Source organism: Camelus dromedarius, chromosome 25 (genome assembly GCF_036321535.1).
Source record: "Camelus dromedarius isolate mCamDro1 chromosome 25, mCamDro1.pat, whole genome shotgun sequence".
In the NCBI taxonomy this organism is placed as follows: Eukaryota; Metazoa; Chordata; class Mammalia; order Artiodactyla; family Camelidae; genus Camelus; species Camelus dromedarius.
The window spans coordinates 13232822-13377000 of NC_087460.1; the positions used below are offsets into that span (position 1 = coordinate 13232822).

The window sequence follows — 144179 nt, forward strand, 5'->3', positions numbered from 1 at the left end:
GCTGCCCTATGTAGGAAATTCTAAGAAGGAAGACCAGACCTCATTTTCTATCTGCCACCATTAAATTAGAGTGAGAAATAGTGTATCCCTGGATATAGAATCCAACACACAGAAAAGAACAAATGATAAGTGCTGGAGGGAGTGTGGAGAAAAGGGAACCCTCCTACACTGTTGGAGGGAATGTAGTTTGGTGCAGCCACTATGGAGATTCCTTAAAAAATTAAAAACGGACTTACCCTATGATCCAGCAATCCCACTTCTGGGCATATATCCAGAGGAAACTTTAATTCAAAAAGATACAACCACTTCAATGTTCATAGCAGTACTATATACAATAGTCAAGACAGGGAAACAACCTAAATGTCCATTGACAGATGATCTGATAAAGAAGTTGTGATATATATATATATATAATGGAATACTACTCAGTCATAAAAAAGAATAAAATAATGCCATTTGTAGCAACATGAACTAAGTGAAGTAAGTTAGAAAGAGAAAGAAAAATACCGTATGATATTACTTACATGTGGAATCTTAAAAAATGAGACAAATGAACTTATTTACAAAAAAGAAACAGACTCACAGACATAGAAAACAAACTTATGGTTACCAGGAGGGTTACCACTGGTGGCAGGATAAATTGGGAGTTCTGGATTTGCAGGTACTAACTACTATATTTTAAACAGTTAACCAACAAGGTTCTACTGTATAGCACAGGGAACTATATTTAATATCTTGTAAAAAATAAAAATATAATAAAATGAAGTAACAGATGTACATTTAAATTTTGCAAATACAAGTCAGTAGGACCATTCCAATGTCATTTGAAAATCTTTAAACTGTTACATTTTCACACATATACTCATTCAACAAATATTTACTGAGCACCTGCCGTGTGTCAGACATTGGTAAGGGCACTTGAGAGATATCAGTGAAGAAAACAAACAAAACTTTCTGTCCCATCAGCGCTTTTCTTTGGAAATGTCCCTCCTCTAGCCATTTGTCTTCCTGACCCAGCTAAGTGGTTGCCCCCATCCTTGTTCCACGAGACCTTCATTGCCATCACAGAAATTTCATTCACTTAAGTTGGAGTCCTTGTTTCCTAAGTCTAATGACTTATTCTTTCTCTTGTCTTAGTCCGTCATTTGTGATGAGTATGCCCAGTGTGAAATGAAAAGTTGAGGCCTTTGGTTCAAATTCCAGAAGGAACAGCAGACCATTAAACCAAGTAGGGGGCCCCCCTGAGCACGAGGCCCTGTGTGACTACACAGATCACACACACGTGAAGCTGGCTCTGCTCTCAGGCTTAGGGAATTGCGACAAAAAAGAAGTGTCTTCCTGATGCTTCTGCTACCCGGGGAACAGGTAATAAAAACCTGACCTGAAGAATTATTTTGGAGGAAGGGTTAGTTAATTGCTCCGGTGAAGGAAGACCTTTCCTCCCCTTGCACTTTGCCCACCTTCCGATTTTAATGCAGCTCAAGACATCAGATATGAGGTAGGAGAAGCCCTGGGACAAGAAAGCAAAAAGAAACCAACCTTGACTGTAGTTTGGTGAAACTTTAATTGGATGAGAGTCTGGAGTGTTGATGATAACCTGCACTGGACTTTTCATCACCCAAGAATGACCAGAAAAGCTCTGAGGCCAAACAAGGATTTAATTTAGAAGATGAGAAAAATATGTCCATGGGAAAATTGGTGAGAAAGAAGACTTTTCCTTTATGCATTTCCTACAAAGTCCAGCTTGTTCAATAAAACAAAGACAAAGAAGAGATTCTGGGAGGAAGATGAATCCAGTTGCGATTCATGCTGTATTTGTGGAGACTGGGGTAATCTTGAGAAGATATCCAGGAAGATTTAGAAATTTCAGGTTTGAAGATTCAGAGTAATGACATGAGAGATAGACATTTGAGAGTTAAAAGCATTGTAAGCTCATTGAAGTAAAGAATGTCAATTACATCTTCTGATCAGAGATACAGACGGTTCACCTCCCTCAGGTGGACACCTTAACCACTGATCGTACTGGGAGGCACTCACTGTTAGTTTAAGTATATTATCCTCATCTATACCTCAAAACAACTCACAAGGTAGATCTTATACCCACTTTACCAACAAGGAAACAAAAGCTCAGATGGGGCAGTGACTCACTGAAAGATCACGTCACTGAGGAAATACTAGAACCATATTTGATCCCAGGTCATCTGACTCAGAAGTCATTAATTATTAGCTACTCCAAGAAACTTCATTGTTCTTTCCCAACGTTCAACCAGTCAGCTCAATAAATTAATCTAAATTCTCTTATTTTAGACACTTCTGGAATCAGCTTGGTGAAGAATAGGTGGCTAAGTTTTCACCTAATAGTTTAAAAGTTAGAGGTGACCTTCAAGAAAAGTGAAGGAAGGAAGCAGAAGTAGTAAGATAAAGAGTTTTATTTCCTTCAGTGTGTCCAAAGAAATCCTGAACTCCCCAAATAATTTTTTTTTTCCCTTTCCTTTTACCATCTCCTATATTTCCCATGCTCACTTTGCCCACAAAACTTTTGGCCCTTGAGATATTTTCTACTTGGGTTGCCAGATCGTGCTTTTCAACCTATCCAAATGCTTCTGAGCCTTTGAGGATCAGGATAAATTCTACATCTTCTATGAAGCTGTCCTTGTCTACTCCAGACCCCACTATTCTTTCCTATCTCTAAGCACATACCATAATTTCTAGTGACACACTGGTCTTTCTTTTACTCCTCCAAAACAGCCACCAAGTGGGTGTGCCCTTCACTCCTAAGCTTACCGACCACAGTTAGAAGGGAGCTGATGTTGTATTTTCTCCAGTCTTCTTCTACCCCTTGGCATTAAAGCCTCCTTCTTGTGGAGCCAGCTGATGCTCTCTGAAGTCTCTTTGAAGTCTCTCTAAAGCCATAAAACCCCCATTGCAGGGCTCTCTGTGTGCCTGGAGCCGAATGATACCTTTAACCTCCACTCCCCACTTCAGGATCTTCCCTATGCCTGCATTTCTTCAAGATGAACAGCATCTTCCCTTGATATGAGTTTACCCTAGCAGAACTGACCGCCCCCCAGGAAATGGCTAATCTCACAATGCCCTATCAGGACAGGCATGGCTACAGAAACTGCCCTCATCAGAGTCCTAAATCCTATTACTGAGTAGACCCTGACAAGCCTCACCGCACTTACAGCCAATCAGGTACTCCTGCATGAATTAATCATGCAGCCCCTACTCTTTGTGTTCACAGCCCCTGCCCCCCAATAAAAGACCCGGCACGTTCACCCTCAGTGCTCACACAGCACCCCTCATCTGTGTGGCCCGCTGTTGCCTAGAGCAGTGTACCTATTAAACTTTTCATTTCTTAAACTTTCCTTTGTCTTTGGTAAATTATTTTACCACCCATGACAAAGGCCCGCCATGTCCCCAACACCTCATTTCTAGACTAGTTTTCTCTGCAGTCACCTCATCTCCTAACCTCTACCTGTTGCTGCCCTCCCTGAGGAATTCATGATTCCAACCTGCCTGTATCTTACTTTTAACCCATTTCTTGCTCAGACTGCATTTTATTTAAATCAGTTAACACTAAGGTGGCATGTATTGCTAAACTTTTTTTAGTGCTCTTCCCCAAAGGTTCCTTAATGCTTAGCAATCTCTAAAAGTTACATGTTCAGACCAGTGAAGGAGGCAGCTAGATCTTTTCACTGTCCTTCACAGGCCAGTCTTCAAAAGGAGAAGGGAAAGAGAGAATGTAGGGTCAGCATTCCTTCTCATTTGAGAGAGGAGTCTCCCCCTGCTTTGCCTCCTTTCCCAGGCCCACCCATCCTCCCATCCAAATCTGGTCTCTTTCCGTTTCATCTAGGAGCTTGATTCTAGTTTGTCCTTCTCTTTGCCTTCCACGGAGGGGAAGTAGCTGTTATAATATACCAGACGATCTTGACCCTGGACAATAAATCTAATAAGTCTTTAGGGGACTTCTGGGCAGTCTCATGCTGCACCCATCTACTAATTCAATCAGTGTTTTTACATTGGACTCTCTCTGCGAACTGAAGATTGGAGACACAAAGAGAGACAAATAATAATCCCTGATATTAAGGAGTTTATTGTCAGGAGGTAGGCTGTAGGGGGGATTAAGATGGTTAACAGGTAATTAAAATAAAGTGCTATGAGTCTAAATTCAGAGAATGATAAAGTGCTTTTGGAACACATAGAGAGGACACCTAGCTCAGTCTTGAGAACATTAGATAAAGCTTCTTAGGGTAAGTGATAACTGGTTGAGCCAAAGGTCAGTGAGGATTGGCGAGGGAAAATTAATTGGGGGAGAGCGTTACAGAAATAGTCATGTGCAAATGCTCAGAAAAGAAAGAACATGCCATATCCTGGGAGGTGCAAGCGTGAGATCATGTGAAAATAAAGGAGAGAAGTAAACAAGACTAGATCTGTACTGGCTTAAAGCACAATTTCCTTCTCCTAGAAATGCTTTGGTTGTCTACCTTAGTAACAGGAGTTAGAATCACGGTAGAATCACTAGAATCATTGAATAGTATTGCCTACTATTTATCTCATTAAAGCAAAGCACAATAATTATTAGGGGTATCAGTAAGTATCTGTAATTAGATATGTTAGGTTTTCCTGTTTATATACACTGGTTATTTCCAGAGTGTAAAGAATGAAAGAGGGATTAGTAATCGTCAGTTTTGGAGTGAGCCATTTAGAGAAATAGTATCTTAATGTTCTAATACAACGTCCCGGGGAAAGTATTACATGAGACAGCAAATGTAGTAATGAATAGTTAAAAAAAAAAAAAGTGGATAGTGAATAATGTAATAATGTGAATATGAAAATTAGATTGGGACTATTTAAATCAGCCTTCACACATGCTGCTATTTACTAGAAACTTGGGCGGAGGGAACGTTCGTTGATTTTGACAAAAACGGCCAGCAATTCTATTTACCACGGGAAATTATCGCTGAGGTCAAAATTATAAATGAGAATGACAACTTCTTAGAGAACAGTTCAATTGTATTGCTTTGGCTTGATTCATACACCCACGGAGAATGTGCTTCCAAAATATAAAATCTGGGATCGCTAGCTGAAGGGTTGGGAAGGGTGATGTTCCTTCTACCAAGAGCGGAGCCTCCTTCTAACCTCCCGCAGGAAGGAAGAGCGAGAATTTCAGGGCAGTTCATTTATTCTAAGATGACTACCTCGTGAGAACACTGGTCTGTCTTTAGACAGTCTGCTGGCGACGCACCTACTTTACTTTGGTTTGAGTTTCCGTCTTATCTTTATCAAACCTACGTGGGAAAACTACACTCAGCTGCGGCGATCACAATGCAAAGCTGTGAAGCCTCCGCACTGGGGAAAGGCAGGCCGTCCGCCACGCGGAGGGACTAAGTGTGGGCGCGCGGGCACCCGTAGCTCGGTTCTCCGGGGCAAGCGCCGGAAGTGGCCGCCCGGCGCCGCGCTCCCTCCGGCTGTGCGAACTTTCCCCGCTTCTCCGCCGTGGTCAGCAAACTGCTGGGCGCCCCAGAGCATGGAGGCGGGGCACCCACCTCCGACGGCGGGGCAGTTCGTGGTGGTCGGCGGTGGCATCGCGGGCGTCACCTGTGCGGAGCAGGTAAGGCGGGCGCGCGGGCGGCTCCGCCTCTCCTGGACCCCGGAGGCCGGGGCGCCCCAGGCGCCCTCACGCGCCCTTTCCTAGTCCTTCTTCCAGGTCGCCGTTTAGCCGCTTCCTTTCCCCTTCCGCACTTCTTCTGGTTCCCAGATATTAGAGACCGTGTCGTGGCTTTCAGATGATGCCCTTAATTCCTCTCAAGCTTCTCCTCAGGCACAGGGAGGAGGGATGGAGAGCAAACTGTTGAGGGGAACGGGGGACCCAAACTGTTGGAAGAGGGACCCAAAGCCAGGCTCTAGTCCTAGTAGTGCCAGAGCAGACGGGGCTTATAACTAGGAACTACTTGGTCAGACAATTCCTCGAAAGTCCAGCCCCCTTTCTTAATTAGCTGATTGAATTCCTCTTTCACATAGGTGCTAAGTCCTTAGTGCTTGGTAAATAAATGATAGAGAAACTCTTACGTAAGTTTTCTATGCTTTGGACTCCCAAGATAGAAGAGATGTCATCTCAAAAGGAACGTACATGTGAAATTGAATAACTATGCTGTACACGAGAAACTAACACAACATTGTAAATCGACTATACTTCAGTTAAGAAATAAAAAAATTTTTAATTAAAAAAAGATGTCATCTCTAGTAATGTTTTGAGAAACAGCCGCCAAGGGATTAAATGCAGCAAGGGAATGCTTTTCTGATTATAGTGAATAATCAGACCACATGTATACATTTACATATATTCCAAAAAGGACTAGAATATTTTGTTAATAAAAGTAAACATAAGCAATCACTGATGTTGTAAGAAATTCGAGTTTTTTTCCCCCCTTAATGTTGAATCTTTGGATGTGTATTCTTCACTTATTCACCAAGTAAACATCTATAATCCAGGCACTGTTCTGAGGGCTGATCTGACAAATACAGAGCATGGTACCTCCTTTTTAGGGACTCACAGCCTAAGGGAAGAGATACGTAAATAAATCATTTCATCTGTGTGTTCGCTGTCATAGGGGTGCCTTTGGAGTTGGTAAGGAGCCAGTTAGGGAAGGAATAACCTTTCTCAAAGGAGGTGTATTTTTGACTTCGTATAGGCATACTTCATTTTATTGCACTTTGATTTATTGTACTTCGCAGATAATGCGTTGTTTACTGATGGAAGGTTTGCGGAAACCGTGTGTTTTTGGCACCATTTTTCCAATGGCATTTGCTCACTTTGTGTCTCTGGGTCATATTTTGGTAATTCTCACAGTATTTCAAGCTTTTTAATTATTACTCTATTTGTTATGGTGATCTATGATCTTTTACTGTTACTATTGCGAAAAGATCATAACTCGCTGAAGGCTCAGATGATGGTTAGTCATTTTTGAAAGTATTTTTTAATTAAAGTATGTACTTTTTTTTGATAGAAATAATGCTATCACACACTTAATATTGACAACAGCATAGTGTAAACATAACAATTACATGCCCTGGGAACTTTTGGGAAGCCAAAAGTTTCATGTCATGCTCTTTATTGCAGTATTCACTTGCAGTGGTCTGGAACCGAACCCTCAATGTCTCTGAGGTATTTCTGTATAAAAGAGTGTGTAAAAGTTTACTAGGTAAACAGGAAAAGACAGACATGCCAACGGCAGGCAACAGTATAATCTTAGGTGGAAAAGCATGGCACCATCCAGAAGTAGCAAAGCTTAAAGCAGGTGGTGCTGGGGGAGGAGTGACCAGAGGTGAAGCCGGGAAGGCTGGCAGCGACCTGCTCATAAAGGATCTTATAAATCATGCTGCGAATTTAACGAGAACTTAGAAATAGTCAAACAGTTTTGAGCAGTGGAATAATACGATCAAAGGAAAATTTTTGAAAGATGATTAATTAGGATGGTTTTGGGGCCTGGGTATCTGGTTACTATGAGACTGGAAGGCCAACTTAAAGGTGATTTTAGTAGTATGAAGGATATTGAGGGCCTGGTCTAGCAGTGGAAACAGAAAGTGGGGAAATAACTACAGAACATACAAAGGAAGGAAAGACGGAAAGAGTGAAAATATTGTGAAATATTACAGAAAGATTAAATAAGGTGGCACTGAAAAGATTCTGATGGGTTTAAAGGAGGTAGAGGTGGATTGAACATGCTCAGTTTTAATGGTATAGTGGAGATAGAAATTGGTGGGGTTAAGGAACTGGAGCGTGAGTTAAGAAAATGCTTTCAAGAAATTTAAAGTGAGCAAGAGAGAGGTTGAAGCTGGAGGCAAATGGTGAAACACTAGCAAGTTAAACCTCTAAAGTTTGATAAGGCTAATGTTAAAATGGCTTTGTCTTCTCCGAAAGTATACTGATTGGGCATTTGGAAGAGGCGGAAGTGCCAAAGCACTTGGGAAGGTGCTAAGGTTTTAAATGCTAGTTATTAAAGGTTTGCTGTAATTTCATTCTACGAATGAAATTATTTTATAATAAATAGAAGTTTGTTTAACTGTTAATTAGGAAGATAGTTTCTTCTCATCCTCTGCATGATCATTGTTAAGAGTTTAGTGTAAATGTATTTTTCATTTTAATCAGTATCTATATTTAATCAATATTTAATCAAGTTAAACATTACTCACCACTACTCCATAAACATGACCATAACCCAGGAAAATGGAGACCTTTAGATGAAGAACAGTGAGTTTTTACAGTAAGGCATATTAATAACATCATTAAAATTGCATTATCCCTGTCTCCCCCCACCATGCCATAGTGCTAATACTTAAAGTTATTTATCATATTTTTCCTACTTTTTAAAAAATAAGTTGGCGATTCACTTTCCATCAGAAGATATTCTCCTGATAACAGCTTCTCCTGTTATTAAAGCGGTCACAAATTTCAAGCAGGTAAGAACCTTTGTATAACTTTCTTAGTATTAATTTTTAAAAACTGCAATAACTTGCATAACAGTGTAATTGTAGGACTTAATTGTTGAAGATGACAAATTTTTTTGATACTCATTTAAAATCATAACTCAAAGTTTAGAATTATTCAGATTGAATACCAAAAGCACCCAGAATGATATTGAATTTCTAGTTTCCTCTTTTCTCCCACTTTTTCTTCCACTCAGAATTACTTTTCAGAAAATTTAAAATAAGATTCTTTTGAGGAAAGATGTTATACAAATCTAAACATGAATGCAAATATACATGTAAGTGTGTGTGTTTATTGTGAGTGTGTGTGTTTACAAACCAGAAGAAAAATGCTTCTGAGCCAAGTTTACACTTGCTGATAATTAATGTTTCAGTTGTGTAATAAGCATCTCAAAACACTTTGTAGTTCCGTAAATTTATTTTACACATTTTAACATTGTAACAGGACTTTAAGGTCATTTTGGCTATAGTATAGAAAAGTCGTCTTCCAAACATTTTTGATCCTGTGCCTCACCTGTTAAAAAAAGTTTTGAGCTCGTATCTAAATATTATATTTATAAATTATATGCATGTACTGAAGTGCTAAAATTATGTTACAATGCTTTTGCAAAAAATAAGTGACTAAAAAGGCAAAAACGTTGATCTTTTCTTCCCACAATTCAATGAAGACTACTTAAATCATCTTTGATTTAATATAAGTTTTCCCTTATAATACCCTGGTAATAGAATATCTTTTTTTCTTTTGGCATTTTGTCTAAGATTTATTGTTTATTCATATAAAGTTTAAAGCCTTGATACTAAGGAAAAGCCACCGTCTCCCACAGGCATACCTTTCCAGTCTTAAAGTATGTTTTATGAAAGTTCTTTATATATTGTCTCCCAGGGAAGAGATCAGTATACAGTTAAGCTACCTCATTCTCATGTATAAACCCCTGAGATTTACATAACCCCCTAAGACTAAAGGTAATTTACTGCTATATGTTGCTCTTTGTTATAACCTGCGTAGAGATAACATAAGATATCTTAGTACTATGTGCAGCCAAAAGAATTATGGGATTGGGAGAACCAGAGAACAAATTATGGCTATTAACCTCTAAATACGTCCAATTACAGACTAAGAGTACACACGAAAGAGAGATGTTTCTCTGGGCCCTCTAACTGTCTTTCCAAAAGACTTAATTTGGTGTAATGATACAAGAAATGTAAGACTCGAGTTTAGTTTTTGCCAGTCTTTTAAAAGTTTTGTACAGTAGAAGAAGAAACCTTGGGTTCTCGGCCAGTTATTTACTGGCCATGTAGCCTTGGCAAGTTTCTGTATCTGAATTGTACCATTAGGATAATACCTTCCTTGCTTACTTAACAAGGTTGTGAGCTGAAGATGTACCAATTATATGTTGACAGTGCATTGAAATAACAAATATTATGCAAATGTCAGTTATTCTTAGTGTTTAGAAGTCAGAAATTGCATTCTCTTTATCATTTATTGAGCATCTCAATTATTTATCAGCCAGTGTGCTGGGCACCCAGGACATAGAGATTAAAAGTATAGAACATACACCAAAAAGTCACCAGTGGTTATCGCTGGGGTAGATGGAATGTGAGATTTAAAGAGTGGTAAAGAAGGACTTTATCATATAATTCTATATTATGTATTGTTATTGTTTATTTGTTTATGTTAAAAAGAGCACATATTCATGGCTTGTATAATTTTTGAAGGAAAAAGGGGATTAATAATAGTTCACATTATTTATGGAGTACTTATGCTATACTTCTGAATGTTTTAAATATATTAATGTATTTAATCCTTAACCCTGTGAAGTAGATTCTTATATTATCCCCACTTTACAGATGAGGTAATTGAGTCACAGTGAGGTTAGGTAAATTTCCAAGGTGCATATAGTCAGGTTTTGAATCCAGGCACTTTGGCTGTAAAGCCCTCATGGTCAGTTTCTCAGAATGATTGTTTTCTATTGGGTCAACAGATAAGCAAGAAATAGTTATCATACAGTGTAAAGGGAAGAACAATTGAGGTCATATTCCAATATATGCATATTATTTTTATACATATAACACAATGTGAAGGAGTGCCAGAGCCTGCCTTTGAGAATCAAGGATGTTGCATTGAAACTGAGACTTAAATAATAAGAAGGTTTTACCGTGTTTGTAAGAGATCAAGTACAGGTAGTCACATGCCAAGGTGCATGAAATGTGCACCAGCAGGGACCAGTCCACTGCCGGAGTGTAATCCAGTCAGTTCAGATCTAAGACAGCCCCAAACCAACTCTGGTGGACCCACCATTGACTGGTATTTTCATTATTTAAAATTCTTGAAAGAAAAAAGTTTGAGTACACATTTTAATCTCTTTGATCTAATACAGGTTTCTAAAGTATTGGAAGAATTTGATGTTGAAGAACAACCAAGTACCTTGTTAGAAAATCGCTTTCCCAACATTAAGGTTATAGAATCTGGAGTGAAGCAATTGAAGAGCGAAGAACACGTAAGAGGATTTTTTTCTTGATGACCTTTGCCATTGTTAAATCTTGGTGAGGTTTTGCCTGCCTTCTTTTGACCCCACCTGTCCAACCACCACCCAGGTCCCTAGCATGTAAATTGTAGTGACTTTAATTTCCATTATTTTTAGAAAAATTTACACCTTTTGTGAGTTTTTTGGGCTTATGTGATTGGTTTAGTTTGGCATTTTAGGTTTTACATTTCAGATTCACATTAACATTTATATAGGGTTCACTGTGTTCTGGGCCTTGCGTTAATATCAGGAGACACTAGCAGTAATAGAAGGAGCCTGCTCCTGGGGACTCTTCAGTGTCATGGGAGTGTAGACATGCATACGTTTAATGTATGCACATGGGAAAAATAACAGTTCTTGAGATATTATCAAAATTCTGATATTAAATATTTAGGAAGACTTCACAGATTGAGTAATGTATGAGCTATGTTTTAAATAATGGGTGAATTAAGAGTTCTCCAGATGGAAAAGGGCATTCCAGGAAGAGGAGATTGCATGTTCAAAAGACCCAAAGAAAGGAAGGGGGGCATGTGGAATAGTGAGGTTGTTGAAGGAATTGGGATGTGGATAAGTAAAGGAGATTGGCGGATGAGGCCAGAGAAATAAGTAAGTAAGATTATGAAGAACTTTTTATGTCTTGCTAAGGAATTGAGTTAATTTATAATCAATGGAGAAGCAGTGAAGAGATTTTAAGTGGAAGCCAGGATGATAAAATAGATATTCTTTTAGGAAGGTGTTTCTGACAGCAGTGTCAAGGATGAGCTGGGGTAGAGCGAGGGGCTGGTGGCCAACAACCAAATTAGAAGGTGGGGATAGCAGTCCCAAATGGTATAAGGCCCAAACTGGGACAGTCTCAGGAAAGGGGGTTGTCAGATGATTACCAGCATCTTCAGGTGAGCCGTAGGCAAGTTGGGAGGTCGAGTTTGTAGTTGTTTCTCTAAAGCAGTTGTAATTTGTGAGTTCTCCCTCAGGGAGAAAACATACCTGTCACATTTGAAACAAATAATTAGACAGGAGGAAAAAAGTAAGAAAAAGTTCTAAGTTTATGAGAAAAATATTACAAAAAATATTATTAATCTGAATCCCCAAACCAGAGTAAGTTCCTAATACTTGTAGTGGTAGTACTCACTCCTTAAAGCACCCATGTCAGTTAAGCTGCAGACTGAAGTTGGCTCAAAAGTGTCAGGATGCATCGTGAGGGAACTTACATATCAGGGCATTTGAGTGAATCAGAGTGCCCCCCGTCGCCATTTGAACAGTATCCTCCATGAGATACACATCTGGATACGTGTCTGCATCCTCTTGTCCCTCTTTCATGTACTTTAGTAAGTTAGAAATGATGTGTTTTACCTTCATGCCTACTTTCAAAAAAGTAACAGTAACCAGTGAAGAGTTTTTGTGTTTTTATAGTAGCTAAATATGGATTATTTTTAAAATTTGGTCAGTGTCTATAACTCTTTGTTAGTTAAAATTCTCACCAGATTATCTAAAGGAAGACTCACATAAAATTTCTGTATGATTATACTGTGTTGGATTATCAGTTTTATGTGTTTGTCATGCAGAGTTAAAATGGGTATCAAATGTCTCATTGGGTGTGGAGGTACTATTTGCCAACTTTTATAAATCAAAACACATGACACAGACTTGAACCCCCTAAACCATTCCAGCAAAGTCTAGCATCTGTCAAAGGAGCATATGCTTATGTATATCTGCTTTCTAAATGCTACTACTTATATGTAGCTATTCATTCGAGGTTAAGGAAAAGAAACAGTGGATCTCTAACATGTACTTTTAGATTCATCTAAATTAAAGAGCATGTAGTTTGCTGGTAAAGTAATTGTTATTTCTATTTAAGAATATAGATACTGTTTTTTAGCACCAATTTTTTTAGATTAAGCAGGCACATTGTGACCTTTTCTACCACACACTACTCCCCTGTGCCTATCACAGATATTATGGTATGATAACGATTAGATTCACTAGATCTTCTTAGAGTAACATCCATTGAGATCAGAAATGGTCATCAAATCAATGTTCATCAGAATACTCAATTAAAAAATTTCTGTGTGTTTAGTTTTTAATCTGAGGTCAGCATGCTTTTCCAAACATCATGAGATTCCTTAAGTTTTATACAAAATTTTGTTGGAATGTACTTTTTTTTTCCATGGGAGAAAAAAAGTAAGAAATCTGGTTTTCATCAGATTTTTTAAATGGTTCATGGCCCTAATATGATTAAGAATCACTCGATTGGATTGGAGAATGCATTCTCGTGCTGAAGCTTTGTCGTAAGTATTGGCTGCCACTAAGAGGCAGCCTTAATGTATTTTTTGCTTTTGTCTTATTGAATATTTAAAGTGAAATTGTACCCGCGTGTAAATGTTATGGCTCTCCCCTTCATTGCTCTATGGTTTTACAGTGCGTTTTAACTGAAGATGGCAATCAGCATTTGTATAAGAAACTCTGTCTGTGTGCTGGAGCTAAACCGAAGTTGATATGTGAAGGAAATCCTTATGTATTAGGAATCCGCGATACAGACAGTGCTCAGGTAACATCTGACATTGGGTTGTGGGAAAAAAACATGAAGATTTCTTAGACTTTATATTTGAATCAAAGTATTCCACTGAAAATGTTAATGCCTAAACTGTAGGAGCAGAAGGAAGGTTTTTTGCTTCATGAGCCATAAACCAAAAAGTAGTTATCATGTTTTATTACTGCCAATTTGAGTTGAGTTTTAGCTGATACTTTATCTTATTTATTAATTCATGTTCTTTGCATTATGTGATCTCCCAGATATGATAACTATGCTAAAGGTGACAACTTACATTGTATACACATTCATTACTCTACTCTGACCGAGAATATGTGATTTGCCACCTAAGTAATGTAATGGTCTTTTTCTTAAAAGGTAAAGCATGTCCCAAACTCACTCCTCAGCAAAGAAATTAATATTGCAGAGGTCTTTCTGATACAGAATCATGACTGAATCCTAGAACTGAAGAAGACACTTGGTTTATTGTTCTGCTCAAGAACAGTGATAAACTGTCCCAAGAAGGTGAAACTCTATCTGCAGAACCTTAGGCAGCTTCCTGTGGTCATTTACTTCAGGGGTTATTGACCCTGACTGCTCAGGAACTCTAGGTTTCCAGACACAGTGCTCTTGCCTCAGGTCATTGTTGTTGCTCTGTCCCATGACATGATAATTTTACATTTATATAATGAGGTTTTATGGTCTTGATAATATTTTCTTTGAGCTCGTTCTTAATTAGATAGGAATTCAGAGAATACTAGAAGGACTGGTTATCTTCTTGTAAACATTTTAGGTTCATATTATCAAAGATTGAGTTTATAGGTATGTTCCAAAGAGGTCCCCTACATACATACACTCATTGAATCCTCCTGATGATCCTGTGTGACAGGCATTACTCGCACTCTGCAGAGAGGAAGTGGAGATGGAGGGACGAAGCCAGTTACCTGCACTAAAGTGGGTACTAAGCGGACCAGAGGTGTGAGCTCATGACATTCACCTCCATGGCCAGTGCTCTTTACGCGGCTTTCTTAAATTACCTACTGCCTTCAGTGAAAGACAGACTAAAATTAACTTCGGATTTTTTTCTTACAGAATTTTAAAGAAGCCAATTTTTAGTGGTTATTTATTAAATATTACAGTAAGTTTTGGGGTCAATTTAATAGAAATGGGGACCTACCCGTAGGAGGAGGAATTTAGCTCTTCATAAATTATCCTGAAGCAGTGAGCCTAGTCTCTACTTTGGAAAGTACCCTAAGAATGACTACTGGTCATTTTTTTCCTCCAGGCTCATTGTGATCTTTTCTGGGGGGATGGGGGTAGAAGCATCAATTAGCTGTCTTATAATGGGAATAACACTTTTTCAATAAATTGTAGGCATTATTGTGTGCCTGCTACTCCTAACGGCTGTATCTATATGATCTCACTTACTGGTTACGGAAACCTTGAGATGTAGTCACTTCTTATTTCCATTTATGGTCGGAGAACCTGAGGTGCAGAGAGGTCGGGCAGCTTGCCCAGGGCCACCCGGTTAGCGGCTGCCTGCCAGAGCCGGGCCGAGCTGCTGTGCTGACGGCTGCTCGTTCCTGCCCGCTCCCAGTGCCGACTCACTGCAGGGCAAGTGGCCACTGAGGGACTAGAAAAAAAGCAAGAATCCTGTGTCCGAGGTGTAGATCAGTGTTGTGTTGGTAAATGGATTTGGTCAAATAGTTGGGGACGTGGTAAAATAAAGACAATGCCTCTTGCTGCAATTCTAAATATAATGGAAGAGGCAAGGAAAATCAGGAGAGACGTTGCTAGAAAGGCAGTTTGGGGTGAAACATAGAGGGGAACATTTATTATATTCTAACTGGGAGGGTGTGTGCTGGTGGAGTGGGAAGTGAAGTTTATTAGTTTATTATTATTAGTGAAGCCTCTTGCCTCAGGTATTGCCTACTATTACAAAACACTCTTTTTGATACAGGAGTTTCAGAAGCAGCTTACTAAAGCTAAGAGAATAATGATCATAGGGAATGGTGGCATCGCACTTGAATTAGTGTAAGTATATATTTTTAAATATTATTTAAGAATTTCTCTGTGTTTCATGTGATTATTGACAGACTAGAAAATAATCTTGTTATCCTAAAAATCAAAGATAAATAAAATTGTCACACATTTTCAAGAAGAAAAATCTTTATTTTTTTAGCTTTCATGGAATTCATAGTTGCGAAAGTGTCCTTATAAGACATAGGAGTTTAGGGGATGCTGTAAGTCTCAAAGGGCCATGCACTGGTGACTGGCTGGACTTGACCCATTCATGTTAAGCATGTACTATATAGAAAAAGAATTTAAATGTGTACACCTGTTGAGATTTCTAGTCATAGTCCCCACTACTTTTTATTGCTTATACCCACTGTGCTTCACTCATTCACATTGCCTGTCTGGCCCATGAAACCAAAAATGTTTGTGAGTTCTGTTTCAGAATGTGTAGTACTCTCGGCTCCTGGTTTTTGGAAGTTTGGGGAATGTGAGCACCTTAATAGGCAATATTATCATCTTAAAATGATATTTCAAGTCTGAAAAATACTGAGGAGTGTCCTGCTGTGGAATGCAGGGCATTGATTCACTTTCTTTGTGATTTTAGCTTTCAGCCGATGGCTGATATGGAAGAGTCTGGATATTATTCAGTCGTTGGGTCTGTCTACAAAGAGGACAAATTTATATCAAAATAAGGAATCTGCCAAAGCCCTGTCTTTGCTCACTTACATTCATTCCAACTCTAAGGCTAGGTTTTTGCTGCCCCCTGCCTGTTTAGAGGACAGTGAGCCCCAGTGGAAGTCTGTAAGAGTTCTTCAATTGCCTGAGTACTAGGAGTGGCAGTCACTATTGTAGTTATGAAGGTTGTGGCCTTGTATGGAGAAATGCAGAGAAAAAACTGGAGAGTCAACACCAGCTGGACCAAGAGGAGGGAGGCATAGATTTATTGTAAGAGGGGCTTTAAATCTTTTCATGCGCATGACAGATTTTCTCCATCAGGTATCACCAAAATATTGTTGTTGTTGTTGTTGTTATTTACATTGAAAAGCTTTCTCACATTCAAAAATGTTCAATCTCACAACATTTAATCTCATTCCTCACTTTCTTTACATTGGAGATTGAAGGCCATATACTTGGGTAGAACTCATGATTTTACATTCACTAAACCGTTGGGTAGTTTCAGAAAGGCCCCCTAGAGGGCTCTTCTCTCGGTTTAGGTGCCCTGAATGCTTACACCTTTGTCTTCTCTTGATGAAAAATGACATATCCCAACCCTTCCTGCTTTTTAATAATCCCCGTGTCCCGCTGAAGCTAATACTGGTTTTCTTCAGTATACTTTTATTTTAGCTAGTATCTTTCTTCCAACTGTAGGTTAATCCTTTCTCTTTCAAACAGATACAGTTTTTCATAATTTCACAGAATATAATATTTCACTGTTGTCTGATTTTTAAGAGTGGTTTGAAAAATGCAAGCAGTATTTCCCCTATGTGTGATAATACCTTCGTGCTTATGCATCTGTCTGAGGACATAGTTCTTAGGGTAAGAGGATTAGAGGGTGTCCTGTGAGGAACGGCACATCCAGGAGTTATTTGTGGTAGTTACGGATAATAACTGTGGCCTGCTAGTCAAATGTCAGTATTTTAGGCTATACTGATACGTGTTATGTTGCTTTATTACTTTAAAATGTATAAAAAAAATGGTAATTAGAGCAATTTATAATTTATGAAAGTTTAAGCATTTCGTGGTAACTATGTGCCTGATTGTAAATTGAATATAAAGTGTATTACCAAGCGTGTGTGTAGTCTGCTTTCTGCTCATCAGCAGTGCTGTATGACCTGAGCAGCTTAAGGCAGAATGTTCTCCAGATAATCTGAACTTTAGTAACTATAAATATTCTTGGCTGGAATTGGAGAGGAAGAAAAATGAAGGCCCATTGATAAGGCAGGGGCTCCTGTAATACACCAAGAGCATGAACATCAGGTGACCTGGAGTCAGATGTACTGAACGCTCTCTCCATCATCTCATTGATTAGCCTTGAAGTCATAGAACCTGTTACATCAGTCTGAGAAGTAAAGAGGGCAGTATTTTTTTTTTTACCATAAATAATTGTTAAAAATTAATAACATTAACACACAATAATTTCAAATAAAATTCTCGGGTAATTAGGATGGCCGTACATCCTGTTTGTCCAGGATTGTCCCAGTTCATTTGTACCAAAACAAGTATCAATAGCAGATAAATTATAGTGGATTTCAGGGACTTTGTGGAATGAGTGTTTAGAAAACCACATTCTCAGTGTCCAAACCTAGAGATGAAACTGCAGGTGCCCAGGAGCTGTGAGAGGTCATGGAAGGGGTGTCTGTGTACCGTGGCCATGCCTTTCTTCCTTTAAGAGCCTTCATTTTTCTGCAAACTGGACCTTTCTTTGGCCAGGTGGCTTTTCTGAGATGATGGGAATTCAATGCAGGGTATTTGTTCCTTTATAACAAAGTTAAGATTTTAGTTTGAAACTCTCATTCTCTCATTTTTCTACCCTTCTATAATGTGCTTTGACTACATAAAATATTTGTTACCAAAGAAGTCAGTTGTTGTTAATATTGTAGCTCTATATCACCTGTCTGTCCATCACTGATCACATTGTAACCGGGTAAACAAGGCACTGCTCACTCCTGGGAACCCTTGGGAACATTCATGTAACTGTGTTGTAGAGATTGAACACTTTCAAGTGGTGATATTTCACTGTGATGAAATCTTACTTGATACTCAGTTACATATTTTTGTCACTTTTATTTCTTTCAGTAAACTAGTTAAATTTCTTGTATTATTTAATCTACTTTAACTCTTATTTTCCTGAAGCAGTGTTACATTCTTCTTTATAATCATTGTTTTCTCAGTTTGCTTTAAAATACCTTCTTTACTTTTGCCCTAAGAGATAATTGTTATTTGTAGATACAAATATTTCCACTTAGGCTTTTGAAATTGCTCTAAGTAGCTTTAATATTTCTTCTAGGTATGAAATCGAAGGCTGTGAAGTCATTTGGGTCATTAAAGATAAAGCTATTGGGAATACTTTCTTCGATGCAGGAGCAGCTGAATTCTTGACTTCAAAACTCATTGCTGAAAAATCAGAGGCTAAAATTGCACAAAAAAGAACCAGATATACAACTGAAGGTAAATATAGCATCTAGCTATATTCATTCACAGATGAAACTGTTAATTTTTTTTAACCATATAAAAAAAGGCTGTAAGAAAATTTAGCAAAGTATTTTATTTGGGAGATAGGAATATTTATTTCTATATCCTTATGTGACTTTTTAAGATTTTCTATATATGTGTGTGTGTGTATGTGTATGTATATATGTTTATATATATGATATACTTTTTAGAAAAATATGTATAACTAAAACTGGAAGTTTAAAGTGAATTAAATAAACCAGCCCATCTACATCTCCACAGACATAAGCTACAATTGGACAATACCTAAGGTAATTTTATAAAAACTGCAGTGAGTTTAAAAACAAATACAGCTTTTTAGTTTAGAAGACCTTTTTATTTATTTAAACTTTTGGCTTGTAAAATTCAACAAGAATTTTGTAAGTTTTGGGGGTCCTAAAAATTGACAAAATTTTCAAAATTTGATGCCTAATTTTCTCACCCTTCATATTAACCAGTGTATATGACATCCATAAAACACTTTAAATATGTTTATACACAACACTCAGTTGAAAGTTTCACTAAATACAGCAGTGAATTTACCCATTTTATAGCTCTATATCACAGAATATTAAGATAATGAATAAATTGATGAATACAGATAAGTTAATCCTATAGTATGAAAGTGTGTGAATTATTCCATTGCCTAAAAATTTCTGAGCACAAGCGTAATTCTCTTCCCGGCAGTTTTTATATCAGTTGAATTTTGAATTGAGTTTCTCTCTTCAGGAAGGAAAAAGGAGGCACAAACCAAAGGCAATGCCGGTAACATAGGCAGTGCCTTGGGACCTGATTGGCACGAAGGCTTGAATCTCAAAGGAACAAAGGAGGTATGTTTTCTTATACTGATTGAACATGTCTAAATGCAATTTTAAATTCTCTAACCGTTTGTTAAAGACTGGTTATAAATATATAGTTAAAGAATAAGTTAAAATCTGTGGTGCTAGGAAAGGACTTCAGTGCCCGTTGGCCCAGGTGAACTCTGCAAGATACAGAGAGCTCCAGACACACATAGTGAATACACCTGTCCTGTTTTAAATTACTTTTCTCAGAGGTCACTTCAGACACATTATACATTTTAAAGATTATTAGGTAAGAGTCTAAATAAAATACACATTTAATATCCTGATTGCATAAGCAGATGACATGCTTTTACTCATTTTATTAGATATTTTTGTTTTTTTTTTAGTTGTTAAAAGGTGATATTTAAATATTGTAAGAAACATATATTCAGTCCTTATTACTATGTGTCATTTCTTTTCAGCCCTCAGTAGGCTGGAGGGGGGCTGGCTTCACAGCATATCTAATTTCTGTGATGGAAATTACACAAAATCACTTTTTCCTGCACCTTCAGATCCTAAGACTAATAGTATTTTTATCCTGAGAATTTCAGTTTAGTACAGTAAACATTTATTGAGAATCTCCTACCTAACTGGCTCTTTACTAGGATGCTGGAATATACCAGTCTAGGATATGTCAACTTAATTTTTTAGTCTATAACAGTCATAATTAAAAAAAAAATATATATATATATATATATGTGTGTGTGTGTGTGTGTGTGTGTGTGTAATTATCATACTAAAAACATGCCCTTGGTGCTACCTGCCAATTCAGCTTAGATCTCGTTAAGCAAGGAATGAGTTTCTGCTCACTCCTTTCACACACACAGATTGAGACGCATTTTTTGGCTATTCAATGTGTTTTCATTTATACTATAAGAATTACCTTTCTGATAATGTTTCTACAAGTATGTTATAAATTTTTTCTTCATCATCAGTAACCTAGGTCATTCTTTCTGGAACTGTTATGGTGATCAGTATGTCTTTATTTTAGTTTTCTCATAAGATTCACATTGAAACTATGTGTGAAGTGAAGAAAATCTACCTTCAGGAAGAATTTAGAATTTCTAAGAAAAAGTCCTTGACTTTTCCAAGAGACCATCATAATCAGTCAGTTACAACTGACAAAGGTAAGTGAAGAAATAAAAAAAAAAATAACCTCTTATTTGAAAGGAAGACAACTTAACCTTGCTTTATTATATTAAAAACAACTTCATATTTCCACATAAAACTTAAACATGAAAAAGTAAAAATAAGACTATAATAATGTAAGTCATTTTGCTTTCACTACTTTCTCTTCACATTTTCTGATAAATTAAGTTGTATAGAGCTTAACATTTTGCAGTAGGGCTCATTGTTTTGACTGTCATAACCCTGTGAGTAAATCAGAATATCTTGCAGATCAAAACAAAACAAAAACTTTAAAAACCCGAGGCTCTCAGACAAAGTGACATGTCCAAAACCAAACAGGTTGAAAAATCTATGAATTTGAACTAAGACACAGATCTCCTAAAATTCCTATTCTACACTTTTGTGAGAACTAAGGTCATTTGAAGAAATATACTCAACCAAACCTAGTGTGTGAAATATCCCACTGCTCTGAATTCTTTGAATTTTTTCATAGGAAAGGGGGGAAAGGAGGTGTTAGAGTTTGAATATGAATAATAAGGGAAAAGACTGAAAAGTGAGTAACCAGTTGGACTAAACTGTCAGTGAAGTATAATCTATTAATAAAGATTTTTAAAGAAATAATTTATAAGTTAATTATCAATTTAAATTTATTTTGTTAGCATTTCTGTGTTTAAATTTGAAGAAATGTTTAGAATGCCTGTTACGCTTTTGCAGTTATACCCAAAACAGGGAAATTGCATTGATTGCGTCAAAATGTTTTTAGCAAATGTACCTGATAAAAATTATTGAGGAGTGTTGTTTTAAAGTTATCTCCTGCCTTTTTCTTTCTTTGTTCTAGTCATTGTATTCACATAGTGCTATAGACGGTTGGTGGTAGTTATAGTTGAGAATAAAGTCTTTTCTTTATTTATTTTTTAAAGAGATATGGCCTGTATATGTGGAGCTGACCAATGGAAAGATATATGGCTGCAATTTCATTGTCAGTGCTACGGGAGTTACACCGAACACAGGACCTTTTCTCTGTGGCAACAATGTAAGGGGAAAGTTTTTGTCCCACTATCAGTATTTGTCAACTATTCATTATTTATGAAGACCTCTAATTCTCAAGAATGACTATTTATTTATTATTTTAATATAGAACTATAACTTAAAGATGGTTGAAACAATTTAGTTTATATTCATGTCTTGATTTGCAATATTATTATTTTTTTATTGCTTAAAGTCCTTAAGCAATTAACATCCCAGCATAAGTGTCATTATTAAGGGGACATAATGCACAATTTATCTAAGTGTTGGTAAGAGACTGATACATCCTTTGAATCCTTAAAAGTTTCTCTTAGAGAAACAATCGTGTATTTTTTGCTTTTTAGCATTTGAAGTTTACAGAAACTGAGGAATATTCTTGTAACTATGAGTGGGGTAGTCATATGGTTTTTGGGTATATTTTTGTTTGTTTGTTTGTTTGTTTTTTCTGGGGCGGGAGTAATTAGGTTATCTATTTATTTTAATGGAGGTACTAGGGATTGAACCCAGGAACTTGTGCATGCTAATAAGCACGCACTTTGCCACTAAGCTGTACCCTCCTCCCCATCATTGGGTATTTTTGATATTGAAGTTCTAAGAATTTTGTGGGTTTGTCTTAGTAGGAATTTGATTCCCTGGAAATTCAGCTTAGTTGTCTAAATCTTGCAGCTGTTTTTTCACTTTCCTCACTAAAGATCAGCATGCCGACATGGAGAAATTGGACTTGTTCTTTTACTTTAGAATGAAAAATTCATGTTTCGTTTCTCTTATCCCATAAGCTTATGAGGAACATTGTTTAGTTTGATGTAGGAGAAGACGGGGGCCTGAAAGTGAATGATCACATGCACACGTCCCTTCCTGACATCTACGCCGCAGGTGACATCTGCACGGCATCTTGGGAGCCCAGCCCCGTCTGGCAGCAGGTGAGCCAGCACACGTGATCACAGGTTACCATCAGAGATTCCATCTGAAAATAAAGGAGTCGCTACCAGCAAATCCAGCTTTCTGGTTTTCCAGCTTTTCTAGTTTAAGTAGGAAACTATCAGTTTTTTTTGTCACACAAACAAAACACTAGAATTTTTCCATTTTGGTTATTATATAGTGATGGAACAGACTGGAAAATCTTAAACCTTAAAAAGAATTATGGGTGGGGGTATAGCTCAGTGGTAGAGTGCGTGCTTAGCGCGCACAGTGTCCTGGGTTCAGTCCCCAGTATCTCCGATTAGAAAATAAATAAATAAATAAATAAACCTAATTACCTTTCCCCCAAAAATACAAAGAAAAAATAAAAATAAAAATAAAGTAATTAAAAAAATAAAGAATTATGGCTGTTACTTTTCCAGGCTCAGATCCTTATCAGCAGTGTCCAGTCAGGCAGCCACTAGCCACGTGTCTGTCTACTAAGCACTCGAAATGTGGCTAATGTGACTGAGGAACTGAATTTTAATTTTACTTTAAATAGCTATGTGTCTAGTAGCTAGATTTGGGGGGAAGGTAATTTATTTATTTTTGGAGGAAGTACTGGGGCTTGAACCCAGGACCTCGTGCATGCTAAGCATGCGCTCTACCACTTGAGCTACACCTTCACCCCTTCTAGTGGCTAGATTTTGAACAACACAGCTTTAGATTAAAAAATAGCCAACAGATTATAAGCAATACAAATAAAGAGTTCTGTTCCTGATGATCCTGTTCTGTCTGTCCCTGTGGGAATTACTGCTGAAAACATGTTCCCATGGCAACTAGCCTTCCTCAACCTAACAACCCTTCCACCTGGGTCTAGACCAGCCCCTGCCCTCACAGTGCTGCCTGCCTCCTAACGGTGGAGCAGAAGACCAGAGGCCGCTACTCAGCGGCCAGAGGTGGGGCTGTCTCAGGAGGAGTGGAGACAGAGGGATGCGTCACGGGTAAAGGAGCCAGGCGGCACTTGCCTTGGTGAAAGCCCAGCTCTGCAGGTGGGGGCGGTGGCCATTCAGGCTGCCTGTGGCGTGGGGGGCGGTGGGAGAGCCAGGTACATTTTAATAGGCAGCTTTATTGCTGTGCGTGTGCTTTACATCCATCAGAGACAGCTCAGTAATGAGAGCGCTTTCAGCCATATTTCAAAGATGCTTCAAGCCAGCTTGTTCTCAGTTTTCTCTGCAGTGACATCCTGTGTCGTTTTTATGGCCGATCTGTCCCAAACTCAGTTAGGAATTGAAGTTTGTGAGATTTTTTTTCTTTTTCTTTTTTTAAAATATTTTAACATTTTAAGGGTTGAATCTAGGAGATGTATAAATTATATCCTTCATGTACCTCATACTCTGATATGGGAAAGAAATGTCCGAAAATAAACAGGTGTTTCTTATTTTGAGGGAATCTAATAAACCCCATCTCTTAATTTGCAGAAGCAGCTACATACTAGTTAATTTGTTTCCCATTGTCAAAGACACAGACTTAAGGGACTTGGAGGCTGGACTCCACTAGGTGACAGTGCGGCAGTGTCACACCGCAGACCATTTGCGCTCATCACCACAGCCTGCCTGTTCCGCCATCAGACCCACCTTGTTTAGAGAGGAGGCTGAATTAGAACAAAAAAGACCATCACTTCTACCGGAATGCTTGAAGCTCATATCCATGGTTATGGTACTGTTCTTTGCACACAGGAAAGCATCAGTTACACACACATGAGGTTTGAGACTTGTCAAATACCAGAATCAGTTGGTTAGTGTGGACTGGTGATTGCTTCTGTGGCAAAGACAATGCAATCAGTTATCTAACTAGCTAGACCTGACCATTCTCAAGGGCTGTCAAGACGCTGAATCCCTTGAAGGAGTTTTACTAGGTTACAGTGATAGGTTTTTCAAATAACGACACTGAAAATTACGCTGCCTAACATTTTTTATTTCAGATGAGGCTGTGGACCCAGGCCAGACAGATGGGCTGGTACGCGGCGAAGTGCATGGCGGCAGCCAGTGTGGGAGAGTCTGTTGACATGGATTTCAGCTTTGAGCTTTTTGCTCATGTAACAAAATTTTTTAACTATAAGGTAAGACGGATACGAAACTAGTGCCTTTTTTCTGCTTGTGAGTCTTGAAACTAATTATGGTCATCTAATTTTCTCATGTGAACAAAACCTTACATGGTTTTAGTCACTTTACAAAAAATGACAAATTTCCTCATTTCTTGCAAATCAGTACCCAGTATTATTGCTGGTCTTAATTTCTAATCATCTGATAAGCATTACCTACCTTCTCACTATATGATTTTACAGTTAAGGGGGAAAAATTTCTTGCAGATTCGTTCCTGTTGGTGCATTTCTGAGTTTTATTTGAGATTCACTCCTTCTTTGTGAAGGGAACTAACAGCCATCATACGTAAGAATGAGCATGGACTTTCCATACATATTTCTTATTTGGTCTTCTCTACATTGCTCTGAGGCAGGCTTTTTCTTCCTAATTTACTGATGATAAGAAACACACATACAAACATATACATAAGGTTCAGGGAGATTAAACACTTTGCCCATGAAAGCTCTAACCCAGTTCCTTATTAAATCTTTAAATCCTGACTCCATGCTAGTGTGGTCCACATCCTACATATTTCTATATTTACTAGATATTTTTAATACCCATATAGATTGTGGGGTTGTGTCATCTGTAGATTGAATGCATTACCATACAAGCATTTTCTTTGGGACCCTCCCAATGGCACTTTCAGCTGTAAAATTTTGTGAGTTGATCTGCCATTCTAGCAAAACACAAAGTAACTACGTTATTATGTTTCTTTTTTTGTACTCACTAAAATAACTTTTTCATGTTTCTCTATATAGGTTGTATTGCTGGGAAAATACAATGCCCAGGGCTTAGGTTCAGACCATGAATTAATACTGAGGTGCACCAAAGGACAGGAGTACATCAAAGCCGTCCTGCAGAACGGGCGAATGATGGGAGCCGTCTTAATTGGTGAAACTGATTTAGAAGAAACATTTGAAAACTTAATTTTAAACCAGATGAACCTTTCAGCATATGGAGAAGATCTGCTAGATCCAAATATTGATATAGAAGATTATTTTGACTAAAAAGGGAATTTGAAGAGCCATGTCAAGTTCTAAATAAGAAAGTCTCACATGGCAACAGAGTAAATGATCGCACTATTAATGATGACCATCTGAAGTTAAAAATACAGAAATATGATTTAAAAATAAATAAAATTCTACGAATGAAGTCAAAATCAGTTCAGATAATTTATTTACAGATACCTTTTTTTCCTAATACAAAAATGACCCCTTATTATGTAAACATTCTTTAAGTATTCTGTGTTTTAAACTTGGACATGTTCATTTACTATTTATCTTTGGAGCAAATTGAACTAGGCAGTATCTACGTAGTCAACAGTGTGATCTGGTTAGTATACCAGAGCCAGTCTGTGTCAAACGAGGGCTGTGTTTTCAAGAAGCTTACAGCTTTATCTTCCTAAAATGGAGCTGTAGCAGTATCTTACTTGCTAATATTATTTCTATTGACACTTGACTCCTTTTCTACTTGGATTCAACAGCTGTTACTATAACCTGAAACTACTCACTTTCTGTGATAAGCCTATTCAGTATAATAACAGTTTTCAAAATACAGTTATGTCAAAAGAAAAACTACAACTAGTTAAAGCAAAGCATAAAGAGCTTAAGATGGTTATATGAACTTATTCTCTTAAGTATTTAACACTTAAAGAGTTTTACATTAAAAAATTTGTTTTCTTTGTTTCATACTGTAAATTTATACAATTCATGATCTCAAAATTTCCTAATGTCTCAAATTCTCAAGTCTTCAATACTTTAGAGATAAATTCTGAAAATATAGCTCCATAGGTATAAAATATTAATGAAATTGTCTTAAACTTTTGATTAACTACAAAAATACTGGTGCATGCATGCATAAACTATTTTCTTGGAAAGTTTAGAAACACTCATGCATCAATTTTTCTTTTCTTAGCCCCTGTCTTCTTACAGTCAGGTTGCTGAAACATGTTTGCAGACTTCTTTTGGAAGTTACTTGGACTTTTTTCTTCCATCTTTTTATCAGCTCCTTCAGAATGACAGCTTTCAGGTGATTCAATCTACAAAACAATAACAAACACTGGTAAAAATTCAGCGATTCCATTTTCTCTGGAGATTAATAACCTCATAGTCCTTCTTATAGCAGCTCTTTAATTAAGTGTCCAGTGGTCTGGTTTTTCATCTTCAGATATGAGCGCTGTCTTGGAATAGAAGGGGCTGAGCGGTCAAGACCGTAAACAACACCTGACGTGTCCTTAGATGCACTGCTTTTGCAGCTTCAGAGTATTTAGTTTCTAACAGGGGTTTTCAGCCTCTGCCTCACAGCCAGACTTCTCAGCCGGTACAGACCACAGCCAGTGTCGTGAGGGCGGGGATGGCACAAAATCAGACATTAAGACAGAGTCTTCACATTCCAGAAGGTTGGAAACCCCGAGGTCTCGATTAAAAAGCTGGTCTAAATTCTTCCACTTTATACCTCTACAGAAAACAAAAGGTGTGTTTTCTCTCTTCCCTACCCAGGTTCCAAGGAGAAAACTGACTTCTCTCTTCTTATGTCCCACTGGGCCCAGGAAAGTACTAGTTACAGAAACATTCCATAGGCTTGAAGGTATTTTCTAAATATGTGAAAATTGGAAATGAATAGTTACCCCAAAACAGTTCTGCGTGGCCTTCTTTACTTGCATGGTAATAACATGAGCCTCGTTGTTCAGAAGATTAGCTTTAGGTCCTATTTTCAAATATGAAATGGTAGCATAAGCTGTAAAGCTGTAGTCTTCTCTGCAGAAGATAAAGGCCAACAAACAGGTTTTGAGTAGTTGTAGACAACAAACTGAAATTTGTAAAAAAATAACCATCAGTGCAATAATTTTAAATAACATTCATGTGAAATAGTAAAGCTTGTACTATTAAAGTGCAATTTGTAGAAAGTATCTTAGTTTTGTGCTTTTTTTGACATACAGTGATCACTTAGCTTGAGTTTTAGATAAACTTTGTATAGCGTTTAAAAGTTCACATGCAATAACCACAAAACCATTTGTTCTGTTGCAATTTTAAAAATGAGAATCACAGAGGCATCAAAGGACAAGAAACAGGTCTGCACGTACCTGAGATACTGCTGTATGAGGACTTGCGCGATGATCTTTTCCAGGTCTTCGCGAGGCAGTGCGGGAGGGGCAACGCCGGCTGCTCTCAATTTTGCTGCCCCCTTCCCCATCCAAGCATCGATCAGTTTCAGCGGTGTGAGCTTTTCATTCAGCTCCTCCGCCTGCTTCAGGATCTTGATGAGATCTCTGCAATATGCTGTTATGTTCTTCCTTTCAAATGCTATAATCAAAGAGAGATGGTTACCAGCAATTGGGATTTTGAAATTAGGGCCAGGATGTCCTGTCCTAGGCGGTTAGGCTGGTTTAAAGTGAGCCATCCACCAAGGTGAGCCACCCTGAACTCTGATTTGTGACTGCGTTCTCAACTAAGACGAGGTGAGTGCTCAACTCTCTGTCACTAGACTGTTAAGAGTCTCTAAGCCACTATGGGACTTAAGTGACGGAAGGAAAATAACATGGCTATCAGAAGGCCTTTGGGTGTGCCCCAGGGACCAGAGACAGCCAGCCAGACACGACTATGGCAAATGCTGAGAGGCGTTTAGACAGGAGAGTCAGTCTAGTCTTTGTATTTACCTGTTTGTGCTCATTAAGCAATATTTTGAAAACCAGTGTGGCTTCCTAGAGACAGTGATATAGAGACAAGAATGTCCTGGACAGATACTCTCAATTACTGATACTAGCACTCCGATTTACATAACAGGTTCTCATTACCTTGGGCACTATAACACAGTCTAAAAACACACAAATAATGTTCCTGCAAAGTTAAAATTGTAGTGACCTTCCCCCACCGAGGCCTCACAACTCAGGAATGGGTTAGTCCAACTCTTCAAATACAACACATACACACAGGATGAAAAAAAGAAAATATAGCACCAACACACTGCTAAATCAGTGTCTTAAGAGTAATTAGCCATTGTACGGGTCAAAAATAATTCCACTTTGGGGGAAGGTATAGCTCAAGTGGTCGTGTGCGTGCCTAGCAAGCACGAGGTGCTGGGTTCAATCCCCGGTACCTCCTCTGAAAATTAAATAAATAAATAAACCTAATTACCCCCTACACACAAAATAAATAAAATAAAGTTTAAAAAATAAATAATAATAATTCTATTTTGCACTAAATTTCTCTTCCCAGTCAGTGACTATAAAATATTAGGGATTATCACGAGAGGTTAAAAATAAATTTTTAAGAAATCAAAGAAAAAGTTTAAACCCTTCTGAATAGAAATGCTATTTAACGTGTCCTCAGCATAGCAATATAAAATACATGCATACACATAATAGCTTTTCTTTTTATTTGCCTTTGTTTCAAAATTTTGTGTTGTTACTTTTAAATCTGGGAAACTCTATTCACGCCCTGCTTACCTAAATCCACTGTGGGGTCTAGCACTGCCCTCATGGAGCCCTGGCTATACACGAGCCTATAAAGATTTACAAAACTATGAACTCACAAACGTCTTTACAGCAGTTATCACACATTTTGTTACACGCTTCTGGGTTCCACACTTCATCAAAATGTTGAGCTATCAAAACACGGCGACATCTGCAGACACATTAGAGGTACAAATTATTAAATGAGCTAAGAGTCTTAATCCTTACTTCAAAATACAGGGTTATATGTTGCATTAGTTTCCTCCTACTGCCATAACATTACCACAAACTTGCTGGCTTAAAACAACACGGATTTAGTACCTTAGGCTTCTAGAGGTTAGCAGTCTGGCAGGGGTCTCCCTGGATTTCTTCTGGAGGCTCGAGGAGGGAATATTTCCTTGCCCTTTCCAAATTCTAGAGACTGCCTGCACTCCCTGGCTCAGGGCCCCTTCCTTCCATCTTCACAGCCAGCAGCCGTGGACTGAGTCCTCACGTCACTCTGACCTTTTCCGCCCCCATCCACATTTAAGGACTCTTGTGATCACAGTGGGGCCACCCACACAACCAGGATTTATCTCCCTGTTTTAAGGCCAACTGCTTGCAACCTTAATTCTACTTGTGACCTCAATTCCCTTCTGCCATGGAAGGTAACATATGCACAGGTTCCAGGAATTTGGATGTGGAATGTGGACATCTTTGGGTGATGCTGCCCAGCACATATGTACTTGCTTTTAAAAAGCTGCCCGAGACTCAGTCTGAGATTCGCTTTCTCATGATGGCAGAAAGACCTTGTTTTATTGTGCTTTACTTTATTGTGCTTCGCAGAGACAGTCTCTTTTACAAATTGAAGGTCTGGGTCAAGCACCTCCTGCAGGTTCATATACTGGTTCCCAGCCTTCAGACATCTGTTTTTACTGGTTTGCTCTTGATGTTTCACCGATGTACTTACTCACTTCGGTAAGGACTCAAAGTCACGCCATACGCTTTCATATTGTGCCTGTCTTTAGTTGACAAAAGTGATAAAAAGATGCGTGGCTTACTTGCTTATGTTTTGGCAGTAGGACACCATCTCATAAAGTTTCTGTTGTCCCACGTTTTCCATCACCACCATTGAACTTATCCTGAATATATCTCCAAAACCATAGTACAAAATACAGTCTGCTTTCATGTCATCTCGACCTGCAGGGGGAGAAATCTTGAGGTTACGTAATCACTTTAAAAATTCAAACTCGCAAAAATAATCTACGTAAAACTAGCTGGCAATACTTCATAGTCTAAATAGATCATATCTCGAAATTTCAGACAGAGATGTGAAAGTTAATTTGTAGCAACCTCCCTCAAATTTTTGAAAAAATTAGCTAAAGAGATCTATCAAATCAGCTTTATTCATTAAAAAAATGTGCCCAAAGTAATCCAGTCATTTAAGTTGTAGACTTGAAACTACTAAAAACTCAGGAGGCAAAGACGGATAGCAAACGTAAGAAATAATTTTGACATTCCAATAGGACATACGTAAAATTTCCCCATAGGCAAATAAATATAAAACTTTGAAAAAGACTTCATTGTTATAAAAATACCAGCCATTAAAGATTAAAAATACAGTATTATTAAACATCGTTTACAGTGTTTTTAAAAGCTTTAAAAAAATTACTTCTGGATATGAGCTATACATACCTGCACGTCCACTCTCCTGGTAATAATTTTCCATAGATTTACTCATTGAATGATGAATGACGAACCTCACATTTGGCTTATCAATTCCCATTCCAAATGCAACCGTTGCCACTACCACCTACAGTGTTTTAACATTGTATACGTTAATTAAGTTAAAATGTATGTAAAGGTGAATTAGGCTTCTGTTGAAGGTATATTACCTCACCTGAATTTCACTGGCTGACCATCTCCTATGAACATTGGTCTTATCCTCTGGTTCCATGTTGGCATGGTACGCACCGGCATGAATTCCCAGTTTCTGTAAACTGACTGTAACCTGCTCAGAGTCTTTCTGAGAGAAGCAATAAATGATTCCTGTAGTAAGATATGTCCAACTGTTAGTACATGTCTGGAAGATAATTTTTAACTCATACATGTAAGATATTGATAATTACAAAATGCATGGGGGTAAAAAAGACATGAAAAATCCCAAGGCCTTGAACACACCCTGACTTCTCAGTGTGATTCAAGATTTGATCACCAACTTGCTCTACAGCAGAAATGAGCCCTGAGCCACTGGTTTGGGGTTCCCACCATCTCTCTTCTTTCTCCAACTTTATCTCCCACTACATAGTATTTCTCAAACTGATGCCCCACGGCTCCACAAGATGTTAAGAAATGTGCTGTGAAAAAGAGTTTCACATGCACGTGAGTTTGGGAAACACTGCACTGGACAAAATTAAACAAGTGTCTCTATTTGCTGGGCTGGTCAGAACTTTGAAGGAGCTGATACACCCTGTGACTCTCCAGGAGGAATCAACGGCTTCAGCCTTTCTCAAACTTACTTGACCCTGGACCTCCTTTTACCCAGGGTACCCATTAAGATCTCCTGCAAGTCTACAGAACAGTTTGGAAATGCTTCTTTTACACCAACTCTTTGCTTCGGGAACACTTGTCTATGCATTCATCCTGGAACACATGTATACACACTCTATTCCATCTATACTTGAACTCATTCAAATGAGTACTACTTATTTCTTTAATGTGTCCTTTCCTATAAGGAACTATATTTTATACCCCTTTATGGCTTAACCTCCGGTCTTATACACAGTGGATACTTACTAAATGTGTGCTGTTGTTAATTAACATTACGTCATTAGGTCCACTCTTTAATTAAGTGTAAATAAGCAAAAATAAATCAGTTTCATTGCACTTATAATCTATGCCATTAGCAAATGCCACACCCAATTCCTAAGATCACCAAGCAGGTTAATTTTATCATGACGTTTTCAAGCATCTTCGGCCATGCATTAGTATTTTTTGGTGCTAATTATTTTTCAGTGTATTAGTGTACTATTAGTTACTTTTTGGAAATTCTCTGTCAGTCTTCAAATGTGGTTTGTTTTCATATTACCTGATTGCCCCTTGTATCTTCCATTAATGAGCTTTACAATATCCTCAATAAAATCTTCAGTGTTTGAGGGCTTCTGCCGAACCTAAAAAAAAAAAAAAAAAAAAGGCTAAATTATTAAAAAGTAAATTAATGAGTACCAACCATGAGGTCATTTACTTACAACTTTCAAGGCACCATTCTTTCTTGAGCGTAGTGTTTTTTCCTATTACTCTTTCACTCACTCGCCTCATCTGACCCTGTCACCTCTCAGACTCTTCGTGATCCTTATTTTTGAATTTACCAGAAATGAGAAGGCACAGGAGCAGTGAATAACTTGTATAGATGGCGACTTTTTAAAATCTTCTGTTGCTTTTATAAAAACCTAAACCATGGCATAAATCGCTATTCAACAAAAACTCCAAAAAATATGAAAAAGATTAGAAAGAAAAAAAAGCTGTGAGGTTATTTAACCTTCCAGTTTATATATCAAATATAATCTAAATAGAGAGTATTAGCAAATCTTTAATGGCATATTAATTTTGCATTATTTCACAATCAGTTTCTATGGAGATGTCCTTAGGGTCCTTGGTATCAATCTATGCATTCTCCCCATCCTTGCACAGGGAAGAAGGTATGCAAATTTAATGATGTCTTCTTCTTAACCTAGCAAAGGATTATGCAGCACAAGAGACACATAAAGAAAGCATTAATAATTAATACATCTGCTTATGATCACCTGATTTTTTAAACTTTTAAATATAATTAACAGTGACTCACATAAAATACACATAATGAAAGGTGAACTCTCTGCTGAAATCCTTCACCACAGTAATAAACTGGCATGAAAGTTACATACCTCATAATAGAGATTGGGCCGATTAAAAGAAGCTGTAAAAGTAAAACACTTTTCAACACACAGTATCTTCTGAGCATCCTTCAGAACGTGACTTGTCGCAGTTGCAGTCAGCCCAATTAGTGATGCGTTAGGGAACTGCCGCTTCAAGATACCAAGTGCCTTATAATCTGGAAAAATAAAATACAAGATTGCCCTCTTCCTATCCTTGAAGGAGTAAATCACATCTTTTAACACTTCGCAGCCTGTCAAGATGACTGCGATTTTGTTTCCACCACTATCTACATCTCACCTGCAGTTGCTGCCTGGCCTTTGCGATAGGCGGGCTTTACTTTTTTGTTCTAGTTTTAGTTTTATGGGGGTGGGGTTTAATTAGGTTTCTTTCTGTGTTTTTAAATTAATTTTTTTACTTTTTTAGTGGAAGTACTGGGGACTGAACCCAGGACCATGTGCTAAGCATGCACTCTACCACTGACCTATATCCTCCGCACTTTACTTGTAACTGGTTCTTCAGAAATACTATTCTTGGCCAGAAGTGGAACTCCTTGTTGATGAGAGGGAATGCCAAAACATCTCCAGGAAGCCATGCACTGGTCTACACCCGCTGAACAGTGGATTCAAGAGGCAGTGGGAGTAGCCATAGTGTTTGAATCTATTCCAAGCGACGAGATAAAAAGGCAATCAGCCGGCACCCTCCCACCACAGGTGTCACCCAAGAGTGACAAACTCAGACCACAAAAGCGTGGTGAGGGCATTGCTTTTCAGATAACCCATTTCAGGGAAACCATTGTGGGCTCACATTTACCATACACATCTAAATCGCTAGGTAAGCTGTCCTTGTGTACACCCTTCAGTGCTTAAACTGTTTGGAGAAAAGAGAAAAAGAAATGTAGTAGAAACTGCTAGTGCTGAAGGAGAGGGCTACTATGAAAATATGGAGGAGAAAGTAACTGCCTGGAAGTTGTGAAAGTTTCAAGGAGAAAACATCAGAACATCTGGGTCCTAAAGGACTGAGAAGTTTGGCAGGAGGGAAAGAAGAAGAAAACATCCAGCAGAGGAAAAAGCACACACACAGGGGCAAATACACTGGCAGGAAATCGCTCGGCGGGTTCAGGTACCAGCGAGCATTCCAGAGGGGCTAACTCACAGGGCGCCGTGCTGGACGGATCTAGGGTCAACTCCAGGAAAGGGGAGCTACCCCCTGTATGGTTTCGAGTTAAGAGCTGGCCCCATAGGGGGAACTCGGGCAAGGCATGAGGCATGAGGGAAGCAGCTGCCATTCTCTCTGAAGGTCTTTCTGAGCAGCTGGTATGGAGGATGGAGGCCCAGACAGTTCTAGCCTGTCCCAGCTCTGTCCCACTCCTCCAGCCCTTCTTCCCAACTGTAGCCCTCGCTGACCACCTCGATGCCTGGCAGCAGACCCCCAGTGGTGAGAGCTACTCAGAAGAAACAGCTAACCAGAGACCTCGCCCAAGCTCCCCTTGCAGGGCCCTCTTGGGCAGTGGCCACGCCAGGTGCAGATTTCCCTCCAAGCACTGGCTGGTCCTCCTGCACCCGCGCTTCAGAGCTAGTCAGGGGCTTGTGGGTAAATTCCTAGAAACATAAAACCTATCAAAACTGAGTCATGAAGAAAAGGAAAATCTGAACAGACAGACTACTGGTAAGGAGACTAAATCAGTAATCAAAAACTTCTCAACAAACATAAGTCCAGGCCCAGATAGTTTCACTGGTAAAATTAAAAAATTAAGTTGTGTTTCTATAAACCAATAACAACTATCAGAAAGAGAAGTAAAGAAAACGATCCCATTTACAATTGTATCAAAAAGAATAACATACCTAGGGATAAATTTTCCCTAGAAGGTGAAATGCCCATACACTGAAAACTGCAGGACACTGATGAGTGAAAGCAAAGAGCATGCAAATAGAAAGTATTCTGTGCTCGTGAACTGGAAAAATGAATATTGCTCAAATGTCCACACTACCCAGAACGATCAACAGATTCAATGCAATCCCTCCCAGAATTCCAATGGCATTTTTCACTGAAATAGAAAAAAAAACCCTAAAATTTATATGGGCCACAAAGACCCCAAATAGTCAAAGCAATCCTGACAAAGAACAAAGCTGGAGGTGTCATGCTGATTTCAAACTATATTACAAAGCTATAGGAATAAGGATAAAAGAACATACAAGAAAAAGCTATGGCTAAAGTAACAATCGAATAGAGAGCCAAGAAATAAACCTACCCATATGTGGTCAATTAATTTACTACAAAGGAGCCAAGAATGTACAATGAGGAAACAATAGTTTCTTCAATAAATGGTGTTAGAAACATTAGACAGCCACAGGCAAAAGAACAAAACTGGACCCTTACCCTACACCATCCACAAAAGTCAACTCAAAACGAATTAAAGACATGAACATGAGATGTGGAACCATAAAACTCCTACAGGAAAACATGGGATATGGGCTAAGATCTCTGACATCAGCCTTGGCAATGATTTTTTGAATCTGAGACTGAAAAGAACAGCAATAAAAGCAAAAAAAAAAAAAAAAAAAAAAAAAAAAGGGAGGTTACCTCAAGCTTTAAAGCTTCTGTACAGCAAAGGAAACCATTAACATAATGAAAGGCAACCTCTGGAATGAGGGAAAATATTTGCAAATCATGTATCTGATAAGAGGCTAATTACTACACAAATTGTATATAAGAACTCATATGACTCAACAACAAAAAAACAAACAATTTGATTAATTTTAAGATTTTTTTTTTTGCATGGAACAAGTCTGAGTAATCTGTTTCAGGCTATGACTGTAGGATTGTGTTGGAAGAGCAAAGAATAAGGTTACTAAAATCCACCCTAAACTGTAGTTGGGTGTCGATCCTGAAGACACCTTGAATGATGAGTAAAGACAACTTGGAAGGAGAAACAAATTCCTCACCAGATGTGAAGGACAGTCTGGAGGTCAGTACATCTTTACAGCTAAAGATGGGAAGGTACAATACTTGCTACTAAACACTCATTTCAAGATGTAAAGGCAATTAGACTAATAAACACCACCATGGGGGGGGGAGGGGTAAAGAGAGTAAAGACGCTGCTTCTCAGGCTGTCCTTATATTAATGCAAGAAAAAATGAGCAATAATTACCTGAGAGGCTAATTTTAATGGAAGCAGGGATTTCCATCATGTAAAGCTGAGTAAGAAAATAGTCTCTCTCTGGCATCAAGGACTTTTCTAGATACAACATACCTACCTGGTCTGAAATCATGTCCCCATTGACTACAGCAATGAACTTCGTCTACAGCAATTCGGGTGAATCTCCTCGCTTCGTAGGCTTTTTCTAGTCTTGACATGAACATCTTGCTTTTTGCAATTTTCTCTGGAGTCACATAAATTAGCTTCAGCGTGGAGTTTTTATTTACCATTTCAGCATGAACCCATTTCACGTGCTCCTGTTGAAAGGGAAAACAGACACAACGCGAGTAGAGCGAAGCCAGCAGACTGCGTTGCTAAGCGGTAAGTGGGGACGTTCATTACTCAGAAGCAACAGCCCTGGGAGGTTTTAGCGGGGGACGTTTAGCTCATGGACATTTAGCTCATTAAAACCAAAAGGACGTTCCAGAACTAAACTTCATGGCAGCTCTGTAAGTAGCATTTTAGTTATTTACTTACATCCAAACAGCTGATAAAAGATTAATCTCATTTGACAAAAGAGAAGAAAAAAATGAATGTGAAGGCAATCCAATGAGCACTTATCCCATGAAGACATAATTCTAAGTTTTTCATAATAAATGCAATATTGGCTATAAAGATGGGTTTTATTAATTTTAACATTATATTTACAATCATTTCATGTATTTGTAAAGAAAACTTATTCTTGATAAGCTACTAAAATGATGTTATCAAATCCATTCATAATCTCTAGGTTTTATACAGTATCTTACTGATTAAATCAAGATTTTATGATATGAAATACATATATATATTATATATATAATAAAAGTAGATCTTAAGAGGTAACAACGATTAGGTTCTTAGCTCTCCTATCATCTTCTATAATAATTAGCACATCAGATGTTGTATTTTTCCTTCTAACCTAATTAGGACCAAAAGAAGTGGTGAATGTGACAGAAAATCAAAACTGCTTTCATGGTCCCAGCAAAATAGTCTGTTAACTCCTCAGGACATTCCTAGTTTTGTTAAGAGATGGCGAAAGTGTATTAAATATTTCAACTGGACCTAAATGTCCCAGAAATCTTAGGGGTGGAAGTGGGGCAAATAAAAGGCTATTTCCTCAGAAATCGGCAGGAGCAAACAAAAATATTAGGACCTCTGGCTGAATAAATGGAGAAGCAAGGCGGAAAAAAGTTGTATTCACATCCTATGAACTATCAGTGAAAGCAATCAGGAAACCCTTTCTCTTTTTGTGTCTGCAACTTTTCAAGCGGTAGTGATATCCTACGAACTTGCAACTATCTGCAACTTTCTAACTACAGTTGACCTTGGAATAACTCAGGTTTGAACGGCAGGGGTCCACTGACCTCAAGTTTTTTTTCAGTAGTTAATACTACACCACCACATGGTCTTCAGTTGGTTGAATCCGTGAATGTGGAGGGTTGACTATAAGTTATATGAGGATTTTTGACTGTGTGGAGGGCTGGGAGCCCTAATCCTCTTATTGTTCAGGGGTCAACTGTCCTTTCTAGTATTATTACTCTCTTTTTCAGTTTTAAAGAAGTAAAATATGAGAAGGCAATCTTCTTCACAGACTCACTTTGCTGAAAGAGAAAGCAGTTATCACGACACAAGAGTTTAAATAAAACAAAAATATATGGGGAAAACTAAAGGAACCAGGGCTTCTTAAAGATACAGGTGATGCCAGGTCTGGGAGGAAATATACAAAATGAGTATAGAGTAGCTTATAAAAAAGAAAGCAAGGAATCAGGAGCAATGAGGTGAAGGAAAAAAATACAGAAACCAACTTAGACTCTCACTACCCAGAGATAGGACTATTTCAGCATAAAGAATAACTATGGATGAGACATCAAATATGTTAAAAATCTGTAAGTTTATAACAATACTTGAAAAAAAAGGACCTATTAACCACCTTTGGGGAATGCTAGAAAACCAGCTCTTACTGAAAACTGGTAAAGAAAAGGAAAGAACTTTCAATCTGCAAAGAGTTAACAAGGAAAAAGTTCTTCTTTATAGAAAAATCTAGTTAATAGAAATAAGGGGGGTGAGAATTAGAAATCAGCATTTTGTACTCCGCTAATTAAATACTGGCTCCAAGACAGGCAATAGTCATTAGTGGTTGCTAAAACCATTAGGTGAAAACCTGACTGAGAACTTGATCATTACAGCGCGGGCAGACATCACCTCAACCCTGATCGAGCTAACATCACAAAAAAATAACCAGGTATTATATACGTCCTGAGCAATACCAGGGAAAGTACACTCTTGCAAAACATAAAAAATAAAAATAAAAAAGCCCAAATACAGCCAAGCTTTTAGATCTAACTAAAAGTTACAAGGTAAATAATATCAGAAAGCACACAATCAGGAAAAGACAGAATGTAGGAAACTATAGGACAAAATAACTAGTTTCTTCAACAAACAATTTGCATGTGATACAAACAAGAAATAAGGGGAACCTGTGGCTATATCAACCAAATCCAATGGAACGCATGAATTTTATCTGAACCATGATTTTTTTTTTCAAAAAACATAACATTTGATGAGACAGAAATCTGAGTAATTTTATTTGATGGTTTTGAAGAATTAATACTAAATTTTTTAGTTGTGATGATGGCATTGTAGTTACCTATTTTAAAATGTTAGAGATACATACTGAATAAGTTATAACTGAAATGATATGATGTCTGGGATTTATTTCAAATAAATAAACCAAGGAGGAGTGCGGAGGGAAACTGAGGATTATAGATGGAAAAAGATTGGCTGTATGTCAATAACTGTTAAAGGTACTTAATGGGTACATGGCAGTTTTTAAACTACTCTCTCTACTTTCGTATATTTCTAAAAATTTCAATAATATGCTTTTTAAAAAAGAATACCTGGGAAATGCTTTATTCTACAGATGAAGGTAAGAGTGTCCGTTCCCAAGAAATTCCACAGGGGTTGGGTATCTTGTTACTAATTCATTTTTTGTATTTAATTATATTGCATAATCAGAAATTCTTGCTTACTACTTTAGATTCAATACTATAAAACAGGTCAGCAAATGTTTCCTGTAAAAGTGCCAGACAATAAACATTAGCTTTTGTGGTCCACATGGTCTAATCGCAACTACTCAGCTCTGCCGATACAGCATGAGAACAGTCGTAGACAGCATGTAAAAGAACCAGCACGGTTCTGCTCCAATAAAACTTTATTTATATACACTGAAATTTGAATTTCATATAGTTTTCACACTTCACAAAATATTATTCTTCTTTTGATTTTGTTTAACCATTTAATTTCATTTTTTTACATGTAGCTGTCCAGTTTTCCCAGCATCCCTTATTGAAGAGACTGTCTTTTCCACATTGTATATTCTTGCCTCCTTTGTTGTAGATGAACTGACCATAACTCATGGGTTTATTTCTGGACTTTCTATCCTGTTCCATTGATCCATGTGTCTGTTTTTGTACCAGTACCATACTGTCCTGATTACTGTAGCTTTGTAGTATAGTCTGAAGTCAGGGGGCATGATTCCACCTGCAGCTCCATTCTTTTTCTCAAGATTGTTTTGGCTACTCTGGGTCTTTTGTGTTTCCATACAAATTTAAAAAAGTTTTGTTCCAGTTCTGTGAAAAATGTCATTGGGAATTTGATAGAGATTGCACTGAATCTGCATATTGCCTTGGGTAGCATGGCCATGTCTAACCATTTAAAAATATAAAAACTAATCTTAGCTCACAGACCATACAAAATAGGCAATGGGCTAGAACTGGCCTATGAGCAGTAATTTTAGACTCTAACATAAACAGTTATCAGTTTTTAATAATCAACTCTATTGTAGATAAGGCTCTTACTTCAGTGAAGAGTTAAATAAAATAAAATAAAATAAAAGCCACAGAAGCATACCTTAGAACTAGAAGCATTTAACATGGTAGCTGAAATTCCTAATTGTTTCAGAACCATTAACTGGTCTTCCATAAGGGAGATCAACGGGCAAATCACGAGTGTAAAACCTAAAAGAAAAAGAAATTGACTTTAAATTTTACACCACCACTGGAATGAGTTACAACCACGTACCTTCTTTACTATAACTTGGAGCCCCACCCATCAATTCAGACTGATTTTCAATGCAGTCTTAGCAATATACCACCTATTTCTCATCCTCATTAATAAAGCAGGTAGGTACGAATAAATGATCATTAGCCAAATAAGATATAAGAATAAACAGAAATCTCTCACCTTATTCAGCCCTGTAAAAATAAAGATGAATATCATTTTGAAGTTTGAATTTACTATTTTTTTTACCAGTTTTAGTAATCTCAGTAAAACGATGTAAATCAAGTCAAATACCACCCAGTAACATTAGGAAAAAGTTATTTCAAAGCTTTCCAAAGAAACCATAACAACCTATATAACCCAGAATGAGAGTTAACATGATTATTTTTGTCCACTAACTGCATCAGATTAATTTATTCTGAGCAGAAATCAGTGAACAGTTTATTGCCTGACTCAAGTTCTGCTAATAGTCCCCTTTCTCTGGGAACTGAAATTGTTCCCAGCTGTCCTACCGTTGTTAGAATCATATGACCTTATGTTTCTATAGTTTCTTCCTTAAAAGGATCTGGGGTAGAAAGCAGACTTGTTTAAAAAGGAGACTCAGATGAAGACCTTATCAAGGATTTCACCCTCTCCATGAGTCCCCTCTCCTGTATTTTCATTTTCTCCCTCATTTTTGGCAACTTCTCATTACATTTAAATATGGTCAAGCCTCTCTCAAATTTGAAAAACCCTGGACCCGTAATTCAGGGCCCTGTCTTTTTCCCTCCTTAGCAATTCTTTCCAAAGAGCGCTCCTTTCTCTAGTTCCACTTCCTCCCTCCTACTCACTTGCAAACAATTGCTATTAGGTTTCCACCCAACCATTTTGCTGAAACTGCTCTAGCCAGGGTTACAAATGAGTCCTTATGTAAGTTAAATTCACTGGAACTTTACATCCTTATTTTATTTGACCTTTTTCCAACAGCCATCACTATTTATGCTCCCCCCTCCAAAAATACTCCCTTCTCTGGGCTTCTGAGAACACCATGCTCTATGGACTCTCCTGCACTTTGCTACTCCTTCTCAGCCTTCTCCGCAAGGCCCTCCTTCTCTGTTTATCCCTAAACTCTTGGTATTCTGGTTTTTGTTCTGGGCCCTCTTCCTTCTCATGCTGCTCTGGATGATATAACTCGCTTCAATGGCCACCTCCTCACTAAGAACATCCAACTCAGCTACCTCGGATCTCTCAGATCCAAGCTTTATACAAACATCCTACTCAAAGGACAATTCTACCTGGGTATCTTGCAGCCATCATAAATTCAACATGCCCCAACTTATCACCTTCCTCCTCTCTCTATTCTCAAAAAAGTTCTTTCCCCAACGTACCCTATTCACTGACCTGTGTCACCATCTGTCCCAGCCTCAAATCTGGGCCCGATTCTAGACTCTCTCTTCTTCCAGCTCTCTATCCAATGACTACCTCCTCAATATTCTGGAATTCCTAGAATTGTCTAGAATTATACTTCTAAATCACAAAGTTAATTTTAAGCCTCTTACCTGTTTAAAACCTTACAATGGCTTCCCACTAATGTAAGAAGTTTTAAAAATATCTTTAAAGGAGGGAGGGTATAGCTAAGAGGTAGAGCACATGCTTAGCATCCATGAGGTCCTGGGTTTGATCCCCAGTATCTCTATTAAATAAATAACTAAATAGGCCGAATCACCTCCCCCTTCCAGAAAAATAAAAGAAAAGAAACAAAAAGTCTTTAGACTCTTTCTGCACTTCTTGCCCCTCACTGCCTGCCACACTAAAATTCTTCCAGGTTGTTGACTGCACCACACCACGCACATTCTGTTACTTTCGGGCTCTCACAAATACTGCTCCCCTGCATGAATGAATATTCTTCTCCACCCCACCCACAAATCCTTTTCTTGCCTACTTACCCTTTAGCTTTTAGCTCAAATGCCAATTCCTCAGGACAGCCTCCCCTCACAGCCCCGAGACCAGATAGATCTTTGCACTGACTTAATTCTCTACTAAAACATTGATCACAAAACCTGTATTACAATTGCTTGACATTACCTGTATTCTCTAGACCAGGGGTCAACAAATTGAGGTTTGGTTGCTTGTTTTTGTAAATAAAGTTTTACTGGAACACTGCCACATCCATTCCTTTAACCTACTGTCTCTGGCCGCTCTCTTGCTACAATGGCAGCTCTGTAGTTGGCAAGAGACCTCACGGGCCAGAGAGCCTGTAACATTACTGACCAGCTCTTCAGGGAGGAGTCTACTGACCCCGGCTCTGTATCCTTGGAAATGCCCACAACAGCAGCATCAGAGAGCCCGTGAGAAGCGCAAGCTCTGGGTCTCACGCTAATTCTGCAGCTGCGTGTCGACTGGATCACTGGGTGAGCCCTGGACACCCTGAAGGCTGAGAAAGCACTTTACATGTGAGCTCTGAGAAAACGAGGCCCACGCCCATCTGCTGATTACAGTGTCCTAGGCCCTAACACCACAGCAGACACTCCACAAAGTCCCGGGACTAGACTCCTGGCCTACAGATTCCTTTTCTAGTGCTTTTTCTACTACAACATGTCTTTTAATTATGCTTCAGGAACCAGATGTAAGAATGACCTACGCTCAGAGTCTTTAACATTCCCTCTTTATATGAGCCCTTGAAATGTCTATTCGTGGAGAGCTAAATCAGCCAGAAAGGCACAAATGTACGGTTAGAAATTTTTTTAAAGACTTAAACATATATTAAGAGAAATAATGTTTCTTCAACTTAAAATGAATGCTCATTAAAACACACCATCTGAACATAACGCTGGTAACTGGTAGCACAGACTTTTCCCGCCTCCTGTCGGCATCACAAGAAATACCTCCTTTCCAGACATGGTTGCGTTAATTGTTTCGAGCTGAAGTGGCCTGAACTTCTGCAGTTTAAAGACATTTTGCAGAACATCTTTAACTTTACCAGACCACGGAAAATCTAGGGAGAGAAAAACAAGCGAAACAGATTAGAACTACTTAGGATTCTAAATGAGACTCAAGGGTGAATGGCTATTTTTGTAACAGAGAAGAATCAGATCAACATTGGTAAGACTTTTAATACTATGGACAATTCAACTTTTATAATAATAATTTTGAGATCAGCTGAACTCACTAAGCTAAGTAAAATCAAATTTAATGACCTATCATAAGAAAAAGTACATCAGAAGAAAATGAAAATATTTGCCAGCTGAGAAATCACCTACACAGAGGAGAAAGGTGCTTGGTCAGGTATTTGAAAAACAGTCTGAATGTCGATCAGGGAATTCCTGGTGTCACAGAAAACTCAAATGTCACAAACAAAGTTAACGATTATCTGGAATTTTGCGTGTCAATATCTTGTTTAAAAGTGAATCCCTGGAGAAGCGGGGTGGGGACAGCTCAGTGGCAGAGCACATGGTTAGTATGCACGAGGTCCTGTGTTCAATCCGCAGTACCCCCATAAAAAAAAAAATCTCTGTGGATAAAAGTGAATCACTAGCAAATAAAGCCTATAACGCACTGCAATTCTGCCAAGAGCTCTAGTATTTCACGGTTAATGATACACAGGATGCTTGGCAAGATCTTGAATCAAGAAAGGTTTGTTCACAAGGGCAGGAGAATGAACAAGACTTTGATGAGGAGTTTGAATTTCTTTCGTTTAATTTTTTTCTAGTTAAAACTTAGAAAATTGAGTAAAATAAAAATCTTGTTAATCTGATTGATGTTGCTAGAACCATATTTGGGCCAAAGAATAAAGTCTGAATAATAAAAGCTTCATTTAAAAAGAACATGGGTAAAAACCAGTCTGCCTCCAAGTTGCCCCGCCACGTAAGGAGCAGCTAGTTTCACCTCTAAGCTGCCTGTAAAGTACTGACCCAAGCACAGTGATTTAACTCCAGTTTAAAGAAAGGAGAAGAACAAAGATCACAAGGGGGGAAAGAAAAAAAAAGAGCAAACCTTCTTTATTCCAAGAAGCAGGTGAAGAATCACACGCACTGCTTTCCCCGGAGTCAGAATTCTCTAAACACTGGTTTATTCTCTTTGTTAGGACGTTTTTTTTCTGAATCAGCTCCTGTTGCCTTTCTAGAAGTTCTTGAATTTGAATGTCTACTGCATGTAGCTCATTGGTTATAGCATCCAATTCCTCACTTAGCGCTAAGGAGGAGGAAAAAAGATACAATGACTAGACAGAGTTAATTACAACTTTAGGCTACCCTATTGTTGATTTTTTTGATACTTCTCACCATCGAAATTATAGAAAACTTACCGTAGTATATAGCAGAGTGGTTAAGAGAATGTGTTTTAGAGCCACAAAGACCAGAGTTAAATCTTCCTCTTACATGCAGAGTGACCTCAGGCTAAGATTGTTCCCATCTGCAAAATGGGGATGTTACCTGGCTTTCCTAGTATTGCTATGAAAAATTAAGTGAGATAACATATTGAAAGTTCTTAACACAGTACCTGGTACACAGTTTAGCAGTTAATAAATAATAATTATTATTCTTTATTATGCTGTAGGGCAGTGGTCCAATCATCTCCTAAATCATTTCAGTAAAATGACCAGACTTTGAAGCAAAAGGAAGTTATTTAAAAGTAATCCCCTAACTACTTGGCTATTATTTCATAAAAACATTTCAGATTTGGGTTCGTACGGTGGCGTGGTAAGGAGTCCGTGATTATAAACAAGATGGTATCATAGTAAAAAGAGAAACCAAGTGTGCTGCTGGCACTGGCATTACAACGCCAGCACACTAATTGATAAAGAAGCCTTAACGTATGATTCTAATCAATTTGAGTATTAAAATCAAAATGAGATTTCTTTTGACACCACTTTAGTGGCAGCTGGAAAAATTTTAAAGATGTCCTTGGTGCTTTTTAACAGTGTCCAGTTCTAATGTCTTTTCATGAGATGAAATCTTACAGTTGCGATTTAAAATAGGATGCTGTCGTGGCTTTGAATTAGGGATTAGTCTCTGCACGGTCATGGGACCTGGTGAAGCAGTCCCCTGCTGGTCCTGCAGTCAGAAGTGCCCACCACCTCTCAATGCTTCAAGACCCAGGAAGCCCTAGAGGATGAGGTACAAAAACGTGACCCACGAGAAGACATGAAACACACCAAAAGAGTTGCATTTGCCAATATCTATCACCAGAAACTAGAGGACATACATGGGAACAGGTCGTAAGGCTACTAAATCAAGGTGGACAGAATACAATATTGAATGAAGCCAAATTCACTGGTGTGGATTCAATAAGAAATCCCAATTTAACATGCTAAATATAGTGGCCAGGAGTGGCTCTGATAATTTACTTAGCTGGTCCAAAGACGAATATCAAAAAGTTGGGATGGGACGATACAAGTATAGATTCCAATGGAGTCGAAAGGCTAGAACCTCCTGGATACACTCTAGAGGAGGGGGTCGTGAGGCTTAGGGAGATGCAAGTGCAGGTGGATTGATCGTCCGACCTCTGACTGACCCCCAGGAGGATCTGGGGGACCCTCCCTTCACCAAGGCTGTGATAAATGCATTTATGGGGTATCCCCAGCATCCCTGACGAGCTCTGGAGTGGCTGTTCTCTGTAAGCCAGGAACGACAGTAGAAGTACCTCCTTTGAACTAGACTACCTGAATCAACGAGAATGACGGATTCCAAGGTATGGGGGCTAAATGCTGGCAATTCAATTCATGGCCAGAGGAGAGGCAGAAGAGGTTACGTAACAGAGCAGAAGCAGTAATCAGAATAGCCTGATCCACAGAGATCTTTGGTACTGGCCAGTTGATCCTGGTGTCTGAAATGGAAACAGGTTACTAGATTTGTACAGGCAGAATACTAAGGCCTGATTCTGGTAAACACAGGTCTGATTTGAGTCACCACCACAGAATCAGAGACCTTCAACCAGGTCCCAGAAGGCAGCCAATTCATAGACCCAGAGTCCCTTGAATAAAGTGTAGGCTGGGGCCCTTTGAAAAAGAACTCTTCTACACAGCTAAAATTTTATGCAGTAAATCTTTCCTGCATGAGAGAAACTTACCAAGGTAAACCGTGTATTGGGAAAAAGGAAAATAACTTCTCAGAAATCACTAGACATCAACTGTGAACTGGTAATTTCTGGAGGACTGAAACACCATGGTGAGGCACCAATCAGAGTATGGACTGGACTTAGGCAAGGCAGGTGATCAGTGCAGTTGTGCTCAGGCCCGTCACACAGTGGGCGAGGAGGTCCTCTAACCGCTCTGCGGTTACTTCCTCAGTTCCAGATACATGAGGGCAAATATATTCAGTAACTGATCAAGTTTGCACATTGGTCTCCTGGCGCATAAGTAAGGACTGTTACGGTTGGAAAGACCAAGTGGAAGGCAGTGTAACTGTGCTTCTCTACCGAAACAGTGAAGAGTGCTGTTCCTCCCATAGCCAGGATTCACGGGCCTGGGAAACAGGGGTGAAAATGGGAGTGGCTCCTCTTACTATTACCCTCTAGTGATCCACTAGTGAAATCTCTGCTTCCCATCCCTGAAACTTTGGACTCTGCTGGTCTAGAGGTCTCAGTTAGCAAGGAAGAACTGCTTCTACCAGGGAAGAAGCAAAAATTTCATTAACTGGAAGTTGACTACCACTTGGCCACTTTGGGTTCTTCATACCAGTGAATCAAAAGCAAAGAAGGGGCTTACTGGAGTGGCTGGGGTGGGTGAGCCTGACTATTAAAGGGAATTGGATTGCTATGACACCAAAGAGGTAAGAAGGAATACATGTAGAATATAAGGGATCCTTTAGGGTCTCTTGTGGTATTCCCATGTCCTCTGATTAAAGTTAATGGAACAAAGGTATAAGTTATATAGCAACAAATTGTACAACCTAGAAGAAATGGACAAGTTTCTAGAAATATACAGTCCACCAAAAATGAATCAAGAAGAAACAGATAATCTGAACAGACCAATCACTAGAAGTGAAATAGAATCAGTAACTTAAAAAAAACCAAAAATCAAAACCCAAAAAGCAAAAGCCCAGGACTGGATGGCTTCACTGGGGAATTCTACCAAACATACACAGAACTTACACCGATCCTTCTCAAACTCTTTCAAAAGACTAAAGAAGAGGGAACACTCCCAAACTCATTCTAGGAAAGACCATCACCCTGATACTGAAATCAGACAAAGACACTACCAGAAAAGAAAATTACAGGCCAATATCTTTGATGAACATAGATGCAAAAATTCTCAACAAAATGTTAGCAAACCAAATCCAACAACACAAAAAAGATCATACAGTATGACCAAGTTGGATTCATCCCCAGGACACAAGGATGATTCCACATATGCAAATCAACCAACGTGATACACCACAATACCAAAGGATAAAAATCACACGATCATCTAACCGATGTTTATTTAACAATGGCTATATTCTATATCTACATTATGTCCTTAAAAATCCCATTTTAAAAATCACAAAACAATATGTATGAAATATAATAAATTTTGTTGAAAAATAATACATCTGAATGTTACACTATTAATCTGAGTAATGAAATTATATGTGATTTATATTCTCTACTTGATAATTGCTCAGGTAATTCTATCAAAAAACATATCAGTCAGCATTGCTGCTGGGAATGTAAGATGGTACAGCCACTATGGAAAACAGCAGGGAGGTTTCTCAAAAAATTAAACATGGAAATATCATGTGATCCAGCAATTCCACCTGTTGGTGTACATCCCCAAAAACTGAACGCGGAGGCTCAGGTAAATATTTGTACACCAATGTTCGTAGCTATGTTATTATTCACAAAAGCCAAAAAGTGAAATAACCCAAATGTGCACCGACAGACAAATGGATAAACTGAAGGCAGTATATACACACAATGGAACATTACTCAGCCTTAAAAAGATACACATTACAAAATGGATGAACCTCAAAGACATGCTTAAGGGAAATAAACCAGACACAAAAGGACAAATACTGCATGATTCCACTTATTTGAGGCACAGAGAATGATCAAATTCACAGAGACAGAAAGCAGAATAGTGTTACCAGGGGTTGCAGGAATCAGGGAATAGGAGTTATTGTTTGATGGGTACAGAGTTTCAGTTTGGAGTGATGAAAAAGTTCCAGAGATGGGTAACAGTGATGGGTGCACGACAATGCAAATGCACGTAATGTCACGGAATTCTATGCTTAAAAGTAGTTAAAATGGTAAATTCTGTTGCATATTTTAGCACAAAAAATCTGAAAAAACATCCTTTCTAGAAACAGAATTTTTAAAGCAAATATTTTTAAAATTTGCTTTTATTAAGATTTTTTTAAGGAGCAGTTTAAGGTTCACAGCAGAATTGATGGGAAGGTAAAGAGAAAAACAAAATTATTTTCAAAGAACATGCAATTAGAAACAGAACAGAATGAACTACAAAATGTAATCATTTCCACTAACCTGAAATGGATGCCATTGTAAAACTGAATTGGAGAGCCAAATTTCTTTCTAAAAATGAAAGAAAAGTCATAGCAACAATTAAAAAAAAAAAAAGTACCGTTGATAATGCGCAATGATAATCTGTTGTTACTAAGCATGGAAAATATTAGAAAGTAAATTATAAATGCATTGACCTTTCAGTAAGGACTACAAGGTTTTTTCCACTCCTAATTTTTATGGAAAATTCTCTAGATTTCAGAGAAGTGTCCAAAGTCACATAAACGTATAATAACAAGTACAAAGTCAAGAACACTTAATAAACATTCACCAGATACAAAGTTATATTGCAAAAAGCTTTGAGGTTTAACAGTTTTAGCATTGAATTACTGTGTGATCTTAGCAAAGTTAAACAACCTGTTCCACTAAGCCCCTTTCCCTATCTGCTAAATTGGGATGGTAGTAGCTATCTTACAAATAACAGGTTGGATAGATTCAAATATCCCAGATGAAGCAAAACCCATCAACACAATACTCAGATTTGGGGGGGGGGATGGTATAGCTCAGGGATAAGAGTACATTATTAGCATACAAGAGGTCCTGGGTTCAATCTCCAGTACCTCCATTAAAAAATAAATAAATCTAATTACCTCCCCTCAAAACAAACCAAAAATCTTTAATTAAAAAAAAACCAGAAAAACAAAATTAAAAAAATAATCAAATTAATCACTTAACATTTTACTGAGAATTAAAGGGTTACAATTTAGGCACAATGCTAACAAAGGAATCAGTATCACTGGAGGGGTGAGATTTCATAAGGAGAGAACGTGAAAGGTCAGAAGTGGAGGGAAAACCCAGTTTGTATTAAGGAGTTCGAAATATTTCTGCATGACTCAAACATAAGAGTACACATGAACAAGCGGAAGGAGATGAGGCTCAAGAGTAGGAACTTTATTTAGATTGTCCACACTCTCCAAGAACACTTCCCCAACTCTGGCATGAACAAGTCACATTTTCTAAAACTAACTTAAAATGTTCTCCAAAGGTAGCTTCAACATCACCCTACTCTATCCTTACTCGGACTGCTGACCTTATGCCCTTCCTCACATAGAATCTGGAAGCCACCAATAGGCTGAAAAAATAGGTAGGGTCGTCTTTGCCTTGCTAGAAGTTTGGAATAGACACACCACTAGAAGATATTAAGTAGGGGAGTAAACAAAGGACTTGTAATTCTTTATTTATATGAATAGGCCTTCACCATTTGGTGGAAAAATAATTCTCCAGGAGGGCAGGGATTGAGTCTCTTCACCCTTGTTCCCACACAGCCTAGCAAAGTGCCCTGCCTTCAGCGCAGGCTCAGGTGTGCCCCAGATTGAGAACAGAGGCTCCCTCTATCATATGAAAGAATGTAATCTACAACCATTTCCCCCAGCCCCAACTATTTCAAACAACTCCTTTGATTATACCGTTAAAAAAAACTGCTCATGAACTCCTTCCCCAAATGATGTGATTTAATAGCAAAAGCTATCTGAACATAAAATGTGTTCAAAAATTAATAAGCTATATTTAGCAGGTCTGTCAGAAGTATACCTAGGCACAGTTAAAATCAAAAACAAACGAAGACCAGCCTTGAAAAGTCCCTTGGCAGACAAAACCAGCACAGTCATACAAACAAAGCTTAATTTAGCTTGTCTTGAAAGATTAACTTGACCTGGGGCATTTCTTTTTTATGTCTCTGGAAATCAAAACTTAAACTGTTTCCCAAGGTTGATATGCGATAACCACTAACAAATTTCCTATCGTTTAAGAAAATCCTAATATTATAACCAATCCGGGTGAAGAATAAACAGTCACTGCCCTCTTACTAAATAAGCTGCTTTATGACAATATAGCCCTGAGCCTCATTCCATGTTTTGATGTTCTGATTTGAGTGCTCTCGACTGGCGAGCTGTCTTTTTAAAAATCTCGCTCTCTCGCTCTCGACTGGCGAGCTGTCTTTTTAAAAATCTCTCTCTCTCTCTCTTTCTCTCTCTCTCTCTCTCTCTCTCCCCCCCCCACACACACACAGCGTCCCCAAAGGCGTTCCCCAATAAACAGTGGTTGCAAATAAACCAGTTTTGGTGACCAAGCCTCCTGAATGGAAAAGACCAGCGATAAAAAGAGACCGGTCGGCAGTGGAACGTGCCCCTGAAGGCCCGAGTTCCATTACAGCTGGGCAAGGATGGAGAGTTCCATGAGAGGGGCGGGGGCCCCCGTCTCTCCCCTGCCAATGACTTGGTGGAAGGAAGTGACCCTGCCTCCCCATCAGGCAGTAAAAGAAATTATCAGGCCTTTCAAAGTGGTAAAAGGAGTTCCCCCGAACCTCTCCCCAAAGGGTTAAGGAACGCCCTCCCCGCCCCGGTCTCCGACCCCCAGATTCAGGTCCGCTACGCACCGCTGTCAGCCGCGCTCGGGTAAAAACTTCCCGCCACCGGGCTTTCCTTTCTCTCCAGCCGTGAGCATCCACCCTTCCGGGTCGGTCAGTTCAACCAATTGCAAGTAACATCCTTCTCTTATTGGCTGAAGGGTGTGGCCACCATTTGCGTCACTGAACAAGATTACAGATTATTGGTTGATATTGGGAGCGCGTTACACCAATGGGAAGCGGCATTGAAGTGGGGTGGGGGTGGCTGCGTGTTTCCGGAAGACGTGGCGGCTCTCGCCTGGGCTACTTCCCGGCTTCATTTCGCCCGACTTCGCCTCACACCCTGGGAGCCCCGAGGTGTTGTCGCCGCCGCCCTCACCCCTGCAGCCATGATCTCCTTAACGGACACCCAGAGTAAGCACTTGCCCCAGGGTCCTCGCCTCGAGCCCCGCACACCCCTTGCTCGGGCTGGGTCTCGCCCGCCCCTCCGCCCGCCGGGGTCAATGAATGAAGCTCCCCGTTGGGAGCGGCGGCCTGGAGACCCAGCTAAGGCTGCGGGCGCCTGGAGGCCGCCTTGAGGAGCCGGGGGCTGGACTTGCAGGGGCGAGTCTGGCCCGGGAGAGGAGTCGGTGGAGTCTGGGGAGGCGCCCGAGCTGGGGAGGGGGAGCTTTTCTTCTCGCGCCGGGGTCGCGCCACTCTCACTCCCAGGGAGATGGGCGCTTTGTTCCTGCGAGCGGCTGAGAAAGTTTGCTGCGCGTGCCCGCGGCCCGTCTTGGGGACAGTTCTGCACATGACACACTCGGGGTCCTCTGCAAGTTACTGCTGGTTGGTTGGGAGGCTGCGTGTTAAATGTCACCTGTGGTAGGCTCTTTTTGAAAATGTGCTTACGCTTAAATATTTTGAATATTTGCCTTTTTGCCACCACTGGAAGCAGCCTTTTAACAATCCCTTGCAACAACTTCACTTTTCTACCGGCTAATGTCTCCACAGTAGTAAAAAAAAAAAAAAAAGCCACTTTGTGTTCAGTTAAACGATCTATTTCCTTAATACTGTATATGGTACTTGTGGCACATTTTATTATTTTAGCATCTTTTTCTGCCTGCCAGAGTTCTCCAGGCTTGTCTCTGAGATTAGCATTGCTGTTTTCTTTCCTTCAATGTAACATTTCCACTTTTCTTCCCCTTTTTGTCAGTCTTAATAATTTTGTAATTACATATCTGCCAGCCCGGCTCTTCCTATCTTCTGATGGTCGTGATAGTCTTTTTATTTCTCTTTGTTTGATCTGTCACGCCTTTTTTCCTCCTTAGTCTGTATAACTTACTTGAATTTTCAAGATTTTTAGAAGTAAACAGTCTGCTGAAATAAAAAATAGAACTTCCGTTAAAAATGCCCTGTTTTAAAGTGGAGTCTTAAGGTTTGGCTAACCTGTCATAGCTAACTTGAACTTCAGGGGAGCTTCTGATAATCTCCTGCACACACTGGCCACCCCAGTCAGATTGGACGGTCTGTACCTTGGGTGCCCATTTTGGTCTACCTGTTCTGATCAGAGAAAATATAAGTATAGTCCTTTTTTGTTTGGGGGTTTTGGGGGATTCGTTTTTTGTTTTTTCAGTGTACTGTTATAATAAAACTAGCAATTGTATAAAATTGCATAAAAGCATCTTGTTTCGGTTTACCATGTGCTTTCGTATAAATCATTATCCTTAATTCATCTAAGAGCCCTGTAAGGCAAAGAAGACTTACGTCTCTTTTATAAATTAAAGGAGACTGAAAAGAAATTCAGTGTATAATCATGAGGCAAGTGACAGAAACAAGAATTGATCCCAGGTCTACTGGCTCAAAAATCTTTGTTTTTTTTTTTTTCCCCACTGTACCCCATTAGCATCTATATATGAACTTTATTTGAAATCTATCTTAGAATGATGAAATTCTCCCATAGCAAAAAAAAAAAAAAAAAAAAAAAGCAGTTACAACAGTAAATATATACCCTATAAAATTGTGCATTGTTTTTTTTGAGAGATTTTGTAGGATATTCAGAGCCTGTTTACTTTATGGTGCACAGTGCTCTGTTCCCAGAATTTAAAGTCCAAAGAATTTAGCAGAATTGTATAAATTGATAGAATTTATGTCTAATACTACTAATTACTCAAGGAAGTACTTAATCTCTATATAGTTTTCCTATCTTAACTGTTAATACTCCTATCTGAGCTTGCGGTTATTACATTGATAAAAATATGAATTATTTATCCTGTGCATAGATTTTCTCTTCTATCGGAGTCTTATAGGGTGAAGTGCATGATGTACATCCTTCCAAAAACCAAAACAAGGGGTTGGGTTGGAATATGGGCAGAATAGGAAGCATTCTCCTCACTTCATTAAACTGATGAAGAGGATGATTATACTCTTTGCTGTTTGTTTGCCAGATGTTTTAGATAGGACAGTGGATGGGAAAACAAAATGATTAGTGAACCAAAAGCTCTTTGGATTTCAAATTGTGTTCATGTGTGTGTTTAACTGTAGGGATTGGCCATCATTCATGTGATTTGCCAAGATTAGTCTGGGATCCTGATTCTGGGAGAGGGTGACCAAGTACTGATGAGAATAGAGTAAATAGCAATTCCTGATTGTTTTAAGGGGTTTTATACTTGCACTCCCAGCCCCAGCCCCCCAGCCCCCAAAAAACCCAGAATCTTCATTGGTAGGTTGGAGTCGAGTAGTTCCTATGCTGCCTTGAGCTCTTTACTTCATTATGTCACATTACCTGAAGTTCTACCATGATATTCAATTGAGTTCTTTATTATGATGTTTTTTCTTTTTTAAAGGGCATTGTAAGAAAGACAAATGCTGCCTTAGAATATCTTAAATAAGATACCAAAAAATGCTAACAGTGACTGTCATTGGACTCAGCGTATCTTTTAAGCATGAAAAATATGAGCCTCCAATTTTCATAGCAGTTTGTGGAATACACTTAGCAGTATATTTATGGACAGGCACCTGAATTCTTTTAGACTAACTTTCAGAGTAAAGGATAGCTGGAACAGAAGGCAGTAGTTAACTGTAAATTGAGAAGGTGAAGGCTGTTGAAAAAGGCATATGATAGAAATTTTAAACTCATCAGAACATTTTACATGCCTTAAATTTTGAAGTAGCTGTGACCTAGATTTTAGCTTTCTGGAGCCGAGGCAAAAAAGTTAAGTAACAGATCAAAAATCACTATTGTGTATTTAAAATTATGTTTCCAAAAATATGGTGGCTTCTGCTCTGATTCATTATTTTATGTAGATAGTGTTGACGGGTAAAATAAGGGTTGGTGACTATTTCCTGAAAACAAACCTAAAATGATCAAGGAAATAATTCGGTGGATTGTGCTTTGTAACATTAACAGAGCAGTGCAACTGTAACCTTAGAGAGTTAAGACTCTTCAGACTTAAAGGTAAGTCTAGAGTGTAAAGGCAGTAAAATTATTAGTTTTATCTAAAGGGCAACCATAGGCTTAAAAAGCTTATACTTTGTCCATCACTCTGTATTCAGTACCTAGGACAGTTGTTGGCATCTAGGAGTTGGTCAACAATTCTTTGTTTTTGAATGAAAGAGTGAAAACCCAGAATATTAATATTAGGTAAAACCATTTGAAATGTTGGAGAGGTGATTTTAGGAATATAACACTAAATATGTGAATGGATTCATAGTTGAGATAAGTTTGTAGAAGATAAATCATAAGCTGTCAGGATGTTAAAAGTGATGCCTAACTTGAAAGTTCACTGTTAAGGAGACAGCTGCTTAATTCTCAGAATCTTTCCTGTTGCCATTGTAAGAGGCAGGGGGTAACTGAGTGAGGTCTGTTGTGACCTCTTGTAGCATTTCTAGTAGGTTAAGGAAGGAATTTGTTTTAAGAGAGGAAAGAAGGAGCTGCAGGTATTGTGCATATAAATGCTAGTTGTGGACTGCGAAAGGAGAAAAGGAGACTAAACGTAAACCCGCATATGTATGTCTGGTGCCAGAAGGGTTCTTGGGAGGGAAAAAACATAACCAAAGGTTTAGAATCCTGATTCATCTTTCTCTATTGTGAGTATATTTGTGAGAAATGCTATCTCTCATATAAGTATTAGAGATTTCCATTCATATTTTAAATTGAGGGTAATTTGCTGATGTTAATATAATTTGTTATAGGTCTTAATGAATGTCATTATAAACTTAACCTGCAGTGCTGGGGTCCTGTTTCTTTATATGGGTCAAAAGGAAAACTGAAAATTTTTTCTTAGGTAGTTAACAGTGATCTTAACGTAACTTTGATGTTTCTCTACCCTTAACCATGTAACTTGCATTGCAGAGATCGGAATGGGGTTAACGGGGTTTGGAGTGTTTTTCCTGTTCTTTGGAATGATTCTCTTTTTTGACAAAGCACTACTGGCTATCGGAAATGTGAGTTTTTCAATATATTTTTGAAAATTCATAAGGAAATTTTAACTACAAATGAATTATTGCCTGCTATTAAGTTTGGGGGAAATAATTCACTGTTGCTCGTGTGAAGATTCCTGTTACACTCTCTTGTTTCCATCAGGGATGAAACCTGTCACCTTTCTGTTTAAGTAAAAGGTAAACGCTTAATGAGGTTTTCTAATTTCATAACTGCTCTGTTGAGGGTTTGATATGTGATGTATAATAGATTAAATTAAGACTACCTCTAAATAGGAGCTCAAAATAGATGACTTAAGAGCCCCATGTCTTGGTAAATTTGTTAACATGTTTTGACTTTATACCTCTGAGATTTAACATTTGCTTCAATAGCATAAAATGAACAGATTTTTAAAAACCACTTAACCCTTTAAAAAATAGATATCACTGTTAATATTTGACTTGCTAAGAAAAGTGTGTATATTGTTTATATGGAATGTTTACTCCGTTGTCCATGTGTGACGGTTGTGCAAGAGTTCTAGAAAATAATAACCCTTCTCAGAGGCCAGTAGAGTCACTGAATAATGATTAAATATTTTTGAAGTGTATATTAACATCAGGCTATTAATTGGACATTGGAAAATATAAAGAATAACAAAATTGTTCAAAATTGAGGTTTTGATAAACAGTAATATAAACAGTATTGGTATCTCAGAATGTGAAGCTTAACCATGAGTCTTAATAAATATTTGTGAAATACTTTTTACTAAAGAATTGTAATGAAGAAAGGCAAACATTTGGGAATAAAACCTGGGGAAATGCAAGCTTTTAATAGATCACCAGTTTTTGTCCATTGTCTGAAAACATGCAAACTATATAAGTACACCCGAGAACGCATGGCTGTATTTCATTGCTGCTGCTACCAGATTTCTGGAGTTAATAAAACTAGGCTCTTCTTGCTGGCTTTGCATGGTTTCTTCTACCACCAACTTGGCCATGTCAGTATGTCTCCCATCCCATCCCTAGGAACTCCCGTAGCCCCCATGATGCTTTCAGAACCAGGAGTACCTTCAGGTGACACATTTTTGGGCAGCTCTTTTGCCTTGCCGCTCACTCATCTGCTTGACTAAGTCATCTCCCTCTAGCCAAACCTGGGGAAGCCACTGCAGATGCGGGTGCCCACTGGTAACACCTGATCTTTCTTTGTTTCTCTTCCTCATGTCATCAGGCTAGAAGGGGGCTGACAGGAGTGGGTTACAACTGCAGCGGCAGCACAGTTCCACCTCTTGGTGTGCATTGTAGTTTTCTCCAGCCAGTTCCCCACATTAAAAGCCACACATCCTACTTTTTATTATATTTAGCTTTGACCTTACTTTTCAGATTTATGCAGTGCATTTCACTGCTTCTTCTATGTCGCATTTCCTTTCTCTTCTAGGTCTTATTTGTGGCTGGCTTGGCTTTTGTAATTGGTTTAGAAAGAACATTCAGATTCTTCTTCCAAAAACATAAAATGAAAGCGACGGGGTTCTTCCTGGGCGGTGTATTTGTAGTCCTCATTGGTTGGCCTTTGATAGGCATGATCTTCGAAATTTATGGATTCTTTCTCTTGTTCAGGTAAGGCAACCATTTTATTTTATTTTTTTCTCTTTCAGTAAACCATTAAGTCCAATACTTATTACAGAAACCCAGATGTGTTTGTTAAATGTAGATTGCCTATGTAAGGATATAAATTATCTTGTCTTTTCTTTTTTAAAATTTTTTATTGAAGTATAATTGGTTTACAGTGTTTCCGGTATACAGGAATGTGATTCACTTACACACATACATACATATCCTTTTTCAGATTCTTCTCCATTAGAGGTTATTATAGATATTGAATATAGTTTCCTGTGCTATACAGTAGGTCCTTGTTGTTTATCTGCTTTATATATAGTAGTTTGTATCTGCTAATCCCAAATTCCTAATTTATTGCCCCCCCATAATGTATTTTCAATGCAATAAAATTCATTTTGTTGGCATTTTAAGGCACTCTCTTTATGTTCGCCATTTTTATCAACTACACAGCGATAGATAACATAGCTCGATCCAGCACTTTAATTCTTAGAACTTGATGTGCAATAGCCACTGCCACTTGCTGGCACTTCCTTTAGTGCATATAGATGTTAGAAAATTTTGCAGCAAATACATCATGGGAGGTTTTGATCAGTCAATATTTTACAAATGCCACTTCCCAAGTAAATAATAGTACGCAATGTGAGAGAATCCTTGTAAGTAAAGTCGGTTTGATTATTTATTCAAAAAATGTGTGTCATTTGCCTTCTGTCTGCCAAGCCCCATATTGCCCTCAGGAGACACCAGAATGAATTAAGTGCCAAATCCGCTTTTGAGAATCTCTCATTGCTGTGTGGGAAACAGACTGTAAAGACACCAGTGGGCTGTAGTAGTAGTGCCATTCTGGATGTATGTGCAGAATGTTACAGAGGCATAATTAAGGAAGGGATCAAATCCAGGGAGAGCTAAGAAATGTTAACTGAATTTTGATCTCTGGAACATTCAGAATTTTAACAGGACTCTTTCTTTTTACGTGATTAACGGACGATTCTGGTCATAAAGAATGTGTTCATTCTAAGAACTTTTTTCCCTCTCCCAGGGGCTTCTTTCCTGTGGTCGTTGGCTTTATTAGAAGAGTGCCAGTCCTCGGATCCCTGCTGAATTTACCTGGAATTAGATCAGTAAGTAATCATGTATTTAGCGATATATTTTTTAAACCATCAAAATAAATGCTCTGTGATGCTCTTTACTTTTAGAAAGCTAAGGAATTGAGACATGATTAATTGGTAAGTTTTTTATTATGATATAAATGGTTACATCACATAGATTATGGTTACCATGAATACCGGAGAAAATAATCATTGCTAAACCTGTAAAACCTGAAATTTTGTTCCACCATATCCATTTTTAATACTGTTCTTCAGTTTTTAATGTAACTTGAATTGATATCCTGTGCCTCTCTCTTTGAGTGTTCAAAGGCACTTTTCAATTCATTTTTGTATGGTTTCTAATTTTAGAAACAGTAATATAAAAGGACACCATTATTTTTTACAACTGTTTTCATTCTTAGACTGTCTTACCAAATGGGGTACATTAGGACCATTAAATAAAGCAGTATGATACTGGGAGTCAGATGATAGAATTCTGTTCCCAGCTCTGTCCACAGTTTAAACAGTCTTGTCAGATCTGTTTCTCCAGTGCAGGCCGTCAACTTCTTAAAGTTGTTTACAGATATATGTGTAGATGTTTCTAAAGAGATGGAATTCTCAAAGAGCTAAAGGATGGCTTACCCACTAAAGAATAGGTACCACTATAAGCTTAATTTCATTTGCATCCTCAAATCAGTTTTAGAGTCAGAACCTTACGGCCCAGATAACCTACATATTTGAAGTTACTTTTGAAGAGAGATTGCTGTGCTTTCTCACCACCTAAATTTACCATAAAATTCTAATGAGTCCATGAATATTTTGAGAGCAGCTTTTCTTTTCAGGGTGCTGATTGCCTATTTGTGATAAAATAACATGTGGGAAGGCTAGGCTTATAGGGGTGTATCCAGATTTCATTTGCATTAGTCTCCAAGCTCATACAATAGTCAGTATTTATACTTAGCATGTCTTTTGAATGTACTGAAACTTCTACTTAAAGAGCTATAATCATGAATCATGTCCTTAATTTAAGGATTTTTCAGTATTTGCATAAATGGACATCCAGTACTATAAATTAAGTATCCTATTATTACTACTTCATTGTAATGAATACTTATGTAAAAATGTGAATAATGAAAAATGTGAAAGAAAGGGTTAAATGATTACTGGATTTTGATAGTATTATAGCCACTTGGGTTATGTAACTTTTACTCTCTCCACTAATTACTTTGTTTCAACATTTGTTTGCATCACCATCTGGAATGCTGGAGAAAAGCCCAGTTGCTTTATATTTGGGGTGGAGTAACCAAAGTAAATAACCACTTACATCAATGTGTGTTAAAACTTACGTTCCGTAATTCTCAGTTTATGCTTGCATCATTAAGTTTGTTTTTAATGTCATTGCCACTTTCAGTCTGAAGCCCAGAATACACATTTAAAATATTGTTAGTCAATAGCTGTTGTTAATTATTGAACTTAATGGAGTTAAATCTGTTCAAAGAGTACATAGGCCCAGGCGAGATCCACAGTAATGGTCAGTTGAAATTCCTTATTGGGTTCATTAATGCATGAGTGGCCGACATTTCCAGCTTTTTGTTTATTTTTTTTTGTTGTTGAGCTATCTGTGTTAACTTCATTTTATCCAATCCAATTTTTTTACTCATTGTGTTGCATTTCTCATGCTGCACCCTTAAAGTCATATGTATAACATGCCAAGCAAAAACTTTTAGAAAAAAAACTTTTTTAATACACATTTATGTGTCAGAAGACAGTGGTGAGCAGTACTGGATCAGTCATTGTCAGTCATACCTTAGATTTCCACAAATCTTATAAAGCTGGGTTTTTAAATCAACATTTAAAGCGGTGCTGTAATGTTTTATACTGTTCTAGGCTTTCTTTTAATTACCCGTTTTTCTTCTCTGTACAGTTTGTAGATAAAGTTGGAGAAAGCAACAATATGGTATAACAACAAGTGAATTGAAGACTCATTTAAAATATTATATTATTTATAAAATCCTTTGAAGAATATTCAGCACAAAATTAAATTACGTGAAATAGCCTGTAATGTCCTTTACAGAAGTTTAAAACGTGCAGCCTACAGAGTACCAACAGCAGTTAACAAAGAAGCGGGGAAACAGGCTTCTAATCCAGTGATGCAAGAACGCAGCAAGCAAACTGAAGGGGATGAAACCTATGTTACAGCGCACACTGAAACTCTTGAAGGCCATTTTTCTTGTTTTCCCACCATGTGCGAAACACAGCCATCCTTAGAGAATTGTAGCGCCTGTTTCTTTTCTTTTTCTTTTGAAGATGCAAGAGCGCCCAGAGGCACTGGCTTTTTAGAAATGTCCACGGCAGTGGCGGAAATATTTCCAGCTGGACTGTGTCTCTGAAAGTGATGCATGAGTTAGATTGGATTATGTCCTTTTACTGTATTCAAACCAGGAAAGCCCAGAGTCGATGTATGAATCACTTTTTTTTCTTTTTGTAAACATATGGTTAAAAAAACTTCTGTGGTTCTTCTGAATCTTAATATTTTAAAGCCAGGTGGAAATCAGAACTCGATATTCTTTGTTGGAATATGGAAAGGTCATTCTTTACTAGCTTGTAGTTTCTCAGTTACAGCTGACGAAGCACTTTTGTGTTCAGCAACAATCTCTGAAAATCCTCATACCCCTTGGGGACCTGACCTGAGTGTCTGTCTCTGTCATTAACAAAAAGCATCCTTGCCCATGAAGGAATCTGTTACATAGCTTGTTTCATTGAATCGTCTTTTATTTAAGATACTAAGTGATGAAAACCAAATGGATTTTTCCATGTCATGATACAGGTTTTCTTTTAGTTTTTGAATCTTAGCAGTGGTTTATTATTTTGCTTTTCATAAATTAAAATAACTACTGGCAATGTTTAAGTTGTAACGTGTTAAAAGGTTCCCCTTACACTTGTTTTTTTAAAGGCTATTCACATAAGCCGACTTCTCCCCTCATTTTCAGCTTTTTCATAACATAAAAATCAATATGCATAACATTTGCTTTTCACATGGGGTTCATGGAGAGAATATCTGAGTTCACACGCTAAACTTATTTTACTGTAATTAAACTGGCTATAGTGTTCTGCACAACATGACACTACAAAAATGACATGTGGTTTATTCAACTGTTGCTGCTTGACAGGCAGCAGTAGGAAACAGTGGTTGCTTCTTCATTGGTAGTTTTCCAGGGTGGCGCCCTTTTGGTAGATATAGGAACACATTTCAACAGCCATAGTTCTTTGTTTTACCACTAACGATTGTACTATTTGCTTTTTTAAAACAGTTGCAAAGCTTTTTAATGCATAAAGTCGTAATCAAAATTTGTGATTTTTATTTACGAACGTGTCTACGAAATATTTTATAGCCTATGTTATTTTTTGTTAAATCTCTTGGTGCACAGAGAAGTCCCAACCTTGCTCAGCTAAAGAAAGAAAGACTTGGTATGTAGTCTGGTGGCTCAGTCTTGTGGATTACTGACTTTTTGGTACCGGCGTTTGACTTAGGATGTAATCTGTGAAAGTAGATTGATTACTGACAAAATGAGTCTCCTACCTCAATAGTTCATGGAATGTTAAGAATCCTAGTGTTATGTCTGATGTTCTTCAAAAAAGTAATATCCTCACTTGGAGAGTGTCAAATATATACATATATACATATTTTGGGGATTGACTTACACAGGTTGCCCTGTAGGACTCTATTATACAGATTTTTGACTGACCCATATTATTTCCAGTGGCTAGATACTTCTGCCTTTTTAGAGCAAGAATGGTATCTGTTATTGTAGGAACATCTTTATTATTCAACTCCTTTGTAGACATGAATTTCTATCAAAATGTTCTTTGCACTGTAACAGAGATCTCTTTTTCAACAATCTTATTTCAGAGAGCATTATCAGACTGTGTAAAGGATGTGATCATCTCCCAGTCGTTAGTAAGATCGAGAGGCTTGGAGCAATTGGCAGTCTTAAGTGAATCCAGTTTTCTCAAATGTGAGTTTGGGACTGCTTGGCAACATTGTGTGTTTCTTATTCAGAACCATTGATGAGGCTCTATTTTTAAGCATACTCATCTTCTGACAAAAAGCAACATACATCACATCTTTCCTTCCTTTCCAGAATTAGTCTTCTGTGTTCGTGACAAAAAAATATACACTTTGATTATTGCTATAAAGATGGAAGAAAAAGGTCTAATGCGACTTAGCCTTAAGTGTTTCTGGCATTGTTCCAATGTATTTTCTGTAACAGAAACATATTTGGAATGTTTTTCTTTTCCCCTTAGAAATTGTAATTCCTGGGATACTGCTGCTTTAAAAGGCCTCACAGATTATATGATCTAACAATTGACTATTGTAAATACACTTGTCTTACCTCTCAATAAAAGGGTACTTTTCTATTAACTGGTGGTCGTCTGAGCTTTGGGGACTGTAATGAAATTCCATAGACTGACTGGCTTAAACAACAGATGTTTATTTCTCACAGTTCTGGGTACCAGGAAGTCCAAAATGAAGGTGCTGGCACATTGTAAACCTAAAACTGGGCAGCCCTTTGGGGAAATTATTTCTTCCACTTGCTTGTGAGACAACTCACCTATGGGGCTAACTGGCCCTGGCAGAGAATAAAGCCAAAGTAGGAATTGCTCCCAAAGACCCCATTCATCCTGTACCAGAATCCTCTATTCTGTCATCAAAGAGGTCATTTGGATATTTTAGTATCTTAATAGCTATATTGTCCAGATAATCTCATCCAAGATAGGAACTGTTTGAGAAAGATAAATATGGTATCACTTATGTGTGGAATCTGAAAGAATGATACAAATAAACTTAATAACAAAACAGAAATAGACTTGTAGCCATCGAAAACAAACCTATGGTTACCAGAGTGGAAAAGGGACTGTTTTTTTTAATTGTTAAATTGAAACATTCATGGTTTAATACAACAAAACAACAACAACAACATTTAATCAAGTGAAAAGTAATGAACTGAACAATAAACACTCAAAACTATTTCCATTGGAAACATGTTAAGGTGAATATGGGGTTTCATTACCATCTTACTGCAATTTTCTTACATATTACAAGCCTACATACCCCATGTTTTCTGTAATCATGCAGATGTGAATGGAATTTTGATTAAATAAATGAAAAAGTCTGTTTACTGTAGAGAAGGAACAAATTAGGAATAGATAATAATAAATCAGGAGTTTGGGATTAACAGATACACACTACTATATATAAAACAGATTAACAACAAGGACCTACTCTATAGCACAGGGAAATATATTCAATATATTATAATAACAATGGAAAAGAATCTGAAAAAGAATAGATACATATACATATGTGTAACTGAATCACTTTGCTGTGCACCTGAAACTAACACAACATTGTAAATCAACTATACTTCAATTTAAAAAAATGAAAATAAAAAAAGCTTAAAATTTTTTTTAAAAAGAGAGGAGCTGTTTTCTGTGTGAACACAATATTACTGATCTTGTAAGAACGCGGTTTAAACTGTGACATTCAGTATTGTTTAAGTAGGGCCTGGGCACTCTCCGGTCAGCTAGAAGCATTCAGATAACATCAGTGATGCAGGCAAAATGGTCCCCACTGACAATGCCTTTTAAAAAGGTTTAGAATCCGATTTGTCCAACGTCCACTGCCTGGTCATAATATCAGAAGAATAAAATTTAGTAGTTTGTTATGCAGCAACTTTTTTGTTTTTTGTTTTTAATCAACTAAGTAACTCTTCTTAGCTCATCTCCAGGTTTAGACCGATAATAAAAATCTTAAAATTTTGTGACTTAACAAAAACATTTTATTGGGAGTCAATGCCCTTTTCAAACAAACACATTCTGGCGTGTTACTTTTGATAAGACTACAATATTGATAATACGTCAAAGCCATTCTCTTCACTTGTGCGTATTAGGCTGAAAATGGCAGCTTTGACGTAAAACACCTGCTTGTGAATTCATTAGCTAAACCATTATAGATAAATCACATTATTTTTTCCTTCAGATTGTAAATTCAAACCTCGGTTTTATTGGCAATTCATTTTCCTGTCCCTCTTTCTAAAACTTTCGTGTATTTTTGGTACGGAGAGGGGAAAAAGCATTTTAGTTGTTAAGGTAACCTAGTAACCGGTTTCACTTAAGAGTTCATTTAAAATAAAAAACACATGTAATCTTTTATTGCTCTCTTTTAGAAGTTGCTATAATCCTTTGAAATTGAATTCTAAAATCCTAAAACAATATTTAAAGGAATATTAAGATTTTCTCTATATATGGTGGTAACATTTCAGTCTTTAGTTTTTATCATTTTCTTCTCGGTGTAAAACAGTGGCCAACACTACATTAATGGTTCTGGCTCCTTCTGGCTTCAGTTTTTCTTTAAAAGGTGTAAATATTCCTCAAGTTTCTACCTACAAACTACTTTCTATATTTCATTCTCATTTACTAACCAAATCTGAATTTTCTTGTCTGTACATGATCGTCAAGTCCAAATATCAGGCGCCCAAACCCCAGTCTCTCTTAGACAAGTATTTGCAGATAGATAGGACCACCCCTCAAAATTCACTTCCAAACCAAATTCCTCTGTTTTCTCTCCATACTCCCTGACATTTCTATTGCTAGCCATCCTCCCAGTCATGCAGACTCTATGCTTCGTTTTTACCACTCTTTATATCCTCTAAGCTTCACTACTCAAAATGTCCGAGGATCAGTGGAATAGCATCCAGCAGCATCACCTGGGAGTTTGTTACAGATGCAGAAGCTCAGGCTCCACCCCAGCTACACTGAATCAGAATGTGCATTTTTAACAAGATTCCCAGGTGATTCAAAATCACATTAAGACCTGCGGAGCGCTGCTCTAACATTCAGGAGAACATCTCTCTTATCCATGGTACCTTAGCATACAGTGGCTACTTGGGTCCTTGTTCAGTATCTCCCTGTGTATATAACTATTTCAACTGAATATTCACATAGTTAGGTCCTATTCCTCTTGCCTTCTACAAGTTCCCTTTTGCAGTTCTCTTCCACAGCATCAGTTTCTCCTTCTCTACTGACCGTCCCCATCAGCTTACATGTTCTGCAAATGGTTTCTTAGCTGTCATCAAGAGAAACCAACAAACTTGGCTGGTTTAAGCAAAAGAGGACTTTATTTAAAGGACACTGCTTGTGGTCTCACCATCCCCCTAACACTGGATGTTAGAATCTGTCACTAGCATTGTAGTATTGCCCCCCACAAACTGAAACTTACTACACCCACTGCTGTGCCAGAAAATGTTTATCCTGATCCCCACTTCCTTCCATCATAGCTCCAGGAAGCGTGTACATCTGATTGGTGAAGCCTAAGTCATGTGCCCACACTTGACCTAATAGGGAGGCTGGGGAAGAGCATCTGGCATTTTCAGCTTCTACAATAGAAGGAAGACTGTCTCCCACCAAGAATCATAATTTATCATTTAGGGAATTTTAGAAATTCCCTAAAAATAAAAGAATTCAGATGTCACTGAAAGGCTGAAAAGAGTAATACATCTCTACCACACTCATATATCTGATCTTTTTTTTTAAGTTTATTTTTCCTTTCCCCTTTTTAGTGAAATTTTTTTTTAAAGGTTGTCCACGCTTGTCTTTATTTCCTCATATCCTATTCAACCCATTCCAATCTAGCTTCAGTCCTCAAAAACCATCATATTCCCAAATCAGATGCACACTTCTTAGCTCTCATCAATTTGACCTTTCAGTGTCTTTGGATGATCTCCTGGCTCCCATGGCCTCATGGTCCCCTGGAATTTCTCCCTTTTTTCCCTTCTTTCACCTCCACTTCCTTTGCTGGCGTTCCTTCTGTCTCATTCTCTGTTCATGCTCGATCTTTTTCCTCTCTTTAACTCCATTATCTCCCTAAGTGTTCTTTCAATCTCCAATTTTTCCCCCCACTTTAAAATTCTTAGAATTCTCAAAATTCTTAAAACCAATCATTCCTGCCCTTAGAAGAAATCCATAGGTGACCCCATTGCTGAGCTCTACAGAGTGTTGCATCTTTAAATGTCTTCTTCGCACTTCTACTTGGTTGTGTAATATATATTTTAATTTTAATACATTCAAAGACAACTCTTAATTTCCTTTTCTTATTTGGTTCCTTATGAAGTCTCTCCAATTTCAAAAAATGGTTTCATCATGCACCTGCTATTTAAACCAAAAGTCTAAGAATCATCCTTGATTTATTTTTCTCAAATTCTTGTATCTCATTTATCCACAAGTCCATATTTTCTACGTCCAACACACATTCCAAATTCATTACAGCTCTCCATTTTCTGCAAGCACTCCCCTAGTCAAAGCCATCATCATCTTTTGCTTATAACCAAATTCCCATATGAACTGGCCCATTTTTTTCCTCTCCAACCTCAATTCACAGCACTGTCCCCTGTCACCCACACAACTTTGACTCCACTGGTCTTCTTCCTGTTCCTCCAGCAAGCCAAAGAGTCAAGCTCTTTGCCATCCTAAGATTTTGCTATTTTTTTCCTCTGCCTGGAATGCATGCAATATTCATTCCCATCCCACTTTATCCCAAGTCTAACTCTACCTTATCCTACCAGACCCCCTGGATTTTTACCTCCCCTAAAACAGCCTACCACATACCTTATCACATCATTTTGCTTACGTTTCCTTTATAAAGCAAGTAAAAATTCTGTACTTACCTTATTTACCAGTTTGAAGTATTTCTCTCCCAACTAGAAGACAGGCATGATCAAAGCAGAAATCTGTCTTTTTAATACATGGCTGTGTCCTATGAACTAAAAGGAAGAATGTCTAATACACAGTAAGCATTCAATAAATATTGTTAAATAACTGAGCGGATAATTAAGTGAATGACTGATGTCAAATTCCACTGTGATTCCTTAATCTTTTCATTTTTACCCAAATGATTCTTCTTTAGTCATCAGTGATAGTTCAATAGTGATAGTTCAATAGCTAGTTACCTAAGACAAGTTTTCTTACTTTGTCCATTTACTTTTGACTCTGCCTGGAGTTATTAACAATTTGCTTTAATAATGATGATGATGATGGTGATGATGGTGATGCCTTGGGAAGCTAGTAGGAAAAGTAAAGGTTATGTTGCAGACATATGCAGAATATCTCCTGGATGATGTGGTCCGTAAACAGTGTCCACTCATCAATCATTCCTCTGCTTCCTGCAGCTGAATCTCCCAGGAGGCATCATCAGATCCTTTCAATCTTGAAGACTGACATGAAGTCCCTGTGGACTCTAACTCAATGGAAGATCAGGAGGGGTCCCTGACACTGAGATTTAAAAGCCCCACCCTCGGAACAAGATTAGAAAACTCACAGGTAAAGTAATACTTGTTGCAGTTTCTGGAAAGGAGCAGAACATGAAGGTAAGTAAAGGTTTTATTTACTTGAGATTTTTTTTAAGCTATTTTATGAAAAGCTGAATTGATTTCTACCACTTTTATGTTTAGTAAGTGTTTTAGAGGCTCAAGGATGCTTAAACATTATGCTTTTAAAAATATCAGAATCACTTGATTTTACTAAGAAAAAGATTCACTTATTCACCCAATTCCTCATTTGAGTTAAATAATGAAAATAACGTATATCTAAATAATTTTTTTTAAAGAAAAAGAGCTCTGTGGATTAACTAGAAGATAAACTGGGGAACTCCCTTCTTCCCCACACACTGAGTGCTAAAACAGAACATAGCAAAAAGGAAGGGGCTTGTAATTGTCCAGGCCTCGAAGAAGGGATTGGAAGCTCCCGTAGGCACAGAAATAAATGACTTTCTGCCATTTTTTCCTGTAGGGATTCAGAAATCTGGTGGTAATAACCTTGGCTCTTTCCCTGGTGTTTTCTTTCATGGGAAATTCCAGCAGTGCTCCGCAGGTATTTGCAAATGCAATCAAATGCAAAGACGGGGGCTCGTGAATGTGCTGTGTACCCACTGTTTTCCTTCCTTCCTTCTCTCTCTCTCTTTTTTTTTTCTTTCTCTCTTTCTTTCTTTCTTTCTTTCTTTCTTTCTTTCTTTCTTTCTTTCTTTCTTTCTTTCTTTCTTTCTTTCTTTCTTTCTTTCTTTCTTTCTTTTTCTTTCTTTCTTTCTTTTTCTTTCCTTCCTTCCTTCTTTCCTTTCTTCCTTCCTTCTTTCCTTTCTTCCTTCCTTCCTCCCTCCCTCTCTTTCCTCCCTCTCTTCCTACCTTCCCCCCCTCTTTCCTTCCTTCTTTTCTCTTTCCTTCTTTCTTCACCGTTCTTCCTTCCCTGCCCTTTTTTTCTTCCCTTTCTCCCCCCTCTCCCCCCTTTTTCCCCCAGTAGAAGTCTGGGCAGCAACGTGTTACTAACTGCTTCGCTCTTCTCCCCTGGTTGTAGAGATTCTTTGAGAGAAGGAACTGGACCCCTCAAGCTATGCTGTACCTGAAGGGCGCACGTATGTTGCAAATACTTGGCAGTTCCGACAGCAGTTAAAGGGCGATCCTTGGGGATGCGTGAACCCGTGGGATAGACAGGAAAGCTGTGGGGAGAGAATTTTATCGCGTTTGCTCCTGGTCGCAGTTAACCAAGGGACAAAGACAGCAGAGGATGGGGGCGGAAGCGGTGGCGCGGGAAGGGTGGAGGGGGAGACTGTGATTATTAGAAATCCTCCGCTCTAAACCGGAGGGTTGGAGGCACTTGCGCAAAGGAAGACACTGGGGTCCCTGGGGACACATTGGCGCGACTGGGAACAGAGGCCTCCGCCCCTAGAGCGCACTGGGCCGCCCGGGGGCGCGGGGCGCCTCTTCCCCCATCCGAACCCCGGCAGCCCCGCCGGCTCCCGGCCCGGGGACCCACGATCGGCCGGGCCGGGTGGGCGCTGAGCCCGTGTCTCGCCTTGGCAGAGGGGCGCCGCTTCATCTCCGACCACAGCCGGAGGAAGGACCTCTCCGACCGGCCGCCACCCGGTGAGTGCCCGCGCGGGAGCCTGGGGGCGCGGCCCGGCGACGGGGAGGGGGGCTCGCGGGCCGCCCCGGGGGGAGCCGGCCCCGCCTGCCCGGCTGGCGCCGGTGGGGCCCGGGCGGCGGGGACCGGGGCGGGGGGGCCGGGGCGGCTCCCCGAGCTCAGCTCGCTCGCCGATGCTCAGCCGGGTGCGCGGGGGTCCCCGGGGAGCTCTCCGCGGCCGGGCGCGGCCGGGGCTCCGCTCCCGGGTCGGGAGGGGTGAGAGCTGTGCGCCCGCCCCTAGAAATGTCTCCTCTTTAAGGCAGGGTCTTAACAAGATTTCTCTTAAACACTGCTGTTTTTGTCAGTGTTACTATCGTCATCATCATCACCAAAATAGTGACTTGCCTAAAAACTTCAAGCGCCCCTATCATATTACTGAAAAAAAGCCATCAAAAGGTTCAAAACCAGAGATAGTTAAGGGGGGGAGGGGGCTTAAGAATGGAACCAAGAACTGTTCTTTTTCATGATAAACCTTTCCACGCCATTGGCTTAAAAAAATACCATTCATTTTGATAAACATTAGAGATCAAAATGGTAAAAAGGCAAAGTCCACTCATTTTGAAAAACGCCAGACACTATGTTGGGCACATAGTAGGTGCTTATCACATTTTTGTTTACCTTCTCCAAGCCTGCCGCGGAATTAACCTCATTTACAGTATGAGGGTAAGGTTTGTTTCGCCACTTCAGTTGCTCCCCAATTAAAAGTCATGGTTTGTGTTGAATCAGGACGTTTTATTTTCTGTCCACTTAGATTTGAAATAGTTTTGAATATGTTGCTGATACTCCTTCAGTCAAATAACTGCCTTACATGTGGCCAGGATGTAGACCAGCATCTCAAACTGCTTGGGAAGGAACAAGAGAGGAAATAGTCCAGGCTCCAAGCAGGACCCCATTTAAACCTTTCCTCCCAGACACCCCACTGTAAGCTCTGAGGGGGAAGTTTTTCTTGGGCTCTGTATCTTAATCCTCCTTGCTTTCAAGAAATTCTGTACTGTATGTAGTTTAAATTCTCTTCCATTCCCTGCAGTACACAACATAAGCAATTGTAAGCAGTGTCCAAGGGGAGTGTGCAATGTTTCAATTCATAAAAATCCTTCTGTGTAAGGAGCCCTTCATGAAGGGATGGAAAAGCTATTTCACAGAGGTTTCTCCAGGACTGTAGATACTGGAACAGGATTCATCGAGATGAATATTTAAATGTTAACAGAATCATGTATATTTTTGTTTCTCCAGAAAGACGAAGCCCAAATCCGCAGCTACTGACTTTTCCAGAGGCAGGAGCTGTGCTGTGGGCTTTCTTGCAGAAACCGCAAGAAGGTACGAGTATAGTGACCTCTTTCAGCTGCAGGACAGAGAAGCTCTGAGTGCTCTGGGGATTCTGCATTGAGCACAACAAAGTTGCTTTTATTTTTTTTCAGATTTTTAGGAATAATTACGAGGTGCTCCCCCCGCCCCAGAAATTCAGAGATGTTTATTATTTAAAGGGCAGGATATTTCTCATTAAAGTGAGTCCTGCCTGAGAATGTCAAAACATTTCCTTGATGAGGCTGGGGGATTTCATATTAATTCCACAGTCCAGAGCCCATTGTAGCCTTGATTTCTCTTAGAACTCTAGAACTGAAAACACTCCAAGTCCACCTTTGTTATTTCATAGAGGACAAAAGAGGTTTAAATAATCACAAATCCAATTACTCACTACTAAAGTCTGAACCACGTGAAATTGCTGAGAAGCAACCATGTTTCACTCGGGGGTGAACAGTCAGTGGAGCAGCAGAGCGTGCTAGAGCCATGACTACAACTCTCACATTCTGAGACTTCAGCTACTATTCTTACTACCTCTAGGTGATAAGTACTGAGGGTTTACTAGAATGCAGTGGGTCAGGCACTGTTCTAAGCACTTGATATGAGTTAAGACATTTATTGATCCATATTAAATAGATTACCTCCCAGAGTCATCCTAGGAAGTAAGCGCCGTTACCATCCATAGTTTACAGATGAGGAAATAGAGGCACAGAAAGATGGAGTCACATGCCACTGTCACCTAGCAGGTACATACTAGGCAAGGATGGAGAAGGGGAGGTAACTTATTCTCTATATGAGAGTCAGTAAGATGGTCTGTGGAGTTTTACGCAAGAGACGACAGGATGAAGGATGATGAATCCGGTCTTTGCATATGGAGTAAGAACAAAAGCAGTGACAATAGCTACACCACGGGACCATCCACTGTGTGTCAGATAGTCGCGCTGATCATTATCACTCAGAGAACAGCCTTCCTGAGGTGTATACGCTTTCCTGTGGTCACGCCAACAGTCAGAAGGGATGTGGGGAGTTTAACTCAAGGCTGGGGGAATCTACCTCTTTCAGTCACACCATGCCACTGGTCAGACGGATTGTGCTGAAGAGGAAAGGCTGGAGAGGGAAGTCAGTGAGAGATGAAGGAAGTGACTCAGGAGGGAAGCGATGAGATCCAGGTAGTCAGGAGGAACGGAGGCTCAGCTCTGAGGCATGCTGGGAGGAAGAAGAGATGGCATGGGGTAACTATTTGCTAAAAGTATAAAACAGAATCCAGAGTCAAGCACATTTAAAATTTTTTTTAGTATTATTTTTTAATGGAAGTACTGGGGACGGAACCCAGGACCTCGTGCATACTAAGCATGCACTTGATCACTGAACTATGTCCTCCCCCACCCCAAAGTACATTTTTAAATTATTGTGGGTGAGAGTTTAAAATCATGATACACACACACACACACGAAACAACAACTGTCAAAAAACCTGTCAAAAAATAAAATGGTGACACTGATAGAGAATGAAAATTTCTATGGATATCACAAAGGTTCAGTTGGAGGTACCAGAGACATTCCAGTGGATAAAGGTGTATACGTCACTGGTTCTGTGCTCTCCATATGCGGACTGGTTCCATCAGAGTTAACTGGAAAACTTGCTGAAAATACACATTTCTTGGTCTTTGGCCCAGAGATTCTGATTCCATACTGCTTGACTGAGGCCCCAGAAGTTAGATCCTGAAGAAGTTTCCTCACATGACTCTGATGATGTCAGGTTTGGGAACAACGGGAAATTCAGAGCTGGTTAATAAAGGCTGAAAGGGAAAATGGAAATCTCTCCCAGGCCGCAGATGCAGTGAGAGAAGGGCAGGTAATTGAGGATTTGCCTTGGAGAGTAACCAGAGATCAAGGGAAAGGGGGAAATCATATCAGTAAAGGTACCTTAAAAGGGGCAAGCAGAAACATAAGAGGAGAACTGGAATTGTGGAGTATCCCAGAAGTCGATGATGGGAAGTTTCAAAAAAGGAGTGATTAGAAGCATCAAACATAGCAGAGTGCTACGTAAGAGTACAAAATCCAAGGACAAGGAAGATTGTGTTGGGTCGGTGGGGGGGGGGGTCATTGAATCATGATCACTAAATCATGATCTGCAAGTCTGTCCCTCAGCCCCTGCCCAGCGGTACGATTTGCTGCTGCCATGCTCATTCTGAAACCTTGTTTAGAAGGAATTTTGGAAAAGAAAATTAACTGCAGAGTTAAGAGAAAGTGGATGTTAGCTGGCATGGCTCTCAGATCCTTTGCAAGGAACAGGTGAGAAATAGTTGAATCATGGGTAGAAGATGCTGCAGCCAAGGTGATCTTTTCTAAACTCAACGCTGGCACTTTTGCCGATTTTTGAAGTCACTGGGAAAACAGCACTGGTGGAGATGGGTTGATGGTGGCGTCTTACATTTGATTGCTGGGAAGATGTGCAGAGCTAGAAATGGATGGGAGCTGGAACGGAGAAGGGAGAGCTAATTTTAAAGAAGAACGGGATCTTTATTAGAAACTTTACGGAAAGATGTGACTATAGGTCCCCACTTCAAGTCATTTTTGGAAAATAAACATAAATTTTAAATTATTGAAGTTTCCAAAGTGGCCTGCCTCTGATGATGAAATGAGGAAACAAAATTATATTAGCCTAAATTGATGGAAAAGATTTGAATTCTCATATGATATAATAATCACTAGTCACCTTCAGCATTTTTATTCTGATGTTATTTGGACTTATTTTATGGAATGTTAGTTTAGTGGAGGAGATACAGGGATGATTCCTTACTTGTTGAGCTTTTTTTCCCCTCTTAATTTTTTTAATGTTATTTATTTATTTATTTATTTATTTATTTATTTATTTATTTATTTATTTATTTATTTATTTATTTATTTAATGGAGGTACTGGGGATTGAACCCAGGACCTACCACTGAGCTATTCCCACCACCTCCCCCACCTTCCCTTTAAATAGAGCAGCCGATTATCTGCCGTGTTTCAAAATGTGCTAGCGATTCAGGTTATAATATAACTCACACACTCAAATTATACTGTAACTAACTGGGGGAAAGTGGTTTTCTCTGGAGATGACTTTAGAGAAAATTAGGAGCAGCATTTTGCTTCCCGTGACTTCCTTTCTCTTTCCCATCATTGATTTCAGCCCTTCGACCCATTTTTTTTTTTTGGTCCCAGGAAACTGCTGTCATCTCTGAGCTACTGGGAGGAAGAACAGATGGCATGGGATAACTATTTGCTGAGGGACTACCCCTCCTGCTGTAAAATTGTGCAGCCCCATCTGGTCCAGTCAACAAGTTTCACTTCTTTTTTGTCTTACATCTGCCCCAGACCTCTAGCTCAGCTAATAAGAGAATTTGTGCAAATGTCATCTTTCCCAATTACAATGCATTTTAACAGGAAATATAGAAAGAGTACCTTGATGCAAGTGAATGGTTGTACTGGTGGGTATTTTAGACATGAGGCATATTTAGAGCAAGGTATGTGACCTTTTCAGATTGCTACCAAACACACCATGTTATAGTTTCATTCACTGTGGAAATTCAGATGTCAGATGTATTCCATGATGTATTCCAAGCTGACGGGGGAAATTTTGAAGCAAAATCACTCAAAATCCTTTTTTTTTTTTTTTTTTTTTTTTTCATTTTCAGTAGCAGAGTGCACGAGTTGGCATAATTTAGGGGCTAAATGTTTATTTCCTGAGGTTCCCGTCATCTTATCTTTTCTTCTTGTAAAACATAGGATCAGGGTTTATTTCATGCAATTTTTTTTTCTTACAGCTGGAGAAGAAAACTTTGATCAAACCAGATTCCTAGAAGACAGTCTGCTAAAGTGGTGAAAATATATCAGATTACGTTCAATTATAGTTCTATTCTCGTTGGAAGCATGAACCATGGGAATAAAGCCCTTGGACTCCTTTGACTTCATTTGTGATCTTAGGAACACACCCGGCCAGTATTAGTCTTCCAGAAGCTAAAGTGATGTCTAGTTCTTAGTGAGAACATTGTCACCCTCTTCCATTGCGTCAGGTCCTGGTTAGATCACTTTGTGTCTTACTCTCAAATATTTCAGCTCATCTATAATTATAAGATCGAAGGCTCTTTAGAGGAGGGTTCTTTCTGTTACAACAAATACCCACCTTGAACTAATAATTCTTAGTTGTTGGTGTTTTCATTGTTACCCATTTGCATTGTCTTGTCACTTGGCAGTGAATCCCCACTGCTTTTGCCTCTTTTTTTTTTTTTTTACCTCCAGGGATGTGATTGCTGAGAAAGGGGACCATTGGTGAGGCTGGAGCCAGTGGAAGGTTCTGTAGCCAGAAGCCCCCCACTTTGCGCTCTCTGTGGAGCTCCCTGAATTCAGTTTAGAAATGTGGATCTAAACGTTACTGGGAAATAAGCAGATAGAGACACACTCTACGCTTGGGTGCATTGTACGAAAGAAACAGATCAGCTTTTCAGAGGTAACCCACTTTCCATGGCTAAAGAGGCTTGAAGACTGTTTATTATAATTGACTAGAATGCTAAGCTTCCTTTGACATAAAAGCGCTACATGAAGTCACCCTGAATAACGTAGGTGCATATGGTAATATGCCTAATTTATTCAAATTTATTCATTTAAAAAAAAGTCAACTAGGTTTCAGTACTATCTGAAAAATAAAATACATAAACCCCCCCCCAAAAATACATATACCCATATACCTACAGCAAGCATCATAGTATATTTATTTGGAATTACAGTATGACCATCATGTTAATTACTTTTGACCTAATGAGTTGAAAGTTGTTATCGATAAATGTCATAAGTGGAAAATATTGTTAATTCTTACTGTCATCAGTATATAGCTATTAGTCAGTAGCTAAAGAATATCGTTATGTGAATGTTTCTGTAACTTGGAATTACAATTTTACCGTGTTAAGTAATCAAAACCCTACTTATAAGATTTGTCTGTATTTCTTTTCACCATTGAATAATTATATTCAATAATATATTGCATAATAACTATGCTCAAGTTAATGTAACATTGATCTCTGCCAAAAAATAATGTTCTAGCATTAAAAAAAAATCTATGTGGCATTGTAATAGGTGCCTGTCATTCATTATGATTTGATTTTAAAGTGGATTTTCTAGCCAGTGTGTATGTCCAGTTTATTGAGAATTATTAACTCATCTAACACAGGCTTGTATGTATAGGCTATTTAAATATATTGTGTCTATTCCCAGAATACGTGTCCTGTACCTTTGGTACTTTCAGTAACAGCGGATCAACCAATTAAGCAGTCAAGAGTATTCCTTGAATACACACATTGTGCCACTTCACTAGGGGTATATTTTCATGGTTATTACCAGAGTGAAACTCATTTTATCATGAGATCTTAATGGCACTTCAGCAAATGAGTATTTGTATCATAATACAGATCTATTTCATCTTTTTTCTGACCTCCTCTGCACAACTTTCCAAACTGCTCTGCAGACGCTGAGTTAATTGATATCTATAGGGCATTTTTCAGGGATTCGGCTTGAGGCAATTTATGTTCCTTCTTCCTAAACCTGTAAAATGGAAGCCGGTTGTAAACTCATGAGTTGTCCTTCCTGATTTGTTATTTGTATCCACCATTCTTCTACTTTTCCCTGACAATGGGGCGACAGGAGGGCTGGGGTAGTTTTCTGTCAGACTTGAACCATCTGACACACCCTCATTGTTCTTCTTCCCTTGCTGCTATCAGCAGTCCCTCACTGAGAAGACCAAAACGGTCTTAGACCCTCTACAAACCTAGGCCAATTGATATGCCAACCAAGATATTCACTGTGAACTAAATATGTCAATCCTCAGTTGTGGAAAAAACAATCCGAGCGTGAATGTGTGTTAGTTTGGGTTTTTGTTTTTGCTAATTTAGATTTAATTACATTTAAAACACAAATATGTTTAACTACACTCATTCAACCATGTCTCTAAGCACATTATGAATGTGTTAGAGACACTGTCCTTATAATTAAGTAGACTCTATGTTGTCTTTTTGCTAATTTTTTAATGGTTTTTATTGATTTTAGATGTTACCCTTTGTAAGGCACTATCCTGTAGGTGTTTTGTACATGTTATCTTATTGAAACTTCTAAAAGAATTTTAAATGAGACATTATCAATGAGAGTTAAAGCCTTAAATATTGATATATTTATTCATTAGGATTTAAAAGTTGGAAGATTGATCCAGTTTTCAGAAAGCCCTTTCATTTAAACAACAGAAAGATCGTACAGGTGGTATAGTACAGATGGTGACATCTTCCCATCATTAATCTGAGAAGTGACCTTGTACATATGAATTAATATGCATCAAAATCTGAATTTAAGGGAGCTATCGTCTTATGGAGTTTGACTGTCTGCCAAGCTAGATATAAACTCGTGATTCTGACTCATGTGAAAAATAAAAATAATCACTAAAGATCAACTTATACATAGGCAGTGCACATTGATGGTGAAGATCAGGATCCTTTCGCGGGGAAATGGCAGACTTGTTCAGCAGGCATAGCAGCTGTAGAAGCACTAAGCAAAGGATTGTGGTGATGCTAATTTAAAAATAAACATTAGGAAATGAAAATTCTTCTTACTTAAAATAACCACTTAAAAAAATACTTACAGTCTTCCTCTAATTAACACCCTTCCTCGTGCTTAAATTTACTGGGGGAAAAGGAGTTGGGGAAAAATAATTTGTATTTTATTATAAATTACAAAATGGCCATTCACCTCGTCTCCTCCACTCTTTAGGCAGAGAATAGATCCCACTGTAATACTTAGAAGAGAGTGAAATGGGTGGCACTTTCTTTTCTTTAATCCTTCTTGCTGTGTTCTCATTAAACGAATCTGTTCAACAAGAGTGGAATTCAGTTCTTGTATTCGCCGTGCAGCTTCTTCTTTCTGTGAGGAACACGACCCAGCGTAAAAGGGGACTTGATATTTAACCGATCCCTTTCCGCCTCCTCTTCCTCATCGTATCTGTCATCCTCATGCTCATCCTCCCCATCACTGCTCTGAGGACTGGAGACCTGGGACCCCGAAGGAGAAGGTGGGACCGAGGAAGGCCTGGGGTATTTAAACCCTTCTGTCTGCCAAAGACAAAAATAAGACACAAAACATTATAACAATGTCTTGACTTTTCAACAGCGTGAACACATTGCATGTGCATCATAATAAACAACATAGTTGGATTTTTTTCATGGTCCGTTCAAGAGAGATTCATGGAATAAAATAGCCTTCTTTTATTGAATACTGAAAATGTGCCAGGCGCTATATATAGATGATTGTATTTAATCTCCAATCAATTTGTTCTTCCCATTTACAGAAGAAAATTGAGAGTTCAAGGGGCCAAATGACCTGCCCAAGTTCACACAGCACGTAAGTGGTAAAGCAAAGATGCGTTCCAGGGCTGTGATCACCCCAGAGGCTTTCATATCAACTGCCACGATGCACTGCTGATATTATCCATCTCTATGTCACCTTTCAGATTTGCTCTAATTACAGAATGTGGGCACCTTGGATACTCCATGGACAGCCACCACTAGAAAGAATCCTGGAAGCCAGGCTACTTCATTGACCTTGAAATTCCAACAGGTCCTCTTAGTTAGCAAGCAAATGTCACTAGCTTTTAGTCACATTGCCCATCTACCTAAGATTCACCGAGATAACGCATTTGACAAACACATACTAAAGTATCACCTATGGGTCAGGCATCATGATGTCACTGAGGAAACAAAGATGAAAAACATGGTCCCTGCTTTCTAGATGTGCCTATGCTCCATTGATCCGGAAGACAAAGGCATAAAGTGGTTACAGCACTTGCCACTCTGTACTTCAACTATTTTTAGGCATCATTCTGTCACTACATGGACCATCACTTCAAGGTTCGGCTGTTTTACCCGAAAGCGACACAAAAAAGAATGCTGAATCCTGCACTTAGGATCTGCCTCAGAGTAGGAGCTCCGTACTTAGCCGAACTTGCTAAATAAATGCATGAATAAAGCTGAATTATCATCAAAGGCAGGGACCGTCTCTAAATAAACCAAGAGGTTCATTCTGATAGAATCATGGATGCGGGACTTGGAATTTGTATACTGAGGGATTCACAAAACACTTTCATTGTCTGGTTGAACAGATTTCACTTTGGGTTAACATTCTAGATCTGTTCCCCAGACATCTGATAGAGGCAGAATATAGGGGATTAGGCAAAATTGTTTATGGTAGAAGTGACTCCTGATTGGAAAATTACAACTGAGTTTGGAGGATCTATAAACACTTCATGAAGATCTGTAGCTTTTGGAAATCCTTGAATTTGCTAATTGCACATGTTGCTTGTGGAGAGCCTAGAAGCTTGTCCCTGAAGATTTACATGAGGTATTGGCTCCTGTGGGGTGCAGAACCACTAAGCTAAAATGGATCTCGTACTCAGTGGTATGGGTTTCATCTTTTGCACCTAGGTTTTCATCTGGTGGGTAGCGGGTAGAGAAGTTCCGTTCTTGCACTGCTGTGTAGACTGCTGTCAGGACTAATTGCATCGAAGAGAAGTGCCTGCTACTCCCCTACTTCAAGCTGTGTTTTCTCTCTTATATCCTCTTAAGTGAATGTTGTAAGTAGCCTACATTATAAGTATCCTATATAAATGCCTAAGTGAACTTTAGAGGAAGACTCCCTGGTGGGCATTGCTGAATAGAACACAGTCGTCTGGTCCAGTTCCTCCTGTGGTGCTTGAATTGTCTGTCTCCTGCTCTTGCCAAATCATCACCCTCTATTTAAGCCTTTCCGTGGAGAGCAGATTCACTTCAGATTAAAACAGGCCACTTTATTTTTCAACAGCTCTCAAAAGAATGGATGTCTAAGAGAGGTTTCCGGCACTAAGGCAGGGAGAGCTTTGAATGAAAGAGCTTCTCCGATGGCTGGAATTAGCTGACCGCTCCCTCTAGGCATAAGTCACCTCTGAACTGAGCACTTTGCGTTCGTGTGCTTTGTCAGTTTCTCCATTTACTTCGCTGCAGCACGAGGAACACGCACAACCGTTTGTGAACTCAGCCACTCCCAAACCAAAGGCATTGTTAAGACTTCCCCATACATTAAAAAAAAAAATAGCTTTGAAAACAATAAACAATACTTTAAACTATTTACCGTGGGTGGTGATGTGGGTTCCATGTGGAATTTATCTGGAAAAGCTCTGCTTAATGTCAGGTGCCTGGCATGCTGGTAATACTATGACAGAAAACCAATCCACAGGTTAAAAACGACTCGATATATCTCGGTAACCAAGTTAGTATATAAAATCTTATTCTCCCAGTTACAAAAATACATATTTTTCAAAGTGGCAGATTCTCTTCATCCTAAATTTAAGAATCAGAAAACGTGTGACCACTTAGAGTTTTATTGTTTTTCAGTAAATAAGTAAAGAAATAGTACCAAAAATTGGAGGGGGAAAGCTTAGTGAACGCTGAGCTGAGTGCTAAGGTGACTGAAAACACTGGTTTCATTCGACAGAGAAGCAGTGCGGCCTGGAGAGAAGATGAGGCCTGAATAATTACACAGACTGGGTTTAAATCCTGCCTCAGACCTTAGGTAAGAAGCATGACTTGTGACCCTGCTTTCATGATGAAATGAAGACAGTGAAATTAATCTCCCAGAGTGGTATGGGCATCGCTACTGGCATTTGTGTGTGTAGACACTCAGCTGATGTCTGCATCCGTCACCCAGAGCTGAGCAGTATCTAAGCAGATGCATTATGTGAAGGCAAAGTCAATTTAGCTTCTATTAAATCATCCAGAGCCTAACTACACGAACATCTGAGTATTTACAAACATATTGCACGATTGAAGGGAGGTATTTCCTGTATGTGTTTTTTTCTTCCACTTTAGAAAACCTCTTTTAATTAATTTATTTATCTATCTTTCCATTTATTTTCATTTTGGGGGGAGGGAAGGTAATTAGGTTTATTTATTTGATTTTGATGGAGGTGCTGGGGATCGAACCCAGGACCTTGTGCATGCTGAGCACACACTCTACCACTGAGCTATACACTCCCCCAGCCCCTGTACCTGTCATTTTGAGGAACAATACTATTCTCACTCCCCACTGTAGTTGAGGAATATGGTCAATTATCTCTTAGAGTGAAATAAAATAGAGACTTTCCTCTTGATGTTTTCCTCCTCTTCTTGAAACAATACCTGTAATGCATCCAGTTAAGTACTGGCCATAGAATAATGAATAAGATCATGGTGAGATCCTGAAGAACTGGCTGCTATGGGCTCAAACTAATTACGAAGAATTGGGGTTTGGACTTTGCAAACTCATATCAAGTTAAAAAGTACTCATATGAAGTCCATGAAAACATCCCTGAGATCTTAAGAATTCTGATACAGAAGTGACTTAACAGATTACGACTTGAGTCAATTCCTTGACAGTCCGGCGGGGTTTTTACAGGGGTACTCTGTGTGGATCATGAACTTGCTTACTCTGCCTAAGTATCTCCAATCCAGAAGGTCCGAGAGCCTCTCGGTTCGGTTCCTCTGAATAATCCTCTGGCGGCGTGACTGTTTGCAAAATCCATAGAGAAACTTGGTCAGCTGATTGCAAGAATCATCCAGAGAGCTGAACCTCCTGTCAACAATGTAAATACCTGAGGGGCACAAAAGCCAGAGCAAGGTCAAGGCCGAACTAACCAGAGGGGATTGCTTCTCCCGATCCTGAGGGTCCATCCTAAACCACTGCCTTTCCACTCCCTGAATCCCCTGTTGCCTCGGATTTATCTTTTCCCTTCCAAGGCTGTATTTCTGCCGTGACTTCCTTCTAATAGTTCACAACGGTCACCAACACACAGCCAACAAAGTGGTTCTTGCCAAAGGAGATCTGGCAGCTTAAAGATATCCCGGATCAGTGATGCTCCTGGGGGCTGCTCACTAACCAGCATCTCCCAGGTGAGACCTGGGTGTCAGTGGATTATAGGTTCCACAGTGTTCCCACTATGCAGCCACAGCTGAGGACCATGGCCATGATCCAAGGAAAGATGACAGTGCAACACAACTCTAAAAGACCAGAGAATCTGCAGATATTAACTGCTATATATAAAATAGATAAACAACAAGGTCCTACTGTTTAGCACAGGGAACTATATTTAAAAGATTGTAATAACCTATACTGAAAAAGTATATGAAAAAAAATGTATAACCGAATCACTATGCTGTACACCAGAAACTAACACAGCATTGTAAATCAACTATACTTCAATTAAAAAAGGAAAAAGAAAAAAAGACTGAGGAATTGGCAATGTGTAGTCAGAGGATCCAGCCCATTCTAACTTTTCTTGCGACCAGTCAACACGGACTTATAAATGTGATATGCAAATTCTTCTGCCATCTTAAACAATTTATGTGAATTTTGCTAACTTGGCACGGAACATATAAAATAATTATGCTGACCAATACACGTACTCTAAAGCCATGGTTATTGTAATATTACTTCTAGGTAGTGGAGGGCCAAACCAGTACAGAAAAACAAAAAGGTAAAAGGGCAAGGTTTGTCCAGATTTAGCACTCTTTTTGTAGTTTGTCTTTTGGGCAACATATTTAATATTAAATATCATTTTTATCTTTTCTCTGGACCATAGGATGAAATCTACTTTTAATTAAATGGGAAGTATAAACGTTAGTTTAATCATCGGGATAGTTTCCGAGTTTGCTCTGTAAAGACCTGTGCTACGTTTGGTTAGAGATCTCACTTCTTCCTGGGCGGGGTTAATGACAAAAAAGCTCACCATATGCAGCAGGATCAGCCACGTGCTCCTGCATGAAACAGCCAAAGCCGGAGAGGTTGGTGGTCACGCTGGGGATACCCATCACAGTGCATTCGGCTGCCAGGGGAAACAGACAAAGGCGTGGCTTCAGACCAGCTCCCACTTCCTCTCAGGCAGAGGAGAAAAGCCCCAGCCCACCCAGTAGTAGCAACGTTTAGTCTGTGCCAGCCCAGTACTAAGGTGCTCTTTACATGCATGGGCTGATTTCATCTTCTCACAACCCCACGCAACAAGGCTATCCTTGTCCCCATCCTATGGATGAAGACACTGAGGCACAGAGTGGTAAATGGCTTGCCCGGCTTCACAAAGCCAGGGACGTGGTAGCCCTGGGATTTGAAGCCAGCACCCAGCTGCAGAGCTCTTGCTGGGAATGGCTGCTCGACCCTGCCTCTCCCATCCCAGCTGGCTTTCATTTTGCTTTGTTCTAAGCTTGGGTCTCTAAGTGTCCGGCAAGTTTATGGACAGGACCAGGTCCCACCTCATATGCATCTCCCTTGTCACAAATCCCTTCCACTTTCTTAGGTGCTAAGTGAACCCATGGTTCCTTTCAGTCCTCTGTCACCTTTTGGTTAAAACGTTTTTTTTTTTTTTTTTTTCAGAAAATAGCAGATACGTCTTAAGAAATGTTACCACTCTTAAGAATGTTTGGATTTGAAACCACTCCCAGGAATGTTTGAATTTGTAATTCATATTTGATTATGGAATTACTCTTGGTTGGCTAGTGAGGATGGGTGGAAAAAAATGGAGATTTCCTCATTACCCATGGACTCCTGTTCTGCAAATATTTCCTCTTGGTTTAGCTCTAGAGAGCAGTGGTTTCTGAATCTAGGGAGGAGAGGAAGGTGGGACGGGGATTACTGACCCATTTGAGAATCTGATGAAAGCTCTGGGACTCCTCCCCAGAAAAATCTTGCCTATAATTCTATGGAACTTCACAGATACTAATTTTTTTTTAATTTAATTATTTTTGTTGTTGTGGAGGAGGTAATTAGGTTTATTTATTTATTTATTTTAATAGAGGTACTGGGGATTGAACCCAGGACCTCATGCATGCTAAACATGCACTCTATCACTGAGCTATACCCTCCCCCACAAATCCTTAGTTTTATTAAATACTCAGTAACACACATATAATCAAATGCCAGGGACCCATGTTCATTGACTAAGTTTAACGCAATAAGTGCTTATCTTCATTGGGTTTCCTCAAAACACGAAACACAGATTCTAGTAAATACTCCTGGAGTGAGAGTTAGTACCACATAAAACAATTATCCTAAAAAATTAGAGTTATCTAATATGCTAATGCCAAACTCACACCACCAAAAGTTTTGCTGTTTCTGGAACGACAGGTTAGGTAAGGAGTGGCCAACTTCCTTTGGTTAATTTGAAACAGAGAATGACTCATTCACTACAGAATACATATTTCTCACACTCCTTTTTCCATCTATTTATCTTTTATAACACCTTCTCTGTTTTTATCAGAACACACTAGATATATTTCCTCTATCATTTTGAGTTAAGTTTAACTTTGTGCTATAAAATGATATTCTGGTAGAAAGTCCACTGAAAGATCTATAACATTCTCTTCACTCAATACACATCACTTCCCACATCCCCTGCGTCAGTCATGCTTTGGTTTTGTGCTTCTCTCTCTGCGATGCTTCCAACAGTAAATTATGTTACTTAGTAGAAATAAGAGGAATAAGAGTTAATAACAAAGTTTTAAGTTCATCAAGTGAATTTTAAAAATGTGTCTCAAAAGATAGACACTCTGTGATAAACAATTTAAGGTCATTACGTGGACATTTCATAGGTAAGAAGACATTGCCTTCACCGAAGTGGAGCTGGTGACTAGAACAATTTTTAGAACCACAAGAGAGGTAGCTGGAAGAGCTAGAGCAACAACTTTTCTAAGTCATGTTTCAAGAAGGGATAATTCTTTATCACTTTTCCCCCTCAAAGTTCTGATGTTTCTACAGCTGCTGGCAAATTATTTTTGGTGGAACCTGTAGCAACAGCATAGAACCTCATGGCAAAAGGTGCAGAGCTTTCATGTCACTCCTATTGTAGAAGTTATAGCATCCTACTTATACAGAATTTTAAAGTCTATACTTAAATTCTGGGGTCAGAATGCAAAGATTAGAAAAATCTGCTTCTTTATAATTCAGCTTATGACCTCTCTGACCCTGACGGCTGCTGTCCATTACTTGGGCAACGATGTCTTTGAGATGCAGTAGGCAAAATGTATTCATTATAAATAAAAATTGCTTTCTGAGCCTTTTTAATAAACAATTATAAGTGGAATTATATCTACACTAGGAGAAAAATCTCTGATCACCAGTAAGACGGAAAAAACCCAGCATTGTCTTTTTTGCATTGGCATGTATTTAAAGTACTGATTTCCTTTTAATTAGGCATTTCAGTACAGATACAAGTTGATTGCTCAACCATGCTGGTAGGCACCAGAAAAGAAAAGCAGATAGTGGGTCTGAGAATCCACCATCTGTTAAAAAATTACATTAGGGGAAGGCGGCAGATGGAGGGTCAGAATGGAACTACGTCATTGGGCATAATACCTACCATGGAACTGGCATTTTATCTTTAATGTACCTCTTTTTCAAGAGACTTGGGTGTGAAGATGACTTTTCACTGTACATCTTCTTATACTATTTCTGTCTTTAACCATGTGAATGGGTTATCTAATTAAGAATTAAATGTATCTATTAATCTAAAAAAAAGAATTCTTCTGAAATAGAATAGACCTGTTTTAGAAAACAATTCTGTGGGACCATTGTTTCTCATATTAACCCTCCTTACGGTTCGTGTCTCCTTTGTAGTAATGAATGGGACTGGTGGAGTTCACTAAAAATATGTAATCTTTATAAAACATTCTTTTTCTTTGGAATGCAGCAATAATTCAGATATCCACAAAAATAAGCCAACCACAATCTCGTATACTTACCCAAAAGATGATTTATTATGTCCTTATTCTTAGGTCAGGAGCTAGCATAAAATTGATCCCTGAGAGAGATCCAACCAAAATCACTTTCAAAACAAACCACAAAACCAAAACCCTGGTAAAAATTACATATCAACTTTGAATATTACATACATATGCATAGAATAATATACTAATACAATTTAGAACATTTCACAGTCTATACATGTCACATACCTGGAGTATAACCCCAGGGCTCATAGTATGATGGAAATACACCAAGATGACAACCGCGGACAAACTCTTCATAATCCATGGGTAACAAGGGGCTGGTGGAGGATAGGAACTCTGGATGCAAAATCACCTACAAAAGAAAAATTCGAATGAGAAAAGAAAAAAGAAATTAAAGCAAGAAGTCTTATAGTTTGGTTATTTCAATACTATAGAATCCTTCTGTTCTAGATTCAGAGGGGAAAAAAAGAGAGCGAGAAATAAGAAAAAAGATAAAGGAAAAGGTCTGGGTGTTTTTTCTCCTCTCTCCGTTCTGTGTTAATATCTACTCTGTGGACTAACTTTCCCTCACGTTCCAAGGCCTAGACTGGAGGATAGAGTTAGTGTATCCATTTTGGTTCTTGTGCTAAACTCCTCCAACTCAGCCCTGATGAACAATAAAGATTTTTTTTCAGTTCTCTAACTGTTGGCCCCTGTCTTACGTCTCAGTTTATTCCCACCTTGAGCAGGAGGAGGGGGAGCTACACCTACAAGCCCCAAGCACGACTTAGCCAAGTGAAATGGAGCAACGGGTCAATTTCAAGTTACCAGAGTGATGTCACTGAACTGGAGATGGGAAAAGCAGTGGTAGTCCATACAAGGTATTCCCACCATGCGAGTACAACACTCACAAACTACCTCAAGAGCCTGGGTAATAGGAAAACGTAGTAAATAGGATGCGATGAATTTTAAGCATTACCTTTCTTTTTAGCATAATCGATTTACTTTTTCAAATTTTATGTAATTTAATTTTACACAATGGCTGGGTTTAAAACTGGACCACAGCGTTGCTGAAAATTTAGCAATTGGCTCTTGTGCACTGGTATGAGCCTGCTCTCGGGGTGCAATGCCTGTAATTTTCTGCAAAGGCAGAGACCAGAGAGGGCGTGGCTGTACTTGGAAAGTTGTGAATAGAATAGCTACTTAACGGATCACCTAGATGAATGAGTTCTATTCCTCCTATTTATTAAATTTATGAATTATACATTATAATATAATTATAATATAAAAATTATATTATTATCCTAGTACTGTAAAATCGGATTTAAAAAATTTATTAGAATTTATTTTGAATAACTACTTAGCTATAGGGGGAGGCTGACAGATAACCTGTTTGGTGAGGACTTTAATAAAATGGAGAAAGAGGAGGATTATATATACATGTTTATATATAAATTATATATTTTAGTATATACTAAATGTTAATTTTATATAATTATATATAAATACATGTATGTGTGTATATATATATATAATTTGAAATAACCCCAAATTTACAGAAAATTTGCAAGTCCAATGTGAAGAGAATAATTTTTCCAGAACCATTTGTGTATAAATGGCAGACTGCATGCCCATCATCCACAAATACTGAACATGTATTTCCCACAAACAAGAACATTCTCTTACATAACCACAATAGAACGATCAAAATCAGGAAATTAACACTGATACATCACTACTATCTAATCCTTAAATCCCATTCAAGCTTCTCCAGTGGTTCAAACACTGTTCTTTAAACCAAAGGATCCAGTTCACAGTCACACGTGACATTTAGTTGTCACTTCTCACTAGTTTCCTTCAATCTGGAAGAGTTGACCGTGCTGGCAACTTGACCTTGGACTTCCCAACCTCCAGAACTCTGAGAAATAAAAGTTTGCTGTTCATAAGGCACCCAGTCTGTGGTATTTGGCTACAGCAGCCTGAACAGACTAAGACAATCGTCCCCCATGTGACTAGTCCCTCCGTCCCTCTGTCTCACACACATGGACTCTGCCTCACTCCTCTCTGGCTCTGACCCCTGTCTTGAGTGTCACTCCCTGCTGTGTGGACCCTCCTCACCCTGCGTGGGCTCCAACTCCTTTCTCTGGACTCCCTCAGCATGACCCCCTCCCAGTGTAGACACCTACCTTGTACTCCCCCAGCTAACAGCTTCAGAGCTGAATTATTTGGGAAGGGAAAAGAGAAGAGGAAGAAGAAGAAGAAAAAGAAGCTTAAAAAAAAAAAAAGACAAAAACAAGCACACAATCCTTGTTATATTCTGTTCATGGAATAAGTGTTTATTCTTCCAAAAAGGTTACATCAAAGAAAAACCCTAATTTTAGATATACCACAATAATAATAACAGTTATATAATACTTCATATACTTTAAATCACGTTCACGTATGTTGCCTCATTTAATCTTACAACATTGTGTGATGGTGAGGGTGGTCATTCTCATTATCTTAATTTTAGAAATAAGGAATCTAAGACTTCACAGACATTTGTTCCATCTCAGTAGACCCATAAAGAGGAGATACGTTAAACCTAAGAAATAAAATGGTAACGTGTCCCCAACAAGTACCTATGAATGATGGTTTAGTCAATCACAGGAATCACAAACTGGCAAAGCAAAAAATGGATAAAGTACTTTCCTCCACAAAGCATAATTTTAGTTCCCATCACGTGCAAAGTACTGTGAAAAAAGACCAAAGACACAGACACAGGCTGAGTCTGGGCAACCACCAGGTCAGAAGTCCATTGCACTCTGTTGGCAAACACCAGCAGAGGGGGATTTAATAGGCATTGTGTCTCCTTTGGCTTTTCCAAGCTTAGGAAAATCTGTACTCTCCAAAGCCCATTTTGGAACATGAAAACCTCACGGCTCATTCATTTTGTTTCCAGCCAAAAAGGATGACGGCATGACTAAAATAAGAAAACAGCTGCTCTGGGCCCTCGAACAGCCAATGGCCGAAGCCCAGGGCAGAGGAAAGGATGTCAGAGGTCAGCCCAAGGTTACGGGGAGGAGTAAATGAGATCCTGCACACAAAAGGCCCCAGCAGAGCACCTGGCTCACAGCAGACCCTGGATCAGTCGGGACAAAAAAAAAATAAACAAAAACTTGCCAGGACCGTATTTATCCTGGGAAGGAAGTAAGGTCCCAAGGGAGTTAGGTGACTTTCACGGAGTGGGAGCACAGGGTCCAGACTTGAAATCTGCAGTCTCGGCTACCAAGGCAAGACCACTGATCAGTTCAAATTCAAAATGGTGTGCAATGCTTCCCAAACCAAATGGTTGCATTCATATAAAAACCTTGTCAGTTCAGTCGGAGAGTCAAGAACCATATATAGCCGTCTCTAAATATGCAGGCGATCAAAGAGATATTAGCACTGAATGAGTGTGAAGCTTTTAAAGGATGATATTAATAAAATTAAATACCTCATTCTGAACTGACAAAAATTGATCTCAGTGCTCTGAGTGTATGTTGTTAAAGAGGGGCTATTCTTTAATTTCTTTTGTGTGTGTTCACTTTATGATAATAATCAATGAATAGCTCAAAAAGTTCAGGAGTTTAACTGCACAAACACAACTTGTATGAGACCAGCTTCCTTCTCTGTTCACTCTGCCGAAGTCATAGATGTATTTTATATCTCTGTGCCTTTTCATCCACTTCCTCTGCCTGATGAGCCCACCCTTTTATTATTTGCTTGATAAACTTCTGCTCATTGATCAACAGATCATCTGTTTTATAAAACATGTTATTAAATCCTGCAGGCAAAGATCAATCTTCTGCCTTCTACTCTCACTAAACTCTGTTCACACTTCTAAAAAAATATTGAGCAGCTATGATGTACCAGGCACTGGACTGGGTACTAATAAAAGGTAACATTTATTATGTGCCAGGGACCATGCTAAATCGGTAGCTATTATTTTTCAGTCCTCACAACAATTCTCTGAGTCCGTCTATATTATCACCATTTACAGGTGAGAAGACTGAGGCACAGGTAGATGAAGTAAACTTACAAACTGAGTAAGTGGCAGAGATTTAAAGTATGAGGACAGTCTTGAAGGATTTGGCATACAGCCTTCTTTAGAGATGGGACAGCCCCTGAATCTGCTGCTCAGATTTCCTTCACGAGATCCTGGCCCAGGATCTTGATTGATAGCCCCAAGTGCATCCCCTGTGCACCTCCCACAGCGGCTGCTCCCAGCCTGTAGGACCTGCGGACACGGACATGTGTATCAGTGCTAACCCATTTCTCCCCATCGGGTGATTCTTTTCATGGGCAACTTTTGTTTGGGGGGAATCCCCACCCCTACACATGGAAATCCCTATTAAAACTGTTGCATTGAATTGTTCATAAAGGCACCCATCTGCCTGCCAACCTGAAACCCCTGGTTGCGGGAAGTACACATGAAGGTAAACACAAGGAAAAAGTTGTTCGATAAAGGAAAATTTCTATAGGAACAGTAATATACTTAAAATAAGTCAACAGAAAACCAAAGTACACACACTCCCAAATGGGGATCTTTTGTATTAAAGAAAGGAAGCCTCTTTTTTTTTTTTTTTGTATAATAATTCTGAATTTGTTTTAGCTGTAGACTGGGTGTACTGTTGAAAACTACCTTTGTTTGTTTCTGTGGTCCCATCAGCATGCACGTGTGTGTGTGTGTGTGTGTGTGTGTGTGTGTGTGTGTTTCCTTCCATTCACTGGCAAGCCATGCCGAGTGGTCTTGGGCCACTGCTTTTCCCATTTATACTGTTCTATATGTGTGTATTTTTTAGTGTATTTGCTGATTTTTTGTTAGTTCTAGTGTTTTGTTAATTACAATTGACTTTTCTTTCTAAAAAAAAGGCTGAGTATCTTTTAGCACTGGGCTACACCCTGTAGGTCTCCCTACCTCACCCCTCCTTCTTCTCATCCTCTCATCCCACCTTCAGCCTTGTTCCTTCTTCTGGCTGCACCTCCCTGCCTGCTTTGCTTTCAACCTCTTGATTCTTCACAGGCATTTTCTGCCAACAAGCGTTTTCCTGTCTACTCCTGTCTTGCTGTCTGCTTCTCAGGGAACAAAAACTGAGAAATCAAACATGATCGCTGCCTCAAAGAACCCAGAGTCTCAGGGGAAATGGACACGTGAATTAAAATATAGAAAACTCAGTGTGATCATTGCTATAATCACAGTAAACAGGGAGTGTCTTGAGAACACAGATAAGGCAACAGCTGTTCTCTGTGGCGTAGATGAATGGACATTAAGGAACAGTGTAAAGAAGACATGACTTTTAGGTTAGATCCCGGAAGAACTGTTAGAATAACTGAGATAAGGTTATCTCAGAAGAAGAGAATAAAATCAGCAAATACACAGATATATGAAAGTGTTTAATACTTTTAGGAAATGTTACTTGTCCACTCCTGGGAAATTGCTTCATTGTCACTACACTGTTTAAAAAAAAAGTATCAATCTGTATTTATTGTACACAAGTGCCAACCACGAAGAGATCGTCAGATTCAGATTTAGATGTGGGTGTGACATGAAAGGTTCTGGGAAAAACAGACATCTACAGGGAAAGAAAAGATTTTCTTGCTCCCACTATTTTCTCTCCAAAGGACAAAAAACTTGAGAAGGACCAGTCTGGAGTAAACGACACGAGAATGAAACTAAGTAAGTGTTGACACACTCTGTGGATCCAGTCCTGCTGAAAAAACTTAAAAGGATGGGGCATCCTTGGCAGAGACCGTCCTGCATTTCCAGGGGGATATGTGTAGCCTGACTACTATAGGTGCACTAAGTGAAATTTTGGAAATCCAGAAACACAAATGAGAAATAAAAACCACCCATAATTCTGTGTCTTGGGGCAACATACACACATATGTGTGTGTAGAATATTTTTGCAGTGAAAGGGTTAACACAACACAAAACATTTTATAAACAGCTTGCATCATTTAATGCTGTATTATGAATTCTTCCTACTATCACGACATTTTCTCCTGCCTTGATTTCTGAGATCTTTTCCTCTGTCTTTCTTTCAATCTCCTCTGAACTCTTGAAGTTTCCTTGGGTCAACAGTCTTCTTCATTCATTCAGCCTGGTCTCCCAGCCTGGCAGGGTCGTCATTACCTGGTCTCCACTCCTGCCCACATGCCGACAGCTCCCTTCACAACTGTCCGGATGAACCCCAGGCTTATGTTTTCTAAGTACCTCTTAAGCATCTTAACTTGAATATCTCACATGTAACTCAAACTCAGTCTATCAAAATCTGAACTCAGTTCATAACAAGACCCCTCAAACCAACTTCTTTTAAAGTCTTTCCTTAAATTTTAGAAAATATTGGTTACATACTGAAGCCTAACCTTCTCCCTCTTTCTCACTGTCAGTGCCCACTGGTCACTAAGTATGGTCTTTTCTGCAGGCAACCAACTCTTCCATTGTTCCATCCTCTCTAGCTTTGCCGACAAGGCCTTTGTAAGGGATCCTCAGTGCTTCTTACCGCATCCCTGTACTGTGTGTCTCTTACTGCATCCCTGTACTGTTGCAGTAGGTCCTTAATTTGTCTCCATGACATCCATTCACACCTACATCAATGAGTGAGTGCAGGGTGAGAAATAAATTTCAGGATAGACTAATTTTTCCCCCAGAAATTTTGCAGAGAAGAGTAGAAAAGAAACATTTAAAAACATCAAGAGGAGACAAGGTTAAGGCAAAGTTGTTTATTTTTTAATGTGGAAAAATTTAAGAAATATCTGTAGACAGCAAGGGAAGGGCTAGTAATCCTAGAAAATAAAAGAGGGTAATTTCCTAAGAATGTGGGAGGGAATAAGATCCCAGAAAAACCCTTAGAATCTGAAGGAAAAGAAGTAAGCATAGGTCAGAATTTATATTTGAGGCCAGTATGATGGGACTTCAAAGGAGTTTATAACTCATAGGATTCTCAGGTCATCTGCTAAAGGTGAAAGGAGGAAGGGACAGTGGGAACTTGCCCTTGAAAAGATTGGTTAAAGCGTGTGATCTTGAACGCAACTTGATCTTGAATGCTGATGAGTGGAATTGAGTAGGGATAAGCAATTATCTGTGCACACGTTCGCCATTGACCCTCATGCCTACCACCACGCCTAGGACATAACAGATCCTCAGTAAACATCACAGAGTCGCAGTGGCAGAAAGCAGGTCTTATTTATACACCTAAAACTGTGCCTCATCATCATAGAAACTCAAGAGTCAAAGGAATGAATTGGTCTATAGAAAATTACAGAAAAAAACATCATTAGCCACATTCTCTGAAACTGGAAGCTTCTCATACCATAACCTTAAGTTGAACTTTATCAGGAAGAAACAAAGACAATTCAAGTTAATCTCAGAGAGTCATTAATTAAAGCAACTCTTAGAATATATGTGTTTCATTAAAAATTAGGCAATTTCCCTTATGCTCACTGACTGTATTGTGCAATGAAAATGAATGCTAAATTACCACTCAAAGTCCTAAATATGCTTCAGTTTTTAAGAATGATACCAAAATAGTTATTATTCTTTAGTTACCCAAGGCAGGAAGCAGAATTAATTTTCTCTAGAAATATTATTAAAAAAATTCTGATAGATGTTAAAACAAGTAAGGGTACTTCTAATAAATCCTCAAAAATATATTCTACATGATTCTGACGTGCCCCCACGGACCAATTAGTTCTACCTTGACTCTGTCTGTGCGGCCGTTGAAAAGCCCGATCCGTCTAATGGTGCTGAGGATGGGATCGGTGGAGTCATCAATCATGTTGTGAGTGGTCACTGGGGGCAAGGACTGCCGCTGAAGGAACGGAGAGAAGAAAATGTCAGTCGTGGAGAGAATCAATAAGTGTGACTAATTTCAACGATAGGTCATCGGACACACGTCATCCAACATTTATGCCTTCCAGTCAGAGACGACCCTAATGATGATGACAAATTGTATGAGTGTTCCAGAGGAGCATAATGGTTGAAGAACTTCCTTCGCAGATCGTGAACACACAATATTTTTGTTTTTCACCTGCAGCCACTATAGGAAAGGCCTAGAATTCTCGATGGCTTCTGGAACTTGTTTGGCATAAAAGTCCTGAAATCTTGACTGGCGACGAGCCACTCTCCCGGTTCCCACTAGGGGGCTGTCCTCCAGTGCCTCACTGCTATTGACAAGCTTTCTGTACGTAACTAACACACATTTTTCTCTTATCATAATTCCACTTGACTGAGAAACATTCACCTTTTCTCTATAGTGACTCCGAATTGTATGCTTTTTAAAAACTTTAGGAGGTTTTTGTTATCATTGCAATATACATAGTTTTTCAACTGGACGTATTGGTTCCGAATGTATTTTTAAAGTAGATACAAAGACAAGTTCCATGAGATGTTTTAAAGAGCCCTGAAAACCACTCATGAAAGAGAACATGCAAAGATATCACTTAGGTAAATACTTAAGAGTGACTTTCCTAGTTCTCAAGTTTCAAAATTCCCCAAATGAACTGTTCCAATCAATTTTTAAAGATATTGATGGAAATAGACTTGAATAAACATGGGAAGTGCGTTGGGCACTTTTTTCTTTATTACCTGAGTTGAAAAGATGGCTCTTTTCATAATTGTTAGATCATCTCGATCCAAAATGGTGTTCATGTCAGGAATTTCTCCTCTGTGGGGAAAACAATTTTAATAATAAAAATAAAAAGTGCTAGCACCAATGGAGTGCCTCCTGTGCATCAGACTCTGTTCCAAGCACTTTAAAAATAAATGCAGAGCAAACATAGTTTCCTAATGAAGCTCACAGACACATTCCTACAGTGTGCAAAAGTCTGATAAAAGAACACCTTTGATAGCAGAAAAAGAATGAAATTAATTTTTAAAGCATTAATGTTGGTGAGCAGGAGAATTCTCTCATGATATTTTGCCAACTCCTGAATACAGTGTTCTCAAGTCTCTGTAACCTGTCCATCTGTGAGTTGATATTTTTACTGGTAGAAAGAAATGGTGCACACCTGCTGCCATGCACCAGGAGACAGCACACCTTTTTTTCATATTGAAACAAAATCCATATATTTTGTATACTTATTATTATTTTGTAATACATTTTAATTTGGCTTTATTATTTAGATTTCATTTTATTTATACATTTGTATATTTCATTTATTTATTTTTATTTAAATAATGTACATTATTTATTAAGCAAATATATGTTTGTTAACATATTAATTTAAAATACATGTTAATATAATTAATATAAGTATATACTTACTATATATTAAGTCAATATATATTTTGACTTAAAACCTTATGAAATCTCCCTCAGCTTCAGAATCTCCTTTAAGGAAATTTCCACTGAATTAGAACCCATCTGCCTTTATAAATATGTTCTCATTTGTGTAGCTTGTCTCACATATTTATCCAATGAAGAATAAAACAAAACCTGCTCATATGATGTAATGCATCTTCAAAGGGTAGTCATTCCCTTATATTTGGAACAAAATAAACATGGTGTCTAAATTATTAAGTGTAAATAGTGAAGCCCTACATGTTTGCAGTGTTGAGTGGTCCAAGCACCCACCTTAACAATGCATCGTACAGTTTCTTTCCAAACTTTTCCTTCACAGAATGCGCAGTGTCCCTGTGTGAATAGAAAGATTTACAACTTAAGTAATGTCACAATTTTAGTCATTTGCCACGACAGTGCTGTTGTTCCATCAGTGCATTCTTTGAAATTACAGGTCTCTTCTGTATAGCCTCTTCTATTATTTTCCTATTTGCCAATTTAGCCTGAGTTAAAACCGCCAGAGCTGAGGCAGCAGAATACCCTGACCAGGGCAGAGAGCATACCATTTTTTTTGCTTGATGATAATCTGGGGAGGGTGGGGGAAGGGAGAGGGAGTGGATGGAGGTACAGATGTAACATCGGGAATCCACTGACGATTGTTGAGTCTGGGCTGTTGGCGTGCAGGGGGGTCATTACATGAATCTCTTTACTTTGACATATGTTTTTAAATCTCTGCAATTGAAAAAAATTTTTTTTAATTCAACCCATCTTTAAAGATTTCTACAGAGGCCTTATCCTACTGGGGTAGCTCACTTCAAAGTTCTTATACTCACACCGTTTCACAGGCATGACATAATCTAATATACCAGCCCAATGAAAAGAGAACCGAGTAACATTTGTGCTATCATAATCTTAAAGGAAAAGGAAAACAGTTCAAGGAACCAGATCGGAAATCATGCACTTGAAAAAAATCCCTTTCCACCTATTGCTTGAGAACATTTACAAGACGCGAGGTTACCAGAGCTGTTTTCGCACTGCCTGGCCTTTCAGGGTTTCCACATTGAAATTATTTGTCTTGGCAGGCATGATGAAAAACACCACCACGGTGACGTCACTTTTATGCATCTGATGGGGGATTAGAAAACACAACAGAGTGAACTATCAAAGATAAGATAAGCCATGTGACAGATGAACCTTACACTGTGAAAAACAGGGCATTAAAGTATCTTTAAATTAAAAAGAACATTTAAGTTATGATCCACAAAGAAATTACAGCCCCTGTCCTGAGGCTTTTTCAGAAATTTTAATTTAAATATGGCTTTAAATCAAGATTTTCCAATAAGCAATTAGAAAATCCACGCATAAGATATTTTCATGGTATCGACTACCTAAAATGGAGAACAATTGCTATTTGATATCACTGTGCTTTTCTGTGGTTAAAACAAGTTAAAATGTAAGTTATGATTCCATGGATAAAACTAGCTCTTTCAAATTTCAGATTGGAAAGTTAATGAACCTTTCATTTGGCTTTATTCTGTTTTTTTTTTTTTAACAGTGAATTCATGAGGATGGGCACACATAGATTATTTAGTTTTCTATTAAGTGTCTTGATTCTCGTGACGTTGCATTTTGGTTTCTTTAGCCCTGAAGTAAAGGAACAAGCATGAACTTCTGGTGTGGCAGCCACTCTGCTGGGTGATCTAAATGCATAACTTAACCCGAGCCTGGCAATAACCACGCACGCTACCGTCAGTCTCCTCATTCATCTCAAAAGGGAGTTGCAAGAGGTTCAGTGTCTTGTCTGAGCTCCTATGACAGGTTATTGGCAAAGCAGGGATTCAAACTGTTTGTTGTTGTCTTTTCTTTGACTCTGCAATCTGTTTTCTTTTCCTCTTTTAACAAATACCATTGACCTGGAATTTCTCAGAAGGAAATGACAGGCCAAACAGCTGTGGGAATGAAATCATAAACTTACTTAAAACTGTGAACAGATGAATGCTCTTGCCTTCGGAAAATGACTATCCCCCGAGTGCGGGGCACTTAATCATCTAGTCCGTGGTCTCTGCCCTCTAGGGCCTGATATTCTGTTCAAAACATCGATAGGAGCCTCAGAGTAGGAAATTCTCCCCACGAGTAGCCAATGTGCTATTAAAGAATAACTATGCTATATGGAAAGAGAATGCTTTCTTTCAATTTCTCCAAGGATTGTAATAATTTTTGAGGTCTAGAATAAGAGAAACTGGGTTTTCTTTTTCACACTTAAAAATAAAGTGACTATTTAATAAATGTATGCATAAATTGATTAATAATGTCCCTAAACATCATACGTGTTTGATCTAGCAGTGAATTCATCTGTAAGCTTGTTGAGTAGATACAGACCAGGAAATACTCTGAAATATATTATTCCAGCTTATTCTTGAATCATCTTTCTGGTCTTCAGTCCTCTTTTGTAGGCTTGGGTTTTTATTAATGTGGTTTTAGGAAATCTTTTAGCATACTTGGTACAATGTCTGCTCTAGGGCAAGGATAAACTACGTTCAAGAAGTAAAAATTTAACTGGAGAGCAGGACAGGGCTTAGCAAAGTTTAGACTGTCTCAAGATCTCAATAAAACTGGACTTCTACCCTGGTCTTCTGCATTTTCCTGTTACTTATTCTATATTTAGATGTGGTGTGATTGGAATGTAAGCCAATAATTTTCATCCAGAGCTATGACATGCTACTTCTATTGGCACAGGTTTTATTGCTGGGTTAGTTGGGAACCTATTTTAAGTCTTACCCTCCTGAACAAAAATTGAGTCCACATTGTTGGGAGTGGAAAACTCCTTTCCCTCCTTTGCGTTTCTGTGTGGTGGGACCTCTCCTAGTTTCACAGTGCAAGACTTTCAATCTCAAGGAAGGGACACTGCTAGTGAGTTGGGGGAGGTAGAGAGTTTGTGTGCGTCTGCCCTGTTCTCCAGAGAGCAGCTGTTGGCTATCAGCTGTATTGCACATGTTCTTCTGAAAGCTTTGCTCCAGTTGTGGGAGGATGGCAGTGGCCAGAGCTGCCTGCAATTAGATGTCTAACACCAAGAAGTTTAATACCAACGTCCAGTCTTAGGAAGCCTATTGGTGCCATATACCCAAGCGACATGGTCCATTGTAGTCTTTATTGGTTTTTAAAAAGGTGAGATTTTGTTCTCCATTTGGTGTTTTTTTTTTTTTTTTAAATATTTATCTTTTAATTGTTTCCAAACTCTTGGGAGGAGGGTGGGAAAAGGGATCTTATATGGTGGTCTTAAAACATTACACATATAATGTGATAAGATTGTGGCTCTTTAAAAACTACCTAACAACTTAGACAAATATAAAAGTGAACAATGAGGCAGTCTTAATATGTAAATGGAAAGACCGAAGCCATTTGGAGAACAAGGCTGCCATTTTAAGTCTTCAAAATCATATACTCTTTTGAAAACGAGTTAAGAAGCCAGAAAATTCTTTACTTCCCGCAGAAGAAGGTTCTCCTATAAAAGCACTGCATGGCATTCTAGAGTGGTCTTACCCTCAGCAGGAAATTGAGCCTGGATAAGGATTCTAGGAAGATGTCAGCTCCTTTGTTTGAAAATTCATACCTCCCAGCAATGAAGAGGAACAACGTTTTTTCAAGATCAAAGTCCAGGTGACTAAAACAAAACAAACCAGTTTCAAACAAACTGAAGTAATAGCAACAAGATGTACACAGGAATTTCAAGTACGAAGGCAGCTGGGAAAGATAAACATTTACTCTAACCACCCTGTTTTTCCTCTGTATCCCAGATCCTTAAAATCACATGCCAATTTTTTTTTAATAAAGAAAAACATACCCATAAAAATGACCTCGAACAAAATCTTGGATCCTGGCCTTGTACATGGCATGTAGATTTTGAAATTCATGTACTGCTGAAAATTTCTTAACATTCAAGCCATTTGGAGTAATTACATCTGGAAAAGCAGAATAAAATCACAAAAAATCTCTTCTGAGAGAGGGTAGCATTGTTTAAAAAGACATGGTTTTTAAAATCTGTAAAGTTTGGTGTCTCTTAACATTTCTAGATCCTGACTATCATAGAGTTGAAAATTCATAAAACTTTACAAGAAATTGCTGAAGTAGGAGATCAAGAGAACCTGACAGAAATAACATTGAGTGACGGGTACTACGAAACCATCTAATGAATAGCAAAAATAATCATATAAGAGTTTTTCATTTACTGATTGCTTACTGTGCACCAGGCACTGCTCTAAATGCCTTGCAAAGTAATTCATTCATCTTTGCAACAACCAGGGGAGCAGGGTGCTTATCCGCATTTGCAGAGGCAGAGACTGAGGCACAGAATTGCTATGGAACCTGTTCCAGACACACACGTGTCCGTGGGAGTAGAAGCCACGGGGTCTGCCTTCACCTACTGCGTCCTTAACTGTGCTGTGCGCTAAACCACCTCTTGTCATCTTCTTCTGACCGAGCGTGTGGGAAGTGTCCATATGGAAAATTGGAGCGGTAGCCCTTTATTTCTAATACATAACCGATTCTTTCTGTCTAGAAGATTTTGTTGCTTGGGCCAGAAGACATTTTTGGTTTTCCAGAACGTTTGTCTGTGACAAGAAAGATAAGGCACTACTCAGAGTTCTTGACGGGAGCCACCTACTGAGTTGAACACTTGGGTTATTGCATTTAGTAGCAGTGAAAATAAAGGTGATAGAAAAATTTAGCACATGGCAGTGGAGATTTTTGCAATGGAGGTTTGAGCTAGAATGACAAGTATGCCATCATTTTGAAGGATATGTCACAGTTCCTAGGCCATTCCCTTGCCGTGGTTCCACAGAATCACCCCAGGCTTCTTGGTCCTTTCTTTGAGGGGGATGGAAAGAACTGATGTTTTTTAAAAAATTTTTTTACTAAGTAATTGGCTCTACTCGTTTATAGATCTTGCCACAGGTGGGTCAGTTTTAGGTTGCTAAGATTTCCGGTCAAAGTCCTTATGTGAATAATTCCTGCATGAACTGTACAGTGTGATCAGGATAGCAGACAATTCCCTCTTACAATGTATTTCTCTTTCTGTAATAATTAATTAATTGATTAATTAATTCTTTGAATTGAGGTATAGTCATTTATAACGTGTTAATTTCTGGTGTACAGCATAGTGATTCAGTTATATATATATTCAGTTATATTTATATATATGTATTCCTTTCCCTATTCTTTTTTCATCATAAGCTATTATAAGGTATTGAATATAGTTCCCTGTGCTGTACAGTAGGACCTTGTTGTTTATCTATTTTATATATAGTAGTTAGTATGCTTCAGTATCTTATGGCAAAGATTTAGCTGGGCCTTAGGAATTAGTTTAAACCATGGTCTAAATCACTGTGGAGAGTCTAGCATCCTCTCTCTCGATCGGTTTCTGCTTCTTATTGTACTTCATTGTAGTTTAACTTCCTTTGTATCCCGTGCTACATAATAGAAAAATGGAAGCTGCCAGCAGCTTCAAAGCTTGACATTTCTGTTATACAAGACTGCATTCAAAGACTCATGTGTTTAAGACTCCTTATGAGAGCATTCTGATTGGTCCAGCTTATGTCAGGTGTCTGCCTCTGGACCAATCAGCTGTGGTCAGGTGACAGGGTCACGTTTTATGAACGTGCCTCTTGGCACTGCAGCCTCTGGATGGGTCTGGATATAGTTCCCAGAAAAACTTGCAAGAAAATCTTGGGAGAAGTAAACTTAACAGGTTTCTACTAAACAGGACAAATGAGAATATGTTATAAGATGTAGTACTGGGGTAGCCTCACACAGATTTCTGATATTTTCTGGACTTCCGTTTTCTTAAAATAGAAAAGCCAACTCAGCTTGCTTACTGGGTTGTCATAATGACAGTTTAGAACTAAGGGATTTTAAGCATCGTCTGTTTATTCAACAAACACATATTGTATGCTACTATGTTCCAGATATAGCTTAGTGTTCAAAAAAGCTACTGAAAGTGAGCATTTAAATATGTGTAAAGATTTGGGTGGTCATAGTGAATGCAAATTTTCCTCCTATTATTATTTTGTGCATTTTCGTTTAAAACACAATTTTCATATTCTAACATCATTTGAGCTGAAAGATCGGTGACCAACTCAGGGATGATAATTACCAGGCTTTCTCTTCAGCATGTGCTCTGCCTCGATCGCTGTTATTTCGGAAACTGTGGTGAACACATGAGCACAGTGGACAGAAGCCCGCTCCATGCAGTACCGGTGGTAAATCTGCCTCTCCCCAGCCTCTTTGTCTATGTTAAACTGTTAAAACAAAACAGAACAGTTTAGGATTAGCGGATACACACTACCATACATAAAATAGATAAACAACAAAGCCCTACTGGACAGCACAGGGAACTGCATTCAGTATCTTATAATAACCTATAATGAAAAAGAATATAAAAAAGAATATATATATGCATAACTGAATCACTGTGCTGTACACCAGGAACTAACACAACATTGTAAATCAACTCTACTTCAATAAAAAATAAAATAAAATAAACCAAAAAAAAAAAACCCCACACATATACATTTGCTTACACTGATCTAACCACACAAAACAAAATCAGATATTTTTTATATTGTTTTTCTCAAGGCTATGTGACATTTTATGGCCACAAAAAGAGTAATGATAATGTTTTACTAAACCAACTACTAAAATACATAGCTACTTATGCTTTAAGAAAATGTTGTTTACTTCGTTTCTGCTTAAACAGCCATTTAACGCCCTAAGTAAATGTTATTTCCACTTTGCTATAATCATAGAGCATTCTTCATCTTTTTGTACTTTAATTATACTTTTACTTATTTTATAAATATTGAGCTAATTCCTTTCCCCAAGGTCTTTATCATATTTTTTCCATATGCAATGAAAAAAGCTGACATTAAATTTGACACAGAAAGTAAGGATAATTATTATTATCATCGTCCATTCACTGAAAAAGACCTGACAAAGAGAAAAGACAAATGCTTTCCCATGCTTATGTAACTTCCACCACTGTGTAATTTCAAGGAGTGTACAGTTACTTTAATTAGATGGTGTGTTAGATTGTGCAATCACCCATTATTCTGGGCATCCTAACTTTAACCAAAAGCCAGATCTCCAACAATTACTTACATAATTGGCAACCTTTGTGGGCTTTGGCCATTTTGCTTAGTTATTGAATGTTATGTCTCATACAGCTGCATATGAAACTACAATGTCTAAGAGAAAAAACTCTGTAAAGTTGCTGCCATTATATTAGCAGGTGCTTTTTGGAGTAAAGATTATTAGAAGTTTGACACTGTGTATCAGACACTCTTCTAGGCAAGATACTGTATTTAAATCCTCATAAGCCACTGAGACACGTATTTTGTCTTCATTTTATGCAGGGGGAAATTGAAAGTTTTAGAGGTTAAAAAACTAGCCCAAGGTCACATATCTATTAAATATTTTAGAAGAGCCCTAAATTGATCCCAAATCAGTCTGACTCCACACTTGGGGTCCTATTTGCTTTTATATAAATTAGATTCCAGCCCTATCAACAAGTCAGTCCCAATGGTGACTGCACCATGCAGAGGAACACGCCAAAAAAGACTCATTAGATGATTCTAACGGTTACAACGGGGTCATTCCTAGGGCATCCCTTCTTGACTGTAATATTTGCAACCATCTCTCTTAAATTAATTTGAGTCAAGTCTCCATATGACATCCTTAGATCAGCAGATGTTTTCTTAAAAGCTCTATATGGCTGCTCTCATTCATTCAACTGAATCTCTCATTCAACCTACATTTGTTTAGTAATTTACATATTTCGGTTGCTTTCAAAGAGCTTACAAATTAGTGAGAAAGCAAGTAGAAATTAGGCAGAAATGAGTAAGTGTCTGAGTAAGGTATAGGATCTGAGAGGGTCTGATTGATCCTGGCTAAGGATAAGGAAAAGTGTCTCATATAGGTGTTCATATTGTCAGCATCACCTCTTATGTTGAACTTTAAAATTTTTTTCATGCATATGATTTGGTGTTTTTTGTGCTTTACCCAAATTCTAAACCTACTGTGAGCATTGGGACATCTGCTGTAGAAAATGATTACAGGGGCATTTCCTATGAAAAATGGCTATGAGTTTAACTCCAAATCTAGCTTGTAACCACTTGTTATCTACTAGTCCCTCCGCTGAGCGGGATGTTTTACTAGAAAGATGGGCTGGGGTCTGACGAAACATGCATATTTCAACCAGTGAGGGGCTTTGAGCTGTGGGGATATGGAATCATTTGAAGGTCGTGTGATGTAAATTCTGACCTTTGATTGAAAGGATAAAGCTGTAATATATAACTACATACTACATGATAATGCATTTGTTCCTTGACAACTAATAAAATCTGAAGTGTATTATTAGCTGTTTTATTAATTGTTACTGTCCAAGGCTCTAAGTGTTCTGAAGTGAAATATTTGATATGCCTCTGTAATATTTTCTCTTTCACAAAAATCCAAGTCTGCCCTTCTCCAAGAATCACGGTGGCTGAGCTTAATACAGATCACTGGTTTGCCCTTGTTAGTCTACCATTAGGAAATTTGGCTGATCTCCTAACTCTCTGAAGTCTTTGGTGTCTTTATTTTAAATACACATCCTATGTTTACAATTTGACCTTTAGGTTAGGCTGACCTTTTTATGGGCAAGCTCTCATTAGGACCGCTATGCAAACGTGAAAGTTTGTCCGCAAGAACTTTCCAGCACTCCAAGTGTCTTTGAGATAGAGGATTAACTTCCCCCCTCCCTATTTGAGTAATGTTACCTGTGTATTACAAACATACACACATTTACAAAAGCACGCATTCTGTTTCATAGACTCCTAGAACAATTTTTAAATTGGGGGAGTCTTTAGAAATCAACTTTCCAACTTTCTTATTTTCCTGAGAGTGAAAGAGAGCCCTCAGATGCTAAACTGATTTATTTGGCAACGGAGACGACAAATCAGCAAAACTCCTGACTTTACGGTACTCAAATGCTTTGTCAATATTATTGACATGATGATATAAAAGACATACTTTTATTAATCTGATTTAATTGATGGAAAATAGAAGAAAGAAGCCAAAACTGAGTGACTTTAGGTCATAGAATAGTGCAGTCTTCCAAGGTAAGCAAACCCAACTGTTTGGTCACCAAGGACCCACAACCCTGGTTTTGATAACTTGTCTTACTGGACTTCCACCGAAACTCCACTGTGCTTTGCAGGGTTACAGGAGAAATCTGACCTGTCTGTTCACTTGCGGGATGGAGGAAGTTAGGTTCATAGTACAAGTTGATGCCTAGAATTCCCATCGTGCACCTGCCCCCCCCACCCAGAGCTGTGGGCAGATCCGGGGGCCCTCACAGCATTTCCCGAGCTTCAGAGTGGATGGTAGCCCCGCCTCACGCCCGCAGGGTCTGACTCCCACCACGCCCTTTTGGATCCTGGGTCTCTGGCTCCAAGGCGGACGGACATCCGGCCTCTCAGCGCTACCCGCCACTGCACTCTGAGCAAAGTTAAACTCTATGAGCAATCTGTCCCCGCAGGGGAGGCTTTGTACGAATACTGATTAGCTGAAAGGGAAGGGCGTTCCCGCCATGCGGCTGGCAGTGGAAGCTGAAGAGCAATACTTCTCATCCTGCAGCTTTAAAGGTTGGGAAGAAAGGTGGTGCGGGGTGGACGGGAGCTGGAGGGACCAATTACCTTATCAAGACGGTTGTAGAAATCAGTGTTGGCTGCACAGAGATACCTCCCAAGCAGTGTGGCGTGCGTGGTGAAGACTGTGGCGATTGGAAGCTTCCGAGCTCGAGAAAGGATCAGTCCGGTTCCGGCCTGCCATTCATGGAACTGGACAATGACGTGTTTCCCATCTGCGTGATCTGTCACCTACGCCAGGGAAGAAGGTTCATCATCAAACGTTGCTGATGAAGATTGACCTCGCTCATGGCCCGCCCATAGGCAAGTTATCGTGCCTGTAAATTTTAGCACAATTTTAAAGGCTCTAAATATAAAGCATTCAGATTTAACAAGTTTAGGGGCTTTGTCGGATTAGCAGCATGTTCATAAAGCCCATATATTTTGATGGCATTATCCTCCTTTTCAGTAATGGATCAGTTTGTTTGTTTTTAATCTGCAGAGGGGCCTCATAGAATAAATGCACAGTGGGCACCCAATAAATAGTCATTGCATGGATGAATGAATAATAGCAATTATATTTTTGAAGACTCACTGAGCAGCTGAATCAATTGGGACCACCCACTTACAATCTTCTTTTAAAACAAAAAATAAATGACTTCATGTTTTTAAGACAGTCTTATTTGGATTTTCCGTTCCTTGAAGTCAAAAACATTTTAATTGATATATTATTATTTTAAGACTATGGCACTGGGGAGAAAGATTAATAATTTGCTTAGAATCAAGTAGAAATTTAGTAACACATTGAGGACCTACCCAGGTCTAATTCTGGGTCTGATTCTAACACTAGGCAGAGAACCAGTTTCTTAACGTTAGAGTTACTTTGTTTCACTAAAAATATAGCTACTGTTATGATCCAGCAATCCCACTCCTGGGCATATATCTGGAAAAGACAAAAACTCTAATTCAAAAAGATAAATGCACCCTAATGTTCACAGCAGCACTATTTGCAATGGCCAAGACAGAAGCAACCTAAATGTCCATCAACAAATGAATGGGAAAAGAAGATGAGGTATATATATCTATATACATACATACAATGGAATATTACTCAGCCATAAAAAAGAATGAAAAATGCCATTTGCAGTAACGTGAATGGACCCAGATATTATCATACTGAGTGAAGTAAATCAGACAAAGACAAATATCATATGCTATCACTTATATGTGGAATCTAAGTACAATACAAATGAACTTATTTACAAAACAGAGACTCGCTTACATAGAAACCAGATTTATAGTTACCAAAGGGGAAAAGGGTGGGGAGGGGTAAATTAGGAGTTTGGGATTAGGGGGGAAAAACTACTATATATAAAATAGATAAACAACAAGGATTTACTGTATAGCACAGGGAACTATGTTCAATATCTCGTAATAACCTATAATGGAAAATAACCTAAATATATATATATATAAATATATATATAACTGAATCACTTTGCAGTACGCCTGAAACTAACACAATATTGTAAATCAATTATACTTCAATAAAAAAGTTACTTTGTTTCACCCCTACAAAAAATTGCTATTTACATCCCACTCCCCTTATGGCTGTTTCCCGAACATGGGTGTGGCACCAATAATGAAAACACCTGTGTTCAAGAAGACTGCTCAGAAAATTGGGAAGTCTGGAGAATTAACTTACTTCTCGTACTTAGTGTACATCAGCGTCATCTGAAAGGCTTGGTCAGCACTAATGTCTGAGTCCCACCCCAGATAATCTAATCAAGTAGTTCTGGGCTGGGGGTGCATTTCATACAAGTCTGCAGGCGAAATCGTCTTTGAGAACAACTGACTTGGGCTAAGATCTTTGTACTTTAAAGTACCTGCTGTTCAAAAAGTTCCTCACAGCTATTACCCATTGGGCAGATCGAGGGGTGCAAAGAGGTGACAGCAGAAACAGGGCTTGCCCGGCAGCCTTGGATTCCTTTCAGTGTCTTTCCCCTTTGAAGTAAAGAAAATCTGTTTCTGGAACTGCCTTGTTTTAGAGAAAACTGGGGCTCTCACTTTTGTGTTTCTCTCCTCTTTAATTTATTTTAAAAAAGGATGACTGCAGATACGTGCACGCATGCGTGCAGCCCTGGGGGCAGTGGCTCAGGAAGGCAGTGCGCAGAGGAAGAGTTGGTTTCAGCAGCTGATGATAAACAAGACTGCACGTCTGTCACTGGGCCAGATCCTGTCAGCACCCTCAGTGTTCTCCTATTCTGTCGCCAAGACAAAGCAAGAGGGCCGCCCCTCCACTGCCCCCTTCAAGGCAGCCCTTCAAGGCTGTTGGACCGACTTCATCAGAGAGAAGTCAAACTGGTCATGAGGACACACCCCCAACACGTGGTTCTGTGATGTGTCCTTGGACCACACCCCCACATCGCTAGGGATGCTCTTCCTTCGTTATCTGATTTGTGAGTCATGCATAATCATCGTGGAAATGCAAGGAATGGGAAGAAATCCTACTGCTGTACTCTCAGGACTTAGTGCGGGCTTGGCCCATTTAACAAGGACTGATTTCCAGTGCGCTCGTGTTTTTTACATCTATGGGATATTTCACTGCGATGGACTCCTTAGCAACCGCTGAGATCACTTCAGCCTTTAGCAAATGACGAAAAGATCTAAAAGCCACTGTAGTTGCACAAGCGCTCATGCATGAACAAAACCAAATATTTCAAGCTATTTTCTCCTCCCATGGTTCTAGAATTCATGTACATAGTGCATGATGTATATTATTTTTTTCTTGCATATACACTGACTATTGTCAATGTAGCAGGCAATATAACTGGGTGTTCTATCCACATCGCTCTGTTTAAACCTGACATGAAGTAAATATTAATATGCATCATTATTACCCTGTTCCAAAGGCTGGTATTTAGTTAGAGGAAGGCTGAATATGTCCTCAGATTCCTTTGAAATGTTTTAGGACAATTCATGGCATCATCTCAAAATTCGCTTAATCTAAAGGTTGCGGGATCATCGCTGGGCACAGAGAACAAGTGTGCTTCTCCTCCGTTGTACGACTATCCAGTAAACTGTACCTCTTTTAAGAACCAGGCAGTTAATGATCCAAATATCAGCATATCGTTGGCTTCCTGGTCGTGATAAGGGATGCCGACGCTGCAGGCTTCCCAGAGGTCACCCTTCCACTTGTCCAGGTTCCAAGCCGAGTAGCCTATGTCAAAGAGCACCACGTAAGGACTCCCTTCTATCAGCCATCTCCCAAAGTGCACCTGCACATAAAGAACACACAGTCATGGAGTAGGGCTCAAGAGTCTGAAATGGGTCTTATGGGTTAAAATCAACTTGTCAGTTGCATCTGCAGTCTATAGGGGAGAATCTGTTTTCTAGCCTGAGGTCACCAGGATTCATTTAAAATCAGATTCATCATCTTTCTCATAAACCAACTCCTTTTCCCTAAGTAGATGAGTTCATGTAAACTGTGTTTTCCCACAACAGTTTGCTAAGACTTGCTGATTGGAGAGGCAGACAGTACCCTTTACCTGGCAGCCGTGTTTATTCATCGTGCTCACGGCTCTCCCAATGGCATCATTCACAGGTTCGCACTGTTCCACCTGAGTCTTCATATTATGCTCAAAATACGGACCAATCAGAAAATAATTGTCTCCCCATTCATCTGCAGTTGTTTTGGCCTTTGTCTGAATCACAGTATAGATGCCACCAACTGTTAAAAAGAAAAGGTCCCATAATCATTCAGGTTAGTAATTCATTTTAAGTGATGAAGGGATAGAAATGAGGCCATTTTTTTGTCTATGTTATTATGTAAGCCAACATTGTCATTATTTTTTATTGAAGTACAGTTGTGTACAATATTGTGTTAGCCCTCATTTTTAAGTTAGCATTTGAGATTGATCAAGCATAAGGGTTTAATTTAATTTTCTAAAAGAAAGTTTTTAAGGGATACTATCAAAGAGTTTCTATTCAGTTCAATTTCGTGCACATTTCAAAGCCCTCCTGGGTGCTTGTTGGAGAGCAGAGGGTTGGTAGCAGCAGAGAAGTACAAACATTTCAAGGAAATCCAAAGAGACAATTGAAATAAAGTGGCACTTGGCTTAAAGCTCTATCCGCATAGAAGTGTCAAAGTGGGGACAAACAGCTATTGTCATGATGCATGCTGTCAGTGGCCATAATCACCTTTCATCCCTTCTACAGTGGTCCAAGGGAATGACATATAACCAAGTAAGGGCCACTGCTCAAATTATGATCAGGTCTCCTAGAATAAAATGCCACTTATTTTCTAGGTACCAAGCAAGTACCTTTTCACAAGGGGAAGAAGCGGACAGATTTTGAAGTGATGCTTGGCCCAACCCTCATGTCAACCCCAATGACATAAATATGAGTCTTTGTATGGTATTCCATTTTACCTCTCTGGCATTGCTGCCATCACTATTAAAAAAGCACAAAGCCCCAAAATAGGTATACTTCTGAAAAATACGCATACTGTTATACTCAGCATGTCTACATCTAGAAAATTGTTCTGGAGGAAAAATAAGAAGATACATGTATAACGATATTTATTAAAGAATTATAATGGGGGAGGGTATATAGCTCAGTGGTAGAGTGTGTGCATGTGCTTAGCATGCATGCGGTCCTGGGTTCAGCTCCCAGTACCTCCATTAAAAATAAATAAATAAATAAAAATAAACCTAATTATCCCCCCAAAAGACAATGTAAATAAATAAAAATTTTAAAAAAAGAATTATAATGATGAAAAATTGTAATCAACTTAAATTGAACTAGTTAACTCAGTTAACCTGCCTAAGGCTCAATTAGCTTTCCTGTTCAGGTCCTCCTACTGCAATTTCATGTGCTCAAGGTCCATTTCAGGCTCCCTCTGTCCTCCTAATTTGTATATGCCAACTACTTTCCCTCGATTTTCACTCTGTCTATTTACCATCTTTTGCCCCAAACTCCTCTCTCGGTGTGCTAATTATAGGTGAGGGTGATGGCATAGAAATGTGGTCATTCCCATTTTCAAATTTGGAGTATAAAACCAAGGTTCACCAATGCCTAGTTTTTCATGAATTATTGTTTTACCACAGTGTGGGTCATTGAATTTGGACTTCCTCTTTACTTTCAAACACGTACTTTGTATTTTATTGATCTCTGCTTTTCCTGAAACAACATGGGAGCTAGCTTTAGTGTGAGGGCAAAGTATCAGGGTTTTCATAAGAAAGAAAGGATGAGCTATCATAGCTCATAAGTCAATGAGGAAGCCGAAACCCAAGTTTGCCTCCAAGAACACTGCCAGTATTGTTAAAAGTAGGATTCCAACGCAGTATGGAATGTGGACACCTGCCCAAAAAAGGAGTTATATATTATAATATATAAATATAAACATATATATGGGGAGAATCTTCACTATTTTTAAATGGTTAAAAGTCAGAGAATTTAGACGTCTAGGATTTCAATATGCATCGCTACTAATCTGACCCCTTGTCCCAGCACAGAGCTGCTGAAGCAGGGAGAGTCATTCCATGTTAGACATCATTCTCTGAGGCAGAAGGTCTGTTAGAGAGTAAATGCCACTGGTTACAATGGTCACCAAACGTTCATGTGCCCAGCCACCTGCTGGGTCTGTGCTTCAAATCAAAGCAGCCGCAGGCCGGGGCAGTGGGAGATGAAACACAGGCACGCCCCGCCCTGATTACATCCACAGTGGCAGCTCCGAATGCTTTAGACCAGAAGGGCTTAGTCATGGCAATCTTGATGAAGAGGAAGTGGAGAGACCAGTGCTCGTCTTCAAGCTATGTTTGCACCAAGCATCGTTCTTTCAGAGATTGTGTTTCGTGTGGCGGGGCGTGGGATGCCTTTGACACGGCCACTGCACATCCACACCAGGCAAAGATACCCCAAGCTCTAATTACAACGTCGCCCATGGTTGCAGGAACCCTGATCCGTGTCCTCCCCTCCCCCCTCCACCCCTTTCTGCTTTTGCATTTAAGGAGAGAATCATGGCGTCACTCAAAGTGAAAGCCAGCATAAAAGTGGACACTCCGACTTCCCTACTTTATGAACCAATTTTATGAAGAAATAATAATAATAATAATAAGCTAACACCTATGGAGTGTTTATTAAATGCTAGGCACTGTTCTAAGTGATTTACAATCGGTATTTCTTTTAGTTTTCACAACACCGTTAAGGTAGGTGCTATTATTACCTTTATTTTTAGGAGGGGGAAGCTGAGACGTAGGGAGGCTCTGAGAAGGATCCAGCATTACACAGGTCATGATGGAGTTGGGGTTCCAATCCAGACAGTTTGACTCCAGAGCCCACAAGCTTTCGATAGCAAGATTGTAAGTATAGTTGTCCCCCAGTATCCACAGTAGATTGGTTTCTGGACACTACACCCCAGTGACCACTGTGGATACCGAAATCCAAGGATGCTCAAGTCCCTTATATAAAATGAGTAGTGTTTGCATACAACCTGCTCACAGCCGCCTAGACACTTTAAATCATCTCTAGGTTACTTATAATATCTAACACATAAATCTAATTACCTCCCCCTATAAACAAAAACCAAACCAAAAAAAAAAAAAAGAAAACCTTATCTAATGCATTGTAAATGCTGTGTACATAGTTGCTGGTGCATGGCGAATTCAAGTTTTGCTTTTTGGAACTTCCTGGAATTTTTTTCTTTGACTATTTTTGATCCAAAGTTGGTTGAATCCACAGATGCAGAACCGTGGGTATGGAGGGCCGGCTGTAACTCTACAGAGCAAAATACCGATGAATGTTTGAAAGTGGTGGTGGGCGCGAGGCAGAGGGGGAAAATGAGCAGTATCACGAAGAGACAAGAGCTTAGGTCTTAGGGAGGGTGGAATCCTTTCTATTTTGCTCTAGAGAAAGGCCATTTGGAAAACAATACTTAGGGAAAATAGCTTTTAAAAAAAAAATCTTGCATTTCTGGGTTAATAAAAAGGAACCTAGAGATTTAGGGAGCTTTAGAGCAGTGGTTCTCACATCAGTCATAGAGGCCTTTGGAAATCTGATGAAATCATTCAGTCTTTTTCTCTGAAACAATACATACAGATATGAATGCACAATTTTCAGATACAAATTTAGAAGGTTTACAAACTCCTCAAAGTTCAATATTTTTACGTTTTTTGGGGGGGTGTATTTAGGTTTATTTATTTATTATTTTTTAATGAAGGTGATGGGGATTGAACGCAGGACCTCATGCATGCTAGGCATACACTCTGCCACTGAGTTATACCCTCACCCCGCTTGAAGTTCACTTTTAATCAAGGTCCCCAGCTTTTGAACTTCTGCCCTAGAATCCAGTGGCAGACTTACAGTCATAATTGGTCCCTACCACATCACTTTGACTGTAGTGTTCTATTTTTCCATGTGTCTTTTGTACCATGTGACCCAGAACTGTGGTGTCGAGTTTGAGGAGGGAGCTGGTGACAGTATTATGTCCGGCGATACGGTGGTGTAGACAAAGAGTGTCACCCCCATGTCAGTAAACAAAGGATGTTGCAGCCACTGCAACCCCCCAATTGTGCACCCCAAGGGGATTCAGGGTGGACAAAAACAGGATATTGGCCGTAGATAGTTAAGGGGCACATCAAAGGAATGATTTCAATGAGCCCAGATACTTTTTTCCAGTGGGGAGAGGGGACAGGGGGGAGACAATACAGGACTAGAGAGAAAAAGGGTTATTATGGGATGATTTGAAATCATATGTGTGAAACTTGACAAGTGTAAAACACTATAGAAGTTAAAGAATATTTCATTCAATTAAAAAATTTTTAGGAACCACTTCTGAATACCTAGCGCTTTCCACTATCTAGAATGTCAATGGCTTCCCATCATTCATGGATGGAAAAATGTAACTCCTTAAGGCTAGTAACTCATCATAAACTTCACAGTCCAGCCCTTGCTGGTCTCTCCCATCTTCTCTCTTGCGCCCCTCCTTTTCTGTCTCTGAGCATCCCTCAGATCTTTGAGCAGAATATACTTTCTCACCTCTGCATCTTGGCATGTACAGTTCCCTCCCAAAGAAGGATGCCGTCTCCTCCGTCGTCTCTATCCAACAGCTATTCATCCTTCAGGCATCACCTCAAATGTCTCTTTGCTAAAGGTTTTTTCCAAGCCTCCAACTAGATAGAAACCTCCCCCTGCCCCCACCAGTGGACAGGCAGACCTCAGAGACATTAGAGGTTCAGTTCCAGACCACCCCCATAAAGCAAATACTGCAATAAAGCAAATCTCGCAAATTCTTTGGTTTCCCAGTGCATATAAAAGTTATGTTTACACTATTCTGCAGTCTACCAAGCATGCAATAGCATTTTGTATATAAAAAAAAAAGTACAGACCATAATTTAAAAATCCATTATTGCTAAAAAAAAAATGCTACCCAACATCCAAGCCTTCAGCAAATTGTAGTCTTTTTGCAATAGTAACATCAAAGATTGCTGGTCACAGATCACCAAAACAATACAATAATAAGGAAAAAGTTTGAAATGTTGTGAGCATCATTAAAATGTGACACAGAGACATGAAATGCATAAATGCTGTTAGGAAAAATGGCGCTGATAGACTTGCTTGACCCAGAGTTGCCACAAACCTTCAATTTGTTAAAAAAAAAAAAAGTCATATCTGTGAAGCCTAATAAAACAGGGTCTGCCTGTGTGGTCCCAGAGCGCCTTGTTCTCTTATTCTTAAACTCACTACATTTGACTATAATTGCATGGTCGTCTATCCTTCTGCAAGTTCATAAATTCTGGAAGATTGGGAATCAATGCTGTACTGTTAAATTCTATGCCCTTTGTTTCCCAGGGTCTGATACCCAATAGACACTTGATGAATCTTTATTGAATAGTAAATGGGTGAATGAATAAGAGCAATAAATTTCAAGGTTAATGTGAACAAGTGGAAAAGGTGATTTCAAATTCTAAGAATTAACATCCAGTAATTTAACCACGACTCTCTCACTGGTTATATTTTACACGTTTCCATTGTTTGTTGGAAAAATTCTGGCAGTGAGGAACTTTTTCCCCCTCTCTAAGAAAACTTTTGCTTTCTTAGGTATGAATACATTCTCTTGTTTGCCACAAAACATTATGAGATGGCTGGAGTGTATTACATTCATTTCATCATGAAGAAACTGATGTTCAGACAATTTAAAGGTTTTTTTTTTCTGAGTCTCAGAAATCCCTGAACTTTCTGACTGCAAGTGCTGTGTTCTTTCACCTACAGGACATTAACTTAGACACTGCACGTTTTAATTTTTAATTCTTGCATAGTAATGAAAGAGAGAAGTGTACTCAGAGGAGACCTAAATGCTAGTCCTAACATGTTCATCTGCTTGATCATTTACTTCATCTCATCTACGAAGTGATGGAGTTGAATTCATGATCTCTAAGATGTCTCCTACCACTGCTTTGAACAACAGGGAAGCAAAAGTTCAAGGTAAATTTTTAAAAGAAACTATAGTGTCAATGTATTGTCAGGGATGAACACAATAATGGTCCATTTATATAAAAATTTCTTTAAAATCAGACTGTAAATAAATATTAAAGCTATGTTGGAGATGATATCAACTTGGGGAAGTCACTTTTGTGGGTCCCCTTTTGATAAGAAAATCCCCTTCCTCTTGCATGGGAAATGAAAGAAAGTATGTAGCAAAGGCAGCAGGAGGTTGAAAAATAAATGTATTCATGCTTTCATGCCAAAAAAAAAAAAAAAAAGCAAAAAATAAAACAGAACAAAACTGACAAAAAGCCAACCAAACAAAAACAACGTTGAACATTTTTGATGCACCAGGCATGGTTCTAGGCTCTGAGGTCAGCATGCATGTCATCAGGTTGTAAATTCCAGGGCTTAACAGTTAAATTTCACCAGTGTGTGTCCAGCACTGGAAGACAATGCCCCATTAACTTTGCTTAATGAAGAGAAAAGAAGGAGGAGAAGGACTCTGCTCAGGTGCTGGAACCCACACAGAGGTTTTCTGAACTGATTCCTGGTGCAAAAGAGTCCCTCAGGTTTTTCCATCAATAATCTGTATCCTTGAGTCCCTGCCTACTCTGTCTGGGATTTCTGTGTAGTAGAGATGGCCCTGTTCCCAGGAATCTGGAGCACATTTTAAAACCTTGTGACTGGAAAAAGAACAATAGGAACAGCTATTTGTAAAATACTTCACTTTTCCATATTAAGGTTTCTGTCCTTTTTGCTTCCTCCTCACTAAATTGCAAAGAGGAATTCTGTGCTTTGTTCTTTTACATTCATTCTGTGCATTTCTAACAGGAAGAATTGATATTTAATTTTGATTGGATGATATTAGGAATTTTATGAATGCATACACATGAGAACTTTGAACACTGAGCATAAGGTAAAAATCAGAACAGATGCTAAACAGAATTTCTCTAATTTTGAGGGTTTTTGCTGGCTCTGATTAGCCCAAAGGAAAAAGTAACATATCACATTCATGTTTATTTCAGATCCTTTAAATTACTGCAGTAAACATGCAAAAAAAAAAAAAACAAAATGAAAAACAACCATGTAATAGATCATACCACATATTATCATTTCAGATCCTTTAAATTCCACAGGTTATCACTATGTTTTCCCCATCAATCATTCAGGCCTGATTCTTCATGACCTGGAAGCACTCAACCTTCAAAATCATGACTTTTTCTTACTAATATTCCCTCAATATTAGTGTCAATAGTCTCAACACTTTTAAACTAGACAATATTAATCCACAAAGAATTGGTTTTTAATCATTTTACAGACACTTTTATTATAAAAATCATTTAGGTCACAGTCCTTTGCCTTGCCTTTTCCAAGTTAGAACAAATGAGATTATACCTTTTTAGGAAATTATTTTGTCAATTTGATTTCCTTTTTTTTTTTTTTTGTAATTATTATGTATATATAGTATTGAAGGAAAACTACATGCATTATTCTTAATAGGAGTTCAATACCATGCCTTCTGAGTTGCTTCTAAGTTAAAACTTTAATTCCACATTCATCCTGAATTATCAGAAATGCCATTGAATAATTCAAATAATTACTAGCGGTGTATGGAGAAAGAGTTTCTAACTGGGCCTGATCAGGTACAATTCTCCCTAAGATAAAGTACAATGCAGAGGGTATAGCTCAGTGGTAGAGCGTGTGCTTAGCATGCACGAGGTCCTGGGTTCAATTCCCAGTGCCTCCATTAAAAAAAAAAAAAAACAACCAAAAAAACCTGATTACCTAAGATAATGTACAAAATTGTGCTTTTTCGCTGAGAAAAATCATTAAACCAAAAAAGTAAATATTAACTCTATATTACTGTCTTGTTATAACATGGATTTCAAACTTTAATTCAAATGCCCATTCCCTGGCAATGACTAGTATTTTCAGTTTTCTTGCCCTTCAACACATGCCCAAGTCTAAGCTTTCATTGCCTGTTGAAACAGACAAAGTTAAGCGTAATCTAAATTTATATTCCAGTTTAAACAGTTTCCTCTCTCTGTGGCCATTCATTCTCACTAGAGAACGTTCTGTGAAATCCTAATCTACATGCTGTCTGCATTCTTAGGAGATCTAGCAAATAGCCACTTCAGGGCCAGTACAAACCTTTATTGGTCACTTCCCAAGCGACTTCAAAGAGCAGTAAATCCTCCACAGGAAGTTGAGCTTCCCACCGAGGCAGTCCCCCCAGGGACGTGACAGACAGGGATCGACCTCGGAGCATTCTTCCTTCGGTTCTCTGACGGTTTTGAATCCCTCTTTCAATTAAAACTGCAATCCCCAGGAGCCGTGCGCCTTTAGAGACACTGAGGTTCAGAGCTGGCAGACCACCGGCTTTGGTAGCTTCTCATAGGAATCAACCAGCAGAAAAGAAAGCTCACGTGCTCCCCAGAGAAGTCCCAGTTAAAGGGAGACTTCTCAGCTCCTTTGATAGTCTTTCTGGGAAGGTCCAGTGAGGACAATGACTCCAATCAGTATTGATCTACCCAGACAGCCCAGAGCAATCACAAGTAAAACCCTCCCATCTGGGGCTTAGGTAAGCACCCCGAGGGTGATGGGACCCTCCCAGGTGGATCTTGATGTGACCTTTAACCTTTGTCCTTTTGAACAAACTCCTAGACTCACACAGTGACCAGTGCTTATTTCATCACCTCCAAAGTGATCCAAGAGTAGCAGTTCCCCTTATAAAATTTGCAGACCATTCTAAGTTACAGGTAGAATTGGCTGGGACATGTTTCTAAGCTTTACATCCCTTTAGATTTCCTCAGAATCACTTTTTCTTTTGAATCCCATTCTAGGTCATTAAAATTTTTTTCCGGTTATTTTATTGTACATTTACAAATCGAATTTTGATGATAGGCATAGATCTTGGTTCCTGTTTTCTCAATTACTTTTCTTAAAAATTTCCCTATGAAAAAGTATAAATGCCAGCATGTCTCTGGGTATAACATACAATGACTGTAATTTTGACTGGTCAATGATGATCAGGCTGTGATATTAGATTTAATGAGATATTAGAAATTAATTTTAGTCGTAGTTGTACATTTACCTCAAATATTATCAAATTGATGAAGAATAATTCAATGGATGTAAAAATGTTCAAATATGGGAAGAAAATTGCAAAAGATACTGGGTTCTGAAATATGACCAGGATCAATTTGTCAATAAATGCTACATATTTATTTTTCTGTGTGTGGGTAGGCATCAAACTACATATGTGCTAATTTAGTTACACACACAGATACAATCTGTATTGTTCCTAAACAGAATAAAGACATTCACAAGCATGCTTAGTTTTGAAATATTTTTACTTTACAGATTTAGCCTACAATCAGTATTTTTATGTTATTATTCCATATAGCAGCAGAATTGAAATTCACACAAAATAGCTTTTACTTGAGAATTGTAAGCAGAATTCTCCCCAGAATGATTTGTTAGTGCCATTACTATTTTTATTTTTCTATTTATTATTGCTATTTGTTTTTTGTTAGTACTATAACCTAAAAAAGGTTAGAATCTTTTATTAGGTCTTTAGCCATTTTCTGTATGGTGGGCCTTACATACTTAAGCATATTTTAATGACTCAAGGTAGAGAAAACCATATTTCATTATCTGGTATTAATAAATCAATATGAATCAAGTAAAATATGTCTTCCATGATTCAGTGACATATTTGATTCTTATCTTTGTCTATAAAAGTAAATTGAAGCGTATAGATTATTACCCATTCATTTGAGTAGTGGGAAAAAAGTAATATGGCTAATCAAAAGATTCAAGTACTCAGACAGTAAAAATCAGAGAACAAATAATCGAAATGACTTTCTGCTTCACAGAATGATTTGCTTGTGTTGACATAACCCCTGTGAGTCCTGCAAATAGAAATGCCAATAAAACCAAACAGAAGAACACGTTGACAAGAAGTGAGAACGGGGTGGCAGGGCTATGACAGAGCTTGAAGTTGGCATTGTCCAGTCTCCGCAACCCTGAGACTGGTCCTTCCAGGGCTGAACAAGCCCCAGGACAGCTGATCCACGTTATCCAAGTCCCACTGTAAGGCTTTATTCACTGACTTGTGTGCCAGATACCACGTGATTGGTTGTCAGTTAATCCCTGGGCGGGTGGGGTCGGGGCAAGTCCGATCTCCCACTTACCAGCTATGAAACCTCCCACCAATTTCTTAACTAAGCTTTTGTTTTCTTCCTAAAATGGGGGTGAGATCATTTATGCAAGGGACTTAGTATTATGCCTGGCACTATGCAGACCACTTTAGTAACTTTCAGCCTTATTTATAAGACCTACAGTGGTCAATTAAAAGCTTCCCCTAATAGCAGAGGTTACTGTTGGAGAGAAGAGGAGTAAAAAGGAAGCAAGTTTATTTAGAGAGATACACATTCATAAACAGCACACCATCCGCTCAGGAGTGAGAGCGCCCTGCCGTGTGGGCGTGGTTAGTTTTTATGGGCTGGGTCATTTCGCTTTACTATGGCGTGCCCTTGATCTATTTCTTGTGCAAGACAAGAACCTGCTCTCTGGTAACACCTCCTTTTTCCCAATAAAATTTCGATAGAATCAATAGGACCACTTTTTTTTTTTTTTTAAATATCAGTTAAAAAAATCAGAATCTGGAGCCAACGTTGCGAAGTTGAGAGCAAACTCTGCCCAGAGTGGAAACCAAGGCCTGATGATACCATAGGTTGGTCAGATTGCTGGAGAGATAACATAGTCAAATCGTTCTTTAAAAAAGGGCTTTGGAGTCAGGCTAGTCTCAGTTAGAGCTGAACTATGTACTGGCTTGAGACATGGGGGTGGTAATACATCATAAGCTTGTTGCGGGCATTAGTTAAGAGAATGTATGCTCGTCCGTGGTACAGTGTCTTCCAAATCCTGCTTTGGCTCGGAGCTCAGAGATTGCAATCTGGATGCATGAAGTTGCGCATGGCAGGCCAGCCCAAGCTGCGAATCTGCCTGTGTCCTGGTCTCAACGCAGGAGATCATTGGCTGCCTGTCACCTAGACTCCCTTTTCTCCGAGTTCTACTTAGATTAGGGACACTAGTGCGGAGGTTTAGTTTCCTGACATTTTCCACCCAGTTCAGGATACAAAATGTGGCCAAATCTTTTTACACAATGATTTTATACCAAACACATATAGATATCTTATAAAACACATACATATATATAACAAATATGATGAGCATAACAAGGCAAATTACATATGTGATAATATTAATGAAGATTGCTGATGTAGTTATATTTGTTATTTCTTTTGTTTAATACAATGAAAGACACTTGAATATTAGTATGGCCATTGTACTAAAGTGATCTCTGCCAGGTGGAGTACCTGCTGGTAACAACCTCTTTCCCTTCTAGTCAACGCTTAGTGTAGTTATCTGCACCAGAGAATCAGTCCTACCCAGCCCTGATGAGACCAGCAATGCACAGGACCCCAATTAACTCCTGATACCATCAATGTTCATCAGATGTTCCCCTGAGAATACATATTTTTGGATCTACCTGTTTCTACCAATCTAGTAAGTCTCCACTTTTGTGTGCAGAAGGCATAAAAGCCTGTTTTTATTAAACACAAATCCTTGGATGCGATAGTGTCAGATCAAAAGGAAAAGACATTACTCAGCCCTGTTAGAAACACAATTCTGTAGGAAAATCAGATTTTAAAACTTAATGTTAGATATATTCATATTGAAATTAAAAAAAATCGTATCTTTCAGAATATGAAAACAAACATATGTATGTTCCTACATGACTGAAGTATTGTGCTGTACTCCAGAAATTGACACAACATTCTAAACAGATTGTACTTTAATAAAAATGTATTTTTAAAAAGACTGTTTCTTTTTAGATTGTGTACTAAATTGGCTTTCTCATTCATCCTGGGAATATGGCCACCTGGCTGAGACACAACCCCCCATCTTCTGGAGACAGGGTGTAGACAGGGAACTAATTTTTCACCAAAGGAATGTGAGCAGGATAGATTTATGCTGCTGACCCCAGAAAATCCCGTGTTTCATGAAAAATGTTATTCTTGAAAATGTATCATATAACATCCTAATAGCTAAATAGTAGTTCTTTTGTAAGGGGCAGCATATTCCTGAGGGTGAATCAATCAGAGAAGATTAACTGCAATATAAGCAGATACCACTCAGGTAAGTTCAGGAAATGAATAATCACTAATCTACATAAAGTAGATAAACAACAAGTTTATAGTGTATAGCACAAGAAACTATACTCAATATCTTGTAGCAACATGATGAAAAAGAATATGAAAAGGAATATATGTAAAAAAAAAGATATAAGCATGCAGTGTCTTTTAAAATAACCATGGAAGAGTTAAAGTTAAAAGCAATTTATTATCTCTTTGGCAATTAGCCTAGAAGTTCTTACCTTCATGGGAGAGGTGGGCAAATACATGGGGACACTAGGTTAGAGGTTTGCAATTAAAAACTGGTGTTGGGTCCTTCAGTCCTAGACCAAATTAACCTCTGTATTGAAGTTCAAAGATACTGCTTGTTCAAAAGGCATTCATTATTTCAACTTTGCTCCTCATTAAAATTAAGCCTTGATAAGGAATAAAGCATACAGGTTTCACAAGCTTACTTGTGGAAAAATAGAAAAAGACCTTGAAAGCTGTTTTCAAAGTTTTTTTGGTCTCAAACCATATAAATCTTAATTGGGAATTGGCATGGGTTTTGTCATATGAATTGTCAGATATCCAAATACTTCCATAAGACAAAAACAAAACAAAACAAAACAAAACCTATGCCTGAAACTGGGTGAGTTCTACAAACAACAAAGCATGGCTTTTTAAGTTTGTGTAAACTGTTTGTTCATCCGTGGCATAGTTCATGACCACACAGGAGATTTGGGACCTGCTGGGGCATGTGCACCAGTCTGTGAACTTATATATGGAATGAATAATTTTATCTTAACTGTGTAGAATTTTGGATATTCACCTCTACCAAAAGCGATCATTTCAAGTGAAAATGTTTTCTCCTTCAGGAAGGAGCAGAGCAGTTTGTAGAAAAACAGGAAGAGAAAGTAATTATCTGTTCTAAGCATCTGTTTCTTTCTCTCTTGGTTTTCTTTTTTTTTGAGGGCTTCAGAGGGTTGTTATGACTAGACTTTCACTCTTGTTAGTGATGGTAATTCTTCTTTACCAAAATGGTAGTTTTGAAAAACATCGTCGTGGAGAATTGACCTCCTTAAACCTACCTGACATAGGGAACTATATTCAATACCTTGAAATGGCCTATAATGAAAAAGAATATATATATATATGATATATAGCTCATATATCATATATATATATGAGTCACTGTGCTGTACACCAGAAATTAACACAACATTGTAAATCGATTATACTTAAATTTTTTAAAAATGGGGGAAAAAACCTGCCTGAGAAGTCAGGAGAAAGAGATTGAGTCTCCCCCGGTGCAAAGAATTCCTTCTCAAGACTCAACATATTATACAGAAATTGGACCTGTTAAAACAACATTCCGCGGGCAATACTGCTCACCCGGTTTCCTGACTCTGGGGAGCAGAAGCTTGAGTGCAATTCAGGAAGCATTCACCTAGCTGAGGGATATAAGGCGTATCAGTCTTTGGAGGATTTCATTATTTAGGGTTTTATAAAGACAACAGGGTAAGGTAAGCATGACTGAGTTCACATGATGCCGTGAGTGATACGAACAATTTTTAAACATTTAACTTGAGCATAATCTGTGTAGCAAAACACAAGTGAAAGTTCCAACGTTAACTTCTAGTTTCTACTTTGCAAGGAGCTGCTGAAAACCCTTAGCTACATGTGGATGAGAGAAAAGCCTTTCTTCTCATCATTTCTGGATCTTCTTTTTAAGATGTCCAGGTTCGATGGAAACTTTTCCTAATGTTTCCTGATACTCCCTACAGGAAATCACTATCTCACATCAGGGTCCTTATTAATACTTTCAGTTTTTTCGTTCAGCATCTGGAAATGTTTGTAGTTTCTGTTGAGCTCTAATTCTTATCAATTTTTTCTCTTAACTGTGTCTCAAAGGCGTCTATTTTTCTCCTCTGCCTTTGTCACCACCGTGGTCCAAGTTGCCCTCAGCTGTAACTTGTTAACTGCCTTGATCTTGTTACTCGTCCTAACTAGTCTCCCCGCATTTATTTCCCTCACTCTCCTTCCTGCCACAGATACACACAGTCCATTTTTCCATGCTGCAGTTAGAGTGGCCATTTAAATGGGAAACTATGACCATCTTGCTCTGGTACTTTAAATGTCTCCTCTAACTCCATCGCACCTGGATAAATCCATTACCAGCAAAACAATCAGCCTCTCCTCTTACCTCTCACCCTACCAAACCAAAACCAAAAACATCAGTTCATTCAGATTCTGCTTGGAATTCAAGTAATTTTATATTAGGAAGAATAGATATCTTTATGATAAATATCTTCCCACACAGGAATATAAAATATCTTTGTATTCAGGTCCTTTCATTAGTAAATTATATAATGTATAAAATTACTTTACTAAAATTTATAATTAGTAGTTTCATCATTTCTTCGTATAAGATTTTATTTTTATTTTACTTTCTTATTTATTCATAGGTATTTTAAATCCTTTATCATTAGTGTGATATAGGAAATAAGATTTTCCATTTCAAGTTTAAATTTCTTCTAGTATAAAGGAAAGTGGTTGCTGTTGACAGTTATCTTGTATCTGGCATCTTGTTATATCGTCTTATTAGCACTGATACATTCTTAACGGTGTTTCTTGGATTTTTCTAGGTAGGCAATCATCTAAAAATAGTCATTCTTTCCTAATATTTATAACATGCTTTATTTTTATTTGAGTGCAATATACCAAACACTGCCAAATAATTACGTGTCTATAAATGACTTTACTGAGACTACTTTTAGTATTAATAGTTCAGTATAATGTTTGCTCTTGACCTCTGAAATGATAGCTTTACCATGTTTAGTAATTTTTCTTATCTTTTATCTTATTTTTACTTTATATTGATTTTATTTATTTATTTTTAATGTATTAATTTCAGATGTGGAGTTTTATTTAAAATAATTTCTTGGAAGTTCTTAACACTTCCCACTAATCTTTAGGTGGATAGAAACCCTGTCTGTCACAGTCACTTTGGTATCTCTGCACCTAGCAATTTGCCTGACATGCTATATACACACTCCAGAAATATTTACTGAAAGGATGGAAGAATAAGTGTGTCCTGGTAGCTTCCTAAGGAGGGTGCTGCTAGCTCCTTATTGCCCAAGGAACAACTTCTCTGTCGTTTTCATATTAGTGCTCTGTGATTTCTGTGGCAACCCACTTGGGATTGTGCTCTTTGGGGTTCAGCATTTTTGTGGCAAAAAGGATGTTCTTTCATTTTTCATCACCTTTTGAAGGGAGAGTAATTTCCTCTTTGGGGTCTGACCTAAAAAAAAGAAAGAAAGAAAGAAATTCCAATGGGCAAAGAAAGATACAATCGTTTCTTGTAGGTTGTCACCAGTTCAGAGCTTGACAATTTCACGCTCCTACAGGATTCCTCCTAAACCAACTGCAGCCACATTTGAATACAGTGAACGACAATTCTGGTCGTCCTCTGCAGCTCCTTCTTCTGCACCTACATTCTCCATATCGAGGCTGAGAGCATCACACATTTCTAGAGCACTGGTGCCAGTTACTGTGCTAGGTGTTTTATGTCTCTGAAGGACTTAGTTTCTCACAACAGCCCTGGGTGGAAAGGAACAATATTTTGCTCATTTTACAGATGTGGAAAATGAGGCTGAGGTTAATGGATGGGTTCAACGTCACACAGCTAACGAGTGTCAGAGCCGTGATTTACATCAGGAGTCTGGCGCCAACCACTGAGTCCTCGCCCCTGCCTGTTGCATATCCATGCAGCCTTGTAAATATCTCCAGACTTCTCCGGCTTCTCCAGTCTCCCCCTAGTCTAAGTTACATTCGTCTCTTGTGATGGTTTCCAGGATCCACTCTTGCCGTTTGACAACTCAAGTGGTTTTTGAAAAACGCAAAAGGGATCAAGTCACACTCGAACTCGAAACATACAATTGACTTCACATTCTTAGGCTAAGGATTCAGATCCTGAACCTGGCTTACAAGATCTTGCAGAATACGGTGACTGTGTACTTCTGCATTTTCTTCTGTTTTTAACTCTCTCTTTTTTTTTTCTCGGAGCCCCAACCCCGCTGACTTTCTTTCAGTTTCTTAAGTAGGCCATGGTGCTTTCTGCCTCAAAGCCTTTGCACAGACTGCGCTCTCTGCCTAGAATGCTTCTCAGACCTTCCATCTGCAGATCAAATGTAACTGTCCCAGAGGGAAGCTCTCAGTGGTTTCCCGAAATAGGGCACGCTTTCCTCGTAAGTCTCATTACAGTTTGTAACGCTATACACCTAGTTGTGTCATGATTTGGTTGGTGTCTTTTCCCACTAGGCTTCGGGTCTGCGGCTTTCCACCTTTGCTCCAGTGCTTCTCATTTTGCCTGGAACCCAGTTCACACTCAGTCAAAATTAATAGCTAGGCATACATCTGTTCCTGAAAGCATAGGGAAATTTCATCATATTTAGGCACTATTGGTTTATTTTTGGGGGAGGGTAGGGAGATTTAATTAATTAATTGGTCAATTAATTAGCTAATATTTATTTTTTTTAACACAGGTACTGGGGATTGAACCCAGGATCTTGTGCATGCTAAGCACAGCGCTCTCCCACTGGAGCTATACCCTCCCCCTACTTAGACACTTTTTAAAAGCAAAATCAGGAACATTTCAGTCATCAAGCATGAGCAACATGTTGAAATGTCACAGTTTAAAACAAGAAGGAAAAGATAGGTTTGGAATGGATTAAGGGGAGGAGAAAAGGAAGGAAGAAATGGACAATGCGGAGACATATCTCAAGCTTTCTAAGCTGCCGCTTGCTTGCAAGAGAGTTGGAAGTACTTTGTGAAGTACCAGGATCTCTGCCTCTTTCCCAGGGAAAATCCTTCCTTTGGGAATGATGCGTTTTTTTCTTGAGTCCGGCGTCTCCATGCATACCAGTGGTCAACTCTCAGGGGAAGGAATTGAGGAAGAGGAGGGAAGAGACCATTTTTCTTTTATTTTTTAAAATTTTTTTCCTTTTTATTTAGTTATTTATTTTTTTAACATTTTTTATTGATTTATAATCATTTTACAATGTTGTGTCAAATTCCAGTGTTCAGCACAATTTTTCAGTCATTCATGGACATATACACACTCATTGTCACATTTTTTTCCTCTGTGAGTTATCATAACATTTTGTGTATATTCCTCTGTGCTATACAGTATAATCTTGTCATTTTTCTTTATAAAATACATTGAAATCAATAAATATATTTAGTGTTTCTTGAGTACATTGTTTTAAAATCCCTTAGCCCTGAAAGATCGTGATTATTCGGACAGTCTAAATATTGCCAGCACTCTCTGTGGATTTGGAGATGCCATGCGTCTTGTTGCGTCCTTCTAACCTTCTCTAGTGGGTATCTCTGTGGAATACGCGCCCACACCTGCCCAGCCGCATGTCTAACGCGCAAGCCGGGACTCCAGTGCTCCAGCGCCATCAGGCTGCATTTCAAAGCCCCCACACAGCATTGTGAAGTGCTTCTCTTCCTGGACAATTATTGTCCCTCTGCCAGGAATGGTTTGCTGGTCACTCCTTCGGTGCCCCGGACCAGCTCCTCTTTTACCCTCTAGGTGTCACCTGGACCAAGATTTTCTTAATCTCTGTCCTCCTAAATTACCATAGATATTCCTCCTTAATGCTTCTTTAATGCCCTGGGCATATCTCTGGCTACGTTCGTTATAATGTGCTTTATAATGTTCATTATAATGCGTTCGCATCTGCCTCTTCTCTGTAAGACTGTGAAAGGTGGAACAGTGTTATTTCCATCTTTGAATCTCAGCTCCCGAGCACAACGCCTGGAACACGACAGTCAACAGAAGTCTGAAGGTTTTGCTTGTTGCTGCTTTAAGTATACATTTTTTAAAGACAATATTTCACCTGGCTTACAATCACTTGTGTGAAGGCAGCATATAATTTTGAAGCAGGATTAAAAAGAAAAACCAAGAATGAGGATAAAGGCCAGTTTTAGTGACAGAACCAACTCCCAGACTTTTAAGCAGTCAGGGAGGGAGCTGCCAATTTTGATTTTGTGTTTCTCTTTACCCAAATGACTTTTTTCTTTCCTTTTTGGAGGAAAGGGGAAAAAAGCAGCAATACTGTCTTTGTAAGTTATACTCTGTATCTGGCTCTCCCGTGTATGTTAACCACTTAAATGTTATCATCCTGCTTCAGTTTTATAAGGATTATGAGGTATTCAATTCAAGTATACAATTATTTTCTCATTAAAATCCACTGTGTGTTGTGTTTTATATATATGTATGTGTGTGTGTATATATATATACATAATATATATATAACATATATAATATAATATATATTATATATACACACATATATATAATGTATATATATGTATATATATATATATATAAATAAAGAACAGATATAAAGGATATTCAGGAATAAAGTTAAAACTGGATACCATGATAGGTAAAATTCCTTGTAGTATAAATTAGCCTTGCAAATGTCCACATAAAACAAGACATTATTTCTCTTATTCCATTCTTGATGCTCACAAAATAAAGGGTAAAATCAATTTCTTTTTTTAAAAATTATTTTTATTTGGGTTTATTTTGGGGGGAAGGGGTAATTAGTTTCATTTGTTTATTCATGTATTATTATTACTATTTTTATTGGAAGTACTGGAGATTGAACCCAGGATCTTATGCATGCTAAGCATACACTCTACCACTGAGCTATACCCTCCCCCCAAAATCAATTTCTTAAGAGATTTTGTTTTTACAAAGGGTTTAGGTTATCCAAACACATTTTTATTATTAAAATTCAAATGACCTTACTATTTAGTGCGTGAGTTGAGGCATGGAGAAAAGTGTTTAAAGGCATTTAATTTAAAAATGAGATGTAAACACATTGAGTTTACAAGATGTTCAAAATTAACATACGGAAAAAATCATGCCTTCTCATGTATCAATATGAAACTTATATAAATATATTTATGTATAAAATAGGTCTTTTACCCCAAACATGTGTGCTGTTAATTTACAAGCGAACCAACATTCATTAAAAGATTGTGCTGGCACGCTTCTCCTGTCCCCCATCCACACCCCCCAAGTTATTATTAGGGGTAGAAATAAAATGTAATCTTTAAATTTTAAGTTAGCTCATGACATTTCCCTGTAAAGCCCTTGTCAAATATATGTGTGTTATTTTTGCCACTGTTAAAAATATCCTGCTCATGGTTCTGAAATTACATAGTTGATTAGAAAGGACCACTTAGGTCTTGGACATGAATTGAAGGCGACAGCTGCCGGGCATCAGGTGGGAGCCATAATTCCCAGGTGGCCATTGACTTCCTCATTGCTAAGAGGAAGTGCCTGGCAACCTTGAGTGTTTTGCAATGTGGGTGGCGGGGAGCCAAATACCGTGTCAGTAGAACAAACATGAAATAACCTGCGAAGTGAGTTGTCATCACCTTCTGATTGATCTTTTTCTCCTTGGGAGAAAAACTGCCTGTATATTTATTTATCCTGTCCAAACCACAGGTGTTTTTTTTTTTTTTTTAAATATATTTCTTAGAAAGCTCTTTTCACCCCAAACTAGATTTATCTCAGAATAATCTCATCACGTGGATTAGAAGTTAAAAGAGCCAGGGCGTTGGAGGTGTAACATTTGAAAGTAAGTGTAGGACTGTGTACACTAGACTAAACATGAATGTTGTGTGACTACAGATATATTTGTTTTAGTTCTCTGATCCCTAGTAATAACATTTCTTGGTTATTTCAAATTAAATTAAATCTGTCTTCCAGGCATGTAAGAATTCATTTTTCCTCCACATCACTTAGTTAAATCTATTGGTTGAACATTGTAAAGTTTGTTCTCTATTATCTGAGCACAGGTAAAATAATACAGAATACTTAAAGAGAATGGTGGTTCTCCAACCATTAGCTTCTTTGGGTTTCAAGCTAATAATCTAGAAATAAGAAAACATGGGTCTCAGTGCTAGACTCTGAGACACAGTGTCTATTCAGAAACAGCCTGTTTTGTGGGCTTGAATAGAGGTACAGAATTTATGTCTTATCACAATGCTTATAAAAAGTTATGCAATGGAAATACCCTATATACTGCAACATTGAATTGAATTTCAAAATTTCCCGAAAGACAATTATTAAATCTTGAAAAAGCTTGGTTAACGCTGACTTCTGTAAACAATAGCAAACACCTCTTACAATCAGATGGCCTGACCGGCATGGGTTGCTTCATTTTATGATCCAGGCAAGAACATTAAAAGAAAAAAAAATCAGCATTAGAGCCTTCAGAACGTTTCTAGAGGACACTTCATAAAAGATTAAGTTGTTTTTGCTATTTTCCCACAGTGTAGGAGGCTGGAAAAAAAATGAAACAAGAAGACAAAATTAATTGATCAGAAATTCTGAAGAGTTTAATGTCCTTGCTATTATTTTTTACATTGAAAGCAATTTTAATATTTTTTTAATTAAAAAACATTAACCAGCAATACATTCCCCTGCTTCAACAGCCATAAAGTATAAAAATTGTACACTAGAAGGCTCCTTTTCATATGCCCAGGTCTTTCCACATTCCCCCTTTCCCAACCATTACCCATTAACTCTCAAGGTATATAGGTTTTTTTTTTTTAAATAACCTTACAGTTTGTTAATGTACATATGATCAAATATCAACTATGTTCTTTTTCTCCTTCCATTTTTCTGCAGGCGATTCTTTTCCACTATCAGTCCCCCTTTCTGTATTGATGTGTGGAGAGCGTGCAGACTCTTTTACACAATGGAAAAGTATTCCACTGAGTGAAAAGATACAATTCAACAGTCTTCGGTTGGTAGATATTTCAATTGTTTACCATCTTTTACTATTACAAACTATGCTGCCCTACTAACTAAACTAACGCGTACGCCACGTCGTTGTTCTCATGTTAGCATGCAGGTTTAAGTTTCCAAAACAGAATTTCTGAATCAAAGGCACTATACTTTTACAACTTGATAAACATTGCTTAATTGCCCTCCATGAGGGTTACTCACATTCCTCCCAGCAATATTCCAGTTCCATTTCCCCACAGGCATGTCATTAGGGAGTGTTAGCAAACATTTGGATTTTTCCAGGTAGGCAAAAAATGTTCTATCAGATGACTTTTAACCTGCACTTCTTACAAATTAAGTTGGAATTGTTTTTTTCTCACATATTTCATAGTCATTTGCTTTCTTTTTTGGGAACTGTACATTCATATCCCTTTGATTCTTTTTTTTATGGCATTTAAAAATCAGTTTCTAGCAAGTCCTCGTATGTTAGGGAGATAAACCCTTTGCCTGTGATTTGAATTGTTTTCCCTCAGTTTGCTGTTATCTTTCAACTTTGTTTTTCCAGGCAGGCAGTTCTTTTTCTCTATGGTTGAATTGAACTAGTCTTTAATGCCTCTAGATTTGGAGACTTAGAAAGGCCCTCCCAATTTCAAGGTAGTAAAGGAATGTACCATATCTTCTTTTAGAGGTTGCGTTTTTTTTTTTTCTTTCTGCATTTAAGTATTTGATCCATTCAGAAATTGTACTGTTTTAAGGTATGAGGCATGCATCTAACATTATTTTCCAGTCATGCTGTTGAGTTATTCATAATCTTTTCCACTGACTAAATCTTGTTTTCTATCATTCTTTAAAAAAATTTTTTTTATTGAAGCATGGTCAGTTACAGTATGTCAGTTTCTTGTGTACGGCATAAGGTTCCAGCCATGCATATATATATATATATATATATATACACACACACATACATATGTTCATATTTTCTAAATCATCTCTTGTAAAGTATCTCTCAGTCCACAAAGATTTACTTTTCAGAACTGTTGTGGTACTTGGGATTTTACCACTGTTCTGCCACGGTGAGAGTCAGGAGACAAAGGCCATGTCTTTAGGGAAATCTCTCTGTCTTCCTCTCAGTTTCGCTGTGAAACTAAACCTGCTCTAAAAAAAATTAAATCCTTTAAGAAAAAACGGTAACCATAGGCTCAGCAACAAAACCGTCACACATGTTGTGACAAAGAATTGTTGTACTTCTCAGTGGAAGGAGGAGAGAAGATGGAACATAGATGATAGAAATTAGGTAAATTTCTGACACAGGGAAAGAACTATTTGAAAAACTGACGGAGATCTTTCAGAAACCGTGAAACAAAGAATTCCAGAGACAGAAGCACACTACGATCGTTAATTTTATTTGTTCAAGGACTCATATTGCAAGCATTAAACCAAGCACAGGCTTTGATTCTGTGAACCCAGATTCACAGATTTAGGAAGATAAAAGCAAGCTGTGCCCCATGTATATAGATGAAAACTAAAGGCTCATGGCTAATCACACTGTAGTTTTTAAGTTTCTACAGCCTAGAACTAGAAGCCAGTAGTCACAGGTCCTTTAGGTCCTTCTGGATGTCCCACAGGGTGTCTGCACTTTTCTTGAGTTGGGCGACCTCCTCGTCCTTCAGCTTCTGGTTGATAACACTGGTCAGTCCCCGAGCATTCAGGATACATGGAAGGCTCAGGAAGACCTCATTCTCAATGCCATACATCCCCTGCCAGACCAAGAAAAGACTCAGATTAAGGAATGAAACCGCAACTAAGAATGATCACAGGTCCTAGGTTAGAACAGAAGGAAATGCAGGAAATTTGGCAAGCGTAAACTCATTCTTTAGTTTTTTTAAATCACGGACAGGCCTGTATTTCCCTAACATTTACATGCTGAATTAGACTTTATACACAGCATTTACAAATATACATGATGATAAAACTAGAAATTTATATGAAAGTAATGAATACTTCATCGAACTATTGACACCTCTCTGCTTTGATAACATGTCTTCAAATTAAATTGCATTCAGTTGTGGTTCTTACTGGGCTTTGTTTCATGAAATCTTCAGTTTCTTAAAATTCTTCAGTTAAGGAGAGAATTTCAGGGGATAGCCGACCTACAAGGTGCAGGCTAGCAGTTGGAAGCCACTCAATGGTAAGATTCTTGCAGCATCCAAGAATTGTTGGGAGAATAGTACAGTTTCCAAAAGACTACGAGTTTTTCTTAAGTAATTCACTCACAGGATCAATTTAACTATATAATTAATTAAATTATTTAAGTATGAGAATCAAATTACTTTAATATATTTTTCGAAAATTAACTTCCAAAATTTTTGTACATACACCAAAGTAGAGAAAAAAGCAATTCCTCTATGTGCAATAAGACTCAGTAATTATCCAATTTTTGCCATACTTGCTTTTAACTTTTTCTTCTATAGTATGTTAAGAAAAAAAATCTGACCATGTTTTATCCTCAAATACTTCTTTCTCTTTTGTGTGTTTCTTTTAATCTACTGCATTTTCCCTTCTCTTTCACCCCTGCCACTGACTTGAGGAAAATGAGTTATTTTAGACAATGCTTTAATACAATTTTAGTTTTATTTAAAAATGGTTTCTACTTAACCGTTCCATAGCTTTTGAATTAAACTATATTTGCTAAGGTATCACATGCATTACATACATCAAAATCCATCTATTGTTTAATACACCAAATTGAAATGAAACTATAGAAATTATTCAGGTGATCACCTGAGGATGTGTTGACTCAGAGTTAATATTCAGTTTGCCACATCATACGAGGGAGAAATGGAAAAATATATTCAATGTCTCAGCTCTGTAAATTCCTTGCCCTTGTTGCTCTGAACTTTTGTTGGAAAGGAGAAGCTTCCATAAAACTTTGACATGAAGAAACAAGTGTGGACTGAGACTTTATCTGGTCCTTCTTAATCTTCCTAAAAAATACTATGCTAGAAATCATATATTTCCTAACAGTTTACCTTCACCATCGTTGACACTGGGTGAATCCTGGAGAGATTTTTCAACATGGATTCAATGAGATCAGCCACACTTAGTCCAATAGCCCAGTTGGTGTATCCCTTCAGCTTGATGACTTCATAGGCACTAAGAAATAATAATTTTAAAAAAATTCATAAAAGAAATCATTGAAACCAGAATCAATAATCATCAAAATCAGACTCTGGGTTTGACTCCTGCTCTGTCACTTAACTGTATAATCTTGAGTAAATAATTTAACCTACCTGTCTCGGTGTCTGCTTTTGTAAAATAAAGATAGCAATGGTACCTACTTCATAAGTTGGTTAAATGAGTTAAAATTATGTAAAACGTTTAAAATTTAAATACTACATGGTAGGTGCTATGTAAATGCTTTGAAAAATTTAAATAGTTTACTGTATAAGTGAATATTTATAAAGGGCCAGTGGTAAAAATGTACATTTTCCAACCTATCTTATTCATAAACATATTTCCAAAGATATTAATGAAATCAGGGCATAAAGAAAGTAAAAGGACCATCACATTTAAAGGACAAAATATACCTTAATTTAAGGTCTCTTGGAGGTCACTAACTATTGTCACCTAAAATACTATGACCAACTAACTTAAGAGCAAAGAGACAACAACCTTGCCTGGCAATTTTCTAAGAACAAACTGAACACTTTGAAACCCACGAAGGCACTTGTACTTGAGAAGCAGGTGGCAGGAGTAACTTGGTATTGGAAAAATTGGGATTTGATGCAATCTATGACTGACTAGAAGACCCGGGGAAAGTTTCATTACCTGGGTGAGCCCTAGTTTTCTCATTTATAAAATAAAGGGTTTATGTTAATGAAATTCTAAAATACTTTCAAGTTTTTAAAGAGTTTTTTCCTCCATTTACAGGTCAAATTCTTGGAAAACAAAAAAAGAGCTTGAAAAAGTCATTAAAATTGAGCAAAATTATTCCATATTTGAGAACTCAGTAAGAACTCTCTGCAAAGCTAACATTCGTTGAATGCTCATCAGTGATAAGTATGTGTGCTTTAATCCAACTTTTGCAATAATTTTTAATACCTTATGATTTTACAGATGAGAAAACTTGAGATTCAGCTCAAAGGTTAAATGGCTTCCCAAGAATATATGTACAGTTAGACGGGGAGAGGGTATGGCTCAGTGGCACAGTGCATGTGTAGCATGCACAGGGAATGGGGTTCAATCCTCAGGGACTCCATTAAAAAGAAATAAACATGCCCCCCCCCAACCAATATATATACAGTTAGTTAGTATCAGTGCTGTAATTTGAATCTAAACCTGCATTCTTTATTCTACTGCAAAACGACACCTTATTTTATGATAAACACGAAGCTCATAGAGAGGATGGTTATTAATAAAAAATAAGTTTTAAAAAAAGAGGGGAAAAGGGTATCCTTGGTTGGGTGTGGAAAGGTAAATAGAGCACGGCTTGAACACTTTCAGCAATCAACCAGTAAGTATTTTGGGCAATTCTGGATTTAACTTCTAAACAAGTCAGCCTTATTCGTCAAGAGGAGGCATTTTGAAAGCCTTTCTCAGTTAATTCCACGTTATGCTCCCATTACTTCTACAACAGAAGTTCTCTAGAAAAATGTCTGCTTCCCCAGGGGGACTAGCCTAGTAGAAGCTCGTCTTGCCTCTTTTAGCTGTGAAGAGTTTATCTGAGCAGGCAGCCATGGAGAGTGTTCTTAATATTGTCTAATGAAGATGAAATTAATCATCTTAAGTCAGGCCCCCTTCCACTGACCTCTCTACCACCAACTTATGCACTTCCTTCCAGTTTTCACTGTCATTGTCCGTTCCCATTTCTGGATTCAGTTCCTGGAGAGAAACACCTGCCACATTCACCCCACTCCACACAGCCACTGTAGAGGGGGAAAAAAAGAGAAAGAAGATGAACATTCTATCTAGCTCTGACACAATTTTTAAAAAATCTTCTCTTAGTCCAGATTTCACCCCTGATCTAAGTTATCCACTTTAACTGCTCCAACTGACATAATATTCTTCCCCCAAAAGGCTGACATCTGCCTTCAGATAGCCACACATCTACACATCTGACCTCTTAACTTTCAACCATTTTCGTGAAAATAGAATTGCTGTGTTATACTTACAGACACGGAGGAATTCGTGCCTTTCTCTAGTTTGTGAAATTCTAAGGGATTCTAGTTCTGGACTATCCTCAACTTTTGGGTTTGAGGAATTCTTAACTTTCCGCCTGCTTATTTTTCAAATATAAGCCCCCCTCTTTTTTCCCTAAAGTGAAGTAAAAAAAGAATTCTTGGATAAAACCTGAAGATAATCTAAGTCTAATTACCTCTTCTCATGCCCCAAGTTCAGTCTCTTTCTCAAAAGAAACTCCATGTAACCACAGTGAATTTCTCTGGTCTTAACCAGATCAAATATTTCCTTCCAAGCTTGCTCCCAAAGGTGCTGTCCATCCTTGACTAAATCTTTTGGAGGTTTTGATGCACCAAAACAGGCAAGTAAAGGACAGTAAAGCAATGGAACATGCTCTCACAGAGGTCTGGAGAAAGTGTCATAGAACATAAATGTAGGGAAAGAGTGCCAGAAAGGGCTACAAAAAATAGGCATTTGAACCAGATCCTGAAAAATAAGTATGTGTGCCTCAGGGACCTTTGAAGAACACTGTAGATTTAGGAAATATGAGCAGAGGCCTGGGGGAGTCGGGGTGTGAAGGCTCGAAAAGCAATGAAGTGCAAAGCTGCTCGTGGCCAAACAAGATCGCTTTTCATCCGTAATTTTGCAAATTCAGGGTACTTGTTGAGAAGACTAGGGCATTTTCATGGTCTTTGATTAAGCCCATGAGATCCATGTAATGATGAGAATGGTTTAATTCTATTTCATTTCATGGACACAATAAGTATTTACTTAGTATCAAAGTATCCTGCCACAATTACTTCTCTGTAATGTGAAGTATGTGAGAACATATAAAAATAAAATGTAAAAAGCAAACAAAAAACTCAGAAGGTCAAAAACAATACCATACGGACACAGTAAATATCTTTTCTTCTTTTTTTTTTTTTTTACCGCTTGAGTCGCCATGTTCTCCCAAAATCCATCCGTGGCAGCTGCTGGGATGAATGCCAAGTTTTTCCGCCATTAGGTAGCGGAATCTAGCAGAATCCAGATTACACCCGCTTCCAATCACACGGTGCTTGGGTAATCCACTTAGTTTCCAGGTAACGTATGTGAGGATATCCACTAAAAGGTTTAAAAATATATGTGTGTAAGTAAATCAAAACTGATTTCAACTGCTAATGGCAATTAGTGGGTGCCAGGGTTTCCTCTCTCCCACTGCCCCACCCCCTAAATAAGATGTGTCCAGAAAGAGGTAAATACTTGACTTTCATAGTTAGAGATAATGGGTTACAAAAGACAAGAAACAACACTTAAGCTTTATATTAAGAGAGATTATACCCATTTTACAGATGCCACATTTTTAAACCATTACTCTATTGTAGGACATTGATGTTGTTTTCAAATTTTAAGAACTGAATTATATATATTTGTTCCTTTAAATGTGATTATTATTAACACCATTACTAAATATCCACTGATCCATGGACAAAGAAAAAAAGATTGTAAAAATATGAAAAATGCAACACTGCGGTTTTTTATTTACAATGTCACTTGAAAGAGGAATACATAAGAACCTTGCAGATTAATTAATTTCCTATAGGTGGAAAGAGAAACAGTTGAATTAGATCGTCACTTCAGTTTTTTCTAATTCTAACACTTTATAATGACTGTCAACATAAACCAAAAGCTATTGGTTACAACATTGTAAACTGACTATACCTCAATTAAAAAAAAAAAATGAAAAGCTGTTGGTTACTAAAGTACCGAGGCCTGCTACTCTGTTTCCCTGGGCCTAAGACACCAGTCAGTAAACAAATGTGATAATAAAACGTATTAACGTTTTCTATCGTTACTTAATGACCTGCTGGTCTAGAGAGGATCATAGCACTTCCAGGCTAAGCTGTAAAAAAGGAGGAAGTTGAGCACACAGGAAGACTAGTCTCCACCTCCACCCTCAAATATAGACGCCAGCTGGGATGCTTTCGGGTCATTTTGGCCTGGATGTTATAAACTCTTCCTGGGCAACTCTGATTCAGTAGGAGTGACTCCCTGGAGAGTTAAGACTTTGAAGCTATACCAGTAAAGTTGTATAACCAGTTACTAATGTCAGTCTTTGGCATGGGATGGGGCAACTTCTTACATGCCTGTTGTTTGCCATTCCTGCTCTACGCCTATCCGCCACTCTATGTTTAAGAGAAGTTTTAGAAGCAAGATTTAAGTATTTAGGAAACTCCAATCCAGGATTGCAGAGAATAGTACTAAAATAACCTCTGGTCTTGCTGGCTCCCAACTCTCATTATCCCGAAAATTATCAGGCTCCTCCTGGCTTTTATCACAGTCTTTCTCATGTGAAGAATCAGAGGCAACCAGTTTTACCATTTTATCAATGTGTCCACTATGCTCACCTATCAGTAGTAAGCTTGGTGGCAAATTATAGGCGAATGTGTGAAATAGAGACTGAATTTTGACTGTTTAGGCTAAAAAAAAAAAAGCAATTCTTTCTAACCAGAAGTTTTAAGTCACAATATTTGGTGTTAAGCACATTTTTATTCATCAATACAGCCCATTTCTGTCTTTAAACCTGGACTAATTCATGGCTTTCTTAAACTCTTCCAATTCAATCCTATTCAATTTTGAAGAATTTGAGAGATAAGGAGACTAGAATGCATTTTCTGGAAAACAGAAGGTCAAATATGCTAAAATATTCCTTCCCAATTGAAACCATATTCAAATGTTTCATGATGCATGCCAGGATATCTTTATAGAAATTTTTAAAGCTTTTAGACGCCACACAGACCCAGATAAAGCAAGCAGATGAAACTGTTTTATATAAAACTCCTCTCACATTTTTAAACACTGGGCCTGGGACACTGCCATTTGTTTTGCACACATTACTCTTTCGTGGCCAACAACAGAAGACACGTGAATTCCTTCTGCCAGTGAACACCAAAACAGATTTTTAAGTTCAAAAAAAAAAAAAAAAAAAAAACAAAACAGCAAAAAACTTAAATAGTGATTTTAAACAGAACCAATTCTTAAGGCACCATGATGATTAATACCTGGGTTAGAAACCACAATTATGATGCAATCAGGACTGTACTTGACGATCTGAGGAATAATGAACTTGAAGACATTAACGTTCCTCTGCACCAGATTGAGGCGACTCTCCCCCTCTTGCTGGCGAACTCCTGCAGTCACCACCACAATCTTGGAATTGGCGGTCACAGAGTAATCTTGAAGGAGAGGAGAAAAAGGCAATTTACACACAACCCTTCCTCAAAACATGCCATATGATATGCTTTAGAAATCTGAACATTCATAAGCTTCTAGAAGCTGGTGAGAATGATGTCTTCTGCATTGTAAAGGGGTTGAACTGCATGCAATGCTCGAGGGACGTGGAAACATTCCAATCAGGACGCTGGCTCAGAAAATGAACCCAGGAAATATAGAAGGCCCTAAATGATGTTTCAGCTAGCAAAGTCGAATTGCTATTGGCTTTAGAGAACATTGGATTGTCAGTGATACAAAGTATAAACAGTGAGTCCAAAGTTCAACAGGCTGCCCTCCAACACAAAACCAATTTCAGGGTAACTGCAGCCTTGTTAATTCAGTTAATGTTAATTCAGTCTGTGAAGGGAAGGAAGCACTTGAGTGTTTGTTCTTGGCTAGAAATTAATTTCTAATACTCAATATTTTAAAGAAGCGTGTTCACTTTAAACAGTACGTTTCTCTAGAGAATATTTTATTTTTTTCTTAAGGAAGTGTACCTTTCCCAAATTATACAGACATTGAGATTTCATGTGATCATCAGACCCAACAGCTCTGGATGACTGATATAATTAAACCCTGTTGTTACGTGACTTGACTGTTATTAATACTTTTATCAGTTTTCTCTCCCATAAAATGGAGGCAACAGGGTTACCTCTCGTAGGGTTGCTGTGAAGATGGGACATGCAGCACATTTCACACAGCACCCAGAATGCTAATATTCAACGAGTAACAGCTATTATTAGTAGTATGGTGAGAAATTACTTCAGAGGCCCACATTTCTCTATCTTTAGGCACAGCCATGCTGTGGTGGGCAGCATCTCTTCCTAAATGTGCTAAATCCAGGACAGAGAATATGAATTTATTTAGCTTCTTCAAGGTACTCAGATTACTTTGTGCAAATTTTTTTTTTTTCAGATCGAAAACATCCCTATTCTCAGGTACGTGTAAACAAGATTCAGGATACAGTTTCCCAAAACGCTATGCATCATATGGATGGAAGACACGTGGGGCAGGGTTTACAGAGAGGTACCGCTAGTCTTTGTCCTTGAGGATGACTTGGACCCAGAAGGAAAGAAGAAACTGCCAGCACTAGATTCACCAGGATGGAGAGACCAATTTTCTTTCAAGGGGTGAGGACATTAACACATTACGTGACCACTTGGGGCATGAAATCACCACTACCTTTATCTGCCACAATTTTGGGTGTCTGAAGAAACAAGCTCCCATGCTGCAGATCCATCATTTCGCCTTTGAGTTTATCTTCCAAAACATCCACAAGAGCAAGCTCATCAGCCAGAGACTGTGAACACAGAAACAGGTTAGTGCCCTAAGCCACCGGAGGACACCACAGCTCACAGTACCAGCCAGAGAGCCTTTAAAAGGCCAAGTACCAAATTCTAAAAACTGGGAATTACTGTGGAGTTAAGTGTGCTCTTTAAGCAATTTCAAGATAAAACGTCTCGAGTAATGAATTATTAATATTTAGGATACCAGTTTTTCAGAATTTCACCTTCTCATTCTCCACTAGCACAGTACAAATTGCTTGAAGAATATGTAGACATGAATCCAGCTTGGTTCAACAGTGACCTCTGAGAGCACAAGTCTTCACATTAATGGTGGGGGTGTGAAGATGAGACTCAACAGACCCAGAAACAGTCTTGCACAGCGTGTTCACCCCAGAGGTCACCTCCGGAATGGAGGGGTTTTGAGAGGGCAGATTTAGTTTATACCATCAAGAGGCTGAGCTCACTTTAGAGTAGGATTTGAAGCCCTGGTTGAAACTAGGAATCCTCAAGTTGGCTCTGACCAACTCAAATGTCCTGATGGGGAAAGGAAAGAGTTCTGTGGACACAGGAAAGAGTTCTGTGGACACAGGGAGTCGGGGTCTAGTAAATTCTCTAGACATGATCCATCCAAACCTGCCCAGTCTCTTTTTCTATTCCGATTGTCATACTGGACCATTCATCCAAAGTAAAACCCTTAATCAACAATCACATACATTCTTCAGCAAGTCCTTGGTCTTTTCTTCTTGGAAAAATGATGGGGGAAGGTGTCTATTTAGTTGTATCTAAATAAGCTTTCAGCTTTTAAAGACAGTTATCTTGGGAGAATCTCATAATTTACAAACGCTTTAAAAAGTAGTTATCCTTCCCATTGAAACATCATCAGAACCCTTGCCTTTACTGGGTTTAGGGCAGTTAGCAAAATGACTAGTGTAGTATGACCTATCACACTTAAAAATGCAAATACGTCTTCTAAGAACAGTGTGATCAGCTCTTCAGATGAAGGGTGTGGATGGGAAGCGTTAAGTAACTGGGGATCAGGAAGCACTTGGAAGAATAAAATAGAATAATCCAGGGTGGAGCTGGAGGGTCAGGGAGGCATTGAGCAGCAGAGGGAAAGCAAAGAGAGGTGTGGAGGCCAATAAGAAAACCTGACCTAGTTTAGCTTGCCAACAAAGGAGGTCCAGCTCCCGGTAGGAGCCAACGGACCAACACTGCCCCCTGTCTCTAGAATCCCCATGGGGAGCCGGCTTCAAGGAGTGTCTTCAGTGGGCTGGTTTGTGAGGGTTTCCTTGAGACTCAAGCCTCCCTGTGACTGAATGTGTTCTCAGTTCTGAGCAACTGATTCACTTGCAGACTTCTGAAATGGCCCTTTTACAAGCTGAGGATTACTTGGTAAATATTTTCTCATTTCCATGTACAGTCAAATATTGGCATTAATGTTCACCCATTTTCACTTCAACAGGTGTTTTAACGCTTTTACAACGGTTTTGCTGCTCTGCAGCCTCCGACAAGATGACACCCAAGCTTCATTTGTGTCTCGTATGTCCTAAATCCATACAAAAGAACTTATGAACTAACAGTGTGGTCAAGGTCCTGAGCACCAGGAACATCACTCTTATTTTGGGAACATCACGTGTGCACTATTGAAGTCAACAGGGCACAACAATTTGGGGCTTAAGTGGAAAAGGATGTCACCGGATCTCAGATCCTGTCTTTTGTTTCAGTGGGCAGAGAATTGGCTGAGAAGCACAGACTCAGCTGGCAAGGAAGGAAGAGATCCAACACTTGCAGAAAATAATTGCAGTGCTGAATTTAGCTGCATCTGCACAACTGAATATCCTCCCAGTGGGAGGCAGGCAAATAGAAGACAGATAACCAAGTACAGACACTTTGGCTTAAATAAATCTCCCCCTGTATTCACATATTGTATAACAGCCTATGAATTGACCATATGCATAATCCACTTAAGCTGTAAATATGTTCTTAAATGTTTGATACACCAAGGCTTAGATTCAGAGCAAAAGCAGTAACTTGTTAAGGAACAATGTCAGTTGGAAGCCAAGGACATCACTATTGAAACCTTGTTCTACATACTACAAAGTAAATATCTCTTAATCTAAAATCCTATGTGGACCAGACACGGCCATAACCCATCTCTGGGTCCTCTCAGCTAGTAACTTCCTGCTGCCCATGCCTTAATATCTGAAGGTTGTATTTTTATATTCAGATGTTCAGTCTGCATGACATTTTGTGGGAGGAAAAGATATAATTCTTTCCAAATAATTAGCTAAAAGGACAAGCACCATTTTATTCAAAATTTTTTCTTCTCCTCTGAAATGCCACTTTTTATTAAATACTGTTTGGGCTTTTATTTTGTTCCATGAACCTGTCTATTTTCATATAAACACCAAATTCTAATTAAGTCCCACTTTTAAGCCAAGTCCCGGACTGCAAACACTACTTTGTATTGTGTGTATTATTACATCGCTCCTTCTAAGAGACTTCAGATGCTGTGTTCATACCGCAGGAATGTGGTTACAATTAACTGAGTCATGAACAGACACTCAAATCAAAACCAGCTGGATCGAGCCTAACAGTTGAATGACCTCATGGAAGCTCTGTATGTCAGATCCCTGACAACATGCCGGGATCTCGGCGGCTGAAACAGAGCTTGTGGTTGGTAGAGGGGCGCAGAAGCCACGAAGAAAGGAAAAGCTTTGATCAAAACTGGACCGTGTGTGTGCAGTTTCGTAGTAGCACGGATGTTCATTTATTTAATGCATATTTACTATTGAATGTGCCAGGCAATATTCTACTGCTAAGGACCACAGTAATGAACAAATCTGGCAAAGTGCCTGCTCTCATGGAATGTACCAGGGAGGGAATAGGAACTAAGCAGAGATGATTCTGAGGATGGAAGTGCTATAAACAGCATAAGGCAGGGTGATGTTAAAGCTACTGAAAGGATGGATGGACCTAGACGCGATCACACTAAGTGAAGTAAGTCAGAGAAAGACAAATATATGATGTCACGTATATTTGGAATCCAAAAAAATGACAAACTTATGACAAAACAGAGACTCACAGACAGAAAACAAATTTATGGTTACCAAAGGGAAAGGCAGTGGGTGGGGGTGGGGGGATAAATTAGGAGTTTAGCAGATATAAACTACTATGTATAAAATAAATAAACAATAAGGTCCTACTGTATAACACTGGGAACTACATTCAGTATCTTATAAAAACCTACAATGAAAAAGAATACAAAATAGAATACATATATATATATATATAACTGAATTACTGGGCTGTACACCAGAAACTAACACATTGTAAATCAACCATACTTTAATAAAAAATAAATTAAAAAAATTTTTTTAAGTTACTGGAAGGGCGTTACCCTGTATTGGATGGTCAGGGAAGGCCCTCCCACAAAAGTGTGATACAAACGACAGGAGAGAGTTGACTCTGATGGTCCAGGGCAGACAATTCCAGGAGAAGGGAAATCAAGCACTAAAAAGATTTAAGTAGCAATGGGCTCAGTGTTTTGAAGAAAAAGGGCAGAAGGGGTGAAGTGAGAGGCAGTACAACCACCTTGCACTGGAAGGCGCCCCCTGGAGTTGTGCACCTGCCTCGCTCTGAGAGTCAGGCAGGGAGTCACCCTGACAGACCACATTTTATGTATGCTTGTCATCGACGGGCGCTGTGACACCATCGGAAAGTTTTAAGTAGGGGAGCTACTACTATTTTTATAAACGCTCACTATGGTTACTAGGTTGGCAGTGAGGATGGGGGGAGTGGGCAAAGCAGCAGGAAACACCCGAGTCTTTGTAATGGTGGGACAGTGGGCTGGGAGCCTCAGCTGCCTTCCCAGGCCTGCTCATCTCTAACCTGGTGCCCTTGCTTCACTCACTTTCTGGGCCCAATCAGTGTGACCCCTCTGAAAAGCACACTGGTGACGGGCTCAAAACACCGGATCTGGCACTGCTGGTCTCTGAGCTCTTAATCCAGGTGCTTAATCTTTCTGAGTTTCTTTTTTCTTTCCAACAGTCCCCTAGAGATGTCACACCCCCTAGAACTTCTGGGTAACACACAGACATCTAAGTACCACTGTTATTAGCTCCCTTTTTTATTAAACCAGTGGGGTTTATAATCCTTACTGACTATTATTAGCAATTTCGACTTTAAGATTAAAGTCCCCATTAAGATTAAGATTTAAAACACTTTTAATTAGTAAAATGGTCTTTGGACAAGGCAGTCCAGCCCTCACAGCAGCTAAATTGGAAGACTCCTACTGTGTTAGAAGCCGGGTCTGTTCCCTCGAGCACCTGAATTGGGCCAAAGTATTATATAACTGCAGACCGAGTTGCACTTAAATTATTTACCAAAGAGGAGAGATACTCCTTATAGTCATGACAGCTCTGAAATAGTTCCCTGAAAAGTCAAAATTTTGAGATTAGCAAGAGGAATGAAAAATCTCCCACTAGTCCTTTATTAGTACATTTAATATGTTGTTAATTGCCTCAGTACTAGCATAGAATAAAGAGAAGCTGCAAGTCACCAGAAGAGTTCAGTGCCTTGGAAGAGTTCAGAGCTCTGTCACCACCAGCTGTGTGGCCACAGGCAGGCCCTCCATCCCTCTGAGCCTCGGCCACCTCCACTGAACACGGGACACAAACAGTTCCCCTTTCTTGAGCTTGTTGTTTGAAATGAAGCATTTTAGTTAAAACACGGTCCATAATAAATATTTTAAAAGAAATGTAAGCTTGATTACTTTTCACTTCTCGGGCTATGACCAGTGAGCACTAAATTGAGACGACAAATTCCCTGTGATTTGGGAAACCGCACCCACAATCACGGGCACCTCGTCAATTCCAGCGAGCTTTAAAAAAAAAATGCAAAGGAATAGAACTTTCACTGGTGCACACTAGAGATTTTGGTTGATTTCCTGATGACTTTTTCTCAGGGAAGATTCAGAATTTGTCCCTTTAGAATGTAAGCTTTGTAAAGAGAGGGATGTTTGGCTAGGTGTCACTCAAGCAGCCTTCGCATACAATACAAAGGGACAGCTCACTCCACTGGGCTAAGGCAGCGGCGTTTGGTGGGGAGGGGTTCCCCCACCACCAAAAACATTTAAGACAGCCTTCAGAAAGAACCAGGATCAGTTCAGTGAGGGAAAGCCAGAATGTAGGAGGCAAATTAAAAGTCTACGGAGGTTTATGGGGAAAATACAGTCACGAGGAGAGGAAGGGGCTAGTAGTGTGGTATTAGTGTTAAATCTCCTGATGTTGATCATTTGCACTGATTATGTGAGAATATGTCCTATTCTGAGGACATGTACTCTGACAGATAGACTGAAGGGTATGCTTGCATTTATTCTCAAATCATTCAGAAAAAAGTCCACACACACACAGAAATACATTAAGAATTGGTAAATCTGGGTGAAGTAAATATGCAAGTTCTACCTTATTTTTTTTTAACTATTCTCGCAAATTTTCTGTAAGTTTGGAAATTACTTCAATTTGAAACTATTGGGTAGAAGTTTGAGGGAAATAATAGGACATTTCCACGACCTTAAAAAGCCACTGTGCAGACTATGTGTTAATTATAAAGGGCAAAGGGATCTTTGC

At 38.7% G+C, this 144179-nt stretch overlaps 6 protein-coding genes across 9 annotated transcripts in view; 3 read left to right on the plus strand and 3 right to left on the minus strand.

Moving 5' to 3' along the window:
* The first annotated feature begins 5404 nt into the window (after positions 1-5404).
* On the plus strand, positions 5405-25967 carry PYROXD1 (pyridine nucleotide-disulphide oxidoreductase domain 1). Its single transcript, XM_010988830.3, has 12 exons — positions 5405-5614; positions 8383-8463; positions 10869-10988; positions 13432-13560; positions 15503-15576; positions 18566-18726; positions 19498-19598; positions 20602-20737; positions 21659-21771; positions 22562-22684; positions 24646-24783; positions 25567-25967. The coding sequence occupies exons 1-12, from the start codon at positions 5531-5533 to the stop codon at positions 25813-25815; spliced, it is 1509 nt and encodes a 502-aa protein (XP_010987132.1). The 5' UTR covers positions 5405-5530; the 3' UTR covers positions 25816-25967.
* On the minus strand, positions 25968-51333 carry RECQL (RecQ like helicase). Of its 4 annotated transcripts, none has more exons than XM_010988831.3 (15): positions 51239-51333; positions 48829-48876; positions 44362-44559; positions 43184-43363; positions 40240-40346; positions 36407-36605; positions 33161-33327; positions 32326-32407; positions 31138-31286; positions 30933-31050; positions 30299-30437; positions 29339-29430; positions 27891-28110; positions 27435-27564; positions 25968-26846 (listed from the first exon to the last, which is right to left on the minus strand). In XM_010988831.3, the coding sequence occupies exons 2-15, from the start codon at positions 48842-48844 to the stop codon at positions 26697-26699; spliced, it is 1947 nt and encodes a 648-aa protein (XP_010987133.1). In that variant the 5' UTR covers positions 48845-48876; positions 51239-51333; the 3' UTR covers positions 25968-26696. The 4 variants fall into 4 exon arrangements, 3 of the variants coding, with proteins under 3 accessions (XP_010987133.1, XP_064335163.1, XP_031299866.1); XR_004134033.2 differs by having other exon boundaries at positions 26709-26846; positions 27435-27616; XM_064479093.1 differs by lacking the exons at positions 48829-48876; positions 51239-51333 and adding an exon at positions 44672-44812.
* Positions 51334-51474: 141 nt separating this feature from the next.
* GOLT1B (golgi transport 1B) lies at positions 51475-62725 on the plus strand. Its single transcript, XM_010988886.3, has 5 exons — positions 51475-51622; positions 55539-55630; positions 57039-57217; positions 58254-58335; positions 60227-62725. Exons 1-5 carry the CDS (start codon positions 51598-51600, stop codon positions 60263-60265), a joined length of 417 nt encoding a protein of 138 aa, XP_010987188.2. The 5' UTR covers positions 51475-51597; the 3' UTR covers positions 60266-62725.
* Positions 62726-67947: 5222 nt separating this feature from the next.
* SPX (spexin hormone) lies at positions 67948-75704 on the plus strand. Its single transcript, XM_031444005.2, has 5 exons — positions 67948-68226; positions 68704-68761; positions 69210-69272; positions 70543-70626; positions 74419-75704. The coding sequence occupies exons 1-5, from the start codon at positions 68200-68202 to the stop codon at positions 74475-74477; spliced, it is 291 nt and encodes a 96-aa protein (XP_031299865.2). The 5' UTR covers positions 67948-68199; the 3' UTR covers positions 74478-75704.
* Positions 75705-76788: 1084 nt separating this feature from the next.
* On the minus strand, positions 76789-116378 carry GYS2 (glycogen synthase 2). The gene is made up of 16 exons (XM_010988829.3): positions 115985-116378; positions 107896-108077; positions 107434-107625; positions 104417-104599; positions 100840-100984; positions 98533-98650; positions 98232-98352; positions 95710-95816; positions 94986-95045; positions 93998-94076; positions 93108-93221; positions 85636-85762; positions 82422-82517; positions 81124-81287; positions 79790-79870; positions 76789-77739 (listed from the first exon to the last, which is right to left on the minus strand). Exons 1-16 carry the CDS (start codon positions 116100-116102, stop codon positions 77518-77520), a joined length of 2109 nt encoding a protein of 702 aa, XP_010987131.2. The 5' UTR covers positions 116103-116378; the 3' UTR covers positions 76789-77517.
* Positions 116379-130215: 13837 nt separating this feature from the next.
* The window catches only part of LDHB (lactate dehydrogenase B), a 17681-nt gene continuing 3717 nt past the window's right edge, over positions 130216-144179 (minus strand). Inside the window, exons 3-8 of the mRNA XM_010988828.3 lie at positions 138446-138563; positions 137053-137226; positions 134942-135115; positions 133641-133758; positions 131863-131986; positions 130216-130590 (exon numbers count right to left, since the gene is read on the minus strand). Of these exons, the coding sequence (XP_010987130.2) occupies positions 130423-130590; positions 131863-131986; positions 133641-133758; positions 134942-135115; positions 137053-137226; positions 138446-138563 (876 nt within the window). The 3' untranslated portion in view covers positions 130216-130422. The remainder of the gene's footprint in view (positions 130591-131862; positions 131987-133640; positions 133759-134941; positions 135116-137052; positions 137227-138445; positions 138564-144179) is intronic.

Bases quoted from the DNA above. Each gene is read 5' to 3' on its own strand.
- PYROXD1 (XM_010988830.3), top strand. From the start codon at position 5,531: ATGGAGGCGGGGCACCCACCTCCGACGGCGGGGCAGTTCGTGGTGGTC. The intron at 5,615-8,382 runs GTAAGGCGGGCG...TTAAAAAATAAG, and splicing joins GCGTCACCTGTGCGGAGCAG to TTGGCGATTCACTTTCCATC. The intron at 8,464-10,868 runs GTAAGAACCTTT...GATCTAATACAG, and splicing joins CGGTCACAAATTTCAAGCAG to GTTTCTAAAGTATTGGAAGA.
- RECQL (XM_010988831.3), bottom strand. The intron at 43,364-44,361 runs GTTTGCTCTTTT...TTCTCTCCCTAG, and splicing joins TGCTTCTTGGAATAAAGAAG to ATTTTCCGTGGTCTGGTAAA. The intron at 28,111-29,338 runs GTGAGTTCATAG...CTTTGATTATAG, and splicing joins TAACTGCTGTAAAGACGTTT to CATTTGAAAGGAAGAACATA.
- GOLT1B (XM_010988886.3), top strand. From the start codon at position 51,598: ATGATCTCCTTAACGGACACCCAGA. The intron at 57,218-58,253 runs GTAAGGCAACCA...TCCCTCTCCCAG, and splicing joins GGATTCTTTCTCTTGTTCAG to GGGCTTCTTTCCTGTGGTCG. The intron at 58,336-60,226 runs GTAAGTAATCAT...TTCTCTGTACAG, and splicing joins ATTTACCTGGAATTAGATCA to TTTGTAGATAAAGTTGGAGA.
- SPX (XM_031444005.2), top strand. From the start codon at position 68,200: ATGGGAAATTCCAGCAGTGCTCCGCAG. The intron at 68,227-68,703 runs GTATTTGCAAAT...CCCTGGTTGTAG, and splicing joins ATTCCAGCAGTGCTCCGCAG to AGATTCTTTGAGAGAAGGAA. The intron at 70,627-74,418 runs GTACGAGTATAG...TTTTTCTTACAG, and splicing joins CTTGCAGAAACCGCAAGAAG to CTGGAGAAGAAAACTTTGAT.
- GYS2 (XM_010988829.3), bottom strand. From the start codon at position 116,102: ATGCTCCGAGGTCGATCCCTGTCTGTCACGTCCCTGGGGGGACTGCCT. The intron at 98,353-98,532 runs GTATGTTTTTCT...GTTTTGTTTTAG, and splicing joins GTTCGAGGTCATTTTTATGG to TCACCTGGACTTTGATCTTG. The intron at 95,046-95,709 runs GTAACCTCGCGT...CTATTCACACAG, and splicing joins GCAGTGCGAAAACAGCTCTG to GGACACTGCGCATTCTGTGA.